The 137,309-nt window shown below is 43.5% G+C and overlaps 21 protein-coding genes, 1 long non-coding RNA gene and 1 pseudogene across 23 annotated transcripts in view; 11 read left to right on the forward strand and 12 right to left on the reverse strand.

Annotated features, from left to right (window-relative positions):
• On the reverse strand, window positions 3,816-7,633 carry LOC8068962 (50S ribosomal protein L20). The gene is made up of 3 exons (XM_002441376.2): window positions 7,438-7,633; window positions 4,387-4,615; window positions 3,816-4,192 (listed from the first exon to the last, which is right to left on the reverse strand). The coding sequence occupies exons 2-3, from the start codon at window positions 4,570-4,572 to the stop codon at window positions 4,010-4,012; spliced, it is 369 nt and encodes a 122-aa protein (XP_002441421.1). The 5' UTR covers window positions 4,573-4,615; window positions 7,438-7,633; the 3' UTR covers window positions 3,816-4,009.
• Window positions 8,077-8,902, forward strand: LOC110430209. Its single transcript, XR_002447514.1, has 2 exons — window positions 8,077-8,576; window positions 8,668-8,902. It is a non-coding gene; the product is annotated as an uncharacterized LOC110430209 (long non-coding RNA).
• Window positions 9,394-11,912, reverse strand: LOC8068963 (cyclin-B1-2). The gene is made up of 4 exons (XM_002441377.2): window positions 11,666-11,912; window positions 11,459-11,559; window positions 10,543-10,640; window positions 9,394-9,824 (listed from the first exon to the last, which is right to left on the reverse strand). The coding sequence occupies exons 1-4, from the start codon at window positions 11,786-11,788 to the stop codon at window positions 9,724-9,726; spliced, it is 423 nt and encodes a 140-aa protein (XP_002441422.1). The 5' UTR covers window positions 11,789-11,912; the 3' UTR covers window positions 9,394-9,723.
• LOC8068964 (probable WRKY transcription factor 56) lies at window positions 13,045-15,359 on the reverse strand. The gene is made up of 2 exons (XM_002441378.2): window positions 13,692-15,359; window positions 13,045-13,560 (listed from the first exon to the last, which is right to left on the reverse strand). The coding sequence occupies exons 1-2, from the start codon at window positions 14,213-14,215 to the stop codon at window positions 13,359-13,361; spliced, it is 726 nt and encodes a 241-aa protein (XP_002441423.1). The 5' UTR covers window positions 14,216-15,359; the 3' UTR covers window positions 13,045-13,358.
• On the forward strand, window positions 16,167-18,313 carry LOC110430487 (annotated as a pseudogene).
• Window positions 21,728-25,533, reverse strand: LOC8068965 (protein LIKE COV 1). The gene is made up of 7 exons (XM_002441379.2): window positions 25,195-25,533; window positions 24,507-24,559; window positions 23,536-23,645; window positions 22,827-22,994; window positions 22,658-22,755; window positions 22,176-22,302; window positions 21,728-22,062 (listed from the first exon to the last, which is right to left on the reverse strand). The coding sequence occupies exons 1-7, from the start codon at window positions 25,360-25,362 to the stop codon at window positions 21,965-21,967; spliced, it is 822 nt and encodes a 273-aa protein (XP_002441424.1). The 5' UTR covers window positions 25,363-25,533; the 3' UTR covers window positions 21,728-21,964.
• LOC8068966 (enoyl-CoA delta isomerase 2, peroxisomal) lies at window positions 26,270-29,987 on the reverse strand. Of its 2 annotated transcripts, none has more exons than XR_002447515.1 (2): window positions 28,832-29,987; window positions 26,270-26,497 (listed from the first exon to the last, which is right to left on the reverse strand). XR_002447515.1 is itself a non-coding variant. In XM_002441380.2 (2 exons), the coding sequence occupies exon 1, from the start codon at window positions 29,628-29,630 to the stop codon at window positions 28,902-28,904; it is 729 nt and encodes a 242-aa protein (XP_002441425.1). In that variant the 5' UTR covers window positions 29,631-29,968; the 3' UTR covers window positions 26,270-26,497; window positions 28,884-28,901. The 2 variants fall into 2 exon arrangements, 1 of the variants encoding a protein (XP_002441425.1); XM_002441380.2 differs by having other exon boundaries at window positions 28,884-29,968.
• LOC8068967 (ER lumen protein-retaining receptor A) lies at window positions 31,538-34,855 on the reverse strand. Its single transcript, XM_002441381.2, has 6 exons — window positions 34,594-34,855; window positions 34,242-34,507; window positions 33,211-33,326; window positions 32,244-32,317; window positions 32,095-32,158; window positions 31,538-31,996 (listed from the first exon to the last, which is right to left on the reverse strand). The coding sequence occupies exons 1-6, from the start codon at window positions 34,682-34,684 to the stop codon at window positions 31,960-31,962; spliced, it is 648 nt and encodes a 215-aa protein (XP_002441426.1). The 5' UTR covers window positions 34,685-34,855; the 3' UTR covers window positions 31,538-31,959.
• LOC8068968 (ubiquitin domain-containing protein 2) lies at window positions 34,980-37,855 on the forward strand. Its single transcript, XM_002440073.2, has 4 exons — window positions 34,980-35,332; window positions 36,459-36,581; window positions 37,285-37,404; window positions 37,488-37,855. The coding sequence occupies exons 1-4, from the start codon at window positions 35,299-35,301 to the stop codon at window positions 37,550-37,552; spliced, it is 342 nt and encodes a 113-aa protein (XP_002440118.2). The 5' UTR covers window positions 34,980-35,298; the 3' UTR covers window positions 37,553-37,855.
• Window positions 43,138-49,075, forward strand: LOC8084438 (protein STICHEL-like 4). Its single transcript, XM_002440074.2, has 6 exons — window positions 43,138-45,066; window positions 45,514-45,733; window positions 46,012-46,551; window positions 46,638-47,280; window positions 47,613-47,676; window positions 48,760-49,075. Exons 1-6 carry the CDS (start codon window positions 43,366-43,368, stop codon window positions 48,850-48,852), a joined length of 3,261 nt encoding a protein of 1,086 aa, XP_002440119.2. The 5' UTR covers window positions 43,138-43,365; the 3' UTR covers window positions 48,853-49,075.
• On the forward strand, window positions 51,052-52,791 carry LOC110430362 (F-box protein At1g30790-like). Its single transcript, XM_021447984.1, has 2 exons — window positions 51,052-51,609; window positions 51,835-52,791. Exons 1-2 carry the CDS (start codon window positions 51,238-51,240, stop codon window positions 52,594-52,596), a joined length of 1,134 nt encoding a protein of 377 aa, XP_021303659.1. The 5' UTR covers window positions 51,052-51,237; the 3' UTR covers window positions 52,597-52,791.
• On the reverse strand, window positions 61,746-64,749 carry LOC8084439. The gene is made up of 9 exons (XM_002441382.2): window positions 64,384-64,749; window positions 63,931-64,059; window positions 63,703-63,832; window positions 63,492-63,612; window positions 63,232-63,313; window positions 62,962-63,012; window positions 62,433-62,471; window positions 62,248-62,344; window positions 61,746-62,145 (listed from the first exon to the last, which is right to left on the reverse strand). The coding sequence occupies exons 1-9, from the start codon at window positions 64,627-64,629 to the stop codon at window positions 62,018-62,020; spliced, it is 1,023 nt and encodes a 340-aa protein (XP_002441427.1). The 5' UTR covers window positions 64,630-64,749; the 3' UTR covers window positions 61,746-62,017.
• LOC8068969 (ALA-interacting subunit 1) lies at window positions 67,385-73,174 on the reverse strand. The gene is made up of 9 exons (XM_002441383.2): window positions 72,973-73,174; window positions 72,741-72,801; window positions 72,275-72,333; window positions 72,110-72,184; window positions 71,919-72,026; window positions 68,601-68,671; window positions 68,162-68,465; window positions 67,747-68,036; window positions 67,385-67,621 (listed from the first exon to the last, which is right to left on the reverse strand). Exons 2-9 carry the CDS (start codon window positions 72,799-72,801, stop codon window positions 67,561-67,563), a joined length of 1,029 nt encoding a protein of 342 aa, XP_002441428.1. The 5' UTR covers window positions 72,973-73,174; the 3' UTR covers window positions 67,385-67,560.
• On the reverse strand, window positions 79,289-82,973 carry LOC110430331. The gene is made up of 7 exons (XM_021447884.1): window positions 82,291-82,973; window positions 81,703-81,942; window positions 81,139-81,228; window positions 80,519-80,668; window positions 80,278-80,402; window positions 79,775-79,904; window positions 79,289-79,676 (listed from the first exon to the last, which is right to left on the reverse strand). Exons 1-7 carry the CDS (start codon window positions 82,930-82,932, stop codon window positions 79,551-79,553), a joined length of 1,503 nt encoding a protein of 500 aa, XP_021303559.1. The 5' UTR covers window positions 82,933-82,973; the 3' UTR covers window positions 79,289-79,550.
• On the forward strand, window positions 88,817-92,226 carry LOC8084440 (heat stress transcription factor A-4d). Its single transcript, XM_002440076.2, has 3 exons — window positions 88,817-89,194; window positions 89,524-90,009; window positions 90,722-92,226. Exons 2-3 carry the CDS (start codon window positions 89,752-89,754, stop codon window positions 91,892-91,894), a joined length of 1,431 nt encoding a protein of 476 aa, XP_002440121.1. The 5' UTR covers window positions 88,817-89,194; window positions 89,524-89,751; the 3' UTR covers window positions 91,895-92,226.
• Window positions 92,524-96,476, reverse strand: LOC8084441 (serine/threonine protein kinase OSK1). The gene is made up of 11 exons (XM_002441384.2): window positions 96,307-96,476; window positions 95,552-95,733; window positions 95,208-95,392; window positions 94,794-94,976; window positions 94,570-94,701; window positions 94,295-94,480; window positions 94,048-94,137; window positions 93,898-93,981; window positions 93,646-93,783; window positions 93,338-93,562; window positions 92,524-92,976 (listed from the first exon to the last, which is right to left on the reverse strand). Exons 2-11 carry the CDS (start codon window positions 95,727-95,729, stop codon window positions 92,863-92,865), a joined length of 1,515 nt encoding a protein of 504 aa, XP_002441429.1. The 5' UTR covers window positions 95,730-95,733; window positions 96,307-96,476; the 3' UTR covers window positions 92,524-92,862.
• Window positions 101,047-106,980, reverse strand: LOC8068971 (WD repeat-containing protein 55). Its single transcript, XM_021447061.1, has 15 exons — window positions 106,818-106,980; window positions 106,671-106,703; window positions 106,281-106,345; window positions 105,108-105,195; window positions 104,955-105,027; window positions 103,692-103,798; window positions 103,287-103,329; window positions 103,119-103,175; window positions 102,951-103,027; window positions 102,175-102,220; window positions 102,039-102,085; window positions 101,868-101,941; window positions 101,737-101,792; window positions 101,516-101,654; window positions 101,047-101,404 (listed from the first exon to the last, which is right to left on the reverse strand). The coding sequence occupies exons 1-15, from the start codon at window positions 106,910-106,912 to the stop codon at window positions 101,331-101,333; spliced, it is 1,074 nt and encodes a 357-aa protein (XP_021302736.1). The 5' UTR covers window positions 106,913-106,980; the 3' UTR covers window positions 101,047-101,330.
• LOC8068972 (piriformospora indica-insensitive protein 2) lies at window positions 111,702-113,780 on the reverse strand. The gene has a single exon (XM_002441386.2). The coding sequence runs from the start codon at window positions 113,778-113,780 to the stop codon at window positions 112,173-112,175; it is 1,608 nt and encodes a 535-aa protein (XP_002441431.2). The 3' UTR covers window positions 111,702-112,172.
• On the forward strand, window positions 123,456-123,908 carry LOC8068973. The gene has a single exon (XM_002440077.1). The coding sequence runs from the start codon at window positions 123,456-123,458 to the stop codon at window positions 123,906-123,908; it is 453 nt and encodes a 150-aa protein (XP_002440122.1).
• Window positions 124,509-125,497, forward strand: LOC8085898. Its single transcript, XM_002440078.2, has one exon. The coding sequence runs from the start codon at window positions 124,584-124,586 to the stop codon at window positions 125,073-125,075; it is 492 nt and encodes a 163-aa protein (XP_002440123.1). The 5' UTR covers window positions 124,509-124,583; the 3' UTR covers window positions 125,076-125,497.
• On the forward strand, window positions 129,287-130,432 carry LOC8085899 (non-classical arabinogalactan protein 31). Its single transcript, XM_002440079.2, has 2 exons — window positions 129,287-129,621; window positions 129,712-130,432. The coding sequence occupies exons 1-2, from the start codon at window positions 129,351-129,353 to the stop codon at window positions 130,038-130,040; spliced, it is 600 nt and encodes a 199-aa protein (XP_002440124.1). The 5' UTR covers window positions 129,287-129,350; the 3' UTR covers window positions 130,041-130,432.
• LOC8085900 (non-classical arabinogalactan protein 31) lies at window positions 133,226-134,719 on the forward strand. Its single transcript, XM_002440080.2, has 2 exons — window positions 133,226-133,610; window positions 134,022-134,719. Exons 1-2 carry the CDS (start codon window positions 133,397-133,399, stop codon window positions 134,324-134,326), a joined length of 519 nt encoding a protein of 172 aa, XP_002440125.1. The 5' UTR covers window positions 133,226-133,396; the 3' UTR covers window positions 134,327-134,719.
• LOC8085901 overlaps window positions 137,121-137,309 on the forward strand; it is a 5,336-nt gene continuing 5,147 nt past the window's right edge. The window contains exon 1 of the mRNA XM_002440081.2: window positions 137,121-137,309. This exon is cut by the window's right edge and continues 949 nt beyond it. Coding sequence (XP_002440126.2) covers window positions 137,136-137,309 — 174 coding nt within the window. The 5' untranslated portion in view covers window positions 137,121-137,135.

Genomic DNA, 137,309 nt, shown 5'->3' on the forward strand with positions numbered 1-137,309 from the left:
AATAAATTAGCAAACAGTATTTTTAGTCATAGTTTTTCAGCAAACAAGCTTGCAGTTGTCCATGATTAAAAATATGTTACAAGCTCGAACCACCAAAAAGTACGAAGTTGGAATTAGTTTGGTTAATGATGAGAGCTTTACAAAGAAGTCACCTAGCTCATGTGTTTGAGTTGGTACGGTGCAAGTATGCTCCAGCGCATGTACTACCTCTGTTTTGGTTAAAGTGCCCAAAATTTGGCCAAATATACAAGTAAAATATTAGTGCTTATGACACAAAAGAAGTATATATTATAAAAATATATATCTCTCACTATAAATCTAATGATATTTATTTGATATTATAATTATTTGTATTTTTATATAGTTAGCTTGAGATATACTTTAATTAGAACTATGCTAAAATTGTAATCTTCGTAAACGAGGGAGTAATAAGCTAAGATAGTTTACCATCACTAATTGGAGGCTTCTTTTGAACAATCTTCGTAAATCATTGTGAGATGCATTAGAATTATCATAAAAATAAAAAATTTGGTCATTGATTCGATAAAACTCCACCATCAATTTGGTAAAATCTAACTATCAACAAGAACCCTATTTTTCCTTTTGAAAACAATACTCACCTCTATCATTGCAAAAATACCAATTCCTCCATTCCAAATTATAAGATGCTCTGGATTTTCTAGATACATTGTTTTTGCCATATATATAGCAAAAGCAAGTATCTAGAAAAACCCAAAGTCTTACAGTTTGGATGGAGAAAGTATAAAGTAAGCCATAATCTACATCTAAATTATTCAACTCTCCATTGCGTAAAATAGAAAACTTTCACCTAAACTTTATATAAATTGATCGGTTATACTATTATGAAAAGAATCTAAAATAACTCCATTTATTTGTATTTCCAATATCCATATTCGCCATACTAAAAATAATCAAGAATGACATCACTTGTGCCCTTGTGAAAAATCATCCAAAGCAACATCTTCAATTTACATCTAATTACCCATCTTCACCATTGTTAAAAATAACAAGAAATAACCACTAAGTCTACATCTAAATTATCTACAACTTTCATTATAGATAATTGTAGCCTTAAGTGCCTTCAAATATACGCTTCTAAATTATCCACTTTTTCTATTGTCAATTGTAGAAAACTAACTCATGACCATGCATGAAATGTATCACCATTCACATGGCATATACATATACATATATGCATAAACGACAGTAACTAATATATAGTACTTTCATATCAAATACATAGCTCAGGATAGGTTTTTATTTAAACACATGTTATACAAACACACTGAGCTGTGATGCAAAGGACTATGAATAGAGGAATGGAAAAGTGTAAATATTAATCGGTAACTAAGTTTATTCATTTGGGCAAAGATAAAAAAGTATCTACAAGAATGTCGTGTTGAATACAAATAAATTAAAGAGAGCAAAAATAAACACATCTAGTTGTGATGGTTCTAAATTTATTTTTGAATTTCTAACACATAGCTCTCTTGATATTAATCAATAGCCGTGTAGGAGCACACAACTTCATGGACTAATAACTAAAATAAAGTAAAACCACAAAACGTGCAACCATTAAGTCAATTGTACCGTCCATTTTACCAACTACTGCATTCCGCTCCAAAATAAGCATCGTTCTCACTTCTCGAGAAGTCAAACACTTTTAACTTTAATCAAATATATACAAAAACCATTAATATTTATAGTACACAATAAGTATCATTAGATTTATTGTTTACTATATTTTTTATAATAAATTATTTGGATATATATATATATATGTTAAGAATATTTTCTATAAATCTAGTCAAATTTAAAAAGTTTACAAAATCCAAAACGACACTTATTTGAGACGGAGGAACGAAGTAAGTTTAAGGTCCTTCAAATCATTTGAGGGACGTATCTTCGTTCCCATCGCATTCTGTTTTACTAGTAAATTGGTTTTTCCTTTTAACCTTTTGTAGAACTTCCATGTTCCAATTGTAATTTGGTTTTTCCTTTAAACCCTTTGTAGAACTTCCATGTTCCAATTGTAATTTGGTTTTTTCTTTTTAACCTTTTGTAGAACTTCCATGTTCCAATTGAGTGCAAATGGTCTCTGCCTCTTTGGTCAGTTTTGGTACCACATTATATATTTATGTCAGGCCTTGTTTAGTTTGCAAAAATTTTCAAGATTTCCAGTTACATCGAATCTTTGATCGTATGTATGGAGCATTAAATATAAATGAAAATAAAAACTAATTGCACAGTTTACCTGTAGTTTGTAAGATGAATCTTTTGAGTCTAGTTACTCCGTGATTGGATAATATTTGTTAAATAAAAATAAAAGTGCTACAGTAGTCAAAAACTAATTTTTTTGCAAACTAAAAGGCCTCAGTCTTCCTCCTTTTCTAAAAAAAAAGTTATGTCAGTCTTCTGAATTTGTGATGCACCGCCGAGTAGGCACGTAGCACGTAGCAGTCCTCACGTCTGCTTTTCCGGGTCCAGATTAGCGTGTAGCGGGGGTGGTACCCCGAAAACATCTCGAGTCTGTCCTAGGCTGCAGTTAAGCTGCTTGGACCCATGCATGCTATGCTACGCTACGGTATCGCCGGCCAGGCCTACCATTGCCCCGTCTCCACTCGTTCAAATCGTGACCAGCTTCAGGCAGCCTGTCAATATGGCAGATTTCTTGCATGCAGCTCACGTACAACGGGGTACGATAGAAGCCGGTCGAACGACGAACCATCCACGCCCCCCATAGACAAAGACAACGAGGATTATCGAGAGGATGACTTCTCTTTGTTTCATTTGGGGCCATCTGAGATGGTCATCGACCTACCCAACACCAGTGACGACCAGACTGATTGGTCTCACACGCGAAGCTCACTCAGAGCTTCCCGGTCCCATGTGATGTACTCAATCCATCCCGTCGTTTGACTTTTTTAATATCAAGTTTGACCACTCGTTTTATTCAAAATTTTATACAAAATATCACTTTTTTTTTGTTGTGTATTGGTTTATTAATAAAAGTTCTTCAAGAATGACTTAAATTTGACTATATTTGTACAATTTTTTTGAATAAGACGAGTAGTCAAACTTGGGGTAAAAAAAGTCAAACGACTTACAATTTGGGATGGAGGGAGTACCAGATAGACCAGACCGCAAGGGATGACGGTGCGATCATTCCTTCACTGGAACTCCTCCGTTAGCATTTAGCAATCAATTCAGACTGTCAGGTGATCGAACCCATGCAATGACCTGGGGTGCTGCCTGATAGGCAAACGGTGTCTGGCGACACAACCAAACATGCCCTAAATAGGACATATTTAATTGTGATGTGCTTAAAAGACAAACATGAAACCATGGTGATTTCTTTCAAAACATTGCAAATTTAGAGATGACGATATATGCGGCCAAAAAAGGAAAAACTTTGTATCAATAAGAGCTAACTGTAGTGACCCAAGAGAAAGTGTGTAAATCAGAAGAAATGTGAAGGAAGGAGCGGTAGAGAGATAGCTTAAAATGATACAAGAGATGTGATGATTTTTCTAGAAGACGATGATGCAGCCCACGCACCGGATTTTTAAGAGATGTGATGACGCCACGATTTTCAGAAGGAGCATACCTACTCCACGGCTGCGGTCTCCAGTATCAGGCCAGATACTTTTTCCATGAGCTTGAAAATGAGTGGTTACTTGCTCTGGCCTCTTCACAGAAGCTAATCCCATCAACAACGAAGCACAAAACGTAATCTACAGCTGATTCTGCTAAAAGCTTTTTCAAGAGCGAATGGAGCACATGCTTCAGGAAACTAAAAAGTAAAGGGCATGAGGTACAAAACATGTAATTAGATAGATGGACTGTCCCAACCGCTCACCAAACAGGAAAAAAAACAGGGGAATAACACGTGCAATGCCCGTGATAACCTCCTCGTGACGTTACAAGCAGAAAGGCTACTTTGAGATGTGGATGTAACCATCAGGTTTAATTATTGGGAAAGAAACGTTTACAGAATGCTTGCTAGCCCCTCCTTAGCAGGAACAGGCCTGTTGCCGGGAAATGCATTGCGAGATACGTCGACGAGAGCCTTGAAGCTGTATGGCTCGTGCATTGACAGCTCTGAGAGTACCTTCCTGTTGAGCTGGATATTCTCCTTCATTAATCCATGCATGAAATTGCCATAGTTCACCTGGACAAACAATTAAGAAACCATAATAAGCATGGGCACTGCAGTGTTTAAATTTGGAACGATTCAAAGCTCTGGCAGCTTATTCTACTTGTATGAGATGAACAAAGCTGGTGTTTTGTGAGAATTGTTTGTTTTAGAGTGACCGTGAAAGAAACATGACTACAAAATGAGCCTCGAAAGTAAATGATACATACCCCATGGAGGCGTGTACCAGCATTGATGCGCTCAATCCAAAGAGATCGCATGTCTCTCTTCTTGTTGCGTCGATCCCTGTATGAATATTGCAGTGCCTTTTCCACCCTCTCCCTTGCTATCCTTATGCAATTTTTCGCCCTTCCTCTGAATCCCTTAGCTAGCTTAAAAATCTTTCCCTTGTTCATTTTCAAGTTTTGGTAGTCTCACACAAAACACTCTGCTCTATATCTGCAACATCAAGGAAAAGGCGGGGAAAACATTTGAATTCAGTAAGAACTAATAATCCAATGTGAGTTCAGACTATGCACAGAATCTGGCTGACATTTATTCATAACTAAGGATTGCACACAGGTTAACCATATCAGAAGATTGTTTCTACAATGTTTTAATTGCTACACAGTAACACAAGTTCAATTGGATTTGGAAGTATATGTCAACAGCAATAATTCAAGGGCGTATAGACATCCTTTTAAAATACCCTTGAGCGAAATGCAAGCTCTTTGTTCAAATTTCAGCCCAAAAATAAACAGAAACAATACTACCTAACTAATTTAAAGTTGTCCAAAGAAAGAAATTAAATTATACATAAATATCTTTATTTTAACGGGAAGGCTGTACTGTGAATTCAAATCTGGAAAACCAAATACATATGACCAAATGAAGCATAATCTGATACCAGAGGCAAGACAAGTGCTGGCCACTGCATACAACTTGCACTCGCATATCAAATTAATCTGACCATGAACATCAACATATTTTGCACACTTGTTCAGATAGATGATTCACAGACCCAATTTTTTACAATTTGGCCCTTTTTTTTAAAAAAATTCTTTTTTGGACCTTTGAAAAACTTAAACTCATTTTTGGACCTAGAGGGTCGACGCCATGCTTCATGGCGTCGAGGTTACACGTCTCGACGCCATGGATCACGACGTCGAGCTCCCTGGCCGAGCCCAGCGTGGCGTCCGACGTGGCAGAGAGGTCGACGCCGTAGATCACGGCGTCGAGCCTTCAACTACGAATCAGCAAACCAGGGACACCTCCTGATGGCGGCAGACCTGGCGGCCGCGAGCGGGGCCTCGGCGCGCGACGCCGCGGCGGGGATGGCCCGGCGCCGCGACGGCGAGGGCGACACGGACGCGCGAGGCCGAATGTTTCACTACGCACATGCGTTCGCACCCTTGTATCAGCCGTTCATTACCATTTCAAGATTCGTGCGTCATAATGACAAGAGTGTGCGTGGATGTGTTAGGAGCTTGCGTGGGTGCCAACCTGTCATACTATTATGGTCTGCTTTTATACACTGGGGCCTTGTTTAGTTCGTGAAGAAAAAAATTTCACAACACTGTAGCATTTTCGTTTGTTTGTGGTAATTATTGTCTAACCATGGACTAACTAGGCGCAAAAGATTCATCTCGTCAATTTCAACTAAACTGTGCAATTAGTTTTTATTTTTGTCTATATTTAATACTCTATGCATGCATATAAAGATTCGATGTGACGGGGAATCTTGAAAAATTTTGGGTTTTTGGGTGGAAGTAAACAGTACCAACCGAGAAGTCATTTTCAACTAAACAGTTCAGGTTCACGTGCTGCCACTAAGGATGAAAACGGTCGGAAACGGTCGTAAAACTCCTAAATTGTTTTCTACTTTTATATTTGAAATACGAAAACGAAAACGAAAACGGTAAAGTCGGACACGAAAACGAACGCGAACTTACAAAATATCGAGAATTTCGAAAACGAACGAACTCGAGCGGATTTATGTCGAACACGGTCGATATACGAAAACTCAATACGAAATACCGATATGTAGTAATACACGATCATGTTTAAGTGCATATAATAATTAAAAAGTGCATGATCCTTGGTCTTAGGTATTTAATACAATAGCCCACACATAAATAAGAACAAGCAATTAATCGCTAGCAGGAACACAGCTAGCCACCAGTAGAAAGAACGCAGATGCATGGTGAGTAGACTGTAATTGGGCTGTGTGACTCTGCAGTTGACTAAATTCGGTTTAAACCAAATTTTGAATTCGAAATATTTCAAATTAAAAGTAGAAAAGTAGAAAACGGTCGAAAAATGTCTAAACCGTTTTCTACTTTTACATTTGGAATACGAAACATCTAAAATACGAAAGCGAAAACGGTAAAATCGGACAAGAAAATACGAATTCGATCGGATCCAATATAGAAAGCGGTTCGGTTCGGTTCGAGATATTTCCGTTCCGGCTTAGCTGCCACAGCGTTTCTTCACATGCAGACAGGCTCGTTGCGTGATGGCGCTGCCCTCATCAATGCAGATGGTGCTGGCGGCGCACAGACGGCCGATCCCACGAGCAGTGACCGGGCTATGACGCCGTGGTACTTCCACATCGCCAGCCAGGCCTTCTCTACGACGCGGCTGCCAAGCCTCCCTGTCGCGCGGTCACAAGCTTGGGCACGGAGGCCCTTTTGTCTCCTGGTTGAAGGCTCGACGCCGTGACCTACGGCGTCGACCTCTCTGCCACATCGGACGCTACGTTGGGCTCGGCTAGGGAGCTCGACGCCGTGATTCATGGCGTCGAGACGTGTAACCTCGACGCTATGAAGCATGGCGTCGACTCCCTAGGTCCAAAATTGAGTTTAAATTTTCCAGAGATCTAAAAGAGATTTTTTTTCGAAAAAAAGGTTAAATTGTAAAAAAATAGGATTCACAGATCACAGAGGCAGTTCTAATAAAATGTTTCAGCTCTTGCAGTCACATACTACTTCCACACCAGCATTAGATCTAGCAGGAAGGCTTGATTACTAGGGTAGAGATACATAAGCCAAAAGTGACGTATCTCCTATCTAAAAGTTTACACAGTTAAACATCCAGCAGGAAATATTGGCCTCACATCAGTCCTATGATCAGGACTAGCATCAGGTGAGGAATGATTTTTGGGCAAGTCGCAATTCTAAGTTTAGAAACAACACCGGCGGAGCCAAGGCCGGCCACCCTGGGCAGCTGGCCGGGCTCCCACGGGAACAGCAGAGGCGGGAGGGGAGAGAGGAGGTGCGTACGCAGGGTCGTCGGCCGGTGCGCGGAGGACGCAGGCGAGGGCGCGAGGCGACTGGCGAGAGAAGGTGGGGGGAGCCGCCGACGACGCCGCCGAGCCTGGGACTGCCCCTCCGTCGCTGGACGCCGCCGAGAGGGAGCCGCCGACGCGCGGAAGATCAGATCCTTGCGATGAGCGTCGGCGCTGCGCTGCAAGGAGCAGGTGCGTGGGTTTGATGGGCCACTAAATAAAAGCCCATACAAATTTTTTTCTCTTTTCTTTTTTATTTTTTGAGCAACTTCTTTCTTTTTCTAACATCTTTTGACAAATTAGCACCTATATAATTTATATATATATTAATATATGTTAGGGATCATACTAATGTTTCCAGGGCCTAATCACATAACATTATGACATAATGATTTCTCTAAAAATATTTTTTTTAAAATACAAACCCTATTAGAGGAAATTATGAAAATTTTCCTCACATATTTCCTATAAAAAGGAAAGAGGGGAGATAAACAAAAACTTATGTATTCATTTGCTCTTTCTCAATTGCTCTCCACTCTCTTCTTTATTTATTTAATTTAAGATCAAAATTGTAATGTCTACTACATCACAAAACTCTTAAGAGATTAGGAACGCTTGAGCATGCTTAAACTTAGTCAGCGAGTCACTGCTCTTTTAGCACTAACCCCTCTTATAATCTTTCATCATGTTTTTCTTGTTAGTATTACTATGACATTACGCCCAGGCTTCGTAAAACTTTTGGCTCCGCCACTAGAAACAAGTGCACTTAAGTAAAGCATCCTCTGTTTGTACTACTGGGACAGAGAAGAACAGTAGCAGGTAGCAAAACTGATGGTATTTCAATGTCTAGAGCCGTACAGCAAGAATAAATCATAGCAAAAAGTATGGTTTTCACACGGCCCTAGGTCGCAGGCGATAAAAGATGACTATGATCCAACTGGTTTCGGGAAGAACCTCACAGGGCTGGCGGGAGAAGGAACAACCAAGACCCTCCTCACCACTGATTCACACCAGCTGGTGGCGGAGCTCATAACGCGCGTACAAGCGGCGGCAAACACAACTCCACCAGACGTCGCGTGCGTGGGCTGCCAACGGGTGCTGGCTCACATCCATGGGAAAGGCACAGCGGCGGAGGTGAGATTTCGACCTCGAGTACAATAGCTGGAACCCGTGCCTAAACCCTAAGGCCGAGGCTAAACCCATGCTGTGTGTGAGAGAGGAACAGAGAGAAGAAACAGCGGTGGAAGGATTACCTTCCTGCCAGGCTGCGACGGCGGTGGCGTCAATCGATATCAGCGAGCCCTTGCCGGCGAGGAGGGCGGCGACGGGTGACGAACAGACGATTAGGCAATGGCCGAGTGGCGTCGCTGCGCAAGTGGACCTCCCACTCTTCCTCTGCTTCATCAGTTCTTCTATAGCCATCGACTGGGCCTTAATTTAACACATATCACACAATTTTATTTGGTCCTGTTTGTTTATGTTTATCATTTATGTTTATCTATTGAGTCAGCCAGCCATTCAACAGTAACAAAACAGCGAAGACCAGAACAGTGCAAGCCAGCCATTCAACGGTAACAAATCAGCGAAGACCAGAACAATACAAAATTAACCTTGTGTTTATCTCTCACAACTAATGACCTACATTATCGATTACTACACACCATTGTTCCTCGATTTACACACCATTGTTCCTCGATTTGACTGACCAGAACAATGCAAAATTAACCTTGTGCTTAATGTCTCACAACTAATAACCTATATTATCTATTACTACACACCATTGATCCTTGATTTGCCTGATCTGGTGGACAATATGCGGCTGTCGCTAGAACCCGTCTTGGGTATGAGTTCGGTAAAGGAAGGCAGTGCTGCTGCACTGCAGCTGCTCAAGTGCATGTCAAATGGACTCCATTTCCGGCAGAGAAAGCGATATATAAGATTGATACCGAGATAAGTCAAGGCAACGACTGCAGGTTTAATGTGTTCCATTTGTGCCCCAAAAAATAAAACCATGCTCTAGAGAACAAGCGTTTTGGCAACCATGTGTACCCACATAAAACATACAGAAATTTGGTCGCTTTCATGGGCTCGTAAGGGCAAGGAAACCAGGAAAAAAGAAGTTGTCGTCAAAGTTCAAACTGGACAAATATTAAATTCGGTGTTGATTGAAACATAACACTGAACAGATGCAAGCTACCAGTTTTCATATTTCACCATATATGGTCTATTGACCGAAGTAACTGGACTGAGGTGAACGTGCAGCAGAACTACATTCACTGCCTCAATTGAAGCTAGGGCAGATAGGTCCCTTGGACAAACCAAGGCGAACCTCCATTCCGTGGTGCATGTCAGGTTGACGGAAACTGTCAGAATCTTGAGGCACTGCAAGGCAACAGAAAAAAGGAAATTAGCACAACTCAAAGACAATTGTGGCAATAGGAAAAAATGCCCAGATACTACAAAGGGGGGAAAAGTTCAGTGCTGCACTTTAATTGCAAATGTCTGACCAACATATATACATAGATAAAATACTATGCAGTAAGCACCAATGACCACTGACAAATGAAACACACGATTTTATTATCACTTAACAAAGATGCCGATCCTAACTCCAAAGAAAGTTATTGTAGGCTTGCTGTAGCTATGAGAGACAAGCTCAGGTCAAACTGTGTCACAAAGCATGTAACACTTTTTCTAGTACATCATACATTAAAATCAAGTAAAACAATAGCCAACAATCATGTAAATCTGAATGCTCTTGAACTGATGACCTCTCCAACTTAAATTACGGATAACCTCTCCAAGACTCAAAAGTTCATCCAACAACTATATAATTGATTTGGTAAATTTACTACTCCTGATTTTACTGGAACGACTAACTTTCAGTTAAGCCGGATAAATTAGTCTTACACTTTTACTTCAAATGGTCTTCCTGAGTACAACAAAATTAGTGCAGATTATAGAAGGTTAAGATGATTAAAAACAGCAGCACTCTCTGGCTAAGAATATTAAGGTGGTCATAAACTATTGCTAAAATGCTTATATATGTGATAGAGAAGGAAAAATGACTTATATCAATAACAAATGACAAAAGTCTTACTGTTAAGATAATCTTCAAATCCAAAATCATCCAGGGAACCTGTCAGCGCCTCATATCCAAGCAGAGATGATGGCAAAGCACCAGGGGGCCTTTGGAACCTGGCATCACAGAATATCCATCAGCAAGGCATCAAGAGAGCTAAATGGCTAATCACCAAGAAAACAATTTAAGCTAAATGTACTAAGTTGTCGAAGGATGAAGGTAAATGAAATAAAAGGCGCACTCCTATTTCCTTAGTTGCCTCCCTCTTTTGTCCATTCACAGTTGGCGTGACAACTTAGAAGGACTAGATGAACACAAACAATTGCTGAATTGCAACATATGATTGCACATTGAAGCAGAGAAAGGTCTAGACATTCAGAAACCCATTTTATATTGAAGCTATCAACCAAATGTTGTCGCAGCAATGTGCGTATTTTATCTGTGAGAAAGTGGCGTACTAAGACTTAACAGAAAACCTCACACACAAAATGAAGCTGTTCAAAAGTACCGTTATACTTACTGCTATATTGTGATCTGTATGAATCTAGTTACTGCTATACTAATACCAAAGTACTAAATATACAATTAACATCAGAACAGCTCTACACAATACATGCATTAACACAATTTTATTCTCAAGCTACCCAGCCTACAACGCAAGTAATCAGATCAATTTTCTTTCGATGCCAACAAACATGGATGCAGCGACGTGCGCTGACCTAAGTGACCTTCCTAGTATGTGACTATGTATATCATGAGGAAGGTAACAAAGCTTCAGCAATTGACCTAAACTTCCCTCGGGACTGTCAATTCCAGCAGCCAGATGGTCATTTTTTTAGTGCTCCCATCAACCACTAACTACTTCCAGTTCCTAAATTGAATTGATGGATTCTATTTTCCGGTAAGAACAGCCGCAAAGGGGAAAATGAAGAACCTGGAGAGGATTTGGGCATCGAGATCCTTGCGGATGTTGAGGGCGGATCCGTATATGGCATCTGTCCCGAACTTCTTCTTGTCCGCCCAGAACTTGGTCTCCTGTGAGGGGCGCGCGCGTCACCCCCAAACATGGGTCCCACGCTCAGCGTTAGGGTTCGAGGGCACGGACAAAGGCAACAAACGGAGGAGAGCGACGGGTCCTTACCGATTGGATGGTGGACTGGAGCGGGTGCGGCGTCGCGAGGTCGGCCTTGACGCCTGCGTTGATGCCGAAGCGGAGGGTGTCGTGGGTCTCGCTGATGTCCCTCTTCATGCTGCTGCTCTGCATCGTCGTCGATGGATCGATGCTTTCCGCGACTCCGCCTGCGCTTCTCTCTCTGTCGCTAGAACTACTAGCCTTCTTCTGTTCTTTCTTTGCGGGGAAGAAAGGAAGCTGAAAGTCTGAGACGGCTTTGGGCCCTGCCCTCACTTGTGTATAGGATAGGACTCTTCTTCATTTTGTTGGGCCGGCCCAACTGCGATCGGCGCGTTCCGAGTCCAATAGACTACGCGGCAGCCGGCACCTGCCCTGCTACCGGAGGCCGGACCACCGCTGGCGGGTGCCGTGGACGATGAGCGACGCCGCCACTGATTGCCGGGGCGACTGGTAGACGGAGGGTGGCACCGGCGAGCTGGAGCATGGTCCTGACGCCCGATGCTACAATCGAAGCAGTAGTTTTTTTTTTGTTTTTTTTTGCCAACGAAGCAGTAAATATTTAGTTCCATATATATCCATTTTTTTTTGCTAATATGAACGTTATAATTATATTTTTATTCATGGATTAATGGCATGTTTGCAATTTGGCAAGGAATTTTTAGAATTCAAATTTGCTTAGCCTGGTTTCAGATACAAATTGAAAAAAGATATAGACCAAACCAAACTGCAGTTCATATATGACAGTGTCTGCTCTTATTCATCTAACATTGGTTCCATACTTTTTGACCCATGCTACAGTCTGCTCATGTACTATTTAATTCGTTGTGATGGAACTCCACCCTGATTTGTATTCTGACATTATCCATAAGTAGGATTCCAAAGTAGTATGCTCCTTTTCATGTCTGTTTTTACAGGAGCTTTATATATTGGATGTTTGCAACATGTTCAGCTTTGAACTGTCTCCTATTTATGAAAGTTTGAGTCGATAACTAGCATGGATCTAGGAAGGCTTTGGGGGAAAGTATTTAAGCTGTACTTTTAAACGGACAAGATTTTTTTTTTTGAAAAAAACTGTACTCTTACTGTCCTTTTATCACATTGCACATTAGTATCAAAACTGTATAACTACAAGGTGCTCTCTCATTTCTCATTTATATTCATGAGATTGGGAACTAAAAAAATTGATGTAAATACTAGATTTTTTTTTGTGAACAGATGTAAATACTAGATTCTAAAAGAGGTCTTTCTCTATGTCATGTTTTTTCACTATCATGTCTCACAATCATCCCACTAGAACTAGATCCACGAGAATCAATTTATTGTTTCTTTCTAATGCAGTGCATCTTGACATCATCGATCCTAGAACTTCCAATAAGGCTCTATCAATATATAGCCGGAGAGATTAAATTGAACAAGTAAATTAAAGCTTGATTACAGAAGACGCTGATCCGCGCGCATACATTTCTGTTGTATCATTAGTACCTACGACACACATTTGTATCTGCATGAATCACGTACACATCTGCATTGCATCTATATAAGATCAGCTACACATATGTACTCACTGTGTAATTTAGGGAGGCAGTTGTTCCTTCTGTTACCACTGCCGATCGATCGATTAATAGTTCATTTTGTACACTTAGCAGTAAATTTGCATTAGTTCACGCTGATGATAGCCAGGCTAGATCAGATGAATATATATTCAGAGGAGTTGATTAGTGCAAGACTGGAGTTGCGAGAGGAGCTGGAGCTGCTTGAGGATGGGGCTGAGTGCCTCCATGAGCTTCTCGCACGGGTGGTTGTGCACGCCCTCGTACGTGGTCACCACGATGCTCGTGTCCTTGGCCAGCCGTTGCACCTGCTTCTTCACGTCGCACGTGTGGTGCGTGCACCGGTAGTAGCTCCTGCATGCATATGAAACACATTGCACTAATTATTTCCAAGTTTTCTTATTAAGCAGCGCCAATGCAGTTGCAAACTTGCAATCATGCATGCAAGCATGATCAATGGAGACGATCGAACAAAACAAAGACACCTTGGAAATGCGCTGTTCTTGACGGCCTTCTGCCCGTACTTCCTCCACCGGTAGCCGTCGTCGAGGACGTCGTTGTCGCTCCGCGTCTGGAACGCGAACCGTGGCCGGCTCGCCTTCTTCTTCCCCCTCCCGCCGCCGCCGGCCTTCCCAGCTTTTCCGGCCTTATAATTATTATCTCCCTCTCCCGCCGCCGTCGCACTAGCACTGCTCCCGGCCACCGTCACAGCGCTACTACCGCCGCTCTCGACTTCGCTCGCGACCGGCGGCGGCGTCGTCCCGACGTGCAGCGTCCCCGGCGCGCGCGGGAGAAGCAGCGACGCCCAGTCCACGGCCGCCGGCGGGCAACTCATCATCGTGGCCGCGCCCGGGACGAGGGACGTCGTCGTCGCATCGCTGCTGCACGCATGCTGCTCCGGCGGCTGTGGCGCGGCTACGGCCGGCGGCAGCGGGGCAAGGCACGTACCCGTAGCCAGCGGCGGAGTGTTTGGTTGCCGGATGACTCCATGGAGCGGCGAGTTTTCCATCGACAGACAGACAGACCGGCCGCCGGCGGCGAGGTCACGTGATAAGTGAGCCGGCGGCGCCGCGGGATATATATATAGGTCACACAGGTGGGTGCACCGTGCAGCTGCGTGGTAGCTGTGACTGGCGGGTGGGTGCGTGTGAGAGGGGAAGGCGCCGGAAGGTGAGAAGCGTTGGGGCAGAGCGACCAGATCGACCGGAGGAACAGCAGAAGGGCAGTGAGAGAGAGCGAGCAGCGCAGCCACAGCTCAACCACTGGCGCGGGTGCAGCTCAACTGCCCGTCCACCGGAATATTTTACCACTTCCGACGAGACTGCTAGTCTACGTTTGCGAATTGGAGACGTCGTCAAGTGTAAAAATATACGCACTGTCGAGAAAAAGAAATTAAGCCGTAACCGAAATATGGGCTCTGGGTAAATGGAACCGAGTAAATAAAACACAAATATTACTATTGTCCTCTGTTCATTTGGGCTATACATGACTTTGAATGGGCCTGATGGCAACTGATTCAACAAACTCACCAGGCCCATATATCCATAAAAAGATAAGGAAAGAGACCTTTAAGCTTTAAAGCCAATAAACCTTTGTGATACAACCATTTTCCTCCTCAATTATAAAAAAAGAATTTTAATCCTGACCCCTAAACGTCACGATAGTCTGATTTTTTCTTTTTCATTTAAAACAGTTTTTCCAACCTTACACACAACTTTTATTTTAAAACAGATTATTTTCACACCCTAAGCAGTAAGCAGTCATGGACAGCGGTTTTCTATGACATAGCTTCGCGTCAATTGAAAGAGTAAATCTAACTTCTATGATAATTTAGGAGGTAAATCGAACTACAAACATATTTTTGAAAAATTATTACATATTTTTTTCCTAGATTTATTTTTTGAAAAACCATAGAAAAATTATTTTAGCTAAAAATAACCTCTATCTTATGGGCAGATTGCAATATTTATTCGAATATCTATGGACTTATTTACACGTAGATGCTCCTATCATCAATTATAATTAAAACATTGACTAAGGCCTTGTTTAGTTCCAAAAACTGAAAAGTTTTCGAAACTGTAGCCATTTTGTTTTTATTTAACAAATATTATCCAATCATAGAGTAACTAGGCTTAAAAGATTCATCTCGTGATTTACACATAAACTGTATAATTAGTTTTTATTTTCGTCTATATTTACTACTCCATGCATGTGGCGTAAGATTCGATGTGACGAAATCTTGAAAAGATTTTGATTTTTGGAGTGAACTAAACAAGACCTAATCAAACTACGTAGAAAGCTAGGTGACACAGACTACTCTCACTAGATAGGAGTACTCTTATTATCTCGTATTACTTTTTTTTCTTAACTTTGTTTTAGTATTGCTAATGTTCATGGAGTGATGCCTGTGAGTCATCTTAACTGTACCTATGCATGAAAACGATAGTTTCGTTGAGAGATTCAGATCTGTCCGCATTGAGTCCAAATATTTAACAACCAGTACCGTATTCTTATCAAATATTTAAATAATATATTTATAATGTGGACATCCAATCGTATCATATCCAACATGATAGATATTTTTCGTATTCAAATCCAAATCCGACCACGATGATGTCCATCCGTTTTAATACCTAACTATAAAAAATGATAACAGCCTATGGTATGGTACCATTAAATATAGACAAAAACAAATAATTAGACAGTCAAATTTTGAGACATGATAGCACTTCTATTTGTATATAATAATTATTTTTCTAACCATGAACTAACTAGATTCAAAAATTGTCTCATAAATTACAGAAGAAAAAATGAGTTAAAAAGATGCGATCGACCTTATAGAGAAGATTAGGCTTTTCACCAGATGGATTCGGGCATATGCTTGTCTATTTTTTTAATTTAATCATTGGTCAGAAAACATAATAACAAATCAACAAACCAAAAATACAAAAGAAAAGAAAATGAAAACCTCAACAAGGGCTGATGATTGTTGGCAGCGGACTCAGAATATGGGTGGTGATATATCAGGATGGTCGGCAAGGCAAACAGATGCCAGTTACGACGAACGAGACCTTTGACACAATCTTCACCGTCCTCTACCAAAGCTGCTCTCAAATCCCCAGTGAAAAAAGCAACACAAATGGCCAATCGGAAAATTTGACAAAATCTGCAAGTTTTTATTGCAATACTCCATCTGTCCTACAATTTCTAAAGTTGTCTTCAAACTTTTAAAACTTTGACCAAATTTATAAAAAAAATACTAAAATTTATAGTTCTAAATTAATACGATTAAATTTATCATAAAATATATTTTCATAAGATACTCATTTTGTATCTCTTTTCTATAACGTTAGTCAAAGCTAAAAGAAATTAACTGACGTGTGCTACAAATTCAAAAATTTGTCCAAAGGATTGATTTCTCAATTTCTAAAATTTAACAAACCTTGTCGATAACAACTTAGAGGATGTTTAGATTCTATAGAATCCAAAATGCAAAAATGCCAACTCTGTTTGTACCTTACTGTATCAACATCAGAATAAATATGTTTATCCAAAGGTTTCATTCTCCCTTACTGTATCAATATCAGAATAAAACTCTGCTTGTCCAAAGGTTTCATTCTCCAAAATTACAAAACTGATGATTCAACTTTCCTCAAATTTTAAAATAAATTGTTGAATTGTTTTGCTATCACTAGCATTGTGCAGCCATAGTCCTCTGTAAACCATCACCTGTATTATTGCAAAATGGTTTCAAAGTGAAACTCCAGTGAGACACTCGTAATGTAACCGTGAGATGCAGCTTTTCCATCACTCTATACCAATCGAACATTTCTTTTCATTCGAACATTTCTTTTCATTCCCTCTATACCAATTGAAGATTTCTTTTTCCTTCCCTGTACTCCGAAGTGATTCGATATCATGTAACATTCCTTTTGATTGGCATCGAGAGTAGAAAATTCAGTACATTCCAAGATGTTGAAATGATTGTAGGTTGATAAATTCACAAAAGAACCGCATTGGTAACTCAGGTACAGGAAACACGTAAGAGGGAAATTTGGCAAAGATGTGCGGCAAATCACAGGTAGAGCACGAAGGGAAAGCATCTGCGCTCTCATAAGCGTGAATCACCTGATGTAAACTCTCGCACACCAAGGTTAGGAGCCCGAGTATTCAGGATCAAAACTCGGGGCCTCTTTACATGTGCGTATAAATCAAACAAGAAAAAAAACATCTAGCTTGACATCAGTAAACGTAACAAAGAACAAAAAAAACAAGTGATTGTGCATTGATAAGGTCGTCAGATAGGAGCGAAAGACTAATTATTCAGGTAATCAAAACCACGAGGGTTAATCATCTGAACTATGCACTTATACTCATCACCCGACCTTATTAAAAAAAAGGCACCAAATCACTCAGATCGTCAAAAAAAAGTCAAGAAAGAGATCCAAATGATCAGAGGCCTCAGAAGGAAGGCAGTAATGGTTTTGTAATCAGACGTCATACAAATAGTACATCCACAGATTTCATCTTTGGCCCCAGAGAAATCAAAATCGAGAAGAAATCAGTTAAAAATAGAAAAATTACAAAATAAAATAGAAGTTGTCGACCTCATAGAGAAGATTAGGCTTATCCACACACATGGATTCGGACATATGCTTGTCTATTTTTTTGATTTAATCATTGGCCAGAAAACATAGTAACAAATTCAACCACAAAAAGGTACAATTCTGTCAAACAAAAGAACAAACGAAAGATAGAAGCACACGAAAAACTTGGTAGGGGCTGATGATTGTTGGCAGCGGACTCGGAATATGGGTGGTGATATATCAGAATGGTCGGCAAGGCAAACAGATGCCAGTTACGACGAACGAGACCTTGATACAATCTTCACCGTCCTCAACCAAATATATGCTCTCAAATCCCCAGTCAAAAAAAAAGCAACTCAAATCGCCACTCAGAAAATCAAAAACCCATTGAAGAGAAATCAAAAACCTTTTAAATCCAGCGAGAAGCAAAACGCGAACGCCAATTCAAATCCAAGATCTGGAATGAAAGGGCGTGGTAGAGAATAGAGATGAAGGAAATGCTCCTGTTGAGAGGCGGCGGCGGCGGCGTGGGAGATGGAGGTCGCGGGGGCGTTTCTTATATAGAGGCTCCTTGCGCACTAGGGTTTTACGGGGGCGGCGGGGCTTCTGGTTTATTGGATTCTCTGGGTCCAGCGAATCCCAGCCGTCCGTCAAAGTCTGTCGTCGATGTCAAGTAGGCCCAACGTTCACTCGAGAAACGACGCGTTTCCGCAATTTCAGCCCAGGCCCAAGATATCGAGAAACCTACGCTCACGCTTGAAATGGCGATGGAAGGAAGGTTGAGCCGTAGAGACTAGAGAGGCAATATCATGTGAAGAAACGTCTTGCTCTTGTTAGCGATTTGCTACTTTAAGGACTTTAGAGTGGCTTGTGATAATGCTGGAGTTTTTGCATGAGTATGTGAATGTGTTTGGGCTCTTATGGGTACATTACAAAAAACTTTTCACGATTCTCCGTTACATCGAATCTTGCAGTATATGCATAAATCATTATATATAAATTTTAAAAATAACTAACTGTACAGTTTAACTGTAATTTGCAAAATAAACTTTTTAAGTCTAATTAGTCTATAATTAGATAATATTTGTCAAATATAAACGAAAGTGTTACAATGTCCATGTTGCAAAATAAAAATTGCAACTAATCAAGGCCTCCGAAGGATCGGAGTTTAAAAAAATTCAAGATTCTCCGTCACATGCATAGAGTATTAAATATACACGAAAATAAAAACTAATTACACAGTTTATCTGTAATTTGCGAGATGAATCTTTTGAGCCTAGTTTGTCTAGAATTAGATAATAATTACCAAATACAAACAAAAGTACTACAGTACCCAAAATCTAAAATTTTTGCTAACTGAACAAGGTTGTAATCTGGCAGTAGCAGCTCTAACTTGTCTAGAACGATAGTAGCAAGGTTAGGCCACAGAGCTAATGGACTAAGAGCAACTCCAATAAATATGATATCCATGTTATCTAGGCTATTTTTATATTTTTAAAGCAAAAATTAGCCCACCGTTTTTAGCCTACATGTTTCAATCTTTACAGCAACCCCATGAGCTTCTTTATATCCTTTCGATTGATAAAAACAAACATTTTGGTAAAAAAAAATATCCTTCAACCACTTATTTAATTCGATCTTCAAATACTGCCATCCTCTGCTAGGCCTTGTTTAGTTCTCCATAAATTTTGTAAAATTTTTCAGATTCCTCATCACATCGAATCTTTAGACGTATGCATGGAGCATTAAATATAGATGAAAATAAAAACTAATTACACAGTTTGGTCGGAATTGACGAGACGAATATTTTGAGTCTAGTTAGTCCATAATTGGACAATGTTTGTCAAATACAAACGAAACTACTACTATTTCTATTTTGCAAAAAGTTTTGGAAGTAAACAAGGCCATAGTCAAAGATTAAGAATGTCATTGTAAAAAAAAGATTAAGAATGGGTTTGGTTTTCCTGGGTGGACACAAGTTATAGAGAGTCTATTGGAGGGCTAAAAGTATAGATAGTAATTTTGTTCAAATAATAATTTACATAGTGAGTTTAGAGCGTCTCCAACAATTAGTTTGAACATTTCTAAACATTATTGAATATATAAAAAATCCATTCTACCAATAGTTCTCTATTATTTGTTTCTAGAAATATATATGGAGTCTGTTCGCTTGTCTTATCATCCATACTTTTTTTTGCCAGTCAACAGTATTTTTCTCTCATAATAAATTAGCGAACAATATTTTAAACCGTAACTTTTCAAACCAATAAACAATAAACAGACTTATGATATCGCCACCCATACATCAAGAGCGGCTGACCAAATAACAAATAACTCGTCACCATGGCCGGCCATCTCAGCATGCTAGCTTCACCTAGAACCTTTAATATGAAAGTTTATTCTTCAACACTGCCTTTTCAACGAACAAACAATGTTTTTTTCTTCTAACAATAAATTAACATAAAGAGTATAAGTTAAAATTCAGTGAAACGAACTTGAGGTTTTTTACCCAATCAACATTCTCTGTTCGTTTGGTTGATAAGCAATAACAGAAAGTATTGTTCGTTGATTTGCTATGAGAGAAAAATACTGGTGAATGGCTGACAAATTCGGCTGATAAGCTCAGACGAACAGGATCGCAACATGAATCCCAATCGCAGAAAAAAAATAGAAGTTAGACAAGGAAAGAATGAGATTTGTTACCCAAAAAGCAAGATTGAGAGTGGGTTTTTCAAATTGTTAAAATGCTCTTAGCTGCACAGTACCAGTTTAAATTTGTACTATTTTGGATAAAAAACACACTTATATTTACCTCAACCCACTTGTATTGGACTAAATCGGGTTAAACTTAATTTAATTTCTATCTCAATCCACTTTAACATAGATACATTGAGATGTATACAAATGCATCCTAACAAGTGTAACATAATTAGGGTCCTCTTGAAAACAGCCAATGCACAAACATCCTCTAAAAATTAGCTGATGCATGAAAATGAGCTAACGCAAAGGAGTATGAAATTTCACATAGATGGCAGCGAGAGGATATTGCTACTGCCACGTGCCACCCGAAGAAATTGGCCACATATATAAGAGCATCGCAATTTCGCGAGAAATTTTACGCATGAGTGTGGCTCCAACGACCAACGATACATAATAATAAGTTGGTTCCGCATAGATTTGAAGAGAATGCAACCATCGACCTCCACAAGTCGAGAGTGAGATTTTTTACCCAAAAAGCAAGATCGAGAGTGGGGTTTTCAAACTGTTAAAATGCTCTTAGGTGCACAGTATCAGTTTAAATCTGCACTGTTTTGCACAAAAAACACACTCATATTTACCTCAACCCACTTGTATTGGACTAAGTCGGGGTGAAACTTAGTTCATTTTCTATCTCAATCCACTTTAACATACATGCATTGAGATGTATACAAATACATCCTAACAAGCCTAACATAATTAGCGTCCTCTTGAAAAATAGCCGATGCACAAACATCCTCTAAAGAATAGCCAATGCATGAAAATCAGCTAACGCAAAGGAGACTGAAATTTCACACAGATGGCAGCGAGAAGATATTGCTCCTGCCACGTGCCACCCGAAGAAATTGGCCACATATATAAGAGCATAAAAAATTTACGCATAAGGTTTTGTTTGGATGTTGTTAAATTCACTTCAATACATGTGTGTTGGTATAGATTGAGATAGAATTTAGTTTAAATTCCACTCCAATCCACCTCAATACATGTGGATTCTCAATATATGTGGATTGATGTGAATCCGACTACATCCAAACAAGGCCTAAGTGTGGCTCCAACAACCGCCACAACGATACACAATAAGTCATTCCACATAGATAGATCGAAGGAAAGAACGCAAACATTGACCTCAAAGGTCCAGGCAAAGCGGCACTTCATGAGAGTCGAGGACACACAGGGGATAGGAATCTCACAACAGGTGGATTGGATATGAGATGCTTCTTTCTTGCATAGGGTGAAGTACAAAGTACAAACCATGGTACAGAGTCCAGCAAACAGTCAAACCATGCGAGTCACCTACATCTACTTTAATATACAGATACTTGTGCTCGGAGTCTAGTTTGCCGTACTCGTGGTAGCCTGTATGAAAATGTTACTAGCAACCAGTAGAAAGGTTACACAAAGGGCTCGTAGCAGCTTCAACTTCTGCTTGGTCCGGTTCTGTCCCCAAGGATCATCTGCGGGTCGAGGGTTGACAGAATTTGGGGCATTGACATACCACCAGATACAACAATTTCTGCAGGCCATGCGAGCAAATATGTTAAAGTCTCTCTCTGCAGGAGTAGCCATCCTTATTTCTTGAAGCAAAAGAATATCAAACGGTGCTGAAATGGCAGAGTAAGAATTTACCGATGCCTTCACGCACAGAAAGATTTGGCCTTATGACATCCTTTGAATTCACCATGAAGATATCACCAATGTAAAGATGGTTCGTTGGCACATAGACACAGTAAAGATCTTCTTGACCAGAATAACTCTGCAAAATAATAACAGGATTGATGCACAGAGACAAAACCATGTGCTAACATCAGAAATGACATTAGTACAGCCAAAAAGTGCATGTCATCAATATAATTCTTAGTACAGCCAAAAAATGCATGTCATCATTATAGTTCTTGGTACAGCCAAAAAATTCAATATAATTCTTCTCATGCAGCAACTGAAACAGTGAGATTATCTCACTTTACCCACATCCACATGTCATGACAGTAAAGTCTCAACCATACAAGAAATCAAGCTTAGTTTGAATTGCTCAGTAGCATAACAAAAGCAAAAGCATAAAACAAACAGCATTAGAATGAAAAGCTAAAGGAGCCTCATTTGGAGCAAACCTGGAGGGATACTGACGATGTAATGAAACCAAACGCATATTCTCCAACACGAGGATGCCTTATGATGACCACTTCCTTGAATGCCTGTTTGTTCTGATCTGTAAAAAGCAACCAGAATTTATTCAGCACCTCAGCAAATTCGACTGACCAGTTTGATGATTGATATTACCTGGTGATATTGCAGCACTAATTTGCTTCGATGCATTGTAGATATGACGAACAAGAGGCATGCGCTTAATAATCCACTCGCCAAGGCTAAGGACAGATGCTCCAACCCAAGATGACATAAAGACTCCAATCAAAAATATGAAAGTAACAGATGTGATGAAGCCAAGACCTGCAGAATCATCAGAGTGCAAACTGAAAACTTGACCTGGATAAGCAATACAATGTTCTTCTCACTGATCACAAGCTATCAGTATCATATAACAATAATTTTGCCTAAATGGCCTGCATGCTAACTTTTCCAGATTTCTGAAAGAACTGATAATCTAATCCCATGGTGCATACTGAACAAAATGAAGAATTAAAGTGGTCCCTTTTTCAGAATGAAAGGAATTCATTACAATATTACATAATTCTCCCTCTGCTCCAAGTTATAGTTCACTTTACTTTTGTCCTAAGTCAAACTTTTCTAATTTTGACCAAGTTTGTAGGAAAAACATAGTAACATCTACGAGTTCAACGTATGCATTATCAAAACATATTTCATGGAGAATTCAATATCGTAGATGTTGGTAGTTTTTTTGTATGAACTTGTCAAAGTTGAAGAAGTTTGACTTAGGACAAAGCTAAAGTGAACTATAACTTTGAATGAAGGGAGTATCAATTTTTCTAGATTCTGATATTTCAATACAAAAATAAGTTAATTCACATACCGAATATGTTGATTCCCAGTTGAGCATAGATTGGAGAGAAGAATCCATCAACAAAATGGATGAACCACCAGGTGATGTAGAATGTTATTGCTATGGGGAAGAGAATTACACTGGAGAATACCGGCAAATAAAATCATAACAGAAAAAAACATCTTAGTATATGTGGCAGGCACATGGAAAGATAAATTCAAGTAGCATCATTGCAAATTGCATAGAAATGATGCATGTAAAGTCACAGTTATCTCTTATCATGGTTCATATACATCCCAGAGTATCACTTCAGGAATGAGGAGAAACAACAGTATTTTTCTAATGCTTAAACTAGAGGCTCGACATATGGGCGTGAAATTAACTGAATAAAAAGGACTTAAGGAAATTCCTTGTGATTAGAACTTTATGGTAATCCTACTGTTGGAACATTGTGGAGTATTTCTTCTAAAATCCAAATTCGTGTTCCATATGGCTGTATTTGAATGTTTGGGTTATCACAAAGGGGCTATCAGTCAAGTGGCAACATGTAAATCCTCCATTCCAACCATAAGCCCATGAACCTTCTGATATTTCTCAGGATTTATAGAAGGTTATCTTTTTATTATTATTATTATTACTGAAAGGAAAAGCACCAAGAACCAAATAAGCAAGCATCCTACTGTTCCTAGTAACTACAGTTAGATAACCCTGTTGATAGCATTGCATCACCTGCCTACATGACTTCCCAATGTGTAAAGGGGAATGGATGTTAGCACAACAACCATAGAGCACTGCACCAAGAAATTTGACTTTTTATTAAGTGGCTACTGGCTACTAAGCTGTGGACCATTGTACACAACGCCGACAACCAGGCTATACATGAAACCCATGGAAATAGAACCTAGAATTAGCTACTAGGAATTCCCCTATTACAGTTCCATTGCTAAATGCTAGACAGTAATCAAGAGGCGAGGAAAGATTAATTTCGCAAGACCCTTTACCATCCAGTCATGAACTTCTTTGAAGCCCAACTACGGACGACCTTATGGAAAGCCTGCATTTCAAGAAAAGAAAAGGGGGTCGGAATTAAAACACGAGCTGTTCTAGCTTGAACTCAGAACATGCTTTCTCAGTTTGAACAAGGCAAGTATCAGACAGGAAAAGCAAGACTGCAAGAGTAGGAGCAAGATAATGTGTTTCAGTTGCTGTCAAGTATTTGTCATTCCAAATTGCAGCTCAAAATGCTAAGCGCTCTAGGCGGTTTAGAGATTCCACTAGAAATTGAAAACCAAATAAATATTTTGAATATCATTTTGTTGAACTGGTAATATGAAGGTGTGCCAACGCAGAAATACAAGTGGGTCACAGTCTTCTCAGTTTTCTATTTTTAAGCAAATCAAATAATGAAATAAGCTACATCGAAGCTATGCACCATCCATTACTAATATCATTTGCCCAAATGGGACATTGAAGCATTTCCTAGTACATAAACTGCTCCTCGGTTCATGCCGTTAACAAACATCAGTGTCAAGAAGATTTAGCTGAATTTAAAACAACGAAAATAACATAAATCGTAAACTAACCGAACAGACCCTTGAATAAAAGGGGGGCAAGAGAAAAAACAAACAACTATGCAATCGAGTAGGGAGGCGGGGTCAGGGCCTCAGGGGGGCGGGAGCGGGGGCGTACCTCGCGGCCAGAGGAGGAGAGCGCGGCGGAGGCGGAGGAGGCCCTGTCGCCGTCCTCGACACCGTCGCCGGGCGCCGAGCCGCCGCCGGAGACCGGGATGAGGAGCTCCCGGTCCCGGTCGCGCCCGCCCATCGGGCTCAGGCTCAGCGGAGACTTGTTGTCTCCCATGGGGCTCGTCTGCCGTGGCGGCTCTCAGCCGCCGGTCACCCTTGCCGGCTCGGGTCGTCGCGATCGCTGCTGGGGGGAACGGAAGGGGATGCCGGCTCGGCACGGCCGCTGGGGCAAGAGACTTTTTCTATTTTTCGTTTTTTTCCTGGAGTCTTTTGAGAGTTTTGCCCCTCTTCTGTCCCGTTGGCACCTGTCGAGTCCCTCTTCGTCGCCCACCGCCCCGTCGTGGGATGGAGACGTGGGGCCCACATGTACGTGACAGTTAATGAGGTTGGTACGATCATGATGATCGCTTGATGATTAATCAGGTGATGAAGCAGAGTTTGATTTGATTGCTAACAAAAACATTTAGCTCCACTAAATTAACAAAAAGTGGCTGCCAGCAAGTTTGAAGACAAAATATTTAGTGCAAACCACATCTTTAATATAATCGTAAAAACTCTTAAGTATGGTTTCAATGTGGTTTTCATGAATTGTACTGAAGATGTGTTATGCACAAAATATTTTGCCAAGTTCGAATTCCCCAAATAGCACCAAGCTGATTTGAACACTGCACAACCAACGCTGTAGGGAGTCTCTATGCATCTCGTTGGAGAGAATCGTCTAGTCCTTGCAAGCAACTTGGATGAAAATGACCTCCCTCAAAATTTATTATTTATGGCAACATTTCTTTACTTTAAAACAATTCTAAATAGTACAGCCAGCATGACACTGACATGGTGGAGGCACCCTCGTCATCTCATGCTAGACATGATGTGGGCTTTTCCGTTGTGGAAATTTTCGGGTCAACCATAGCCGGAAATGAGGTAATCCATGGCAGGCTGCACCAAGGAAGCCACTTGCAACGTGCAAGTTCCAAGCTTCGAAACTCCCAGGACCAAGAAATTACGTGGAACCAGGCACAACATATGAACACACATCAATAATATTATTGGAATAATTATAGAGTCTAGCAGGCACATTGAAATTCTTCAAGCAAGGTGGGGAGAGGAGCTTCAATTTATTTCCCACTACCAGGCAAGTTACAAGGTTTGTACAAGTACACGGTGCGTACTTCATACATAGCGACAGCGTCAATGGTTGGACGACGTAGAAATACAGAATGTGAAGGTTCCTCCATGCTTCCACAGAAACCCTGCAGAAAGAAAACAAGAACAGAATGGGGTTGTAAGTTTGTAGCAATTCCAAACAGCTGCTTATTTCATCACAAAAGAAGGAATATGAACAAAGTAACATCTTAGAAAGCATAGCATACACATATCGAGTTTCCGCAGCACTTGTTGTTCCAACATGACTTATGAATCTATTAAGTGATGATTAAAAGATCATAAAAGCAAGCAAGAAAGAGGATTCTCAATCATACAATTGTGGATCTAAATAAATGATTATTAAAAGGTCATAAAAACATACAAGAAAGTGGATTATCAATCGTAAAATGATGCTATGTAAGATAATCTATGTATTGGCACAAACTGCAAACTAGTTATAGGAGACAATGATCGGGAAGGCATTTTTGAAACCAAATTACCAAATAAACAAGCTAACCACCCGTGATGTGAGTGGTAAACCCATGAAGGTGATTTTGGTGGTACGAATAGAATGATTCTGAAAGTGATGGTATTTGGGCACCATACTGTGCTGAAAATGGAGACCTCTGGGCTCAGTCAGACTGCTTAAAGGCCAGTACGGCACCAGTCTTTCTTATACTGTAGTCTCAAAAAGCATGAGACCTGGCCTAAGACCCGGCCTTACACAATAGAAAATTGCAACAAAGGAAGCTGACACAGTGAGAGAGAGCGTGTTAGGACTGTAATCCTTGATGATGCTATCAGTGCCATGAATTTTTCGAATACCTTGCCAGTGACATGTATGAGAAAGAAAAGTTAGAATTTATGTTTATTTTAACCAATATATATGGTCCTGTCTTATAGTCCATCTAGACCTTATACAGTTACACATAACAATAAATTGATCTTAGACACTTCACCCGTTCTTAAGGTCTATGGTGACCTTATACATTACTGATGCCCTATTGTGTAGGAGCTCTAGGTTGGTGGCATAGATGTGAATTCCCCTAAAAAAAATCGATAAATCAGATAATGCAAGTATGAAAGACTTAGTATCATGTTGGGTCATAATATATTAATTCATATGTTAAACTACTCAATAGACAAACGTTTTGTACTTTTGTGTAAAAATTGAAAATTGTAGCTAAGACCATGATTACAGGGCAAGATCTGTATTTCTTTTAAACTTTTTATTGTCAAAACAGTAGTTAGTACTAGCTATACTCACCTTCAAATGAACTTAATAGCTGTCTATTTGAATTGACATTGGATTAACTTTGTATAAAACCACAAATAGAGTTATCTGATTCACATCAGATGGACTAGCAAGTAGCAACATCTGGCTCCAGATGAATCCCAATGAACTAGCTTCTCTCAAAGACCAGAGCTATACTCAAATTAGATAGATTTTTTATCTGAGGTATGGTGAAACTAAAATACTGAATAGGTTAGGTACATCATAAATGACAATTACATAATTAACCAAAACTAGCAGAAATAAACTGAATTCTTTTCAAGAAATGCAAAAGTGACGAGAACATCTACACAGTGATGCAAATTACAGATTTGCAGGTAACCTTCAAATCAAATTCACAATAGAGAACATGAAGGTCTGATGGACCAATAATTCACAATCGTGACAAAAATATATGATTGAATCATGATTGGCAAGCATGATATTCAAAATACTAATAAGTTAGTTATACACCTATACTACTTGCTCTTTAGGTTATTATATCACAGCAGTAGTTATCCAAACTTGTGGGTCTTTCTTGAGGAATTGTTCTCATAAGAACTACGAGTCCAGAAGCCAAAAAAAATGATAGATGACATGGTAGCTCAAAGCTTTGTTAGACTCATGCTCCCAGCTTGAACTAAATCCTCATAAAATCAGTTGCATATAAAAACAATACAAAGATCTCATGGAATCAAATAGAAAAGCACAAACAATTTGAAAATTGTAGCAAGTACCATGACACGGAGATGGAGAAGGAAAGGCCAAATCCTCATTTTCAGTTATCTACTGTTGTTATTACTAAAACAATAACCCTGAAGGTCTGAACCCTTAGATTGATCTTATTGTTGGGTTTATTCTTCTCGAAGGTTGCATTCAGTTATTAATGTCCTTGCAGTGTAACTATGTAAATGTAACTACTCCTCTATCTCACATTCTCACCCCTAGCTCTGCCACTGTTTATTTCACCCCGAAATCGCCTTGGATAAAGATGAACCTCAACTGAACTTGATCACAATTGCAGCTGAAACTAAGCATATTCTTACTACAAGCCAACAATACCAGCCAAATTATTTGATTCTGATTTGATATGGGATTATGGGTACAGGCTACAGCACAGTCAAACTATCAGTAAAACCAGCACAGATGAAACCTTATGATTTCTCACCAGCAAGAGAGGCACTCCAAGGAGACAGCATCTGCGCGAAGAGAAGACTGACCTCTCTCGAATCACGACATCAGAGCTTGGAAGCGAAGTGCTTCCGCTTCTCCTCATCGCTCTCCTCGACAATTCCAACAGACCTGCAGGCCTCAGGGTACATGGACATCCTTATGGACGCGTAGACGCCCCCATCCCACTTCCTGGCCGCGAGCTGCTCGGCAAACTTGAAGGCCTCGGCCGCCGTCTCGTCCGCAGAAGGGTAGACGGCATCCACGATGCCCATCTCCTTGCCCTCGGCGGCCCTGACCTTCTTGCCCCTCAGCGCGACGTCACGGAGCGCGTTGGCGGAGGTGATCTTGGCGCGGAGCACGGCCACGAAGTAGGGCGGGAGCGGGAGGCCGATGTCGACCTCGCTCATGTAGAGCACCCCGCGGTCGCCGCGCATGATGCGGTAGTCGTGGCAGAGCGCGAGGAGGCACCCGCCCGCGGAGGCGTGGCCCGTGACGGCGGCGACGGTGGGCATGGGCAGCGCGAGGAGGTCGGCGGCGAGCAGGCGGAGCGCGGCGACGAGCTCGCCGAGGCGCGCGCGGGAAGTGCCCGCCCACCCGATGTCGAGGCCGTTGGAGAAGAAGCGGCCCTCGCCGACGGTCACGAGCGCGCACCCGGGCCCCGCCTTGGCCGCGCCCTCCGCGGCGGAGGCGACGGCGGAGCGGAGCGAGGAGATGAGGGCGTGGCCCAGCCGGTGCTCGCCGTCGCCGGTGAGGGTGAGGACGAATACGCGGCCGCGCTGCTCCAGGGTGCACATCGTGCCGGCGGATGGGGATTGGGGGCGGCCCTCGCGGTAGGTGCGGAGCGTGGGAAGGCGTGTGTGGTCTTCGGCTCTTCGCTCCTCAGCAGCAGAGCAGGAGCGCTCGATTTTTTGGCCGGCCCGCGGCCAAACCGATGAACTGCGGATGAAACTTGTAGGAAGGCAACGCCTCACCTCGCCTATGTCACACGGGCAGAAATCCTTTGTCGTAGTGGGCAGCAGACGTACGCTTCAACGACGCTGAGATTATTCAATTTGCTAAACGGATTGGAGCTTCTGACTCGGGATTAAGCTGAAATGGGGTGACGGAAGAGGCAAGAGTTTGCCACGATGGTGCCACAACGTTTTGACACAAACGTTTGGGGCTTTGGAGTTGGTGCGATGGCCGATGGGAACAAGTGATAGCAATTAACCTCGGTCCAGATCACAGCATCCTGCTAGCGGCTGTCAATAGCTAGGTTGATAATTTCAGCAGATAGTCGCGGGTCCAGATTAGGCCCTGTTTAGTTCCCTATCCAAAAAATTTTCATCCATCCCATCGAATTTTTGGACACATGCATTGAACATTAAATGTAGATAAAAAATAAACTAATTACACAGTTTAGTTGAGAATCGCGAGACGAATCTTTTAAGCCTAGTTACTCCATGATTAGCCTTAAGTGCTACAGTAACCCACATATGCTAATGACAGATTAGTTATGCTTAATAAATTTGTCTTGCAGTTTCCTGACGAGCTATGCAATTTGTTTTTTTATTAGTTTCTAAAAACCCTTCCGATATCCTTCCGACACATCCGATGTGACACCCAAAAAATTTTCGTTCCCAATCTAAACAGGCCCTTACTGAACATGTTGATGTCCATAAGTCCATTCCTTCTCATGTGTTACTACGCACTATGCCACTATCTTTATAACATAGCACAGGTAATACTTTTCAGCAGATAAACGTGAGTCCAGATTCCCACACACATGCTGCTGCGTTCCTTCTTGTATGTCTTCCAAGGCCTTGTTTAGTTCCCAGAAAATTTTGCAAAATTTTTCAGATTCTCCGTCACATCGAATCGTTAGACACATGCATGAAGTATTAAATATAGACAAAAATAAAAACTAATTACACAGTTTGGTCGAAATTGACGAGACGGATCTTTTAAGCCTAGTTAGTCCATGATTGGACAATATTTGTCAAATACAAACGAAAAGGCTACAGTATCGATTTTGCAAAATATTTTGGAACTAAACAAGGCCCAAGTTCCAACGAGTGCTAAAATGAACAGGTAGACTGTCTTCCGGCAAGTGATAAATGAGTCTCCATGGCCCATTTTAATGCACTATTTCTATAACAAATCTGCTGACAAAGCATCAATGAAACGAACAATGAAACAACCTCCACAATGCATAAGTTTCATCTTGACGTTTCCTAGGCTGGATAAAGCATTTAATTTCTGCAAAATAATTGCATCACATGCAAAATGGTGAAACCATTTAGTCTTCAGTGGGAATTTCATCCCGTTTCACCGCGTGGAAAACAACGTCCGTGATGTTTCACCACTTCCTTCTCTTTCCTCTTCGTTTTATGTAAAAAAGTGCAGTTTTGCTGACATAACGCTCTAATAAATGTGCATAACATCTTGGTGAAACTCCCACTGAGATTAGCCTTACAGACTTTCTAAGAAACAAGTGCATGAGTCCAGGTTTCCATAAACATGCGTCCAGGTTCCATACACGTGTTCAGCATGGAGCAGTGCTTAACTTACAAGTTAACAGCCATCGAAGTACAATTAATACAACCCGACTGTTCGAGTCATCAGTTGGATAAAAGCCTCCGTATTGAGATGGTTATACAAACACTTTCAATTTGCATAAACTGAATAGTTCAGAACTAGCGAAAGTGCACAAACTGGATGATTACACTAAAGTAGAAGGCATAAAAACTGCATAGTTCAGGTCTTCGACAGTTAAAAGTATACTGATTTTAAAAAGAACTCACAATAACACAGGAAATTAGTATAACATTTTTTGTTCACAACAAGTGAAATAGCATGTTAAACAACAGACCAACTGAACTGTATGTGATTTTCCATATCAAAAATATTGAGGTACAAAAAGGAACTAGTCTACTTCTGTGCAGCAGCATCTGTTAGCTTTGGAATCGTATCGACTTCGCCATGGGAAACACAAATATCAATTTTCGCAGGCAAGATCAAGGGTATGGTATCAACTGCAACTGCTCACATCATTACCAAGTCTCTCCATGCCCATACAATCAACTAATTTCTAGAAAACTTGAGTCACGCAGCATGCACACTTTCTGGCACAGCGAAGCATGCTCATGCAGGCAACTCGAGCTTAACATTGTTCTTCCAACTGCAATGATGGACATGGAAGTGGCAATACTGAGTAACAAAGGAATATGATTGTAGATGTTAATGATATGTGGCATTTCATAATAGCATGCAGTTTACCTTAAGAAATAATAGTAAAAGAAATCTGCATACAGAGCTGTCTGCACCAAACCAGCAAGCCAAGCTGAAATGGATAGACCATTAGTGGACAACAATTCTGATAAAACATGTGAGATAAAACCCTATACCATAAAAAAGTGACAACTTACGGATCCATCTGCTGTGATGACCCTCCGTGAAATAACGGTAAATCCAGTTTAGAATGTAAAATGCACGGTAGGCCCTGACAAAAGAAGTATCGATGTATGGTGTTACTGTAAAGACACAAAGTAGCTAGAGAACTGAAAAGTGAGAAGAGAATTTAATCTTCTAGAGAAATTGTTCTCGTCTCATGATGCAACTTTGATGTCATACTCCTATTTTGTCCACTCTAGAAAAGATATACTCCCTCTGTACCTAAATAAATCAGATCCTAGAGTTTCCTTCTTTTTTATGTTTGACCAAATTTAAATTAAAGACCACAAATATTTATTAAACCAAATAAGCACATTAATAAAAATATCTTATGGTGTATCTAATGATACTAATTTGGAGCTATAAATCTTTGTGTTTTTTCTATAATTTCAGTCAAACTTAGAAAAGTTTGCGGAATTGATTTATTCAGATACGGAGGTAGTACTAAACTGAAAATTAACCAAAAAGGCAATCCAAGTATAATTCAAAAATGATAATCAAATAAAAACATAGTTGCACATAGAGCATGCCTGAAATTAAGCTAGAAACCCAGGATTATAGGTTAAGTTTCTTTGGATTTTTGGACTCCAAGACTATAAGTACAACTTAAGATGCACTGATAATGGCATGGTTGTACAAACCAACACTATCTCTCCCTCTAAAATATAAACTCCAAATAACACGAGATGATCCATTACTATATTCCTATAGCATCAATCAGATATTAACTACACTATATGCAATTGTCAGAAATTCTTATATTGGTTTCTGCCACTTATTGAAGATATGCATATGCATATCTATAAAATGCTGGTATATTTCAAGACTACAGCATCGGACAGAGTTTAATGCCATAATTCTTTCATCTTTACTGGATAGCAGGCTTTGAATACAACAGATGTCTGAAAATTAGCAAATTGCTGACAAGGAGTAAAAACATACCCAAGGAAGAAAACATATTGTCCAGTTAAGTTATCCACATTTCTGCTTCTCTGGAGCAACACTAACTGTGGGAGAATGGCCACTGCCTCGAGATAGATTGAAAATGCCCAGCATATCTGCAAAGTAACAGTATTTTAGCCTTTTATGGGATACTCAGTCTCCATCAATGAATCTTTGGAACAATTAGTAACACTTCAGTGTACATGTAACTTGTAATATTTTGAGGATTCTGATATGTTATCATTTGACTTCTATTTTAGTAGCCAATGATCACAGCAACTATGATAAGGTAAGACAATTCAAACCAAACAGGCAATTACTAATAAAAGAAAGTATGTAAAAGCAATTGAACTGTACTAATAGATTTGCAGAAGTGTGAAAAGGCTCTGATCAAAGTACATGGGTGTGAACTGAGCAAACGTTTGTAAATTTGGGGAAAAAAATATAAGCGAACTTCGTAGAGTAAGATGCAGTTTTAGTTTTGCATCCCTTTTAAAACTGTACATTCTAGGCATTGCAATTGCCCTTCAGTGAACTAATCAAGTTTTCTATTGTAACATAGATACACCTACAACATGAATCTGAAAATTTGACCAATAGAAAATAACATCAACTAGTCATGTACACATACAATCTCCTGCTAATCATTATTCAACTATGAACAGATCACATTTGACCTAATGCAAGTAAGAAATCAAGTATGGCCCTATTTGATGGGTGATCAAACTGTCAATTAACTGGTGATGTGGATCCAATTTCATACTCAGTTAATTTGGCTTACCAAACTATCAGACAATCATACAATACAGCAGTCACATCACTAGTACAGTTTGTCAGACACGGAATACTAGCTTTTCCTCTTTTTTAAGAGACCACAAAATGTGTGTGTGTGGGTGGGTGGGGCAAGATAACAAATTTCCTCTTTTTTTAAGAGACCACAGCTTAAAATTTCATTACAGAACCGTAACACCATTATGATTCAACAATGCAATGAGTAAATCAGGACAGATCCGATAGGGTGAACACATCACCTCGCGGAAGGTGAATCGCTCGTGGAACATCAGCGCGAGCAGGAATGATGCGGCGACGAGCACCGCATGGCGGAAGGTATCCTGCTCCTTGTCGTACGTCCTCCGCACCTGCGGGTGGCGGCGCATGCACCACACGATCGCCGCCGAGCTGGTGATGAACACCACCTTCATCACCGAGTTGTAGAGCGAGACGTAGTCCGTGAAGAGGTCCAGGTACCTCGCGACGAACACCAACATGTACAGCTCCTGCGTCTTCCTCGACACCCCTGCGCGGCGGCGCCCAGATCTGTAAGCGGCAAGCCCCCCGCCCTAACGGGCGGTCGAAACCCTATCGCTACAACGGACGGCTTACCTGAGCAGGACTTGGTGGCGTAGATCTTGAGGAGGAGGACGAGGACCGAGAAGAGGTGGGTCATGTCCCCGAGGAACCGGAAGGCGTTCATGGCTGCGGCTCCGGCGGTGGCGGCGCCGGCGGCGCAGAGGCTAGGCCGTTAGGGTTTGGGGGTTTAGAACAGCAGCTCCAGATGCGCAGGGTAATGGCGGAGAGGATCAGAGGAGAGGTGGGCGGCAGGCCACCAGGACAGGAAGAAACGAGAAGGGAGGGGGCACCCTCGTGGGCCGGTGTGGACAGAGCCTGCACGGTGGGGACCACATGGCAGTGACCCAGGAACCAGTGCAGTTGGTGCACCAAGAGAGGTCCAGAGGGAGGTGCGCGAGCGACGCGTGGGCCTCGGTGCGGACTTGCCATGGGTCCCACGCGTCAGGTTACAGATGGCGAGGTGTGGCCTGTGGGCGCCGTGAAGGTGGGGCTACGTGGGATAGCGAGCAAGGTGACGTGGCCGGGCACCTCACCTGCGCGCTGACGTCACCTCGCCGGCTCTTTTCCCCCTCACATGCCGCTGATGCTTCGCGTCTCCTACTCGCTCCTGCTTCCACCTATTAATCAACCGCACTCTCTTCCCTCCCCGTTCCACCCGCCTCTCCCGCCGCGAGATCCGGCTCCGCTTCCAGAATCTTCTGGAACGGGCGTTCCATGAGCGTCTGATCGGCCGCCGCCATGGGCTGCGCTGGATCCACTCCCAAAGTCGATGGTATCTTCTTGACGCTTGCGTTCTCGATATGTTTGCTTTGGCTGCGAGCTGTTAGGTGCTAAGATCCGATTCGAGCCGTTCCAAGGCACTGTTAGTAGTAGGATTAATCGTCTACTCTTTTACTCTTCTCGGTTGTTGATGCAAGTGACGCTAAATCCCATCCCATAACTTTTGTTTAAGGCATCAATCAATTCACGAGTCAAAGAATTCAGTTGCTCAAGTGGTGATCAAAAGGAAATTTAGCAAGTTGTCTCTGATGGATGGCTGCGATGATTTTCACAAGTTACTGTTTTATCAAAATTGCCGCAAACTATTCATTTTTATTGATTTAATTGTTCAATTTTGGTAAGGCTCTCAGTATAGTGGAGTACTAGAGTGAGTACTAGTACAAACTCTTGCATCACCGAGTTAGTATCTGGTTAGTGGAGGGATAACATTATCATGTCTTAGAAAGGTGCCCAAGCGATGGCTATATTTTCTAGCAGGACAAAAGTTATTTTGTTTGTACCTAATAAAAAGCAAAGGTGAGATTTCAATGGCAGCGAAGTGACGGTTAATGCTCATCATAGAAGAACCTTTTTTATGGATCGAGCAAATTTGCATTTTTAGATAGCTAGTGCCTTATCTAGTTTAAAGCACTTTATTCAGTGATGCATTTCAGGAATGGCTTACAGAATGATACTCTTAACAAGTACTTCTACTCACTATTCGAATCTTGTATATTTTTTTTATTGTGCTTCCTAAACTTCAACAACAGAAATAGTGTGTTCAATTAATGGTAACTTTGATCACAGTCTACTTAAGATAATTTAGGGAACACTAGTTTTGCCTTCCCTTTTTCCTTCTTCGTGTTCTGCAAAGAGTCATCCATCCATAATCTTGCTTGTGAGTTGTGTAGAAAAAATGTGCTGTAAGTTGGTCTTGCCACCAAGAAAATTATTACATCCTTCAGTTACGAACAGTTACTGAATCCAGATTTATTCTGGACTACCTGTATATCCTAGCATGGTAGCACCATGGTATCTTTGATAACTCACTTTTGGAGGTTATTAGCAGTATTGTTTGGTAACTCTGTGCCTTTGGACATCCAATAAATGAACATTAAAAGATATTGTCATGAATACAGAGAACAGCAAGAAGTTGAAAAAGCCTAAGGCTTGGAAGCATACTCAACCAATTACACCAGCACAACTTAAACAGATGCGTGATGAATTCTGGGACACTGCTCCACACTATGGTGGCCAAAAAGGTATGTTTAACTGTTCATGCAAAGTTGAACAGAACTAGTTTTTGTGTTGGTGTGTGCTTCATGGTTTTATCCTCTCTCATTTTTCAATGTTTTCATGATAACTGGCTGGTGTTTGTTTTGACCCGCCCAATTATTATCCTTAAATTTAGGTAGTCTAGTTATTCTATTTAAACTTAAGTTTTCAACAAAAATAATGTTGAGCCCTTGCTTTAAATGGTACTGGCTTAAAATCAAACAAGAACCAGGTCTTACTGGGGAATATGGCTCGACTGCTTGGTTTGAATCTGGTTGCCTTTGTGGGTGAGTTTGGTTGCACACAAAATAGTAGGCTTGGAAAGTAGTCAAATTTTCTAAAGTTGTTGATACTGACCAAATTCACAAATGCAAACTTATTGTGTATTGTCTGCTTATACTCTCTTCATTCCAAAATATTAGTTGTTTTGGCTTTTTCTAGATTCATTGGTTATACTCTCTTCCTTCCAAAATATTTGATGTTACATTGGTTTTACAATGTATCTAGGCATAATGTATATCTAAGTGCATAGCAAAAGCTATGTATCTACAAAAGTCAAAACGTCTTATAATTTATAATAGAGATTAGTTTGGATTTTGGAAGCCATGGTTTCCAGTTTTAACTGTGAGACGTACTCGTACTACTTTAATTAGCATCACTATTGTAATGAGTTACTGTCTCGATGTGCAGAGATTTGGGATGCTCTAAGAGTTGCCGCAGAATCTGATTTAGCCCTTGCGCAAACCATAGTGGACAGTGCTGGAATCATCATTTCCAATCCTGACATGACGCTTTGCTACGACGAGAGAGGCGAGCATGACTTGTTCCCAATCTCATGATTTTTCTTCTCGAGTTGTTCAAGACCAGTATAGAAACTGAAAACTCTGTTGCAGGTGCCAAGTATGAACTGCCGAAGTATGTTTTGAGCGAGCCAACAAACTTGATCCGCGACGGGTGAATCTGGACCCCCACGAGCAGGGCCACGTAAATTATGTGAATGTTGATTTGGTCGCTGATTCTGGGCTGCAACTTTCAGTCTTTCAGAGATAATGAAGCTTCTTTCCGCGCTGTATAGTAATCTTATTGGACATGCTGTAGACCTGCCACTGAACTCGGTTATACAGGAGAGTGCCGACTATGGTGCATATACATATGTAATCATCAGTCCATCCTTTGCACGTGGAGAAAAACTACACATGTGCCTGTCTGCGAAATGTAAGTGTCATTTATGTGCAATTCGCATCGAAGTTGCTGTTGTCTTTTTTTCCCCCTTCCTTCGGGGGTGAAAAACCCTGGCAAGAACAACAGTAACAGGAAGCTGCCAAAGAGGGTAAAGCTGGCAGGATAAGATTAACATGAAGCTGCCAAAGAAACTAACTAATCATAGGGGTTTTTAGAATCAAATCCTGCCTCAAGTATGCTAGTGTCGGATCTGAGATCGGATCGGCCGAAATGACCTGGTAAATCTGAAGAACTGGAGGGCGAGAGACGACAGTGGCTTTGGACATGCTAGCTGCCCATTGCTGTTACGCTTTCTCTGCTTTCTAGAGCGGAGCTCCCGTGTTTTCCCGACGCCTGTGACATGCAGAAAAGGCCGTAGCAATCTCGATGCAGAGGAAATGAAAGTCGTGCGCGTGCCCAGCAAGTTATCACAAACTTGGGCTCTAATTACGTGACCAAATAGAGTAAACTGTACTGTACCGCGCGGTGGAAGCACAGCTGAACTCGTGTCTGAAAGATGCATCTGGTCAGCCCGGTGAAGGGAAATTATAGGGGGTAATCAATTGTTAGTAGTACTAGCAAACAACCGCCTAACAATAGCTCGGGCCGTACTCCGCAATGATCAGCCCATGGTAAGAGACAGTTGGGTGGAGTGAAATCCCTGCCTACACCGTACCTCCTTGCTGATAAGTGGAGTATAGTACGAGTACACGACTGTTACCGTGGTCCGTGCTGTGCACACATTCCAGGGTTGTGAAAGTTTTTTGAGCCAGCTTGAGGGTTGTGAAAGTCATTAGAGACTTTGAGTGAGCATTAAGAAACCAAAGTACTACTACCGTGCCAGTATAGAGTACTCTAGGGTCACAGTAATTAACAACATAGGCCTTGTTTAGTTCCTAAAAAATTTTGCAAAATTTTTCAGATTCTCCGTCACATCGAATCTTTAGACACATAAAGTATTAAATATAGACAAAAATAAAAACTAATTGTACAGTTTGATCGAAATTGACGAGACGAATCTTTTAAGCCTAGTTAGTCTATGATTGGACAATATTTGTCAAATACAAACGAAAAAGCTACAGTGTCGATTTTGCAAAATATTTTGAAACTAAACACCATAGTGGTACTCCGTAGTCTAACAAGGACGAGCAACCGTTAGCCCTCGTACCTGCGGCGCTGGTAGTGTGGCATCTACGCTTGGTGTACTCCCATGTGACAGCTGCAGTGCTGCACTGCATCTGCGTGCAGTGTCTCTGAGGTCGTAAGCCTGCGTGCAGGAGCAATGCATGGGAAGGCTTGCTGGTGATTTCAACAAAAAGTAACGACATGTGCATCAAACAACAAATACAGTAATTCTCCCGACACAGACCGCTTGTACAAGTCAAATTTCATCTTCTAACATTTGCTTTACCTTTTCGGTCCCAAAAGTCTCGTGAACAACAGGTGCTCTCTCTATCCTTTTGTCGGAGCAAGCTATCGCTGCTTCTACGAGTCATTCCTATCGTCTGCAAAATCACTATACGAGCTCATTTGTGGACATCCGAGGGAGACGTGGAAGCTGAGACTTTCATCGAGCGTGTAGTGTTGGGCGTTGCCTGAAGCGTGCTGGTCTGTCGGATAATAATTCGAATTCGAATCTAGATTAATTATAAACAGGGTTCTTTTTTTGCTAAGTATAAGTAGGTTTTTTAACAAAGACCAATCATCCATTAGGCTTTCTTAACTCTTAGGGCCTGTTTGGTATAGCTCACAATAGTTTCATGAGATGTTATGAACTGTTTTTTTTGCTAAACACTTAGTTGAGATGAAGGCCTTGTTTAGTTCACCCTGAAAACCAAAAAGTTTTCAAGATTCTCCGTCACATCGAATCTTGTGGCACATGCATGAAACATTAAATATAGACGAAAACAAAAACTAATTACACAGTTTAGCTGAAAATCACGAGACGAATCTTTTGATCCTAGTTAATCCATGATTGGATTATATTTGTCACAAACAAACGAAAGTGCTACAGTACCGAAAACTTTTCACTCTTCGGAACTAAACAAGGCCGAAGTTGAAAAAATGTAGCTTATTGTAGCTCTCTTCCTCATTTCTCTCTCACATCTATGCATGAAGTTGTTGGTGAATCTATTTTAGCAATTTTTTTTTCAAAACAGCTTAGCTTCACATAGAAAGTTGTTTATGAAACTATTTTTTTTAAAAAATAACTTTACTAGTAAAATTGAGCTGTGTACCAAACAAGCCTTTAGTTTTTGTTTTAACAACTACTAGGCCTTGTTTAGTTCCCAAAAACTTTGCAAAATTTTTCAGATTTCCCGTCACATCGAATCTTTAGACGTATGCATGGAGTATTAAATATAGATGAAAATAAAACTAATTGCACAGTTTGATCGGTATTGACGAGACGGATCTTTTAAGCCTAATTAATCTATAATTGAACAATATTTATTAAATACAAACGAAAATGCTACTATTTCTATTTTATAAAAAATTTTAAAAGTAAACAAGTCCTAGCTCTCCGTGAACTGAAAATTGAAACTTGAGGGAGGGAGTCTGGTAGAGCGTGGGGACGTCCCTCGTTGTCTGCGCCAGATTGACGTGCAGGAGCACCCTTTAGTTCCAAAAAATTTTGCAAAACAGATACTGTAGTAATTTCGTTTGTTTGTGAAAAATATTGTCCAATCATAGATTAACTAGGCTCAAAAGATCCGTCTCATCAATTCCGACCAAACTATGCAATTAGTTTTTATTTTCGTCTATATTTAATACTCCATGCATGCGTCTAAAGATTCGATGTGACGGAGAATCTGAAAAATTTTGCAAATTTTTTTAGAACTAAACAAGGCCGATTCTGTGTTCCTACCGTTTCGCTATCCTCTTGCAGAATTTCTTTTTCTGTGCAATTCCATGTGTGCCGTGCCAGCGGAGTAGGAGTGCTGGACGCAAATCACGCTGGGGCTACTGGCCGCCTGGGCTAGAGACCTACCGCAACCGCAATCGTCGGAGCCACGCCGCGTGGGTCTAGCGTTTCCCCCTCCCAATTCTAGCCGTTCCGCCCCTCGACACGTGGGCTGCGCCCCCTCCTCTCCTCGCTGGCGGCCGTCGCCATCTCTGGATTCAAGATGGCAATGGGGACCCGAAACCCGATTCCCCGCGGGGAATTCCTCCACTGGGGATCGGGGATGTGAGAGTTTTGCTCCCCACGGGAAGACTAATGGGGAAAATTCCATCCCCATCGGGTCTAGAGGGTTCGGGGATGTTCCTCTTATCCCCGTACCCGAAACCCGCATACCCGCCCCGCTAATAGACATAAATATATGTAACATGGATGAGGAGGCCCAAAACACTAGGTCCAACATCCAACCCAACAAGCAGAAAGTATATATTGCAATAGCTAACCCTAACGCCATTTCCTCAGGCAACCACACCACCCAATCGCTAGCTGCTCCCTTCCCACCCAGCCGCCAGCTGCTCTCACCCACCCCACGCTGCTCGCAACTTCACAAGCGATTCTCCAATCCAGCAGAAATAGAAAGCTAGCAACCAGCACCCCACGGCTGCTCCCATCCTTGTTGCCATTTAGATCCCCCATGGCTGCTCCCATCCAGCAAGTAGCACGGGCTGCAGTGCTGCACGGCCAGGCGGCTAGCGGCGAGGCCGCGAGGGAGTGACCATGCGAGGCCGTGACTACCAGAAGTGCCGAGTGTCGTCTGCGAGGCCGCGAGCGCGAGCGTGACGGCGCGAGGCCATGACCCCTGGGGCCCTGCGACTCGCTCGATCTATGTTGTGCGGCCATGGCGCCGTGCGGTTCCGAGGCACCGGCGGTGGTACAGGTCCTCTGCTTTCTCTTCGGGTACGGGGATCAACACCATTGGATTGGGATGTTGGGTGGCGGCTGCGATCGGACGGTTGCTGGGTGGCGACAGTTGCGCCGCCGGACGCGGAGAGCATACGGTGTCCGTCCGATTCCGACCGGTAGTCGGGTACGACGAAAATCTGCGGGCTGCAGGCCCCGCGTGCGAGACATGGAGTCGTCGTGCGGCTCGTACATGATACTGTGCGCGGCTGCTGTCCAAGCACAGTGATGGGGAACAGACAATTAATCATACAGTTAACGCTACTGGTTTTTCTCTCTGGTTGCAGCAATGGCGTGACCGTATATGGCATCGCAAGAGCATAGGACACGGCAGAGGCAAGTCAAGATGACACCGAGCGTAAGAATTAACAAAGTAAATGAAAATGAAGGCAAAAATGGATTGAGGAATTGGTCCCTGGAACTCTAGAAAAGGGACCCGCGATCTTCTTCGTGGAGCTTTGAACGGCGTCTTCTTCGTGATCCGCTGATATAGGCCTTGTTTACTTCAAAAAGTTTTGCAAAATAGGAATAGTGACACTTTCGTTGGTATTTGACAAATATTATTCAATTATGGACTAACTAGGCTCAAAAGATTTGTCTCGTCAATTCCGATCAAACTGTGCAATTAGTTTTAATTTTTATCTATATTTAATACTCCATGCATACGTCTAAAGATTTGATGTGACGGGGAATCTGAAAAATTTTGCAAAATTTTTTAGGAACTAAACAAGGCCATAAAATGCTGGTTTCACCCATACACCTGCCATGTGAGGGGTCAGAGAAAGAGGCAATTAAACAAGTGTTGCACGAGACAAACTTTGGAAACAAAAACAATCATATTCCAGTAGAATCAACCAAAGACATGCTCGCAGGACACCGTTCCTTTTTTGGAGCCGCATAATTCGGTTTTTACTCCTGCTACATGCATGGATCAGGATGGACAAAAGGCAGAGCTAACTGCACCACTCATTTGTTTAGTTCACCCTGAAAACCAAAAAGTTTTCAAGATTTCCCGTCACATCGAATTTTGTGGCACATGCATGAAACATTAAATATAGACGAAAACAAAAACTAATTACACAGTTTACCTGTAAATCACGAGACGAATCTTTTGATCCTAGTTAGTCCATGATTGGATAATATTTGTTCCAAACAAACGAAATTGCTACAGTACCGAAAACTTTTTACTTTTTGGAACTAAACAAGGCCTGGGAAGCATGGAAAACACTCCAGATTTCAGAAGGCAGGAATGCCAGAGTTTCTAACCACCCCGAGTCCCAATCGTGGCGGCGCCCTGCCATCCCCAAAACCCAGCGGCCAAACGGCCAAACGCCCCGGAGCCTGCCTGCAATGCCATCCCCAGGGCCCAGGGGCCAGGTCGGCCGTGTCAGCCGTGCTGTCCCTCGACGCCTACGCCGCGGACGCGACGTCGCCGCCTGGCATGCACAGCCAGTCCCGCACCCGTCCCGAGGGAGGCCGCGCCCACCTCCCCCTTCCCCCACAACTGACCACCACCACCACGGCTCCACTCCAGTACGGAGTACTCCACTGTCCACTCCCCCCATCTCTCCTCTGTCCTCCTCCCCTCGCCTGTCGCGAAACGATTACCCGACACGGGTCGTCGGGTCCCCAACCGGAGATGGCGGTTTAGGCGGAGAGTAAGGGGCGGGCGGAGAGTTTGAACCAGCGCAATGCCGGCGCCAGCGAGCGGCGGCGGTGGCGAGGGCGGGGACCACCTCCGCGGCCACGCGCACCTGACCAACTGCATCCACCTGCGCCACCACCACGGGCCGCACGGCGCGTCCGGGCGGAGGCGCAGCCCGACGGGGTCCACGGCGTCGGCGTCGGCCGCGCTGATGCGGGACCTCCTGGCCCTGCAGCGCTCCCGCTCGCTGCGGGACCCTTCCACCCGCCGCTCCGTCGACTCCGCCCCCTCCAACAACAACAACAACAACAGGGTCGCCGCCGACCCAGACGCCGACGACCCCGACCACCCCCGCGGCGGCGGCGGCGGCGCGCTCAAGACGCTCCTCGACCAGCTCATGGAGAACCCGCAGCCCAAGCCTGGCCGCCGGCCCCGCCGCCGGTTCAAGCGAGGGGCCGCCCGCCGCGCCGCTGCGCAGCCCGCGGCCGCCTTAGATCGCCGCGCCGCCGCGCCCCGCGTCTCCGTCAACTCCAGCTCCCAGGAGGCCGTCTGCGGCAACAGGTACCTCTTCGGCGGCGGCGGAACCGACGACGGCGGTGACGAGCTGATGCAGCAGCAGCAGCAGGTGTCGCAGGAGTCGCGCAACGTGTGCGGCATCCCGTGGAACTGGTCGCGCATCCACCACCGCGGCAAGTCCATCCTCGACATGGCCGGCCGGAGCCTCTCGTGCGGCCTGTCGGACCCCAAGTCGACGTCGGCGGCGCGGAGGTCCGAAGCCGCCACCTCCGCTGCCTCGTGTGGTCACGCCAACGGGTCGCGCTCGCACCCGCATTTCCCGGTCACCGCGAGGCTGACTTCCTCGAGCAGTTCAGACTCCGACTCTCTGCCTCTGCTTGTCGACGGCATACGCAACGCCGTCGACATTTCTAGTAGCTTCTCTGGGGAGCTCGGGATTTTCTCCAAGAGTAGCGAGATGGACTCTGATCTCGCGTCCGAGGCACGGTCGGGGCAGAAGTCACGGGGCTCGCACCGTGTCCGACACCGGAGCTTGACACAGAAGTATGCTCCAAGGACTTTCAAAGACGTCGTCGGGCAGAGCTTGGTGGTGCAGGCGCTGTCCAATGCCATTCTGAAGAAGAAGATTGGGCTGGTGTATGTCTTCTATGGGCCACATGGCACGGGCAAGACCTCGTGTGCCAGGGTATTCGCAAAGGCTTTGAATTGCCATTCTGCTGAGCACCCGAGGCCCTGTGATTCATGTGCCTCTTGTATTGCACACAATCTGGGCAAGAGTAGGAGTTTGTTGGAGATTGGACCGGTTGGTAATATAGACCTTGATAGCATTGTGGATATCCTTGACAATGTGATGCTCTCGCCAGTGCCATCCCAGCACAGGGTGTTTATAATTGATGACTGCAACACATTGCCGCCTGATACATGGAGTGTCATATCCAAGGTCGTCGAACGTGCACCTAGGCGTGTGGTTTTTATTCTCATCAGCCCCAATCTTGATCTCCCTCATATAATCGTGTCGAGGTGCCAAAAGTTCTTTTTCCCCAAACTAAAGGAGTGCGACATTATCAACACTTTGCAGTGGATTTCAACTAGCGAAGGCTTGGATGTTGATAGGGATGCATTGAAACTAATTGCTTCTCGGTCAGATGGGTCACTGAGGGATGCCGAGATGACTCTGGATCAACTCAGTTTGCTTGGACAGAGAATTTCAATGTCACTTGTTCAAGAACTTGTAAGTCATCCAACAACAGTCATAAAAAAGACTTCTTTGTCCCCCCCCCCTCTTTTTTTTGCTTCATTGCTAAACATTTATTACATGGGAGAACTTTAATTTACTAAATGGCCCAATAATCTTTAATTAGGGGTAACTATAACTTGATATATATTTTTAACATACTTGAGGTATTGGCCCACATACTTGCTCGACATGCTTGAGTGCATGACTATTTTGACAAATTCGAATTCCTCCAAAATGAAAGGATCCAAACGGCTCCTATGTGAAAAAAAAACTGTCTTTCTGCAGTTTTCAGAATAACTGCCAGGAATGCATTTGATATTATATAAAGGGTTCTAACTCGTATAGAGGAAACACAGCAGGAAACATTATAATGCATTCTTGAATTCTTCTTTTGAAATTTACCTGACAGCAGCAAGCAATACATTGTTTCCTTCTCCACAGGTTGGCTTGGTTTCTGATGATAAATTGGTTGATTTGCTTGATTTAGCACTATCTGCTGACACAGTGAACACAGTGAAAACCTTGCGAGATATCACAGAAACAGGTGTTGAGCCACTGGCCCTGATGTCTCAACTTGCTACAATAATCACTGACATCCTTGCTGGCACCTATACATTCACACGAGAAAGAGTTCGGAGAAAATTCTTCAAACGTCCAACCTGTAAGCAACATTGGTATTGCTTATTAACAAATTCATACTCCAACCTTTTCTAGTACTACTAATAGATTGTTTAAGAATATATTCCCCCTATTTGCCTGTTATAATCATACTTATGTAGTTATATCTCTTCTTTGCAATAAGAATGAAATACAGTGTTAGTAACACTGCTGCACTAGTTCTGTCTATCAAGTTTCTCTACCTTTCTTACTATCAGTCTTTCCAGTGTAAATATTTGTATCCCCCACATCATTGTGAAAAGAATTATATTCTGATTTCAGTATCAAAGGATGATATGGAAAAGCTACGCCAAGCCTTGAAAACACTCTCTGAAGCTGAAAAACAGTTGAGAGTCTCTAATGACAAGATGACGTGGCTTACAGCTGCTCTTCTTCAGCTTGCACCTGATAAACAATATGTATTGCCGAGTTCATCCCCGAGTACAAGTCTTAATCAGGGTCTGTTTACCCACCCTGAGGGAGACATAGCAAGGAGCTCTGCTATGGATCAAAATGATATATATGCTGGTGCCCATGGCTTGGCAAGAGCATCTGACCTTGGAAATCAGCAGTACACTAATCTGGTGACTGGTTCCAGCAACAACATGGCAAGCAATTACCATGCTGGAAGAAGACCTGGGGAACATACTCCAGACAGTCATGTATTGCCAACGGGTGCTACCAGAGTAAATGAAGGATCTAGGTATGGCAAAACTGATAGTGAAATGATTTGGCAGGCTGTGCTAGGGAATGTTCAGCCAGACTCATTAAGAAGATTGTTAGCTAGAGAGGGTCGACTGATATCCGTCAGCCTAGGCACAGGTAAGACTGACTAAAAAAAGTTAGCCCTCTATGACTGTAACATTTCTAAGATGTCTTCTGACATTTGCTTTCATGTTGTCATGCAGCTCCAACTGTACAATTAATATTCAGCTCTCGAGTAAATAAGTCTAAAGCCGAGAAGTATAGGGGCCAAATTCTGCAGGCATTTGAATCTGTTCTTTCTTCTACCATAATACTTGAAATCCGATATGAATCAAAGGATGATCTGGCAGCAGGCCATGCTCCAGTTATCACTCCCTACCCTGAGGATGGTTCCTCAAATCTGGTATTAAGGAGGTCTTTTACTAAACATAGTTCAGTTTCTTCGGGAGGCGAGAACTTAATTAGGAGGCTTCAGAAAGATAGTGTGGTCCAGGTTGGTAGCTCAAATCAGACACGCTGGATGCAATCTGATCCACATATATTGACCGAAGGCGAAATTATTGAAATTGGATCTCAAATGGATTGGCATGCTGAACCAGATAGTGGAATTGTTGTGGCAAACAAAAGACATGAGACTGTCTCGGGAGAAGGTTTGTCATCACAGAATCAAGAAATTTCTCAAGGAGGAAAAATGGTGAATAATGGAGATGGTCGACAAAAGAACATTGTGAGAGGCAAGGTATCTCTTGCTCATGTTATTAACCAGGCGGAAGCTTGTTCCCAACAAGGTGGCTGGTCTAGACACAAAGCTATATCAATTGCAGAAAAGCTGGAGCAAGATAATTTGTAAGTATCTGTGTTTGTTCAACTCTCTTATGCTATTTGTAGGTATAGATATCCATCCACTACACTGTGGTTTGTATCTAGTACGTGTGCTGCAAGTTTGCAAATGAAAATGGCCACAAACAGTACCACACAGTCAGTCATAAGTATTAGACCAGTGAGGCCTAACTTTGATCCATGCTATGTGGAATAATGTCACAAGAGTCATTAATGCCATGTGGAATACTATCAAAACCTACTATTCTGCACCCAAATTATTTATGTGAAGCATATCATAGTTTCAATCATCAGAAGATGACTTCTGATGAAATTTTTGGATGTTGATCTGTTTGCAGGAGATTGGAGCCTAGATCCAGTTTGCTTTGTTGGAAAGCTTCAAGCACTTCTACTAGACGGAAGGTAATAATGATTTTGTAGCCATCCTAAGGCCAACATATCTTTTCATTCTTTTCCTCTCCTTAAAGAACCAGTGACTAGGTGCCGTTTATCATTTCTTAATCGGGTGCCATGATATAAAATGAAAAAATATGATCACAAGTCACATGGTTACTTGTCTAATACCTATATATGTCCAAAAAAAAATGCGGGGTGGTTTGATACTTGTTGGCTGGTCCCTGCTGCACTAACTGTTCTTGAAGAGTATTATTGTATTAATTGTTCGTGTATATTCTCTATTAACGATCTTCTGATACATATGAAAAACCTGAGCCAAATAGTCAAGATTATTTTTTTTCGTAAGACTGCAGTAACTGTAAGCAGTTGTATCTCTTTTAGTTAGACTGCAGACGTATGCCATGGATTATTTGTAACATTGTCAACATGTTTCTTGTGGAGTGCAGATTTTTAGTGCCCAGGGACGCTGGTGTCCTGTACCATGTTCTAAGGCCTTGTTTAGATGCGAATTTTTTTTGGATTTCGCTACTGTAGCTCTTTCGTTTGTTTGTGACAAATATTATTCAATTATAGACTAACTAGGATCAAAAGATTCGTCTCGTGATTTACACCTAAACTGTGTAATTAGTTTTTGTTTTCGTCTATATTTAATGCTTCATGCAAGTGATACAAGATTCGATGTGACGGAGAATTTTGAAAACTTTTTGGTTTTCGGGGTGAACTAAACAAGGCCTAATGTTTCAAAATATCATAAAAAATGTGTATGTAGTACACATAAAGTTAAATATAGCTGCGACAATTCAGATTCATACTAGATGTCAGAAACAAAATAGACAAGCAGTCAGCCTAGCACTATTCATCGTACGCTGACAGCAACTTTTTTTTTATCTCAACATCAAAGATGAACTTCAAACTGAATAACTTCAGGTGTAGTATATACATGATTTTTGTGATGATTTTTTAAAACATTACAACATGATCTTTTAGCTAAAGAGGGCTTTGGACCACTTGCGAGCTATAATTTTCCTTTCTTGTATTTGTGCTGACATTTTCCACTCTTTCTAACCGGCACAATCGTTTCCCCTGCAGCTGTCTGCACTGAAGATCAGGACACGAAGATCACGAGCTTTATCAAGGCTCGCCTTGTGCGGAAGGTGTATTTCAGTGACATCTCCAAAATGAAACATTAGGGGTCAATCACCGCAGATTTTACGTGTAGCTAACTTAGTTGGGCATCCATAATTTACTCTGTAATTGTAGCAGCGACCTAGAGGTGTCATTCTGTAGTACATAGTGTAACATGTAGGAGACATAAACACCACAGTCCATTCTTTCCAGTGAAACACCAGAAATAATTGCTACATAATTCGCTAATCTGAAACCAAGCCAAGGCCTATTGATCATCCTCTGTTGTCGTTGATAAAAAATAGGGCATGGGAGATTACGATGTTTGCGGCTATTCTGGTTTTATCAGTTTTATTTATTAGTCCATTTCTGGAAGAGAACGAAAAAATGACTCCTTACTATAGTGCATAGCACAATCTCCAACACAACAGTCGCTTGCCAGTACATCGGTTAGATTCCACGAAACCTTCCATTGGCCACTGTCAAACGTGACTACGTGAGGCGCTCAAGGGAGCTGTTTCCAGGGTATACAGCTGCTCTCACCACGGGGCAAGGGTGTCGACGTTTGGTCGAGAGCGAGTGCCTTGCCTATATGGTTGAAAATATGTAACAATGAAGTACCTCTTAAGTCTAGTCCTAGCCCTCAGACTTGCTTGTCTCAAGCATAGGCCTTGATGAAAAACTCTTAACTCGCTAGCTCACTCGACTCATTCATTAGTGACTCTGCTTGAGTTCAGCTTGTTGTATTTTTTTGACATTAAATAGGCGTTTGGGGAGGCGGACTAGTGGTGGTGATTATCGAAAGGATGGTGGGACGGAGCGACGGGACATATCCCTAGGTAGTAGGAGAGCCCGGTTCGACAATGGCGATGGTAGGGACGTTGACTTGAGAGGGAGATAGATGTTGTGATTAACGTTTATTGTTGTGGTGATGTTTCATTGTTGGAACCCCGGAGTTGATAAAGATTGTTAGAATCAGGGTTGGTAGTGGTCCCAATAAGTGCAGTGAGGCGGGCTTCGACGTGCACAAGAGGGAGGATGGCCACAAATAAAAATCTTTCCATGTTTAGGATGTGCACACGACTAGTTTAATGCACGGCTGGCATGTATTAGTCGTGCCTGACATATATATATTTCTAGTTTTTATTCTTTTTCTTCTCAAGAACTTAACATGTCACTCTAAGAAGGATGTTGGAAACACTGTCACAAGTCCTGTGAGCGATACTTAGAAGCTCATTCTTTTCCTTTTGAGTTTCTATATGCATAGTTGTAACACGTCAAGGCACGCCATGGCTTGAAAGTTGAAACTCTTTGGTCCACCACACCAAGTTGTTATAGAGCGTCCTTCATCATGCACACATATTTGTTAATAAACAGCCAAGAGGTTGAATAGACAAATACTTCAAAATCAATTTTTGAGCTGGATTATGGTTCTATATGGACTATTTAACTCAGTTGCAATGGAGCTGCTGAGCTATAGTGACCATAAGCAGCGCAGTCACAATATTTCTCGAATTGGATTGTGAAAGTTGTATATCATTTTTTATCCCAAATACTAACTAAAGAGCGTGCACGCGCTGGCACAACCGCCCCACATATTAGACAAGGCGCCCGCCCGCCTCCTCCCACACTCAGCCGCCGCTTGTGTCTGCACTTAGAAAGAGGCCTCTCTCTCTCTCTCTCTCTCTCTCTCTAGCGAGCACCTCACCGGCGGCCTCCTTCGCGTACCCGCGCCCGTGCGTGGCCGTGACGGATGCGGCGGCGGATCCACCGGATCTAGCGGTTGCGGTGGCGGATCTGCCAGGTAAGCCCCTCCTCCTCGTCCTCCTCCTACTGCTGGTGCTGGATCTGGTTTTTAGGGTTTAGGCGAGCTCTCTCTCCATTCTTCTCTAACTTCGGTGGGGTATAGAATGGCCAGTCGAGGAGAGACGGGTAGGTCCGGCGGTAGGAATGTTCGACGACTTAGGGGAGCTGACGGCGGCAGGGGCGGTCGGACCAAGTCGGGACGGGGAGGCTTGCCAAAGCTGGAGAAGATGGCAGCTGTTGGGGGGCGGAGGGAAAGAGGGCGGCCGCCACAGGCGCGGCGAGGCAGTGGTCGGCGGCGGGGGTGAGGGCATGAGTGATCTGATCTGTTTTTTCTTCTTTTTTGGAAACCAAAATTATTCGTTTGTGCAGTTGGATCATTCAAAACTACACTTGCAGGATGTAGTGAGGAGTAGAGTCCTCCTTTTATTAAACGAACAATTGTATATCATGGACTACAGTTGTTCTCAAAGTCCAAACGTTTGAGGAATATATATCGACACTCGACTTGTTTACTAAAGTTGCTGTTGACGTAATTTTTTCCCCCCTGCAGCACTCTACACTCAAGATCCGTTTGGTCCTCCATCAGCTGTCTCCCGATGCCGTGATCCTCACTCAGCTGCCCTCAAAGGCCACGGAATGGAGGCGAGGTGTACCTCCCGCAAGAACCCGCGCGTGGTGACGCTGCCCGACGAACTGGTCGCCGAGATCCTCGCGCGGGTGCCGTTCCGCTCCCTCTGCCAGTTGAGGTGCGTCTCCCAGTCATGGCGGTCCCTCTGCTCCGATCCCGCCGTCCTCCGCAGGTGCCCCCAGACTCTGGCCGGCTTCTTCTTCCGCACTCGACCCCATCGCCGCTCCCGGTCCGTCCGCCAATTCGTCAACGCGTCGGGGAGAGGCCCACCAATGGTGAACCCTTCCCTGTCGTTCATGCCCCCCGTCTACTCTCGCGCAAGCTTCCTCGACTCCTGCAATGGACTTCTGCTGTGCAGACGCGACGACATCCAATCCCAGGTAAAGAATATTCTAAACAGACCGCTTTTATTTTCTATATTATGATACAGTTTTATATATTACGATATTATTTCTAAATTTTGTTAAACATAAAATTTATCAATTTCAGTTCGTTTCGTATCTATTTTTAATTATTTTTTGTACTTTTTAATTGCTAAAATATAGAAATATTCTGAACCGATTTCGTTTTCTATCATTTTTGACCGTTTTCATCCTTGCTCCCAGGTCGATGCCTACTTTGTCTGCAATCCGGCGACGGAGAACTGGATGGTTTTGCCGGACCTACAAGTGACGAAGAGAAGGTTCTCTTTCCGCGCCTTTCGGTTGGGCTTCGATCCAGCCGTGTCCTCCCACTTCAGAGTGTTCGTGCTTGAGAGTGACCCACGCCCCCCAAAAACCTGGGATCACTTGATGACAGGAGTGGAGATCTTCTCGTCGGAGACTAGAGCGTGGTCGTACAGGCAGAGTGAGTGGGATGGCGGCAATGGGGCCGTGGTAGGATGGGATTCACTCTTCTTCAACGGAATCCTCCATTTGACAAGCCCTGGTTCCTCCTCATTGCTCACGATGGACATGGACGGGAGGGCTTGGGGAAGAATCCTCACTCCGCATGATTTTGACTTCATGGGCGTCTCTCAAGGGCGCTTGCATGCTGTGCACAGAACCAAGAATGGAGGCGACGAGTGTATCAGCATCTGGGTTCTTGAGGATTATGCAGGACAACAGTGGACCCTGAAGCATGCAGTCACTGCAATGCAAATGTTTGGGGCACGCATTAGAAGCTTTGGGAACTCTTGCACCTTCATTGTGCGTGCACTTCATCCGGAACATGGCTTGATCTTCCTGACTGCAGGCAGGCTAAGAAGCCTCCTGGCTTACGACATGGATAAGAAGGAAGTGCGTTTTATCTGGAATCTTGGAGAGAACCATATATTTGCACAAGCTTACGTGCCTTGCTTCTCAGATTGGCTGTCAGATGGACGTTAAAGTTATCGCGCAGATATGCATATGTGAACTGTATGTATGCATGCAAGCCTTCCGAGTTTCAATGTGTACCTGTACTCTGCTGCCTAACTATTGGGTTGAACCTACTTTGGTAATTGGTACTCTATTTGTTTTCTTTGAGCAAAATTTAGTTACTGTATGCATTTGCTTTCATCTACAGAGATTTATTGTTCTGAATGTCTTTAGATGCCTGTATGGAGTAATTTGCAATTTGCCTTGAAGAAGGTAGCTTGTCGCCTTGTGCCTGTGCTCTGCTTGTCTGATTGATTAGCAGTACTTGCTACCTGTGCAGCAGATGCTCGTACTTGTTCTTTGCTGTGCAGAATTGCTCGTTGTACCTCCTTGGATATTTGAGTATATCATGGTTCACGACAAGGACAGAGTTAGTTAGGATTACTAACATGTGCACCAGCTTGATCTAATTAGGTAAACTCTCTCCACATATATATATATACCAGCCACCATGCAACCAATCTAATTCCACGTATTTTATTCCTCGTATGCTACTATAGAGAGTACAATGAAAAATTGTGTCTCGGACCCCAATAGCCAGATTCTTCCGGCTTCTTCTCCCGAGATAATCTGCCAGATTCTTTCCGGCTTCTTCTTCGGCAAACACTCCGCCGCCTACTTCCGCTTCGTCAGCACGTCGGGAAGCAGATTTTCCGCTCATGGAGGGACCTCTCTTCTCTTTCTTGCCACCCAAAAGCGTAGGGTTTGACATTGTCGATAGCTGCAATGGTCTTCTCCTATTCGATTTCGATCGCCACAACCAGTCTCATAATGGACATGGATCATCTCGTTATTTCGTCTGCAACACCCTGCTACAGGAAACTGGATCCATTTGCCGGACAAACAGTGGGGATTCGACCCAGAAGTTATCCGGTTAGGTTTTGTCCCAGCCGAGCCCCCCCACACCCCATTTCAGAGTGTTCTGGATCGTGAAGGTTCGTACATGCCGGACAAGGTCGCCCTAGTGCAGATGTACTCATCGGAAACCAGAGGATGAGTGTACAGGCAGAGCGAGCGGGCACTGTCATCGTGCGTTATTATACAAGAACTGGCTTCTTTAATGGCGCTTTGCACCTGACAACATCTAGTTCTTCAGCTTCGATAGTCACGGACTCACGGTGGACATAGATGGGAAGACATGGAGAATCATCCCTGCTCCGCGGAGTTTCAGTTTCATCGATCGGGCAGTCTCGGGGCTGCTTCTACGCTGTGCGCACGGCTGATTCTATGCATAATGGTTATCGGCTGTCGATCTGGGCTCTTGACTACGGTGGAGTACATGAGGAGTGGATCCTCAAGCATACTGCTGCCACACCATTTGCACCCACAGAGTATTACGTGGTGCATGCAAATCCATCCACAACATCCTCTGATTCTTACTACTAGTACTACTACTTTGGGGACGGGAATAAGAACTAAGAAGAGCTCTTATGTCGTACGATTTCATGAACAACAAAGTGCATACTATAAGACTCTAGACAGCATGATATGCCCCTACCATATCCGTATACACCCTGTTTCTCAAGGTGGTTGTCAGATGGACACTGAACTTAGAGAACAATCTCATGTCCCTGTGCTCAAAGGAAAGCATGTGTGCAGATCCTTTCGATTGGAATTGCGGAGCTATTTCAGCGGACCCACTTAGTCACTCTATTTGATAATGTCTAGTACTTTTTTTTTGTTAACACAGTTCTACTTTCTTATGTTGGAATGAAAAATAAGTAAACCCATCATCTATGTTTTAAATTCTGTGTGCTTTTCATATTTTTCAAGACATGATTAGTAATAATCCATCAGAATTTTGATAGTGGTCGTGATGACTATAGTTTGCACAGGGAAGTTTTAACCTCAGTCTGGAATTTGATTGCATACCTCCTGTCCTCCTCATTGTAGGATGTACTAAGATAATGTTTGAGTTGGTTTTCTAATTATTTGTTCCACATGCATATAGAATGAAGAAAGATTAGGATATTACTAGCTTGGATATCTGCATGGTTCTTCCCCACGGTGTCAAAAAATGTATTAGGCATCAGAAAGATGAAAGATCAAATGTACAGTATGATATCACTCGAGGTAAAATTCACTATGATATGCCCACATTCTGGACCTGCATGTTTTTCTCAAATACGCAAGAGTGTTGTGTATTGTTGTACTAATGTAGAAGAATTAGTTTCATGTCACGCGTCTAGCAAGCCAATAACGCAAGAACAGACGGTAGTTGTAAACGGATTACAATGACAAACAACATAGAATGATTCACTAAAATCACTACTGCAGAAACAATTTCCAGGAATGGTAAAAATGGTTCTTGTCGAAAATATTGAGCTGCTCGTGGAAAATGCTGTGGTGCATTCTTTGTGTTCGTGGCATTGTGGCAAGACAGGTAGAAGCAACAAATGTAACTGTATCCATGCCTCTTGCCATTCTACTGTGCAAGTCAGGAGTATAATACTACTCTTCCCTTCATGCCCATTGCACAATGCCACAATCAAATCAATAACTGGTAGTTGGGTCATTCTAAAAAGGCATTGGACGCGCTGGTAATCCTAGTGAGATTATATAAAATGGTACTGCTTAATTTGCTATCTCTGAAATATATCCTTTTTGAGAGGATTGCTTTGGTGGCAAAATGAGAAAACTCAGATGTCCTTGATGAATTTTCTTGTTATCTTGAGCAGTTGGGGTCAGCAGGATAGCTTGTTTGATCCATTCTGAGCTAGCCTGAATAATTTCAGCCACCACTCAACGGATTCATCATATGTACCAAAACATATACAGCTAATTACAGGTAAAAATGCTATCTAGCGTATCACGGCAATTACCTGAACATATAGTCGCTGTCGCATTGCAAAACCACCTTAAACTGTCACACCATGTATCCGATATTGGCTTTGGCTCTTAATTGAATCTATGCACAGCTCGATCAACTGTCACACGAAAATTGCAGAGCCTAGAATCGCAGGGCAATTCTCCTTTGGCACGCTCGACAGTTTCGCATATGCATATATGCATTCTGCTGCATGCATCTGTGCCAAAGGAGATGTACCCTGTAATTCATGCTCAGCATATGCCAGCTAGCTCTCCCTGTATTTCTCAGAGCTCTGACGCTTGTTGATGAATGTGTTTCGGCCTTGACCTGATTTATATAGCGCGCCATGAGACTGGCATATGCTCCGAGTCCGGGGACTATTCCGGTGGACCTAAACCTTTCTTGCAGGTGGCTTCTCTATCGGATTTTCTATGGAATCCTCTCGTGTAGAAAGCCAACCTGCCTTTTCTGGTGTTCAGACAGTACAGGAATTTTGTTTTAAGTTCGTCCAGTACGTACAGTATTGTAGAAAAGATTGCCTCTCAGCACTAGCACGAAACCAAGCAGTCTTAGCAGAAACTACCAGTAGACACTAGACAGACAGATAGCATATGAACAGATTTTATTCTTGGATAGTTGGATAGACAGCCAGCTTTTAATGGAGAAATCACCTAGGCTCTGTTTCTCAAAGTGGTTGTTATTGAAATCACCTAGGCTCTCCACATGGAACAAAAGAACCCTTGATGTATATATGCTTTTGTTCGTGTGGATTTGGTTGTTGCTGCTACAATGGTACATTCTATTGGATCTTCTCTATTCTCCTGCAGTTGGAGAGCTTTCTGAGCGGAACACCGTACCAGCTGGCACAAAGAGGCGCTGCTGCTACGGCTAGCTGGCCATGAAGGAATATTGTGTTGAGCTGAGCAGCAATTTAGTCAGCAGTGGTGAAAATGAAGTTTCCCGATGGCAATTAAGTGTCGTCGTCTTATGAGTATATGATTTTCGTCCGTTAAATATATTTAAACCTTTGATTTATTCTCACATTAAAATCCTCTCTCTATATATATCAGCTCTGGGAATGAATGCTCGCATTGCGCTCTGAACAAAACTTTGATTTGTTCTTGTAACTACACAACACTTGACAAATACTGCTTCAAAAGGGCAAGGGCGTATGGCCTTGATCGCACCACTGCTAGATGAAGCTATAGGCACACGTTCCTCCACGCTTCCTTCCTGTTGCTTTCTACAGTATTCTGCGTGGTGCGTGCAGCATATGCCGCCGGACAGGCGCGCATGTCCAGATTCTTTTTTTGAGCATTGAGCACGGATCACTGCATGAGTGCATGCATGGCACCATGCAGATTGCAGAGTAATCGTCATCAGTAATGCTAATGCAGATTCATCAAAGCCCAAACCCAGAGTCGACACCAAGAAAAATCATAAAAATGCAAACGGCACCGAAACCATTGGACACGATCGAGTGCAAAAAATCAGGCCTGATGCATCTTCGGAGATGTATAGTTTTGTGCTGAGAATAATGCCGATTCGACCCACCTATTGGGCGGCGCTAGCTGGACGCGACTGCGTGACGCCGCATCGCTATAAATATGCGAAACCTCGGACATGAAAATCTCAGCAGGGTAGATGGAGCCAGCAAGAACAGACGTGTAGAAGATAGGCAAAGCTGCGGTGTGTCTGACATGCGGGGCCATGCATTACCGGGTGGGTCTCCTCTGGCAGTAACTTGGCTGGTCGCCTGGTCCATGATACCTGCGTGCAGACACTGCCAAAGGAGATTTGCCCAGCAATGCAGTTTTGAGTCCCCATAACACTATAAGATCTTATGTGTTTTGCATTGTGTTTGTATATATAGCTGATCCTGCATATCATGGTGTTTTTAGTTGCATCATTTGCCGTGTATTGCATGCATGATGCAGACATTATGGCCAGTGGCGGAGCTAAGGATAAAATGAGGGGGGTAATTGTGAACATGCGTATGAATAAAATAAGTATAGATATCTATATAGAGGAGTGTGGCCATACTCACAAGACACCAAGTATATATATGACCTTATATGCACTGGTGATGACATGACTACATTGATGGTCTTCAGCTCAAAGCAGAACATGCATGTATGTACAAACTCCAAAAAAACTAGCTAATATACGGGTGATGGCAGAGAGCAAGGGGGGGCAACCGCCCAGGTTCGCCTCCACGTAGCTCCGCCCGTAATTATGGCATTATTGGCACGTAAGCATAGTGTTTACCCATGGCCATGTGGTGCTGGCATGCAAATATGGAAACAGGCCTGGCGCTAGTAGTGTCGTGGCGAAGCTAGAGCAAATATGAGAGGGGTGCGCTTGCCTTGTGGGTGCATAAGATTTTACTGTGTAGGTACAAATACGATGAAAATTTAATCATAATCACTGTTTTTTTGGTATTTTTATAGGTGCGCCCGCACCTTGTATCCTGTATGTAGATCCGCCCATGACTGTCGTCACTAATGACCACCACCAGTCAACAAAAGTGTGTGGTGACTGCTGAGTGACAAATGTACTTCCTGTCTTTAACAAGGATGCATGGTTGCCAAACATAGGTGAAAATAGGTAAGTTGCAACCCACTTAGTGGAACACATACTTAGTTAACATTGGAGCGAAAGTCTATTGATATGATAAGTTCACTAATGGAGCCGAATGCGGCAAACAAAAGGCCCTGCCAACAAGTAGCAGACAAATTGTCGTTCGACCATTGGCATACATATCGACCTCTAAGCAAGACGAGGTACTCCTCATAAAAATGGATAGGCACCCTGTCATAGGCAACACCAACTTCATCTGCATCTAAGAGAGCATATGACGCCATCTTCACTGAAAACTTGACGTCGAGCCAAGTTATAGCTTTAGACGAGTTGTTTTTAGTGGCCAACAATAGGGCTAGTAGAAGAGCCGCTTGTACCCTGGCATGCTCTTCTCGAATGATGGAGTAGGAGTACGCAAACCGCAACTCGGTTGTATGCAATTTTTGTAATATTGAAATTTGAATTTGTGTACTAAGAAGGTCAACCTTTAGACCTCTTAGAGTGCTCGTCAGAGTGCGTCGTTTGCATAGTTAAACTTTTATTCTTAATTATAATGATGCATAAATCTTTTATGTATTTGAGGAAAAAAAATAAGTTCATAAATACATCTCCTGATTTATACAACCACCACGAGTTGGGTCAAGACTCAAGAGCATGGCCATCTCCTACATCCACTCCAAAGTAGCACTATGACCTACACAATTGCACTTCCTAGGACTTACGTGATATTTACTCAAACAATATGCATTATGGCATTAGCAAGTAAACAAATTAGGTTTCCTGAAACACATTTTGTGCATAATGGAAAGATTCACCTAACTAACAAGTAGGCATAGCTTAGAGTATACAGTGTCATGAACATAAACATGAGGATAGAGCTTGATCTTCACGAGTCCTTTCATCATAAGTCTATTGGGAGGCTAGAATTAATTACGAACTTACTCATAACCAATAGCATGACATATGGAAATGGTTAAAGGTATCCCTGAAGGGGCGCATAACTTTACCCACAAGAGGACAGGGCCACTGCCCATACGACTCACCGATCTATAAGGTATACCTATGTCTCAATGGTGTTGATGAGATTATCATATCAAGTGTTTATAAAAACATTAGCATTGATAACTATCACTATCGGTTTGCATTACATTGCATCATCGACCAGTGGTGATGATAAAGGATAATAACTATCACTACCGGTTCGCATTACCAACTGATGGTGATAGGCCATCATCATAACCAGTTCGCATCACCAACTAGTGCTAATGATGTGCTCCTCATTACTACCGGCTCGCCGTATGAAGTGGTGGTGAAGACAATTTTCACTGCCAGTTTGTTATATGATATGACAGTGACAATCATGCTGCAGTATAATAAAATTCATAACATTTTTAAATAAAGTTGGATAAAAATAAACTTTATATTGTAGTTAATGTTTTTTCATTTGAATTCATTTACAACCCCAAAATTCTGTTTGAAGCTCTCAAATTTTAAAATTCTATTTTTCGAATTATACAAACAATCTTAGATGGAAAAATAACTGGATGCACTTTGTAGTTGACACTTTTTCATTAGACATCATTTATAGTCTCAAATTTGTATGTGAAATTCTAAAATTTTAAAATTCAAAATTTTCAAATGACCTTGGTGAAAAATCGATCAAAACTAAAGTTATAGATGTCAGTGAGAACTACAACTTTGTAGTTGATGAGTTTTTCATTTAAAATCATTTGATGTCTCAAAAGTGTAGCTGAAGTTGTGACTAGTTTGATATTTAAATTGGTCAAACGAACTCAGATGGATAAATGACCAAAATCAAAGTTGTAGATCTCAATAAGAACAATAACTTTTTAGTTGATGACCTTTTTATTTAAAATCATTTAGGATCCTTAATATTTATTTAGAATTATGAAAAGTAAATACTAGGGAAATAAATGTGTCATATAAACACAAGTGACTTGGGAGTGAAATAGTTAGGAGCTAGGCCTTGTTTAACCCGTGAAACTTTTTAGATTTAGCTAATGTAGCATTTTCATTTGTATTTAGTAATTATTGTCTAATCATGGACTAACTAGACTTAAAAGATTCGTCTCGCAAATTACAGGTGCAATTATTTATTTTTTAATCTATATTTAATGCTTCATGTATGCGCATAAAGATTCAATATGACAGAAAATTTTTACAAACTAAACAGGACCATATTTACAAGAACATAGGTCTCAAGTTTGAATCCCACCACCACACATCTGCCATGGGCCATATCATCTCCAGACAGCTCGTACACATGCATCAATAACATTACTTTTGTTTGTATTTGACAAATATTATCCAATCATAGACTAACTAAGTTTAAAAGATTTATCTCGCAAATTACAGGTATTAGTTATTTCTTTTACCTATATTTAGTGCTTCACGTATGTGCCATAAAATTCGATGTGACTGAGAATGTAAAAAATTTTGCAAAATATTTTGGGAACTGCCCAGTCGAAACTTGCCTATATAGAGCCTGACTATTTGGATACTCAAGTTGGACCGTTCGTCTCCAGAGAACTTGTGTGCTTCAGACTTGAGTGGGCCCATGAGGAACCGTCCAATGCTATCCCTCGGACTATCTGAGTGGACGTGTTTGAGTTATGTTTGGGGTAACTAGCTGAGATGGCATAACTGGTAGGTGAAGCTTTGTTGGACTGTCCCTCTAAACGGGCATACCATCTGCGCCTAAATAGGTTGGGACTACCGTTCGATTTCTAACAGCATACTTTCAGACAAGTATGGTCTGATTCTGAAACGAATAGAAATACTACATACATGATGCGACCGTATGCACAGTGCTATGTTGGAACCCAAGACAAAACAGAGCTGGTTTTTAACCACGCGCCGCGACGAGCCCCATCACCGATCGCACAGCTAGCCGTACGCGCCCCGTGGTGCTTGCACGCGCAGCTAGCTTGCTAGCTAGCAGGGATCCGCCGGTCCGAGGCAGGCAGGAGCCAACGATGGACGACCAGCGGCGGCGAACATGCTTGTGGATATCCGCCTACAGTACTCTCTTTGATTTGCACGCCTTTCCGTGATTCGATCCTCTCGTCTTGCAGTGGTCTCAGGATTCAGGGACCAGGAATAATCTCCAAATTAAAGCACCGGATTTGCTACCTCCTGCCGCTCCACCTACGTTTCGTACCGGCTATAGTGCTTGCCTGCCTCCCAACACACGTAGTATATTGTACCCCGTGAGGCCCATATAATTACCAAATCCTAACAAAAATGTGAAGTCAAAACCAAAATTTTTCTGCAACTAAACAAAGCCTTATTTCAGCAGCCTGCATTCATAGCGTCTGGACTCTAGACGACGGCCGCACCAGGCATTGTCCTAACTCCTAAGGTATATCCCCCATTTGATTCCTCATCGTTCCTAATTTTTGCAGCAGCAGCGCCATGCGTGCCACCTTTCAGGAGCGAGTACAAATACCCTCGCACAGTGATCACTAACCTGTGCGCCTGGACATACATAGTACACAGTAACATACACGACACAGATCATCAGCTCCAAGACCCCAGATGTGCACTTGCATTGCTGGGCAACTTCTCCTTTGGCAGATGCGCAATGTGCTCCGACCCTGGGGCTTCTTCCGCGCCTACTGCCAAAGGAAATTTGCCCCGGAATTCACCTGCACAGCCACACAACATGCGCGTACAAAAGCGAAAGGTTACAATGCACTACATACTCCGATGGTATGGCGAATAATGTGTATATACTTGTTTTATTTTGTAATACGTACATGTTTGACCTATGTTCTACACTTGGTGCTTGACTTCTATACAGGTTGATCAGCACCACTATATCTACTTACCTAGATTTAGGTTTACAAATGGAGCCGAGTGCAATCTGGGAAGGCACTGCAATCCTCCGTACGTATCAAACAACGACACTGTACATTTTAGCCAATATGCCAGATATGGTCAAATTAATGATGCCAGATGTTTCTCTGTTCCACGGACTAATTAATCTTTGCTGCCCACTGACTCCGGGAGCTTGTGTGTCGGAGGCCTGTCTGCGCCTCGTCTGGAGAACTCTCGCCACCGTCTAGCTGCAGCTGCCGCTCTCTTGGCCCTCTCTGATACTTCCTCCTCTGTCGGTACACATTATTAGAAACAGTCAGTAGATGTTGCAGATCAGTAACTAAGGTGCTTCTCTGACAAAATATGTTCTTTCTAGTTTCTAGTAGCATTACCGTTGCTTTGATCTTGTGGTGGGGATCCCCAAATGTCACTCCAAGAGCTTCTCGTGTCTGAATTCTCTTGTTTCACCATCCGTGTTCTGACTTTTCCCTGCAAAATCACACAGATTTAAAGTAAAAAAAAACATTTATATTTGAATTTTGCAAATAATTGTGTAAGGTGAACAAAGGAGTAGTACCAAGACTTTTGCTTGCCTCTTTTCCCAGCGAGCACTTGCCTATCACACATAGAAAAAATATATAAATACAATTTGACACTTAACAGCAACACAAACACAGTGTTATCTTTAGATGTAGAGGTCCAGAAGAAATTATACTAGTGTTAAATTTGTACTTTGATAGCCTTGATATTCAGTCCATGATACAAACATATTACTTTCGATGGTAAAATGCATCCAGGGTCCTTAAACTTTTTTTGGATTTTCACCTAGGTCCATGAACATTCAAAGTGAGGATTTGAGTCCTTGTATAAACTTTTCATTTAAATGGTTTGCTCTAGGTTCACTTGGGGTCCAATTATAGATCCAGATTCTCACTTGGAGTGAGCCACTTCAGATGTTTGAGAACCCAAAAAAGTTTAAGAAACCATAGGTGTATTTTACTCCACTTTTAATTTATGACAGAAAACAAAACTGAATATTCAGAACATGCCATGGAGTGATAAATTAGATAAAGCAGATAAATTTACATGAATAAAGAAATAATTACCATCCGGAAAACATCGACTGAAGCTCCCATACCAGCAAGCATCAAACCAACCTGCTCAGTTATGAAATTTCGATTAGTGTACTGATGGTAGAATATCGGATAATATCACCAGATAATTTTTCAACTAAACTCATTATCACTGTTTGCAGTACACTACTCTTATCTGGAAATGTATACTGACTGAAGAATTTGCTTGAGAGTCAACCAAGACAATAAAGCTACATTGATCACATAAGTTTCAAAGTTCCATCTGATAGAAAATCTACTTACATTCACCCTCTCTACTCTACGCATCTCATTCTCGAGGAGTGACAGTTGTGCAGCAGAAGTCCAGTGAATACAATCAACTGGGCTGGGAATGATAACAGAAAAAAGTTTAGCACAAATATTAGCATCTGCAGAACTTGAAGAACATCAGCAACATATTAACTAATTTCTTCTGAAATCTGAACAATTTGCAAGGCATTTCATAATTGGGTAACTACAAGACCTAACAACTGAATAGACTTTAAGACCATAAAAATTCTCACCAACTATCAATGGCATCCTGAATTAGCTCTGTGCTACCTGACTGGGAGTAGACTCTTGACCTCCCAAAATCTTCCTCAATCTCAAAGACGCCAGGGCAGATATTGGCACAGTTTTTACATCCTACAAAGTTGCATCCACAACAAACAAGATACTTGAATCATGCTCCTTACCCATAAGAAAACTTCTATTCACAAGAGAGGATCAATATACCAATGCAGGTAAACTCATCAACGAACACATGATCCTTGGGTGCACTGTCATCAAAGAAAGGGTTGATTGCTGTTGCTGTGTACCCATGGATCTCATCATACACTGCACGTTGTGCAGGATCACTCAACACCTGCCCTTGCACACCCCATGTTAGCTCGTGCAATAACAAATTTCAACCAATAGTATTTTCAGCCATAATTTTAAAACTTGATTGAAGACTCCTCTTACCGAGTAAACCTCGTTAATGAACATGCAGAAATTAGTCACGTCAGGGTCGTTCCCACTAAGGTCGGGGTGGCACTCTTTCATGCAACCGTAGTATGCCTTCTTAATTTCCTCAGGGGTTGCGTCTGGCATCTAATGGTAGAAGAATCAGGTGTTCCATATTAGCAGCAAACTTATTATCTCAAATATAAATAAGATCAGTAATATTATCTGAACCTAGATTTAAAAAAAAGTAAGCACTGTTTTTTGGAAAACTGGAAATAAAAGTTGCATTTTGATTCTTCCCCAAACCTTATAGAATGTTAACAAAATCACAGGCATGTTACTACCAGGAGCAAAATAGTATAGTAGTGATTACAAAGTGGTTTGGTCCAGAGAACTAATTCTTTCGTCAAATTAAATTAAGGTAAAGTAATTGCTAAACGGCAAACCAATGTTCCAGAGTATACTTCTTACCACACCCAGAACGGAGTAGTAATCGTCGGCGACATCCTCCTCCCTTTCATGATCCGCTTCCGTCGCAGTGGCACAGACCCTGAGATCCCTCCTCCGCGCACTCCAGCTCTGCTGCAGGTCGCTCCGTACGGCTCCGGCGAACCCGACGGTAGGCAGTCGCCGCGTGGGGAGGGAGCAGGGGAAAGACCGTGGCGGCGTCGCTAGTGCGTCGGCGAGCACCGGCGGCGAGAGGAGAGGGGGCGCCATTGCCTAACGGATTTTGGAACGCGGCGACCTCCAGCAATATCGGACTCCAACTAGGAGACGGCGGCGAGGGGTTTGCTTTTCTTCGCGGGACTGTACCATTTTTACACTGTCGGACTGTCCTCAGCAGCCACTAATTCTTCTGGTTCAGGTTTAACGGAGATCTGTTTTTGCATATTAGACCTTGCACGTATACATATTTTTATATTAAGATCTTCAGCCACGAAAAGAGCTCTCATTACTTTTCTTTTCGGCATATTTGATTAATAAAATTATATTACTCTTTTAGAGGATAAATTACCTAACTGACAATATAAGTTATTTAACTAGATATTCTTATGTGTGAGCCTTAGTCCCATGTGTTAGTAAAATGAGGTGATGTGCTTATTGATAGGGAGCACCTGCAGTGACCTTGCAAATCTCGAGACTTGCCAACCTAATCTTCTAGATGTGTTTATGGAGATAAGTCATGACAGAAAGTACTGTTGGATGATTTATTATGAGAGAAAAACACTTCTAAATAGCTGACAAATTCGGCTGATAAGTCTAAGCGAATAAGGTGAAAATATGTGGGTATATAAGTAGAGGTATGCATGCAGGTAGGTAGACATCAATGTCTGTATTTTGAAAAGAAAAAATGACGACCGTGTGGTTTTCTTCCACTTCCATGCTAATCTTTTGAGTTTTGAGCTACACCACATACACTGTACTTGGTTTCGCAAAAAAAAAGCTCCAAACAGATTGTTCATCAAAGATTACTAAAATATTGTGAATCTTAGGTGCTTTAAGAGGAAGAAGTACTACCTTTATTCTAAAATAAGTGGCATTCACATATATAAAAATATATTAATATTTATGGTGCACAATGAGTATTTTTTAGATAAATTAATATTGTTAGATAAATTATTGAATATATTTTCATATAAATTTATTTTGGAGATATAAATGTTGCCAACATTTTATACAAACCTAGTTAAATTTAAGGAAGTTTGACTAGTACATATCCTATAATGACATTTATTTTGGGATAGAGGAAATATGACATTGCCTTCATTATATGCATGCTCTCTTGGAGACTTGGAGTCGTCTCATTCATGGTGCTTCCATGGAATAATGGAAATTATTTCAGAAGGCTACAAGACTAAAAATGCATTGTTGGCTGGTTTGGTGGATGATTTGAGACAATAATGAGCTACAAGAGCGACATTGTCGACAGCTGGTCCCACCTGTAGTAATTTTGTGAATCTCGAAACCTACCAACCTAATTTTCTAGAGGTGTTCATAAAAACCTGTGAGTGCATCAGTAGAGGTAGTGTGTAAGGTAAACGTCAATGTCTGTTTTTTGAAAAAAGAAAAACAACCGTGTGGTTTTCTACCACTCCATGCTAACTTTTGAGCAATTGTCAACACGTAATTGTTTGTCTTTGCCTGTTCCACGGTTCTTTAGCTCCCAAACCCACATGCAGTGCACTTGTTTTCTTTTTTTTTTTGAAAAAAGCTCCAAATAGTAGGATTTATACTTTTATAATTTTTATACAGATTGTGGTTGTTGTTGAAAATCTTGGTTGCGTGAATGAAGAGAAAGAAGTACGGCTTGGCCTTGGTGATCCTGATACGCATGCTCTCTCGGAGACTCGGAAACGTTTCGTCATTAGTGGTGCTTCCATTGAAATGGAAATTATTTCAGAATGCTAGAAGCCTAAAAATGCACAACTGTCTTGGTTTGGGCTTTGTTTAATCTTAAAAAATTTTATAATTTTTTTTAAATTTCTAGTTACATCAAATCTTGCAGCACATACATAAAATATTAAATATAAATAAAAGAAATAATTAATTATAATTTGCGAGACGAATTTTTTGAACCTATATAATATCTATTTTATAAATTTTTTTGAACTAAAGCCTTGTTTACTTCCAAAATTTTTTGCAAAATAGGAATAGTAGCACTTTCGTTTGTATTTGACAAATATTGTCCAATTATAAACTAATTAGGCTCAAAAGATTCGTCTTGTCAATTCCGACCAAACTGTGCAATTAGTTTTTATTTTCATCTATATTTAATACTCCATGCATACGTCTAAAGTTTCGATGTGACGGAGAATCTGCAAAATTTTGCAAAATTTTTGGAACTAAACAAGGCTTAAACAAGGCATTGGTGTATGAATCCGAGCCCCTAGAGCGACATGCCGACGTCTGATCTGGCGATTTTTTGGCCCCCAGGACGTTCCATCACGGCAGAGACGTGAAGCAAGCGCGCCGAATTGCGTGGGGGGCTCTCCATTCTCTCCGGGCCCTCTGGCTCAGTGACAGTCTCAGTCAGTCTTGCTTCACTTTATTTTTCTTTCAAAAAGTCAGTCTTTTTTTTTTTATTATTTTATTGAGATGAGGAAAAAAAAGTCAGTCTTGCTTCAACGGCCGCCCTGTCGTTGTCCGATTTCTTGCACGTAGCTCTACGTCGTCGTCGTGCCTGAGAGGCCGAAGCCGGCCCGGAGCAGGGGGCTGCGGACCCGCACACGCAGCCCAGGAGCAAGCGCAAGCGCGTGCCCTTCGGGCTTCGGCCCACAAGCAGATGCCAAACACCGGCGGGACGGGCGGCGGCATCGCCTGCAAACCCCTGTTTGCTCAAGCTTAGCTATTTAACAGTGTTTTTTTTCAGTTATGATTTTTCGGACAAGCAAATAGGCTTTTGCCCAGGCTATAAATAAACTGCCCTGCCTACATGTTGTTGTCTATGAGCGAGATGATAAGGGTATGTTCGGAACGCAAAAAATTCATAAAAATATTACAGAGAATCAGTTCAATTTTATAGGAAAAATATAAGGATATATAGGAAAAATTTCTTGTGTTTCCAAACAAGTCCTAAGAATCAATTACACAAGACTCAAGATTGGAGTGACTGCTTTGAAAGTCATAGGACCTAGCAGCGGCTTTCAATCAGTATGGATGGTCTGGGTTTTCTTTGTTCCATGACAAGTAGTTAGGGTCTCCAAGGGCCCTGAAAAATGAGCAAAAAAAACATACAGTAGCTTCAGCACGGTATATAGTTTGGTTGAAACAAATGTGCAACACATCACCTGATGAGATGAGATCATGAGTATCGACACGATCGACTTTAATCACCTTGGCTTAATCACGTAGAGGATGACGAAGCCCATGGCGAGGAAGAGGCAGATGCCGCCGATGGCGACGTACGCGACGCCGATGAAGTTGTTCCTGCCGCCGATCCACGACGTGGTGGACAGCACCAGCGCCTTCGTCCCCCCGAAGCTGTACGTGTTGTAGTTGTTCTGGATCACCACAGTGATCTCGTCGCTCGCCATCATGTCCGACTCGATCCTGCCGTACAGCTTCCTGAACGTCGGGAGGGCCGCTGTTCTCATCCAGACAATCAGGTCCTCCTGCTCACTCAGCTGATCCAAACAGATCAAAAAGAGCAAGCCAATCAGATCCAGGAACAAATGAAACTCAGCTCGATCGATCTCTGATGCATGCTTATTGATCAGAAGCTGTTGATGCAGTACTATAGCTAGCTTACTGGTATTTTCTCGTTCAGTTTAGCACCGCCGATCAGTCCCCCTTTCTGGAAGTTGCTGGGGAAAACATCGCTGCCAAACTTTTTGTTCTTGTCGCTGTCCCAGGCAATGTTCTTCTTGTTCACCTCGACGGCCTTCTTGTTGAGAGAGAAGGAGTAGGTGTCGTTGAACAAGCTCCAAGCGATGAGACCGCAGGGCACGATGGGCTTGCCGCCGTCTTCACTGATGGCTTCAGGCTCACAGTTTGTTATCGTGCTCGCAGCATCCTTGTACAGCAACTGCTTGTCGTTGCGACTCTTCACGTACCTAGGGTTAACGTTACATGATGATAGATATACAGAATTCAGGCCGACAATGAATAGCCTGTTTGTGCGCCTGACGCGGGAAATCATTTGACATGACAGAGTTTATATAAGCAATAAGTTCTAGGGTTAACCGTACCGGCGATGATTCTGATAGAAATTTTCAAGCTGGTAATATATGTGTATCGGCCCTTTCATTGGCTTTGGCACCTGAAAAATGATACGCCACCATTGTTACTTACCAACAGAAACTAGACAAACAACTCAGGAGGGCCAAGACTAAGGCAACACGCGGAGACAACATATTCAACCTCTCTTTCACTCGAAAACAATTATTGAGTGATTGCAGCAAAGGTGTTTAAAAATTGAATCTGTCTATTGAAAACATGGGTGATTTAAAGGCTCCTGTCACCTTGGTGACGGAAACAATTAAAATACTCAGTTCTTGCATCAATTACAAAACAGATGACACATGAAAATCAAACACACGAATTTAAAAACCACAAGACCTAAATCTAATGGACCATATAAAAAACAAAGGATCCAAATAAAAAACAAATTAATTTTATGGAGGCAAATTTGAAGAAATTCAAATTGAAAAAAAAACAAAGGATCCAAATAAAAAACAAATTAATTCTATGGAGGCAAATTTGAAGAAATTCAAATTGAAAAAAAACAAAGGATCCAAATAAAAAACAAATTAATTCTATGGAGGCAAATTTTAAAAAATTAAAATTGAAAAAAATAAGAACACAAATTGCAAAGACAAATTAATTCTATGGAAGACAAATTAGAAGAAATTTAAATTGAAAACACATAAAAAACACAAATTACAGAGACAGATTAATTCTATGGCAGGCAAATTGGAAGAAATTCAAATTGAAAACATATCAGAAACACAAATTTCAGAGACAGATAAAAAACCATATTTACACCCATAATAAAAGAAATTTACAGTGACATAATCAATGTAAAAATTACAATATGCGAGTGTAAGAGAAAGACATGAATTAAAATAACACATGAACAAAAAAAAACATGCTGACAACGAGCATGGACACTAATCTGTATTTTACTTGAAATCTAGACAATGAACAAAGTGGATTTCTAACATAGAAGCAAAAGAAGAAAAGAAGTACCATATCAAACGAGAGATGGATGTGATGCCCACAAAAACGGGTGACAAAAAGTAAAAAATTGCCCGGGCAACGTACAGATTTATCGTAAAAATTTGTCAGATGTTAGGTCGGGGGGGGGTGGTTTCATGGCCCCTGCTAGCCCCCGGCCCCTAGTTTTGCCACTGCTTAACAAATGCTTACTTTTCGGAAGCTACATAGTGAGATTGTAGAAAATAAAACGGGAAGGCAGAAGGTCCAAATACTAAGGCTGGTCTATTGATGTTCTCTCCATAATTTTCTCAACTACGGTTACTTCTTTGGTCCTCTCCGTTGCTAGCCACGCATGCATGCATGAAGTGATCCCCTCCTCGACTTTGTGGATGTCATTGTAGCTTGCGATTTGGCTAAGCTTGCGCACTTTAATACAAGGCCATGAGGGCCAAGCTTGAGATAAAATAAACACTTCGTTTTGAGTAGTAGTGGAGCAACAAAGTAATTAATTGCCCCCCTCAATTCTTTATCTTGCCTCCTATTATGGCCTAAACAAAAAACCAGTGTACGCCAGATATACCGGAATGGAGGGAGTAATAGAAAGGGCTAAGTGTTAAAAGATATATTATTAAGTGGGACAAATCGATATTTTTCACTGGATTATATAGCAAAATATCATGTGCACAAGAGAAAATTATCTAGCACATATATAGGGGGTGCTTGGCCCTCCTCAGCCCCTCCCGCCCCTGAGGGGGCCGGGCACAAATTGCCAGTGGGGAAACCCTAGGCGTGACCTTGTGCCCATCCCAATAATTTGGAGCTAGGTAATTTGATTCTATTTTGATTGAATCTTCTCATCTAACCCAATGCCCACCCTCAAAGCTACCTTCTTCTACCGACAGTCATCACCTCTCCACCACCTGCTATCATTGTGGACGACAGGGTCGTTGTATCCCCTTGTGGATATAGATCTAGGGCCAGGCATCCTCCATCTACCACTACAAATGGTGGTTCCCAAGATAGAACCTCATCTTAATTGCCGCTTGTCACATGACATCATCCATGGTCGAGGTTGCCAAGGCAGTAATCCCCCTTTCCACCTTGGTCATCACCCCTTTCTTGTCTAGATTGTGAGATTCAGTTGGAGATCAGGATGGAGGTTGCCTTTCATCTAAACACCGCACAATAAAGCAAGTCATTGTTGGTCATCAAAGTCCAACTTTGCAATAGAGGTGGCTCCATGCCTTCCTAAGGAGGTTCCCATTCATTAATGCACTCATTGACGTGCAATAACCGCTATCTTCAGTGCCATCCTCAACACCCTCAATTCCTTGGCATCACCCAAAAAGATCATCTCTAGTTAGTTAGGATTGGGATGCTATGGTTTGGCGATAGCTCCACCTCCTGGTAGTTGGTTGACCTTCCCACGCCTGATGCTCAATTGCAAATCTCATTGGAGGTGTCCACCCCTGGCTAGGTTGCACTTAGTGAAGATTGTCATTTGGATTCCATTGGGTTAGATGGAATGGCAACTCAATGCCTCACTTCTTTGCATTATTGTTCCCTTGGCTTTCAAAGTCACAACAAGTTACCACCTAGGCCATCTTGGGCGCTTCTTCTAGTAGCTTTTATCCCTTTGTCATGGTCACCGGTCATGGTGTTTAGAACTCAAATTCAGGTCAACATAATTCTTGGCAAGAGAAACAAGTGCCTTGTCATTAAGTCATGTTGAGCATTAATTGGCTCCACTATGTAGGATGTCAAGAAGGGCTTGAAGAAGCTGATTCCCCAAGTGCTCATTTGCCTGCCAAGTGTCGAGGATGCATCATCGACTACAAGTCTACAACATAAATGAAGGATATGCTGCGTAAGCATGTTGTTGACGGGACGTTTTGAGGTCTGGGTTAAAGTTTTAATTTTCTTTGTGAGTGTTTGATCGTGTGTCGTGCTTGATACCATGGGTAGTAGCCCTTTGTGTATGCCATAGGTCAGTTGGTCATTTCTGTAACGTTTTTAATAGCTTTCTAACTTTCTACCTATGCCAAGACAGTAAGCCGGGTCTTATGATCCAGTCATTGTACGTACACTTGTCTTCCTCTTAATGATACACATGCTCAGACACGTTTACCGAAAAGGAAATGGATTCAGGCTATCATAGAAACGTATAAAGCTGCATATATAAACCCACATTCCCATGGCATATGGTTACAGAAAAAGAAGAAAAAGAGAAAGAACATAAGACAAGCTCTCTGTGGAGCTAAAAGGGACTTTTAATTTATCTCCAGTAGGGGTCAAAAAACCCCTCCTGTTCGTTTCAATAAAAAAAAACATTCCCATGGCATACTCACAGTGATCTTTCTTGTGCACGCTTTGTCAGTCTTGGTATCCTGAATGAACCCGACCTTGTCGTTCGCGGATACGCACTCGGCGTCATACCGATCTATCAACTCAACAATCTGTGTGCAAATCAGGTTATTAACAGAGGATCAGACCAAGTGCATCGCATAGTGTAGCAATTATGAACGTGAAAGCCGCATACATTCTGTGATGCAGCCAGTGAAGCGAGGCCGATTGGGACGAAGATGACGCCGATGAGCGAGAAAGCACCAATGACCTAGCCAATGCAAATATATTCAGGTTAGGAGATAGCACTGCACATGGTTAGAGTAAAGAATTTTGGAATCACAGAAGATGGCATGCGTACGATTCCAGGAGTTAACAGTGGCTTGCATGCTGGAAGCTCCTGCTGGGTAAACTTAGAATCTGCTCACATCCAAGATACTTCATTCAATTTCAGAAACAGCATGCATCAGTCCCCTAATAAGACATATTATTGGGCATATGACATTTGAGATGTTAAGTATTAAATTTTGACAGTAATTGCTAATATTAAATGAGAACCTAGCTACCATGGCGCACATGAAACAAAAAGCAGAGAATTTGAAAGTTGACCCCGGCAAAAATTCAAAACGTATGACAGCAACAGATTTTTTTTTGAGACCACGCCGTTGCGCGTTTTTCATTAAGCAGGAGAAAATTCAAACAACCAGCCAAACTAAAGAACAACGTACAAAGTGCACAAGCAAATGGTAACAACCGGTTACCATGACAGCGACAGATCAAATTGAAGAAGAAATAAATACAGAGGAGGAAGGATAGCAACCGCATACACTTGGGTTTCTTGGACCGCCGCGAGGCCAAGGAGTCGCTGTCCGATGCTGGCAAACTCATCTGCACAAGCAATGCAACAACCACATCGGCGGCGATCAACAAAGCATGCACGATCGAATTCCAAGGACGGACACATCGCCTCCTCTGAATCCTGACCAGACACTACAACCTACTACCTGCATTTCCACGAGGCCCAAGAACACGACAGCGCAAATTTTACACAATTATTACCAGGGCGCAGGCAGAGTGATGGTGTCTCGATCGTGAGCGAGGTCGTCGTCGATCTCTCCGGCCGGCCGGATCGGGATTGGACGAGGAGGGTTCGTCGATCTCTCGTTCGTTCGTTCGTTCGTTCGGCCGCTGCGAGGAGGAGAACAGGTTCGTCACGCGGTCCCGTGCCGTCCCTATCCCGAGGGCTTTGGCGCTTGAATGGCGGAGCCGCCACGTCGGGCGTGGATCTCAGCCGTACGCCCAGTGAGCGATCACGCAAGCCGAGCATTGGCAGACAGCAAAATGTGTGGCTCAAAGATATATTTAGGCTTAATTATTAATTAATTAATGCTGATATTGTAAACATATGCATATGGCTTCACGGCGAAAATAGTTGGAGATGCAAGTATCCGTTGACCCTCGGGAGAAGTTGTGCAGAGAAGTCGCACTCTGTCAAGTCTAGCCGTGACACGTTTTTGCTCAAAGGAAAAATAAAATTAGGAGTAGGTTTATCAACAAAAGTCTCTATCTCTGTCCATTCCACTAGCGAAGCGTTTGTTCCTATTCGCTTTTTTATTCCTAAAATATGTAGGTTTGCCAATAAAGTCTCTATCTCAATCTCAATCTCTTCTCTACGGAATATTAAAATGTGTCAGGTAATGGAGTTAGGGACAACAGACTCAATGTGTTGATGTAATATCAGCGGGCAAGGATTTTTTGTTGGATCTCCACCTTCCGTTAAGCTTTGGTAAAATAGCTTCATATGTAGAGTTTTTTGAATATTCTCTCACAGGATCCAACGCAAGACTCATCCAAGATGAGGAGAAGCCGCTTGTTTTTTGCTTCATCCTACCTAAAATCTTTGTGAGAGTACGATTTAAGGGGCTTCCTAGGTGACATTTTGTTTTTCTCCGTTTGGTAGAAAAAAACCCCAAATGAATCTTAAAGTTGGTGGAGAGACTGTGACAAACGGAGCCTAGATCTAAGAAAATCTAGTTGAACCTAGCCTAAGTCTGTCAGGCTTTCCTCGGCCTGCGAGCCTTAGTGAAATGGACCTAGATATAGGTTAAACTGTCCAAAAAATACTTTCAAGCTCGACTTGAATTATTTATTTTAATTACTTTCATTGGAAATGCATAGGCAATCCCAACTCATCCATTGGAATGGGCATGAGCATGATTTTTCGGACCCAAAATAGGCCAACATTTTCGGCCATCCATAGCTTGCAAAATACTCAGATCTAATGAACATGAATTTTTAGTACATATATTGGAAAGATCAGTGAGCCTATATATGAACTAAGGGTGATGGCCAATTAGCTTTTATCATATCTTGTATATCTAGAAAAATTCTTTATTTGACACTAGAAAACATCTCCTACCTATTTGATACCAAAACATAATAAAATATTCCTTATCTATTACCTATTTTATCATTCGTTCTCTAAACACTACCGTCGTTTTTTTGTTGCAACGACATTAAGTCCATCATGAAAAGACCATGTTGCCCCTCCTGTGCGAATGCTCAGCAGCTAAAAATACCATGGAAAAACATCTACAAATAAATAAATGAGACAAAAATATATATAATACCCCCTCTGTCCCAAAATAACTGTCATTTTGGGTTTTTGTGTCGCAAGTTTGACTAGATTTACAGAAAATACATGAAACATTTGTATCTCCAAATAAGTTTGTTAAAAAACTAGATTTAAACATATTTCCGATGATACTAATTATATATCATAAGTATTAATATTTTTTAATATATATTTAGTCAAAGTTGTTTATCGGAAAGTGAGAACAACAATTATTTTAGGACGGAGAGATTATGTAGCAACATGCATCAACTTGAACACACAACAAGCCTAAAAAACGCACAAGAGGGGTAAGATGGTCTTTTTGACTTGGACTTAACGCTGTTACATAAAAAAAAAAGTGATGAGAGTGAATTATGGGAAAAAGATGAACTGACTGAGAGATAGGGAGCCTTTTAAGTTCCAATGTCATTAAACTTTATCGTGGTTTTCATTCTTCGTTGCCTCTTACAATGCCCCAAAGCGATTAGGGCCTTGTTTGATTTAAAAAATTACAAAATAGACACGGCATGCGCCACAAGATTCGATGTGACGGGAAAACTGAATTTTTTACAAAAATTTTTAAACTAAACAAGGCCTAGGTCGACAGTCCATAGCCACTGCCAGGCCCAGGCGTATGTTTGTTTCTAATCTAAAGAGACCTTGATGGCGCGTGTTTTGTGTACACATATATGGCGCTCCAGGCGAGACGAGACTCCGACTCCAACAACGACGTGTCGTCGTTTGACACCAGGGGTGTACAACGAACTTTGACGTATTCTCACCGTATTCGATCGTATGAAGACTTGTTCTCGTCGTGCGCGGAACACCCAGCCAAATTAAACTGAGCCGCGAACGTACCAGAGAGAGCGTGCGCAATGCATGTGCTCCGTTCCACTTCCACCCCGTGCGTCTGCGCATGGCATGCAATTGGCAAGTGTGAAGCGAATGGAGCCGCTAGCTGGAGCTGCAGAGGCCCTGCAAGGCTGGGCTGCAGCTGGAGAGACAGGGACATGTAGTATGTCGTCCGAGGTTCAGCGCCCGACGGTTCAGAGCTGTTGCCGTCGTGATCGTGAATCGACTGATCCTCTGGACTTTTCGAAGGAAGAAGTTACTGGCTGTAGCTGCACCTGCACGGAGGATATTGGGGTCCTTGCCCATTGCTTGGATCATGCTGCGCCATCGCTTAATTCATTTCAACCCTAGCCGTCCGATTGTTGATGCAATGGCAGTCGTTCTCCAACTCTCTCTCTCTCTCTCTTTCTCTGATGAATAACAGAGAGGATATTGACTTCTTGAGCGATAGCAGTTTCGTGAAGTTTTTGTCTTTAAAAAGTCAAAAGCAGAAAGGATCTTGGGCCACGCAATGAGTAGTCTCCGTCCCTTGGCATATTCTGTGCGAAGCTGATTGAGTTATCCTGTGATAAACTAAAGACCTAATCAACGATGCAAATAAACTCGCCATTTGCTGAACTTTGTGAGCCATTGTTTTCTCCCATGCTTCCTTCCCCTTTTGCAAATCTATCGCGGTCGGCCATGATAACCTAAAAAAAACCACGTCTTATAGGCAATTAAAAACAAGGTTTATAATAAGTCAGACGATGCATGAGGCGATCGAGGAAGGGCAAGGAATATGCCATTTCCACGAGGACGCCTGATTGCATTGGCTTGCACGAGGACGCGATCGAGCAGATGGAGACAGATCGAGAAGATCGAAGAACGAACACAGCAATGGCCGGATGCATGTTTAATCCTGGCCGCTCTCTCTCACACTCTACGGCCCTGACAATGCGTTCTCGAGTCAGATTTGGCCTCCCTTTCGCTGGCCGCCGTCCGTTTCTCCCGCGATTCCTTCGGTTTTTCCCTATGGCAACCAGTGGCTAGCACATGCCGACATCTCGATTCGCATAGCTGCTGGCTAGGTTACTTGTTCGTGATCCTCCTCTCCTCATAGGTCAAGAACTCCGTCCCTGACGCACACGTACGTACGCACCCCACACACGAGTGTTTAAACTGTTTATATATATTCATTTTTTTGGACAAGTCGTCGTTGCATACTTAACTGAGGATTATCGCAAGCTTTGCACTGAAGATGCTGCAAGTTTGCCAAATGTAGTTTGGTTAGAACCGTTGACGTAAAAAAAACTAATCAGTCACACGTTCCAACTAACTGCCCATGCTGTTATCTCTAATAACAAAAGAACTCGGTAGTCAGCTGGTTGACATGTTCAGATTGAAAATGGTAGTACACACAGAGATGTCACAGTCACCTCTGAATCAGCCGCCGTCCGTCGTTAAAAAAGAACACCGGGAATTCCACTTCGATCGGCAGCTTTAACAGTAGAGCGGAATTTTATAACTATGTAGCATGGCTACATATATATATATATACAGAATTCTCCTGCTTAATTTGGTAGAGTACTCCAGAAAGACATGAGCGGAAAAGCTGAGAACCCAGCTGCCGTCTATAGAGAAAGATACTAGTTTTGGTGGCCGGCAGTTAGTCGCGAAGAGTTCTCCACCGGAGACGAGGAATCTCCCCGCGCCGCGGGCCTATAAATTCAGCGCGGCGCTCGGCCCCATCGCCACCACCAAAGCCGCAGCCCGCAGGTAGCCCACCATCAAAGCCTGCCTGTCCGAGCAACAACGAAGCAGAAGCAGAAGGTGCCGGCGCCGCCGCCTATAAACAACAGTGCAGGCCGAGCCACTCTTCCAGCTTCCAAGTTCCAACGACCAGAGCAGAGCAGAGCAAGCAACGCCGGCCGGCCGCCCACCACCACCTCGAGGTCTCCAGCAATCCAATGGGTTCACGCGGCGGCGGCAGTATCGGCGGCAAGGCGGCCGCGTCGTCGTCGTCGTCGGCGTCGCTGCGGCGCGTGTGGGCGTGCCTTGCCCTGTGCCTGCTCCTGCTCCTGTCTCGCTGCTCGCCATGCGACGGCCGCAAGCTGCTGCTGGCGGAGGGCAAGGTGATGTACTTGGAGGGTGACCTGGTGCTCAGAGTGCCACCGCCACCGAGCGTCGTCGGCGGCGAGGATCCCGCGGCGTCGGCGGTCCCGGCGGTGCCGAGGGCGTTCGCGGCCACTGGCAGGGCCGCGCGGTTGATGCGGTCGGTGCCCAGCCCTGGCGTCGGGCACTAGCGACTAGCCTCAGTTCACTGCCTGGTACGGTGGTGCTCTCGAAGAACACCAGTGTGCAGCCGTGCCGAGGACTCGATCCGGCGCGATTTCTTTCGTTTCGCTACTGGCTACTGCTACTTGTACGGTTTTTTTTTCTTCCAGTTGTTGAGATAAAACAAAGCACGCCAATGACACATGCATCGAAAATGTTGAAAGAGTCGAATAAGGTGTGTACGTGCTTGTGCATGGACAAGCTGAAAACAGTGTAAAAAGTTCATGCCTGTAACTGTAAAAAAGTGTGACGCCGATGCAATAGATAACGCTGCTGCGACGACGTCGGTGTCAGAGCTCCCCTGTCGTGCCAGTTGCACCGGTCAGGTGTTCGGTAGCGTTATGCTCGGCAAATTGCCATCGACGGCTCGTCGCTTCGCTTTGATGTGTCGACCGCTAGCTCAGCGACGGTGCCCACCTTTTTGGCGTTGTTTTGGCACGGTGTGCTAAAAAAAATTGGTGTCTTGTTCCTGAGGGAATAAATACGTGCTATACTGCAGCACTCCCACTGTACAGGTGGAGACAATACACGATCAGGACAGGCCATATAACGTCGCCGGCCGTGCGCATCACATCCGCTGCATTACGGTGGTGCGATGGCTCGGCTCAGGCGGTGAACACCGTGCTGGCAACAATATAATGACCTAGTGAGACCATAAGGGCAACCACGATGTTAAGAACAAAATAATTCTGTATTTAATATTGCAACAGTAATACACCTCTTGCACCAGCAGCTCAAGGAGCTGTTTGAAGCTGTTTTATGATAAAAAAGGGGTAAAATAATACAAACGAACATGTGGAAAGTGCTATGGATTTTATTCGAAAGTTAGAAGTTTACCTGTAATTGGAGTAATGTTAAGAAAGATGTGGAAAAATTTTATGGATTTTATTCGAAAGTTAGGAGTACTTTCACTAGTGGTTACTATGATAATATGATCTGAAAGGAGGATGCGAAGGACCAACCTAATAATATAGAATCCTTAAAGCAGGAAGGATGCGAAGGACCAACCCAATAATATAGAATCCTTAAAGCAGGGTCTACCTTTTTCTTCGATAACATCCTACACCTACATAGGTACCTCAGACCCACACCTTTCAAGGACTATGCCTTTGAGCTTCCTTCAAGACGAGCAGGCATAGCACAACAAGGTAGGGCCCACTAGCCCGCCACGCTAGTCTTGGCCGCCACGGTGGCCGTCTTTGTGCGGACTAGTACATGTGGCGCAACCAAGTAGTTTTAGTACTAATCTTACTGATGCAACCAAATAGACTAGTTTATCAGCCGAATCTACCAACAATTCAGCAGTGTTTTTCTCTCACAATAAATCAGCCAATATTACTTTCTACCATGTCTTATCAGCCAAACAAACAAGATTTAATATAAAAAAACCTTTTCAAACCAGGTTAATATTAAAATATTGATTAAAAAATCTCATTTAGCTCGTGAACCTTGTTCTGCTACCATCGAGGGTATAAAAGGAGCCACCCCAATTGAACTGGGGCAGGCAGACCCTGACTCTCAATGTCCCATTCGATAGGATCGATGTGATGACCTTCTGTATATCGCATAAATGGTAAAAAAAAATTGACACGTATAAAAAGATTGACATAGGAGTATAGCTGTTATTAAGACAAATAGTTGTAACGCACGACATATGAGCCTTCAAATTTATTCATAGTGGACCAAAACAGTAGGCCATTTTCTGTTTTCTTTGGACTATACACTTCACTCGTTGGGAAGATATCTACTGAAACACAGCTATATGTCTACGGGGATCGTACAATATATACAGTGGTATCATCTTCTCGAAATGAGATACGGTATATACAGTTGTATCCAGAGCTCACGACGGGGGACGTCAGAACTCAAAACCCCCGTTCAATTGAACAGATAAAGAAGGCCTTGCCATGTTGTCAAGGGGTGTCTCCAAGGTGATTACTAGTCCCGAACTGCCGACCTGGCCATTCCATTTGGATCGCCCAAGCTGCCAAAGCACCATTCAATGCCTCGGTTAGCGGTAAGGCGTGCACAGTGCAATTTGATTACATGCAACTTATACATGAGAAGAGCTGGAGTGCTTACAGAGAGAGATGTGAATGCTGAGGGATGTCGTGAGCAAGAGAAACCACACATTACGCTGAGTTCGTCTTTCAAAGAGTGGACAAACTCGGTGCGTATTCCAGGATCACTTCCTCCGAAAGTGGGGCAAACACTGGTGCATGTACTTCGGTTAATAAGCTCGGAAGTGTGCAACTAAAATAAACTTGAAAAGAAGGGATTGATACAATGGCATGAGCATCGAGCACCACCCATATTTGTACTCATTTAAAGAAGGCCAAAAAGTAAAATGACATGAGCAAGATCAATGAACATGCTCTTAGGTTGTATTCTATGGTAGAATGTAGTATATCTGCCAAAGCTTTCCTAACCAACAAAAATATTTACAAGACTGGATCCAACAAAAGATGTCACTGTATTGTGACTAACAGCAGGCCACATTTTTACTAAGCTACTCAGAATAACCTCATTTATCTTGAAAAGCAAAAGCTAAGTATAACACTGAGCAAGTGCTTATATTTATCTACCTGATTTGAATGCTGGGCCTCACCATAAGGCCAGACCTCTTCCATGCTACAGCTTGTGCAACTCCAAGTGAAACGGAATTGTCAGGCCACTGAAACGTTGGAGTGAACCTAGTACCTTGTTTGTTCTTCAAAAGAAATGGAGTAGAAATAAGAAGGGGCAGGTGAAGTAATTAGGAACAGATCTCAAGAGGATTAAGTGATGCTAGTATGCTACAGGTAGCATGCTTACGCATATACTAACCTTGAAAGAGAAGCTCACTCTTGTATCACCAGGACACTTTCCATGTGCTTGGAGTAACCCGCCAAATAAAGGGATTAAACCACTTGCTGTTATCCCCTCACCAGCAACATACGTCAATTGTCCATTTGGAAATTGTACATCCATGAAGGACTGAAACAAATAGCCAAGCAAAGAGCATTAAACAGCAGAAATATGTCATACTGCAGTGGTAAAATGATGCAATCTGTACTTCTACAAAAGGGCATGCCACACAAATTATAGGTCCTGCACAGTAATTCTATAAAACTCTAGTTTGAGGTCCCAATTTTCCTGCAAGCAGCTAATGGGGACAATCCTATAAAAACAATATGATAGGAATCATGTATCCTTTGGTAGCATGATGGCAAAATTAAACATGAAAGCTTGTTAACCAGCCAACTAGGCACCGGCTGCCCAGTTATCCAGCCAATACTCTTATCATATGGAGTGACAATTTGCAAATATCATTCAATCGCATTGTTAATTTGCTAGACACAAAAGACTGAATTTTGATAGCAACCAGAAATTCAGTAAAAAAAATGTGTAGAACCAATAGGATAAAATGGCGCATTGAGAGACAGGTAAAAGGCATATACACTTACACAAGCTACAGGGTTGAGGCACATCATTGACATCAGCATCCATTTTCTATGCTTTGACCAGATAGCTGGGCATAGGGAGTGCATTCCATTCTGCAACACGTGCATGAATTTCAATATGGACATGTAATAAAAGAACAGCGGAAAAACAAAAATAAACAACAAAAGTTTGAATATCAATCTGTATAATGTTCAAAAACAAGATAAAATATTTAGCTGGGAAATGCAAGTCTTCCATAGAGCTACTTGAGCATTGGAGTGCAAAAACATAAATAACTGTGAATCGAAGTGAACGATTCGCCCGAGAGCATTCTCTAATACTTAATTATACGCTATCACTTGTATGTATTAACTATCCTTCGAACCAAGAACAAGTTCCATCTGCGATAGATTTTCTATGACCATAAACTACATGCTAAACTTTAAAACTGCCATGGTGTATAGAAAACAATCAAATAGGTTGCTAGTCTTCACAAATCACAATATAAGTGATGTAACTATATAATTTGAATGGACAAATACATAAGACGAAATAACATCAAGCCTAAAGAAAGAGGGGAGAAGTACCTTGCGATCATAACCATACCAAAGAAGGTGTTGCTTTGATAGATGAACGGGCAAAAGAAGCGTGGAGTCTCGAACGAACAGTAAAGGCCCCAGTTGAACAAGGAAAAGAGGTGAACTATCATTTCCAGAATTTAAATTGCCACGCGATGACTCTAACCTCCAAAGGTCTCCTCGTGCAACTACTGAACTCTCGAAGTCATTGTGCCTGGTGTTGTAAGTTGCTGAGATATTTACAGTGCCCTGTGCCAGCATCAATACAAGAGTTATGAGTTATGCCGTAGATCAGGATTAAAAACTCCATTTAATACCCATACGACTAGCAGAAGATAAGAAAGAAGTTTTTGATACAGCAACAGCATAATTGAACTGCAGGTAGTGCTAATTACAACCAACTATTAACATAAAGGGCCCATAACAGATACATTAGATGAGTGAGAGCTATTTACAGCACCTAAATCAACTATATAGCCAAAGCATCATATTCTTAAGCATAGTTAAGCTCACCAAAATGTTTCAGAACATAACAGTCTAGGTTATCCTGTGACAGAAATGTGCAAGTTCATCGTGAATTCGATTGATCATACAAACCTTAGCCTTCTCAAAGTTCTCCAATGTCCCAATTTCGCAATCAAATCCGTCTTCCTCCTCATCCAGTCCATCGTCGCCCATGGCCCCAACCGCACCCGCACTAGCTGCAGTGGCACTTCCAGTGGCCGCAGCAGCAGCGGCCGCTGCCACTTCGAGGGACCCTATGTCTACAGCCCTTTCCAAAGGGACGTTGGTGGACGCAACCGTCCTCACAGCGAGAGCAACCTCCCCCTCGTCCACTGCCACCACGGTCGGCGGCTGTGCGGCTTCCCATTTCAGGAACGGCACAGGCACAGGCACAGGCACCGGCACCAGGCGCGCGAGCTGCTGAACCGCCGCACCGAGCTCGGACCCGGCCTGCCCGAGCCTGCCGCCGATCTCGACGAGCGACGAGACGGCGACGGCGGGGAGGTCCACGGCCCCGGCCGCGCGGCGCACCCCGCCGACGAAGGGGACAACGGGGAGGTCGATGTCGAAGGGGATGACGATCTTGGGCGGCAACAGCGCCGGCGGCGACCACGGGGGCAGCTGCGGCGGGTGCGCGTGGAGGAGCAGCCCCGAGAAGCCCTGCGCGAGGCGGTCCGCCAGGTCCTGCCCGTGCCGCTGCACGCCCACCCACGACGCCTCCAGCGAGATCTCCATGCTTCCTATCCGATTCCGATTCGATGGGAGGAGCCCCCCGAGCCCGTAGGCTTCGAGGGGAATGGGGGATGTGGAGAGGAGGAAGAAGCGGGTTTAGTGGTGGTGGTGGACTGGTGGTGGTGGGTGATCGGGAGGAGGCGCTGCGACGGCGATAACGTCTTGCTTGTCCCCGACGAGACGACGTGGATGGATGGACGGCTGGATATTATTGGACGTCGGCACGCTGTGGGACCTACATGTTCACTTCTGTGGCGGGACTGCGGGAGCACGTGAGGACATGTCACGCGTGCGATGGGAGATGGTTTGAGCAACTCCGGTTGAAATAGACATCTCTCTTCAATCTTCTTGAGCGTATGTGAGGCAACATGAATAGTTTGACGAGTTTGAACTGCTTCAACTAAGGGCATGTTTGATATAGTAGTTGTTGTGAGCTATATTTTTTTTTGTCAAACATTTATTTCTAAAACAGCTTCATGAGTAAAGTTGTTTTTTCTCTCCTCTCACAAAGACATGAGTTGGAATAAAGCTAAAAAAAAAGTAGCTTATTGCAGCTTTTTCTCTCATTTCTCTCTCTCAACTATGCATGAAGTAGTTGGTGAATCTATTTTACCAAACACTTTTTCCAAAACAGGTCAGCTTCATCTAGAAAGTTGCTCGTAAAACAGGTCAGCTTCATCTAAAAAACAGTTTTACTAAATAAAATTGAGTTGTGCCAAACAAGCCCTAACTCAACACCGAGTGCTATGATAAAAAAAACTTCGGGCGACACTTAGATTTGATAGTATCAAAGCTTGTCTTTTAGTTGGGATGGCTAAAAAAATTAAAGCTGTTCACATAGTCTAAGGTCATCGAAATTAAGGTTAAAAAGTTATTATATTCTCATATCGTGACGTGTGTTATTTTATCTACGTAAGCTATGCAGAAGTTTGTGAAAATTCCTCAACATTTTTAGGTTTTTTAGATTAAGTAGATAGATGTTTACTCTGAAGACTAGTTTCATAAAATTGCAAAAGTTTCACAAACTTTTGCCGAAGTTTTTTTTGTTGCAACAATTTGTTTTCCTGCAAGAGGCATACTCCTCTTTTCACTCCAAAGGGTTGATGGCTTTGTGCATTAACTGGAGACATCAGAGAGGCCTCGTGAGCACTGTCCAAACCACTATTTGTGAAGTTTGTATGATTTATGAGAAATGTAGAGAGTTGGTTTGAAAGGTTTAGGTTGCAACAATCATATTGGAACTTTATAGGAATCAATTCAGTTGAATAGGAAAAACACAGAAAACAGGATAAAATTCTACATCCAAAGGGGAGCCTAGTGGTTGAGAGCAAAAGTGAGCAATCAAATCCTTAAACACTTATGGGCTTCGTGAAGCATACGTTGTTCTTAGAGCAAATCTCGTAAGCGAAAATACTAGAGACAAACTTTAAGTGCACATCTTGATAGTTAGATTGTATATATTTATCTAGTGTCGTCTTGGGCCAAAAGACACTTTAGTGACCTAACTCACCCCTTCCTCTCTTAGATCGTATTGAAGTCTCCTTTTGCTTTCAACCTTCTTGTTTTTGACTGAAGTCAGAAAAGAAACCTCAGCGTTTCAGATTTTAAAATTTATAATTTTCAAACAACTCCAGATTTTGATACATAGATCATAAGTTATGCTAGTTCTTGTGCGTATCAGCTATCCTTTGTCTTTATTTTTTGGACTAACAATCTAAGATCAGCCATGTCCTTTTTGTTCAACTCCATGTTTGCACGTGTTAGTGAAGTTTGAAAATACGGTCCACGTTTTTTTAGTGAACTCGACATTGACTCCAGAAAAAAGTTGCTTCCAGAATCTTGGGTTTCTATATTTTTCCATGACAAAATTTACAAAAAAGAAAATTCTATTGTCCCATCATCCCATGCCCAACTTTATCTAGCTGGAGAGTCATACTACTTGATATATAGTGGAATGTTTGTTCCTCACCCAAATATGCCATGCATTAGTCAAGCAAAAATTTAGCACTAGCTAATATTTAACCAAATTGATGACTATACATGGTACTCCCTTCATACGGGTAAAGAACACGGTCTCTGAAGTCTAACTTTGAGTTCTTGTTTTTATAAAAATATTTATAAAAAATTGATACATATATATTTTTATGAAAGTATTTCTTAAGACAAATCTATTCATATAGTTTTCACATTTCTAAACTCAATAACTTAAAACTTATTCATGATTTATATTTTCAATGTTTGATCTAAATTTTGTTTAAAACAACTTTCTTTACGGGTATGGAGAGAGTACGGTTTCGGCTAACTTTAACCACCAACCAAATGAAGATCAATGTTGATGAAAGTAGCTAAAATTTAGCACGTACGTACGTCATCGTTTAGCACACATGGTTGACCAAACAAACACACCCTGCCCAAGTGCCCAATGATCTTTTACCGTCACATGTTTAGTCATGTGCACCGTAAAAAGGTCTCATGCCTTTTGCATTCAAAAAAAAGGACACCGTACCGTATGTGCGTGATACGTTGATGTGTACTCAAGCCGTATGGATCTACAAAGCCAAAAATTATTACATACTACTACTAGTAGTGTTGTTCTATGTGATGCCTAAAGTTGAGCATGCAGCCCGCGGGCCAAAGGCACGGCCCAAAGCACGGTCATTTGGCCCGGCCCGAGCACGGCACGGCCCGATCCTAACTGGGTCCGGGCCGGCCCGAAGCACGTTGCGGGCCGTGCTTGGGCCGACCCCTCGGCCCGCTGCACGGCACGGCACGGCACGCTTTTAACAGCAGATACGGTGTCGGCACGGTATAATGAAATTTGTGAAACTTGAAGTATCAGGTTCTATGACTTGTGAAACTTGTGACTTTTGGCAAGTAAAATATGATCTGAGAGTATATTGTGTTATGTGAATTGTGAAGTATTAATGTATGTGACTTGAATGTAATGTATTTATGCTTTGTTAAATTCTGTATTAAATTTGGTGTTTTTCATATATTGGGCCATGGGCCGGCCCGAAGCACTATTGGGCCTCGTGCCTTTCGGGCCGGCCCGGCACGAAAATCGGCCCACGGGCCGTGCCTGGGCCGTCAGGCAGGCACGATGGGCTGTGCAGGCACAGCCCGGTGGCACGCGGGCCATACGGGCCCGTGCCCTTTCGGGACGTGCCTAGCACGGGCCCGTGCCGGGCCGTGCCGGGCCGGCCCGTTGCTCATCTCTAGTGATGCCTTTGGGATTATATTACCACAGGCATTTCTTTTCGCTTGTTATTTTGAAACGGATGACAAAATGCAGGTACTATACGGCCGGTTTTATATTTGTTACTACTACTACTGCCCATCACACACGTGTATATATATAGGCCTTGTTTAGATCACTCTAAAATTCGAAAACTTTTCAAGATTTCTCGTCACATCAAATCTTGTGACACATACATAGAGCACTAAATATATACGAAAATAAAAACTAATTGCATAATTTATCTATATTTTACAAGACGAATTTTTTGAGTCTAGTTAGTCTATAGTTAGATAATAACTATCAAGTACAAACGAAAATGCTACGGTGTCAAGATCCAAAAACTTTTCATATCTAAACAAAGACCATAGTGAGAAGTGAGAAACAGACTCTTGCATTGCGTCACGAGTTTAAACCAACCGTTGAGTGTTCATACGACATGCCACCGCGCGCCGCCCTTCTAGATTACCGGTAGTACTTACTACTCCTTCCTATACGTCGCAGGTAGGTAGACACGCGGACGCGGCAGAGTAGGCACAAGTTGCAGAATTAATCTAGAAGACGAACTACTAGGTAATCTCCCGTGCAGATAACATAAAGAAGAAACCCCCTGATAGCCTGATTATGCATGCCATCACAAGTCAAATGCTCATGCATCTAGATTCTAGAAGAAACAATGATAGGAACCCCCAGAAACAACACTCAGCAACAACCTGAACTGAGCCGGAGTCAGCTCCGCTCCTTCCGCGCGGTGAGCCGGTGACACCATTGCTGACGTTTTTCAGCGGCTCGCTCCGATCCATCGCACGCGCGCACAGGGATTACTATTGCCATGCTTTCTCAGTCACAGGTGGTTCATTCTTGGGGACAAAGTTAAGGAAGAAGATTAGAAGAATAAGAAGGCGCCGATATAGGGAGAAGGGAACTGTTGACACGCAAAAATGTCCCGGCATGGAAACTGGTTGCACCATCAAATTCATGGCATACAAGAGACGTGCTAGAGGATATTTGGCACAACACAACTCGAAGCACAAAGGCCTTGTTGCAAAATGAACGTTGTAGCAATTTTTGTTTATATTTGACAAATATTGTCTAATAATGGACTAATAGACTCAAAAAATTCGTCTCGTAAATTATAAACAAACTGTGTAATTAGTTACTTTTTATTTATATTTAATGCTCCATGCATATGTCACAAGATTCAATCTAATGAGAAATTTTGAAAAGTTTTGTAAAATTTTTGAGAGTAAACAAATGTAGAAGAAGATGACGCTGCCTTGCCGAAAGTACTGTTCGTTTGGCTGATAAGCTATAGTAGAAAATATTGTTGGCTGATTTATTGTGAAAAAAAAACACTGTTGAATGGTTGTTAAATTCGGCTAATAAACTCAAACGAACGAGCTCGCCCGATTGCCCTGTTGCTAGGCCAGCCACAATGCCTGGCCCTAGTGAAACCCTCTTTTCTCTAGAGTCCGAACCGATTTGTGTCTAAATTTGTTTTTTATCTATTTTGACGTGAGAAACTTAGAGAACGCGTTTTGGTAACGTTTTTCAGTGGCTCGCTCCATCTCACAGGATTATTGTCATGCTTATCAGTCTCAGTTGGTTCATTCTTGGGGACAAAAAGTGAAGGAAGAATAATAATAAGAAGGGATGGCACCCGCGGCGCAGACACAGGGGACGAAGCGTCCAGGCCGGGCCGTCGCCGTTGTGCGAGTGCGATGGAGCGAGCCGCTGGAAAACGTCAGCTATGGTGTCATCTCCCGTGCGTGCGTGCGCTCGTAGCCATAGCCACTCGCTTGGTGATCCACGATCCTCTTTTTTTCCACGGCGCACGGCCGGCAGTCCGGCACCGGCGCACCGCTGAAAAGTCTCGCTCGCCTGCATGCCGAGACCGAGCTCACATTCACATCCTGCCCGCGATGACCCGACGGGCGACTTGCCCGGAAAAAAAAAGGCGTACGTCTCGCTCGCCTGCCCCTGCCCCTGCCCCTGCCCCTGCCAGTAATTCGGGCATTCGGCTCGCTCTCCGCAGTTCAGCTTCAGCTTCTTGGCAGCTCCGTGTTCCAGCCGACGCGCATGCCGCAGGTGGGGGCGTTGGAAGATTCCAACCGGCTCCTGGCTGGAGCTGACCGACGTCACTGGAGACCGACGGTCTCCGGCGATATCGCGCGACGACGTGGCGCCGTGCCGCCCTGAGTGGAACCTGTCTCTACGTTCTCCAAGTCAGGGAATGGAATGGAAGGGTCGGAGCACATGCGCACACACCACACTGCAGGAGGTCGAGAGAGATCCCGCCGCCCTGTTGCTGCCCGTTCCACTCATGCAGACGACCGACCTGGCGACCGGTCCGGTCCGGTCCGGCCAACAGCTACCGAAAGCTGGCTCGCTGCTGGTGCCTGGTGCTGACCGAGACCGAACCTCATGCTTTGCCCGTGCGCGCGCGCTGGCTGGCTGCCTGGGTGGCGGCGAACTTTGACGACGGCCCGTCCGGCCGCCCGACCGGTTTCCCCCTTCTGGAAGCAACGCATTGGCAAAGGGGGCCCATGGAGCGGCCAACGCATTGGTCAGTCAAATCTCAAGCGCCCCATGCAACGACCAGCCGCCGATGCGCGCGCGCCCGGGATGCGCTGCGCGCGCGGGCGCCACCGAGAGCGAGCTCAGCCCCGTGTCCAGGCGTCCACGTCCGCGTCGTCGTCCGAGTCCCTGGTGGCCGCCGCGCACCCGGACACACAACCCAACCCCCCGTTATAAGACCGCCGCGCGACGGCGCACGCCACCCCGATCCCCCCTCGATTCATCGGCCCCTTGGCTCTGCCGCCGTGCCGCGTGCGTCTGAGCTGATGCGAGCTAGCCGAACCGGGCCAAATCCTAGCAAGTTGCCGCGGTCTCGTGCCCGCGCGCGCCAACCGGGCAGCCTTCCGTGACCTCCCTTTCCCTTCGGTAGCAGCTGCAGCTCTTATCTTCGTCGTCGGCGGCGGCGGCCCGATTCCAGCGAAAGGCGGAGGAGTAACTAAAATAACTACTTAGGTGAGTGTGAGTCGACGCTGCTTCTCTTTTATATTCTTCTTATTTTAAAATGGGAAGAAAAATTCCTCTCTACTCGAAAACTCGTGCTTGATTCTTACTTAGAATCCTGACTGGAGCTGGACCCGAACCAATCGGCCGCTGTGCCTAGTTTCTTTTTTAGTAATTTATTTAAGGCAAACTTTATTGGTTCACATAAATGGTTACATCTGCCTAGTTGGTTGTTAGTAATTTGCATCTCAGATTCCTTCTTCGCTTCTACGGCTGCGGTTGGTTACCTGTTCGCCCGTACTCACCGATCGACGCGTCTGTATCTACGTGTGTTCTTGCAGCACCGGCGGAAAGTCGCCGTCGTCGGGGGCAGCTTGGCGAGAATTTTCCGCTACAGTTTCAGTGCGAACCTGGCGCCGAGGGACCTGACGACGCCCAGTCCATTCTGGTGGGTAAGAGTAAGACGGAGTTGGGAAGCGGCGTTGAGACCCAGTGAATTCCTGCACACGCGCATCATTAGTCGGTGAGCGCGAGGGAGAGAAAGAGGAGTTGGAGGGACGCCGGACGGCATGGAGGGTTGCAACTCGCACGGCGGTGGCGGCGGCGGAGGAGGAGGAGGAGGAGGAGGAGGGTCGAGCTCGCCGCCGCCGTTCCTCATCAAGACCTACGAGATGGTGGAGGACCCGGCGACGAACCACGTGGTGTCGTGGGGACCCGGCGGCGCCAGCTTCGTGGTGTGGAACCCGCCGGACTTCTCGCGGGACCTGCTGCCCAAGTACTTCAAGCACAACAACTTCTCCAGCTTCATCAGGCAGCTCAACACATACGTGAGTCACTCTAGTCTCTAATCCGTGTATGTGTGGCCCATTTCTTCGTCACAAATTTTGCTGTGAAGAGATGTTGCTGTTGCGCGTCTATGTTCACCATTTCCTATATCCGTATCTGCTTTAGACGATGTGTATTTTTTTTTTCCTTCGCAGTTTTTGCATGTTTAGTTGGCACCAAACACGTGCTTCGAATTTCAGTGCTGGAAACAAAATCCGTACTGTGAACGGTCATGATGTGGCATGGCATTCAATTCAAGGTGTTTTCATGTTTTTTTGCACGGAATTCTGTATGCTCTGTTTCTAGTTCTGCAAGAAACCCATGTTTTCCATTTATTTTCTCATCATCCTCTCCTCTTGTTTCCCGGTGCTCGAGCTTGGTTGACGGAATGCTCCATGACTTCGCCGTGGTTCTGGTTCGGAACTGCTATTGCAAGTCAGCATGCAATTTTCCATGCTTCATCCGAACAAAATGTTTTTTTTTAAAAAAGAACTAAAATGCTTTTCTCTTTCCCCTTCCGTCCTTGTACACATGTTCATGTCACTGTCAAGGCAATGCCAAGACTGCCTGGTACCAAGTTAGCAAATTCATCATTTTTACCATGGAATCGTAAGCTCTGAAATGACAAATCTTTTTAAATTTAACAGTTGGTCCCTCATGGTATCTGTCTGTATCTTCACTTTCTGCTTGCTAACTTCATTTTCCCTTTTTCAGGGTTTCCGAAAGATCGATCCAGAGAGATGGGAGTTTGCCAACGACGACTTCATACGGGGACACACGCACCTTCTGAAGAACATCCACCGGCGCAAACCGGTGCACAGCCACTCGCTGCAGACGCAGGTGAACGGGCCATTAGCGGAGTCCGAGAGGCGCGAGCTTGAGGACGAGATCAACAGGCTCAAGTACGAGAAGAGCCTGCTGCTGGCAGATCTCCAGAGGCAGAACCAGCAGCGGTGCGGGATCAGCTGGCAGATGCAGTCGCTGGAGAGCAGGCTGGTGGCGATGGAGGAGCGCCAGAGGCACATCGTGGCGTCCCTGTGTGACATCCTGCAGAGACACGGGGTTGTTCCGGGCTCGACGACGACGACGCTGGAGATGGAGACGCCGGCGGACCACTTCAGCAAGAAGAGGAGGGTGCCGAAGTTCGGTTTCTTCGTCGACGCCGACGAACCCAAGGTGGAAGAACAGCAGGTGCCGTCGTTCCTGCAGACGGTGGGAGGAGTAGTAGCAGAGACACCAGGCATGTCTCCGATCCGCCTTTTGAATGATGAGCCGTTTGAGAAGATGGAGCTGGCCTTGGTGTCGCTGGAGAATTTCTTCCAGAGGGCAACCCATTCGCCTGCTGCCAATGACATTGACATGTACGCTGGTGGTGCTGCTGAACCACCCAGCCCTGCTCTGAGTCTCGGGGAGATGTTCTCAGTCTCAGCACCAATGGATACCAGTATCAATCTGCAGTCATCAGCTCGCCACTGCCAGAATCCCTTTGCTTCCACCTCAGGGCAAGACCAGTCGTCATCTCCATTGGCACAAGCAGAACCTCCGAGCTACGACGCCCGGAGCCCGATCCTGCCATTGGCACAGCTCCATGAATATGCCCCTAGGGCAGCTGAAGTCGATATGAACTCTGACACCACAACTGGCGACACTTCACAAGATGAGACCACCAGTGAAACTGAAGGTTCCCATTTGCCGGCCAAGGCGAACGATATATTCTGGGAGCAGTTTCTCAAAGACGAAGAGGGTAAAATAGAAGCAAAGGAAGATGTGAAGACTGCCGTAGACCGCAGCTGTCGTCGTCTACAGGACAATGTTGATCAGATCACTGAGCAGATGGGGCAGCTCGATTCAGCTGAGAACGGCTCTTATGCACCCCAGACTTACTGATATCACAACATCGGTGCTGACCCATGTAGTCCATTTGTAAAGCTACAGCGCTGTACATTATAGACTAGTTTACGCCACCTTAGTTCCTTAAATGCCCGGATAGTATAGCTAGCTAAGTCTTTTCTAGCATTTCCTACTGTAAAAGGTAAAATTATCTGCTGACCCATGTACATTGTGTCCTTGTTCTGAAGTCGATTATGTAGAGCTAGAGGAGCACAGATTCAGTTATTTGCAGTCCTTAAGCTCTTCCGTTGCTGTGCTTGAGTGTGTACCCCTTTCTGATAAATCCTATCGGATGCATCTTATAATACCTAAGGTCATATTTAGTTGAAGGTGTTAAAATTTAACAGATACTGTAGTATTTTTGTTTTATTTAGAAAGTAGTGTCTAATCATGGACTAATTAGACTCAAAAGATTCGTCTCTTAAATTATTCTCTAACTGTATTTTTAGTTTCGTAAATAATCTATATTTAATACTCCATGTATGTGTCCAAACATTTAATGTGATAGAAGTTAAAGTTTAACTCCCTCAACCAAATAGGGCCTAAAACAGTTATCTGATGAATGTGCACCTCCTGTGACATCTAATTATTGTCTCTCCTGTTATGTCAGAGCTGACACTGGTACGTCAACGGGAAAACTTTCTTTTCAATTTTCAATGGGACATTTCAGTCTGGGTATCATGCTAGCAAGATCACCTTATAAAGGGATAACATGTCCAAGGAGACCAAAAATTTCTCGCATCATCTAATTGAGGAAGTAGCCTGGGGCTCGCCTGTGGCCTCTTGTTTAGGACCTTTGGTGACAACCGTCTAGGCAAACCAGGACCTGCCTCTAATGTTTACATACTCCAGAAAATATAATCTACTGGAGGATAAACATATGTTCATTATGTACATCTCAAATGTAACTTTAAACTCCAGTGGGTGCATCAAGGATTGTGCTTGGGAAGCCAATCATGTCAGGTTCAAAGAACTCTCAGCTGAGTTAGAAAGGCGGAACACAAGTCCAGAAAGAGGAGCTGTGGTCCACTGACCCTTTGCAGGTCAAGAAGGTACTTCTCATCCCTCGTCTTGTAAAGCTGCAGTCAGTGGAAGTATATTAGAATTGAGTGCATTTTTCAAGTAGACTTTATGCAACAAAAAGGGACATCTAGTATGAAATGAAAGAACAATTATGGAATATGTTAATTTGAATCCCAAATATACTTGGTCCTAAGGGATTGTGAATATTGTAGCAATTCATAAAAATAACCTGGCATGCAAATGTAATCCTAACAAAGTTAAGTTCGCTGCATAAACATAGCACATAAAGAAGTCAAGCTCATATGTTAACGAGTTATGCACAGTGTCAATCATAGTCTGCACAGTGAATGTTCTAATCAAGACTATGTTACATGATATATTTATTTAAGTGCGCATGATTAAGATTCCAAATGCTACCTGAATCTCAAACTTCACTATAGGGGTTGATTTCGCCATGAGATCATCAGTTTCAATTATAGCAGACTCCGCACTAAAGCCATCACTGCTATGCATCATACTCTCCAGGCAGCCAGGACTCCATCTGCATTTCATGTTGTAGTGTCCAATCTTCTTCCAGTAAACATTCAGTTCTTGCAGAGCTTTAAGCACTTCACTGATTATTTCTCGTGGATGTGCTCGAGACTGTTAGACAATTACAGATATATGAACCAGAATAATTCAGGAAAGACATAATAAGATTAAGATGTACTTAGCATGAAAATTACCTGAAGACCAAGGGCCCATTTCCTTTCAGCTGCAAAATGCTGCCTCAAGCCAGACCCCGGAGATTCTGTAAACCCATGCTGCCGAAGTTCAGTTGCTGAAGTTGGTGTTTCAGCGATTACTTGAGAGAAAGATGAGTCCTAGAGATCACAAAAGCAAGACAGAATATTAGCAAGAAATTTATAGCATCACAAGTACTGAACAGCTCACAATCAACATCTGGAAATACAAGACAAAAGAAAAAACACACTCACCATAGATTCTTGAAACTCAGATCCAAGATAACCACTGGTTGTACGAAGCCTATTGTCGAAGAGTAAATAATAGGCAACTGTTGCCTGCACAGCCAAACTGTGTCATGATACCATAAAACAACCAAAAGAAACAGAGAGTAAAACAGATACCTCATTCTGCAATCTGTTTTGCACAGATTCAATTAGCTGATTCTTGTCAAAACCCATCTTGATAACATCATTAAGAGTTTCCTCATCGAGCTACAAAATTCAAAACAATGTCAAATCATTTGCTGAAGTAGAAAAGGCAGAATAAGGATTTTACAGAATAGCATCATCCATAAAAGCAGATGATTCTAAAAGTTTGAAGGAAACAAATACACGTCGTCAAGTTGATGCACAGACAATATCATTATACCTTTTTAACTTGTTGAGCAGTATCTGGAGGCGGCACAGCCAAATAGCGTGGAAGTCGAATCTTGAACCACACATGTTCACGGATTTCACGTATTGTAATCCTTTTCATCGGATCAACAACCAGCATTCTGGGAATCAAGTCCCTCGCTGAAGGTGACAAGTGACTAGGAAGGGTATATATTCCACCCTACAATTAGATATAAGAATTTACTGAGCATATTAAAATAAAATATAAAGGAATCCTTTTTTCAGGTAAATCAATGAGGCAATAGCTACCTTTATTTTCTTGAAAAGGTTTGGAATATTCTCATCATCAAAAGGGAGAGTACCACAAAGAAGAGCATAAAGAATAACGCCACAGCTCCAGACATCAACTTCAGGACCAGCATATAGTTTACCAGATATGACCTAAGAAAATAAGGAAGAATCATGTCATAGCAAGTTATATAGGTAAATGGGACCATGAAGAATGCTAATTGTAAATCTTGCTAGATGTATACCTCGGGTGCTGCATAATTCGGGCTACCACAACTCGTCTTAAGAAAGTGACCATCACGCATAACATTACTTAAGCCAAAATCAGCAATCTTAACATTGCATTTTGAATCCAAAAGAAGATTCTCTGGCTTTAAATCACGGTGAACAACCATGTTCCTATGGCAATATTCAACACCAGATATGATCTGCATAAAAAGTCAATAAGAAGAAAATTATCGAACTAAGCTCAATGAACCAAATAAACACAGCTAGTCAATTTATTGATCGCAGATATGACAGAAGCATGATGGTGAACAGATTTCAAATATTTATCTGCTCACAAAACAGCTTATGCCAGCCATACTACAGTTCAAACCAGGGATTACAATGCATTATGCAATCTTTGGAATGAACATAGAAATATGCAAGAAAGACACCTGCTGAAAAAAGCGACGGGCTTCTTCTTCGTGTAGTCTTCCCTTCTCAACGATGTAATCAAACAACTCTCCAGATTTAACATACTCCATGACAACATAAATATCAGCAGGTGTATCTATCACCTCATAAAGGCGTATGATATGAGGATGCATAAATAATCTCAGTATCTTGATTTCTCTCTTCACTGCAGGTACATAATTAGAGAGAATTAAGTTGAGCAGTTGATCATAAGAGAAAAATTGCAAGACATAATAAGGAACTTTGCTGCGTGTCTATACTCTATACATCATGTGCAAAGCTGAACCACAGACCAAAGTTCTGAACAGAAGGAATAAGCACAGACCTTTCTCTTCCATTTCCATGCTTCTGATCTTCCTGCGATTGAGGATCTTGATTGCCACCTTATGGCCAGTCAATATATGTTCCGCGATCTTCACTTTACCGAACGACCCAATTCCCAGGGTTTTGCCAATTCGGTAACCGCTCAATGGGTTGGCATCTCTTCCAGTCCCCTCCATCATGTACCTGAATCACAACCAAAGCATATCATACTAGTTTGAGGGCAAAAGGGGGGAAAAAACGTGAGCTAAAAACCATGCGCACTCGTGAGTATGGAAATCTACTATGCACTAATACCATTCGAAGGTTGGACCTAGACGATCGAAACAAGTAATACCGATTCAGGCTAAGCAGACATACAGCACGCCTCAATTTAACTACGCGGAGAGGCGGGGGAGTCGAACCAGAATCCCGTTGCCAATTCCTCAACCTATTTTCAGAAACTATTCGAACCGATTAGCCTGTAGAAAACGAAGCTGAAGCGCCCCAGCCCCAACCCCAACCCCTGCACTGCTGCACAGGCACACCGCGCGCCCGAACCTCTACCGCGCCATCCCACGACGCGCGAGGTCCCGGATCTGGCGGAGCTAGCCGGCGCCACGAAATCCCTCTCCGCTAGCAACGGGACACGAGTCACAGAGCCCAGCTTCTTCACGGCTCAAACACCCAGCCAGACGCGCATCCCAATTGGCAGGCTCGGAGGACAAAGAGACAGGCAAAGGCAAGCGCGGAGAGTTGAGGCGATGGGGGCGTGCGTACCTCGCTGCCGGGGAGACGCCGCGAGCTGGGTCCCGCCCGCCGGAGCAGGCGGCGGAGGCGCGGCTCGCGGCGGATACGAGGCCGGGGAGGGGGGGCGGGGGGAGCTCGGGAGAGAAGCCCAGCGGAGGAGAGGCGGAATGCGCCTGACACACGAGTGACGCGAGAGAGAGAAAGGTGGGGTGGGGGGGAGAGAAAAGCGAGGCTCACATGGGACCTACCGCGGTGGCGGGCCTCGAGGGCGTCGTGTGATCGTGTCCGCTCGCGGCGCGCGGAGATTCGTGCGTGCGCGGGGGACCCGGGCGAGCGATCCGGCACGTCGACTCCGGGCCCCGGACGGACGGGAGGCCGGGAGAGGGGGACGGTTTGGCGTTTTCGGGCGTTTCGGTGGGCGCGTGGGATTGGCCGTGCCCGCGGCACTAATTTGGCAGGTGGATCTCTCGCGGTGTCCTCTAGTACTATGCCTACGTGACGCGCGCTCAGACCGGGCTCTTCACCTGATGCATCAGCATCACTTCTGCCTCGCGACTGCGCATCACAACGACACGACGCTCTACTCCTCCTGGTCGGTTGGTAGTACAGTATGTATGGGCAAACAACGAGATGGAGGGCCTGTGTTGTGTATTTGATGAACATTGTAAAGATAATCTGGTTTAGCGTTAATATAGTCATAAATATCCATGTTTATACCTGATTTAAATACGGAATGCTAAATGGATATATTTGAATTCGTTTTATATGATAATTAGCTATCCAATTCTAGGTCCGTATTTGAAACAATGTGAATTTTTTCAATATTGCTTGTATCCATGAAAAACAATAGGGGTGTGCGTGACGTTCAATGGCGGAGCTTCTCAAGGCCAATAGGGGCCATGGCCACACCCTAAACTTGTGTAAACTTCAGTATTTGCAGCCATTATGGCTTCATGAAACTAAAGATTAGCCTTGTCTTTAATGATTGGCTCCTGTTGGATTTAGGTCCAAGTTTTGCCACTTTGTGCGTTCATAGAGCGCAAAGTCTAACGCACAGGCGATCACTACGCATCAAGTGTGTCATGCGGGCCAACCTACTAGTCCTTGCCCCGCCGCACTGAAGGGGAAAGAAGAAGAAGAAGAAGAAGATACTGGCGGTAGGGTTCCAGCGTGAGGAAATTCATCTTCGACGGCTTTAGAAGGGATGGGGGGTCGTGACACGGCGGGGGCGAGGCGGTGGGGGCGTTGCACACCGACGTAGAAAGGGACAGTGGTTGGGCGAGGTAAGCGCGGAGCTCACCAGCGCCTTGTGATTACAGGGAGGGCAAGGTCGAGGGTCGAGTGGCGCGGTGAGACGGTGGGCCGCTGGTGGCGGAAGTTGAGGGTGGGGGCAAGGGTGAGGATGCCACGGCCAGTGCACTGCCTTATGTTTAGGGGAGGGTGGGGGCGAGAGGCGGTGAAGCGCCCCTGATAAACCAGGAACTCAAATGTGATACAATACTAGTCCCAGGAGGCTAGTAACACATTTATTACATCAGATAAGTTTCAGCGCAGTAGTCTCGGTAAGCGTGGACAAGGAAGGCACGCTATAATAATAAGACACCAAAATACAATATAGGTCCAAAGGACCCAGAAACAAACGATATCACAATCGAACATCTGATGAGTCCCAATGCCACAGGCTTAGTTGGGTGCAGACACGACCTTACTCGAACGCCACTTCGAGATCGAAGTCCGAATCTTCCTCTGTTTAATAAAGCAAGGGTGAGTACAAAGTACTCAGCAAATCCAACCTTTACCCTACGGAAGGGGATAACAATATATATGCATATGGATAAATCAAGGATGAGGCTTAGTTTTATTTGCATAAAGCTATCTTTTTACACATGCAAGGTTTCATTTCACAAATACTGTTGTAAAAGACCTCTTTTTCCACATATGATAGTATTTCTAAAAAAATGGGGGTTTGATCATAATTTTAAGTGTTGTTGAACCCTTGTTCCCACAACACAATGACAGTCTACCATTTATTTCCAAAATCACACTCTCTCACATGCTTTCACTCATCCCAACCGATCTAGTTGTTGAAACCAAACCATAACCCGTTCGAGACCGCGGACACGGCTATCCAGATAGATTTACACTCTGCAGAGGTTGTACACTTTTCCCACAAGTAGGATACCATAACTTACACCGTCGTGCAAGCACAGATCCATCAAAGTCATTACCCTCCATAGCTAAGTAATGGCGCTCACCACGGGAACACTAAGGCCACATCTCATGATACGACAATAATTCACAAAGCTCTTTTCATACAATTCCACAATTTCACATACATCACTTAGTGTCCCGTTGCACACCTGCCTCCAGGTGATTGCCATACTAACTAGAGGGATTTAGACTAAGCCTTTCCCATGCAAGGCGAGTGGTTGTACGATAAATGAGTTAGGCAAGATGAATCATCAACTCAGTCCTTAATCAAGACAAGGCGGATATCTTCACGCTTAACCTCGCAAGGTATAAGCCACAACACCAAGGCATCCTCAAAAGAGATCCCATCCGCCCCATCTCCATAGTAATCACATCTATAACTTGTTCATTAACCCTTTCATAATACCCACAATTTATTTTCACCACTCACACCTTTTACTTTTAAAATTATTATATTTGAAAAATATAGCGATGAGTATCCAGGATGAGTAACAAGTCCTAAGCATACTAAATAATAATATTTCTGTTATAGCATATTATTTGTTCCTAGGTTCAAACAAGACAGTTACCGGATGATTTCAATTCAAGGATGGCTATTCAACAGGTTTTAACTAAGCAACGAAAATACTTCGTACATATATCGTACATGCAATATTTAAAACGGCTTCTACGGGTTGTGTTTAAAAATAGGATCAATATGCATCAAAGGGGATCGGTTGGACTTGCCTCCGTCGGCGTCCTCGGCAAACTCCTGCTGACAGTCCGGGTCCTCGGCGTCAAACTCGCGGTACTCGTTTCCAACGTTCTCGTTTTCCGGCTCGTTCACTCCGTCAGCTAAAATACGCGACGAACGACACAGACAACAGGCACAGATAAATAATCATATAAATTCAAATGAGCTCCAAAAATCATGAAATTAATATGGGAGGTAGGTCATGATTTTAGATGAATTTAGGAAAAAGAATTATTAAAATCAGAGTTAGCATGTGGCATTTGTGAAATGGCCGGACTTTAATCATGCGAAAAAAGCTAACGATGATTAAGAAATACATGCTTCACGAGATGAATTTTGGCTGGTAGTGCATGTTGCATGCATGCATGTACTATTTGGAGTTAATGCTTATGGCCCACACATGCATGGTTAGAGAGAAATTAGCAGGGGTCCTTAGAGCTCTTCTGTATGTCATGGTTCTATTCGTGGAGTTCTTGACAGTGAATCGGTACAGACAAATACAAGGAAAAATACAGAAAAATACTACAGAAAGACAGAGAAGAGCAAGGAGATGCTCATGAGCTGCTCACCTCGTCTTGCGACGACAGTCGAGCTCGGCTTATGCGTATGGCTGTATACGGTATACGCGAAGTGAGAGCGAGTGAGCGAGTGGGTGAACGTGTTTCTCGGGTGGTGAGAGTGAGCACCCGAGGCTGGCTTTTTATAGGCCAAAGCGCTCAGCTGCGTGCCATTAAAAATGCTACTGTAGCGCATGGTCGGTGACTAATTTCATGCGAAGGACGATGTCCCATTTGCATGCACGTTGCAAGCAAATGGACGGTGCCTAATCACCGTGTCCTTGCATGCAGGTGCATGCAAATGGTCGGTGCATGCTCGTCCTGCATGCATGCATGAGATATATATTCGTGTAGGTGCACTGCTATGTTTTCTTGCATGTAAGCTTGCTGGTACTTGCTGTTATTTGTGCGCGAAAAATAAATATGGATGGATTAGATGGAGATACTATAGAGCTCAAATTATTTTATAGTTTTTAAAATATATTTTAAAAATAATTTTTAATGCGAGTGATTTTTGAATGTGAATTTTTAGGATGTTACAGGCGGGTGGCACGACGAGGCGACAGGAGCCACCAACTGCAGGCGGTGCAAGCCAGAGGCAGGCGGTGCTGGGGCGAGGACACGCCCGACTATGAGAAAGATGGGTCATGTGTTCTCTAAATGTGTGACCCACGACACATTAATGTTAACCTTATATGTATTTTGTTTTGTGAGTGTTGCATGTGATACGCAAAAAGAAAGCATCTTAAATGTATACTTACGACTAATTGATGGTTTCTAAGGTTGTTCGGCTGATTGTTTTTGTGGCTGTTACTAATGCAGATTTGTTACGAGAGAAAAAAAACTATTCCATGGCTAAAAGTAATGTTGATTCTAGCTAATAAACTCAGTTCTCTATGGCTGATATGGTTCATCATAAAGGTTAAGTTTATAATTTAAAACTTCTCGCTTTGCTATTGTGTTCACCCAATTCTGATGGCTCCCTTTGCCATTATCAAATTCATGTCTATTCACTTGAGCTTATCAGCCAAATCTACCAGCAATTCGGTAGTCTTTTTCTCTCACAACAAATCACCAACAATACTTCCTGACATGGTTTATCAGCCAAACAAACAAATACAAGAACAATCATTTTTTCAGACTCCATTAGGATGGGATGGGATGGCCTAGCCCTAGCTTAAGCCACTATACGGCATGGTACACAGCCTAATAAGTCAGGGCGCATTGTGTTACGAAAACCATCCTTCACAGAACCAAAAACAAGACAAATCATTTTTCATGTAGAACCCTCTTTGCTCCAAAATTGCCAATTGGAGTATTTATATATCTGCAGAATATACTAATTGGAGTATTTCTAATTGGAGTATTTTTCATGTAGAATCCTCTTTCCTGTTTCCTGGGAAACAACCCACAACACTTACTGTTTCTACTTCTAATATTCCATCAGCCAATATACATAATGCCTTGCACCAGCAGTAAAAGTTGCACACTCGAACTCACGTACAGTAAAAAAAGGAGTACAACTAGCAGCTTGTAACTTGGGCACTTGACGTCTATAAATCTGCAAAGAAATCCGATGCTGGCCTACTTGAACTCTGTCCTTTACCTGCCTTTTTACTCCTTGACCCTGAACACCCCCCAGTAAGAAGATAAGAAACAGCTTTCAGAGAAGAAATGTGAACCCAAAAAGCAGGACTATCATGCTAATGGCACGCAGCATAGTTCAATAAAATCTCACCTTTCGAAGAGGCTGTGGCCAAGTCTACATCCATCGCATCATCATCGCTATCGTCATCGCTATTATCACTACCAGCTTCGGCAGGTTCGTCACCAATGACTATCTGTGGACCGTTCAAGAGTTCTTCCAAGTCCCAGAGCTGCATATACGACAAACAAGAGATATCTAAGTCAGACCATCGTATGGGCACACCAACAATGAGAATGGGAAAGGGTTGTCACCTTCAGCATTTTATCATGTGAGATGCTGCCGAGATATTTCTTATCGTTTGAGAAAGCTGCATAGCATAAATAAGGCATAAGAACATGCTGTTTTTTTCCACCAAATCTCACAATCAAATGGACGCACATACCAAGGGCCTCAATGGGATATTCTGAATGTTCAGCAAGTGGTTGTATTATCCTATTAGGTAAGATGCCCACTAATCTACACAAAGAACAAGGATTAGAACAGCAATCCATCAGACTAACAGGCGATTGCCTCAGTGAGAAGTTACACAAAGCAACAGTGGCGAATTCCAAACCTGATCACACCATCTGATGAACCAGAAACCAAAGTTTCTTCATCCAGCTAGAACACAAAGCATACTCTTAATAAGAATGAATACACAAATAGGGCAAAAATGACAGTTATGATAACAAGGTTTGGGTCCCACAAACCTTCAGCATTGTATCCACAGACTGCGTGTGTCCGAGAAAGCGATCACTAACCACAAAAAAGACATGTCAGTGAACAACTTTAGACAACATCGACCACATCACTTGCAGAAATAATTTGGTAGGAAGCAGACTGGCAACATCTCATAGTGGCATGTTTAGGAAGATATGAATATTAGATGTCAAGATCCTTCTAAGGAGCTACTGATCACAAGATCTTTGCAAATTGGAATTATCGAAGAAAGTGAATTGCACTTGGTCCAATAAAGCTACTTATCAAATTACCCATAAGATCAAAATTGCTCCCACATATGATAATTCCAATGATGATTAGAGAAAATATTGGTAGGAAACATACAAGCAATGTTTAAGCATCAAGATATCAAGGAATGCTGCATCCAGAGAACTACATTGATGGAATGATGGGGGTCCCTCTGCCCCAATTATAGTTCACTTTGGTTTTGTCCTAAGTTAAACTTCTTTTAACTTTAACCAAGTTTATAGAAAAAACCGCCAACATCTACAACATTAAACTAGTTTCATTAACTTCTTCATGAAATAAGTTTTGATAACGCATTTGTCTTGTAGGTGTCACTATTTTCTAAAAACTTGGTCAAACCTGAAGAAGTTTGACTTAGGACAAAGGCAAAGTGAACTATAATTTAGACTGGAGGGAGTACTGTACAAATAGCATTAGACAAAATAGTTTCGTTAGTTAGGTTTTATCTTTGTGCTATTTTATTTCAGCAGTTAATGTTGTGTGATGAAAACATGGTTACCTGCAATCCTTAAAGTATCCCCATGAATATAATAAGAGTGCTCCACTTGGAGTTCCACAAACAACCTTTTTGCCATTCTAAGAGTCACAAAGAATACGATAAAATTAAATTATCATGACAACAGGACAGAAATGTTGCTAGCAAAAACTGTTTGCCAAAAATAGGTACCTTCATTACCACCAAGGATAGCAACTCATCTTCTGAAAATTCAGATCGTGACCTTACCTGGCATTAATTAAATTAGAATTAGAAGCAGTTAAAAGATTGCAAGTTAACTTATGATTCATAGGTAAATGCACCAGAAGCAAGACTCGACGTACTCCAAAGGCAACTCACTTTATTCCTCCGCAGGCTGTTCACAGACAAAGTTCCATCCCCACTACAAGGAAAACAAAGATTGTTTAACCTTAGGTTACCATATTGTATCATGCACAAAATAGATGTCGATAAATTTGGCATGTAAACGTTCTGCAAATAAAAACATCTTTAACGACTCATAGAATGTCTTTTGTTAACTGGTATAAGTGTATAACAAAATCACATCATCAAATTACTTAGTAACTACTCCGCATGAAGTAGCAGAGCAGTCAAGTGCAAAACTAAAAACAGGAGTATTTATGCCTGCTTCATGACAAAAAATTGGAAATAAAATAAGAGGATTGGTCATCTTTAGTTGTTTGGCATGCAGACAATGTTTCAACTGTGTTTGATACATCTCAACTGCAGGGAATCTAGTTGTACCTTGTGGCCAGTATCTGATTTGAGTCAGCCACATAGGTCATATCTGAAATGTAATCATCATGGACTTCAAAACTGTTGCAGCAAGATCGTTTCCGGGTATCCCATACCTAAAATTAGAAGAATGGGGATAGCTAAGTCAAAAGGTACATTATACATCTGATAGAAGATAATTGCATATAAAATAAAAAAGGAGTCATCTCATAAAACATCACTTAGGTCCAAAAACAGACATAAGTGAACATTTTTGTAAGGAAAAAGTCAACTAACCCCCTCAACTGTTGGTGGCTGTCTACTTCATCCCCTCACATATAAAACCAGGTATTCTATCCCTCAAACTATTGAAAACCGTCTAAATAACCCCCTGAGGTGGTTTTGCTAACGTGGTAAATTAAAAGTCTATATAACCCCCTAACATATCTAGGGTTGACTGCATGACCCCTCAACTATAACATATAATATTGTAGCCCTTAAAGCATCTAGTAATGTTCAAATAATGGTCATATATCCCACCACACTGACATAAGCACATATCCTTGCACACAGGCCCATCGGCTGCCTCCCTCTTTGAACTCTTTTTAGACTTGTGCTACTGCCCAACAACAATGAGCACCACCTTGTTTCCTACACCTCATGCAGTCCTTGACGACATTGAGCACATGCACTACGCTTGCGCCCTTGTCATCCTGCTCCTCGCCCCTCTCGCTTTCTCCTCCTATGGCTACCTAAAAAATTGAAGGATGATCAGATGGAGGTGTGGCAACAAAGGGCCTGCATGCAAGCATGTGTGTTTAGGCTAGTGGCGGGATACTGTGTCCACATGACCCTAAAGATCATCTAGTGAGTCATTTGAACATTATTTGATGCATTACGGGCTATAATATCATGTTTTATAGTTGAGGGGGTCATGCAGTCAACCATTAATATGTTAGGGGGTTATATAGACTTTTAAATATGACACATGAGCAAAACCACCTTCAAAAACCGCCTCAGGGGGTTATTTAGATGGTTTTCGATACCTGGTTTTATAGTTGAGCAGGTGAAGTAGACAACCACTAATAGTTGAGGGGGTTAAGTAGACATTTTCCATTTTTGTAACAGTGATTTCAGTATGCTTGGTACAAGCATTGTTATATATATAAATAAGCTTGTTAATGCTTATTTTTGTATGACCCTGAAATGTCAATGTACTGGAAACAAAATGAAGAAACTGAACTGTATTTCAGCACCTATACATCTTAGGCCAGCAGACTTACTGCTTCATACCTTAATGCAGCCTTCATCATCACCTGTGGCAATCGTAGTCTCAGTAAGACAGACAAGGCGGTTTATGGCATTCCTAAAATCAAGTTACAAATGGGCCAATGTTTAGTTCCGCAAAGAAAATAAATACTAGTACTGAAAACTAACAAAACTCACCCATGCGCATCCTCCAAGCGGGCAATGGCCTTGCCTGATTCTACATCTGAGGCAAGGACTGAGCAATCAGCTGACCCCGACAAAATCACTGAACCAAACCACAACAGCAAAAAAACCATCAGGAAAACGGCTAGGGGACATAAGGTATGCAACAGGATGTATCAAGGTGTGCTCCCCTCCCAACTAGTTCCAGGTTGTCATTGCCAGCTTAAAGCTGCTAATTTTGCAGCATCATTTTTAAGCATAGCAGAATTAGAAACAAAGACCAGAATATAATCCATAAAACGTAGTGCAATTAAGTACACAGGTTGGCAGGTATCCTATACTCTTATAAAGCAAAAGCCCACTAGCATTTTTTCTGAACCCACAGCCCTCCATGTCATCATTTCCTCCTGGCCCACGCATCCACCTCCACCCCGTCCTCCATTGGTGGCTTAATGATCCAGCAATTTACTTCCTTCGTTTGGCACAAAATATTAGTCGAAGCATCCATACAGCTTCTCCACACTTGCTGATTTTAAGTCAGCGCTTCTCCACACTGGCTGTTGGTCAGCAAGGTCTAAGAACGTGATAGTTCCTCTTCCTCCAAAAAATCTAAGAAAGACAAGCACCAAAGGTACGATGGATCATCAACCGGTAGTAGTACTTTCTTATACCCAATTTGTTCTTACTACATGCTCAGAATTTTTCTTATGTACATTAACTTTTAATATTCTTTTACGAAGTTAGCGATCCACATGTATATGCATTTTAGCGATCCACAGTAGTATTTTCTCCTCCTCAAGTTAGCGATCCGTGTTTTCTTTATGAAGTTAAAGATCAAAGATTAGCATGATGCCTTTCCTTTAGTTCATTCACGTTGGACTACTGACGCAACTCCTTTAATGTATCAATTTTTGTAAACATATTTAAATCAATTAGTAATCATGATACAAATATATGCCCACGGTCCAGCATTCAATTGAAGTTCATATAGATTTTTTTTGTCTTCAATTATACCCCTGCCCACAGTTTATTGCAGAAAATTTACAAGCCATTGTATGTAAATCACGTCTGATTCTTCTACATCCTATTTCTTAACTCAATTAAAATTACTTTTATATTCCCGCGGCAACGCATGGAGAATTCACCTAGTATAAGAGAACTCGATAACAAAAGGCAATAAGGCATTACCTTTTCCTGAGTCCACAAAACGAACAGCTCTGCATGATTCCTTGTGAGCTTTTACTGAAAATAACCTTATTATCAAACAAAAACGAAGTGATGTCAATCTCTAAGATATGGAATCAACGTTCGAATTGCCAAAGCAGGAGTGCAGCATAGCCGCAATGACAAACTCCAGAAATACGGAAATGCACTAAACACATGATATTTCTACCATTTCAACTCAACTCAAGTCGACTACAGAGTTACATAATTGTGGACACACCTAAGCAAAAACCAAGGAACACTAATACGATGCCACAAGCAAAGCAACACGGTGCCGACTGCCGAGCACCGAAAGGCGGAATTCCAAGTGTGAAATTAACAGAGCAGGAGCAGCAGGAGAGCTTCCGTGAGTACCTCTCAGGCTGCGACTCCGGGCCGTAGCGGAACCTGTGAAACCAACCAGATTGGAAGGGGTTACTCTGTGGCGGTAAGAACACGCAAACCGGAACCGGAAACTTAGAAAGGGAAAAGGGTTCAGTGTGTGCGGCTCGGAGGGCGTACAGGCAGAGCTCGCCGGTGATGAGGGAGGTGACGACGAGAGGGGAGGACGGGTGGAAGTCGAGGTCGAAGGGCAGCTCCTCGTGGAGCGCCTCCATCGCGGCGGCTGGCAGAGACGGAGGCGGCGCGGCGCGGCGCGGCGCGGCTGGCTGGCACTGGCAGAGAGGGAAACAGCCGAGGATGGGCGCGGGCTGGGCTATAAGGCCTGAGACGCGTACGGCAGTTTTCAGATAGCTGGGCTGGATATGTGTAAACGGGCTGGGCTGGCTGGCTGGATATGTGTAAACAGCCGAGTTTTCAGATAGTTTTCAGATAGCTGGGCCTTGTTTAGATCAAAAACTTTTTAGATTTTGACACTGTAGCACTTTCGTTTTTATTTGACAAACATTATCCAATTATGAAGCAACTAGGCTTAAAAGATTCGTCTCGTGATTTACAGGTAAACTGTGCAATTAGTTATCTTTTTTATCTATATTTAATGTTCCATGCATGTGCCACAAAATTTGATGTGATGAAGAATCTTGTAAAGTTTTGGATTTTTAGGTGTATCTAAACAAGTAGGCCTAAGCTACTACTCCCGCCGAAAAAGAAAAAGAAAACTGCATCATCTGTTGTATTTTTGCTGAGTGGTCAGTGGTACAGTGGTACTGTTCTCTGATAAGAACACGAGTTTTCATTGCTGACTGAGTGACTGACCCATAAAAAAAGACCATTAGCCGGTTCTGTAGAATACTGTATTGTACTCCTACGTACAGTAGTAGGTCTGAGTATTCGTCACGCCAGTCAATGACCGGAAACGAAACGCACTGCTGGTTGTTTGGCTCGGGAGGTACGGCCGGACCCATACAAACAGTGGTAGCGAGCAGGCAAGTGCCGTCAATCTCCCTGCAAAGTTGCCGAACCACCACATGAAGCACAGAGACGGGCAGCGACCGCATCAAAAGACACGCTGAACTGGACGTCGGCGGTCGCCGTCCGTCCACCGCCTCACCTCCTCCCCCTCCTGACTCCTGAGCCGGTGAGCAGTGATCCTCAGAGCCGGCAGCGCCTGACTGCTCGTGCTCGGCAATCACACGCGCCCACACGATCCACCAACAGTAATCTACAACTGCTATTATGCTAATAGCTAGGACCTGTTTAGATAGAAAATAAAAAAATTTTATATGTCACATCGGATATGTCGGAAGGACGTCGAGAGAGGTTTTTAGAAAAATTAATAAAAAAACAAATTACATAGCTCGTCAGAAAACTGCAAGACAAATCTATTAAGCATAATTAATCTGTCATTAGCACATGTAGGTTACTATAGCACTTAAGGCTAATCATGGACTACCTAGGCTTAAAAGATTCGTCTCGTGATTTTCAACCAAACTGTGTAACTAGTTTATTTTTTTTATCTACATTTAATGTTCCATATATTTGTCAAAGATTTGATGGGATTGATGAAAATTTTTTGAGTAGCGAACTAAACAGAGCCAGCAGCATCCACGCCCACGTGAATCGTGAGCACAGGCCTGAAGAAGGGGTGAAGGCCTAGCCAGTAGAACTCCCTCAGTCCCTCGATTTAAAAAAAAGACAATTGTTTAAATATGAATCTGAACGTATAAATTAGGAAACGAAACATACTTTTGTAATACTAGCAAATATGCACATGCCCATGCGTTGCAACGGGAGAAAAACATCAATCTATTTATATTTATCATTTTTATAAAATTTAAATTCCATAATTTATTTTATTGATAACCATGACATCTATGATATTAGATAGTTAATATTTATAATAATATATAGCTTGGAGACATATTTATTTAATAATAAAAATAGAAATTAGGCAAATCTTATCTTACTCTAGTATTATCTCTTAATATACTTCAGTATTATATTAAAACATGAGAAGTTTGTTGCTAGCTTTAGTTTTTTATTTAGATTATGATTCCTATAAAATATGATATATCAGTTAAATGTATGTATATTATGAACACATAGGCTTATGAAGTGTTCATATGACGTAACAACACATCGTGCAAAAGTAGTGGAAACTTCTTTTTTATATTTTTACATACTTAAATTGATTGTAAACTATTTAGCAAGCATAAATTTAGGTAAATTAGTAAATCTGCGAGATATGCAGCAATGGTGCTAAAACTTTTACCACAAACCAAGAATCACATTAAATAGGCTACCATAAAATTTTTATAATAATTGGAGCAAGATAACTACAATTTTAATTTTACACTAAAAAGCATAGGCAAGCATCTCCAACAAAAAATATACTAAAATTTATGATATTTTTTGTTTACTATATGGATCTACATATGTAGAGCTAAACAAAATTTGTTTTGCAATTTTTAGATTTTTCTATGAATTTTTACGCATTTCCCAATTTTCAACCAAATTAAAGAATAAAAGAAAAACAAATTAATAGGACAGACATTTTGCATCTATTTTTTATTTACTACATGGATCTACATATGTGGAGCTGAACAAAATTTGTTTTATAATTTTTAGATTTTTCTATGAATTATTACATATTTATCAATTTTCAGCCGAATTAAACTAATAGGATATAGGAGATTTTGTATTGGGAACCTTGAAAAAAAATCTATTTTCCTTTTCTTTCTACAAGCGCAGAAGGCTAGGGATCCATCCTGCCCAGCGATCCGACAGTAATACAAAACTTTTACCACAAGTCAAGAATCACATTAAATAGGCTACCATAAAATTTTTATAATAATTAGAGCAAGATAATTACAATTTTAATTTTATACGAAAAAGCATAGGCAAACATCTCCAACAAAAAAATATACTAAAATTTGTGATATTTTTTGTTTACTATATGGATTTATATATGTGGAGCTAAACAAAATTCGTTTTGCAATTTTTAGATTTTTCTATGAATTTTTACGCATTTACCAATTTTCAACCGAATTAAAGAATAAAATAAAAACAACTTAATAGGACAGACATTTTGCATCTATTTTTTATTTGCTACATGGATCTACATATGTGGAGCTGAACAAAATTTGTTTCGTTATTTTTAGATTTTTTCTATGAATTATTACGTATTTATTAATTTTCAGCCGAATTAAACTAATAAGATATAGGAGATTTTGTATTGGGAACCTTGAAAAAAATTCTATTTTCTTTTTCTTTCTACAAGCGCAGAAGGCTAGCGATCCTTCCTGGCCAGCGATCAGACATATTTTCCTTTTCTCTCTTTACCAGCGGTTAAACGGAAGGAGGTTTCCTGCAACGAAGAGGGACAGGGCAGGGAACAACGGACAGGGCAGGGAACAGAAGGGCCGGTAGAAAAATATTGGCCACCGGTTTCTCTCTTTACAAGATTTGTTTCTCTCTTTATAGATAGGTATAGATATACTCCTTCCATTCCAAATATAATTTGTTTGATTTGTTTACCATAAATTTAATCACTAGCTTTATTCAAAAAAAAGTTATGCTAACATAGTCAAATTTAAGTCATTTTTAAAAAAAATAAGAATGCCAAAACAAAAAGAATAATATTTTATACAAATTTTGAATAAGACATGTGATCGAATTTGAGATAAAAAATCAAATGAACTATAATTTGGAACTAATTTAGTATAATACATCTGATGTAATAATCATCAGTACTTTTTATCTATCTATATATATATAATCAAATTTTAGATATTTTAATCGAGAATGCATCAAGAGTTATATTCTTTTCCGAACGGAGCTAGCAGCCTACCTTGCCATTATCTATTCAGCTATCCTATCATTTCTCCCATCAATAGTACGGGTCCAGGGAATCCATATGAACTGGGACATCAATGATTGTAAATTGGAAGACGTTTTAATTTCTCCGGATATGTAGCTTTTTCAAAAACGAAAAAGAATTATATTAAATTTTAGCTAAGTATATCATCATGTTACAAACACTTTAGAATACAATATGTATATCTTGAAATTGTTCTTCATCTATATTGTGTGTACGCTTCGTATAGCTCTAAATCTTAATCTCAAAACATGTTTGATGTTTCATATAGGTGACCGCATATGCAAACATTCAATAAAAGACTAAAACACAGGCGCCACATAAACAATGGCCAATATTTGTGGAGGCGGACTTGGCATAATCTTGTTTCTTGTGTCTTCATTTTTCTTCCTTCTGCCGTCAAAGAATAAGGAAAATCGATCTAAATCTTCTCAACTCAATATCAATAATTGGGTTGAGGGGTGACTTATTCTCACTAGTCATTTATCGTGGTTAAATCTAACCACAACAAAACGAAGAAGAGATAAAAGAAAATTATTACACGACGGCAATATCATCTCTGTCTTGATGTTAAAGTTCGGAAACCTAATTCTCCATGTTGTCATATCATGAAAGTTGTTGACATTGTAGTTGTCGCCTTCATCTTTTTCAAAATCACCATGCAAAAACCAAATTTATAATACCTTCTAGTCATCGCCGAAAAGGAAGAGGACGAGAAAATGAATCCCTAGTACCAAAAAAACTTGGCATATAACGACTCAAGATGTCAACGAGGAATTCCCCGTCGAGGAGTGTTTTCCCATCCCTGTCCCCGCCAAATGACACGGGAGAGATTTTCTCCCCATCTCCGTCTCCGTGCGGGGAATAATTCCTATGGGATTCCCACCACTATCCGTGTTAGTTCATATCAGTTTATATGATGTCAACTATTCACATATTTACGAATTCATATTAATGGTATACAAGCAAATCTCTTCTACAAAGATTCACATTTGAGACTGAGAAAATGAAGCCTAAAAGGAACTTAAAACCTATTAGAGAGATGGATCCCGCTCTTTTCAGCCTAAGACGAGCAGCAAGGAATGTAATTGGAAAAAAACAAAATATTTTATAATTTGAAAGGGACGAAGTAAACGATAATGAAAACGGTGTTAATGATGAAAGATGGAGAAGGAGAAGTTTTAACCGCTCACGACGTGTGTCTTATGACAATGCTAACCGCAGACAGAGTGTTCGAAGAGTGACGACAAAGTTACCAATCCGCACCTTGTTATGGTTAGAAAAGTCACGCGCTCGGTGCTTCCGTTGACCGCTGGGACCCATGACCATCTATCTGCACAAGAATGGAAACGAAACGATCCGACAAACCCCACGTGTGTGCCAATCACGCACAAACAACGTCATCTCCGGTCTTCACAGTTTTGAAGGACTTGTTGTCACGAGGCGCAACTACACTCCTCACACAATCAACATCGTCAAGTTACAGCAACACAACTACGTACAGAGAGAGAATCAGAGATCAACCGGTGCAAACATGCAATGCAAGTTCATGCCAAAGAATCGCATGCAAATGCACCCATGCCACGCTGGATGATCAGAGATCAGAGCAATAGGCAGCTGCACAGCGCTACCGCGGCGGCGGGCGTGAGCAGCCCAGCCGGCCAGCGACCCCTCGTCACTACTCCCCTGACCACTCTCCCGACGACCGAGCTCTCCGCGGCGGACGTGTCGCAGGCGACGTCCCCGCCGCAGACTCCGACGCCCACGTCCGGCACGACGGCCCTGTCGGCGACGCACAGCCCCGGGTTGCCGCTCAGGTCCAGGTTCCGGCCGAGCTGCCTGAGGAACGCGCCGTCGAACGGGACGACGCCGTCCAGCCCGTTCTTGCTCAGGTTGAGGTGGTACATGCGCTTCAGCCGGCTGAGCCCCGCCGGGATCCGCCCGGTGAGGTTGTTGTTCTCCAGCGACAGCGTGGTGAGGCTGGACAGGAGGCCGAACGTGTCTGGTATGGAGCCCGAGTAGCCGGAGTTTGCCAGCCGGAGCTCCTGCAGCCGCGCGATGCTGCCCAGCTCGGACGGCAGCGGGACGCCCATCGGGTTGTTCTCCATGATCAGGTACTGCAGGTCGCGGAGGCCGGAGAGTCCCGCGGGGAGGCCGCCGCGCAGCCCGTTGTTGCTGAGCGCCATGAACGTGAGCGCCTTCAGGCGGGTGAGGGCCGCCGGGACGCCGCCGGTGAGGTTGTTGGAGCTGAGGTCCAGCTTCTGCAGCTGGGCGAGGTCGCCGAGACGGCTCGGGATGGTGCCAGAGAAGGAGTTGTAGCTAAGGTCGAGGCCGACGAGGCCGCGCAGGTCGCCGAGCGCGGTCGGGATGGGGCCCGTGAGGGAGTTGTAGCTGAGGTCGAGGTGCACGAGGTCCGCGAGCTCGCCGATGCCCCGCGGGACGGCGCCCCGGACCAGCGCGTTCTGCGACACGGTGAGCACCTGCAGCGACCGGAGGCTGGCCAGCTGCGGCGGCAGCGTGCCGGACAGCGACGGGTTGGCGCGGACGCTGAGCTGCTGCAGGCGCGAGGACGAGAGGTTGGACGCCGGCGGCAGCGCGAACGCGGCCACGGCGTCGGGGTTCTTGAAGCAGCCGACGAGGAACAGAGCCCGGAGCTCCGGCAGCGCGAACGCGGCCACCGGGAACGTCGCCGTGTCCTTGCACGTCGGGTTCGGCGGCACCCCGAAGTCGAGGCGCGCGACGTGCATCCGCGCGGCGCTGCCATTGGCGCCCGGAGCGGGCGCGGTGCCGGGCCTGCACTCGAGCCCCGGCCACGGGGAGGCGCAGGGGTCGTCGCCCGCGGCCTCGCGCCAGTCGCGGTCGGCGGAGACCGACTCCATGACGCGGAGCAGCGTCTCCCGCTCGGCGGGGTCCATGGCCGCGCCGGCCGCAGCGACCTGCAGGGACAAGAGGAGGAGGTACAGGACGGCGGGAGGGAGGGGGAGGGTCCTGGAGGAGGAGGGGGAGGAGGATGGTGCCGGCGCCATGACGGCCGCGCGCGCGCGCGTGTGGCTCTGCACGCTCTGCTGCCGTTGCCGGGCGGTGGCGGTCTCGGGTTTCGCTTTTGGGGGCCGTCGATGGTTTGAGCGGGGCGTCGGATCGAGGGTGGCAGCGTTTATGTCGAAATGCGGGTGGTGGGGTGGCCTACAGGCCACAGTCCACAGGGGCATCTGACGTGACGAGACCGGGGAGGACCTACCTGTCCGTACATGGGGAGAAAGTGTCCGTGTTTGCGTGCGTGCGCCTGTTGGCATGGCGATAATCACTGTTGCAGGAGAGCTGACGAACAACCACATGCTCTGTTCTGCCAACGGAGAATAGTGAAACTCTCGTTGGTATTGAATGATTGACACATGTACTAAGGCCTTGTTTACTTCTAAAAAATTTTACAAAATATAAATAGTAGCACTTTCGTTTGTATTTGACAAATATTATTCAATTATAGATTAAATAGGCTCAAAAGATTCGTGTCGTCAATTTCGACCAAACTGTGCAATTAGTTTTTATTTTTATCTAAATTTAATACTTCATGCATACGTCTAAAGATTCGATATGACGAGGAATCTGGAAAATTTTGCAAAATTTTTGAGGAACTAAACAAGGCCTAAATATAGAAGATCACAAATCTTTTAATATTAATTAGTTTATGATTGATAATAATTATTAAATAAAACAAAAATACTATTGTACCAATTAAACTTTAGCACCCCTAACTAAACACCTTCTGATAGACCATGTTTAGTTCGCAAAATTTTTTTAGATATAGCTAGTGTAGCACTTATATTTGTATTTGATAATTGTTGTGAAACCATGGACATAGCTAGGCTTAAGAGGTTTATCTTATAAATTAGAGACAAATTGTATATAGTAATTAGTTTTTTTTCTATCTATATTTAATGTTAAATGCATAAGTCTAAAGATTCGATGTGACGAGAAAATTTCGAAAATTTTTGGAACTAAATAAGACCTTATTTAGAGTTTTTGTCCGGCTGATCGCAGTAATCCTCACTGAATCCGTCATCTCCAATCCCAAACTCCAAACCAGACTGTCTGCCCGTTCGCGCGCCTCTGGTGGCACCCGTGGCAGACACGCACGCAGTATGACGTTGCGGTCTCGCCACTGCAGCTTGCATACTGTAGTTGGGAGAAGGCCTTGTTTACTTTCGAAAAGATTTCGGATTTCGGTACTGTATCACTTTCGTTTGTTTGTGACAAATATTATTCAATTATAGACTAACTAGAATCAAAAGATTCGTCTCGCGATTTTCAGCTAAACTGTGTAATTAGATTTTACTTTCGTCTATATTTAATGGTTTATGCATGTGTCATAAAATTCGATGTGACGGTGAATTTTGAAAACTGATTGCTTTTTGGGTGAACTAAACAAAGCCTCACCTCCGCGACCTCTGCATGTGTAGGAGTACACGTACTACACTGCTGCTACAATGCGTTGGTACCTTGAGGACTCGTGTGGTCTGCCTTTGACCCTGTGTCGTCTGGCGTCTGGACACCATCAAGGCGGGAGGACGACGAGCAACGCCACTACTCGTACTCCAGCAGCAGCACTACAGCGAGCACTGTGGCACCCCGAGTTGTTCACGGCCCAGACACTGGCGCCGGCCACCGCGCATGCCGCTCGTTGATCGCCCACGCACGCACGCATGCATGCATGCATGTGGGGAGCAAGAAGCTAGGGTTGTAGCCTGCTAGGGTGCCGCTAGAGGTAGCCGGACGACCTGGCTGCCCGGCTGGGACCTCACCCCGGGGTACTTGCTCTCTGAACCTGAATTATTGGTCCCGAGCCGAGAGGGCGCAGGACGAGGGTTCCTTCTTTGTAGGCGATGATCGCCGATCCGTGATCGGCTCCACGCCTTCACGGTAACCTTTTGGAATTGGGATCCCATCCCAGATTATTCCCAGTGCGTGGGTGATCGAGTGACCTTATGCATGCAGTGCTGTACTACTATGCTGTGCTAAGCTTTGCTTTGATTTGCTTGCAGTTGCAGGTGAGTGTTAGTCCTCGATCACTGGAGTTCCAGTTAATGGAGTCCAGTCTATTAACTGTGCTTTGCTTTGCAAGGAGTGATTTGCAGGCTCGGACATCCAGTCCAGGGCTCCAGGCACAACAATGGCGTAGGCCTTGTTTAGTTCCGAAAAGTTTTCGGAACGGTAGCATTTTCGTTTTTATTTGACAAATATTATCCAATTATAGAGTAACTAGGCTTAAAAGATTTATCTCGTGATTTACAGGTAAACTGTGCAATTAGTTTTTATTTTCGTCTATATTTAATACTCTATGCATGTGGCGTAAGATTCGATGCGATGGGAAATCTTGAAAAGATTTTAGTTTTTGAGGTGAACTAAACAAGGCCTAGTTCCGAAAATATTTCGTATTTCGGTACTGTAGCAATTTCGTTTGTTTGTGACAAATATTATCCAATTATAGACTAACTAGGATCAAAAGATTCGTCTCGTAATTTCCAGCTAAACTGTGTAATTACTTTTTGCTTTCGTCTATATTTAATGCTTTACGCATGTGCCGCAAGATTCGATGTGACGAAGAATCTTGAAAACTTTTTGCTTTTTGGATGAACTAAACAAGGCCCTAGCTGTGGCCGGGGTTACTGCATTGCACTGCCGCGAAAAAGGAAGAGTTGATACTGGATAACGTCGGTGTGTACGGGGTATGGACCAACCATGGAGTGGAAGAGATACTCATGTTACTCCGTACACGGAGGAGTAATGTACTGCTTCTCATGTAGAATGACGCAGACAGCAGCGGCAGCGGCATGATCTACAGCACTGCAGGCAGAGTGAAAAGTTTCCAATACCCCAGCTGGAAAAAGAAAAAAAAAAAAGAGGATCAGGGCTCAGAGCCTCTAACAGGCTCAGGAGAGGCAGCGGCCAATGAGGCTTTTGCCGAGACAGGTCAGTGCACATGCGGCTCCCGTCTGCAGCACAGGGACGGCGCACAGTGCTGGCCACAGGACACACCACTGATCGGCACTCGCCAGAGAGGACGAGGACTACAGGAGTGACGACGACGAACACTCGTGTCACCGAGCCGAGGAGCGGAGGCCGGAGGGGGAGGGGGGGGGGGGGCCATCATGGCACCATCATGCATGCATGCATGCGTGCGTGCGTGCATCCGTCCAAGTACGCCATCAGCTCATCAGCTGCAGGTGGTGGCGAGTGGCGACACCACCTCCCAGTCCCAGGTGATGTGACGAAAGATACCTGACGACGGGGCCAGACCCCCTCCGGGCATTGGGCGGCCCGGGCGTGGTGGTGGTGGTACTGGTACCGGAGAATGGACATGGAGCGCGCGGTAAAAGTTGACCGGAAAGCAGCGCTTGCTGAGATGACCCGTCGCCTCACGCGCCCAGCAGCGGCATGGCGTATTGGCGTGGCATGCAGGCTCGTCTCGCCTCGCGTCGCAAAGGCATGCCGCATGCGAGCGCCGTGCATGTGCGCCGGAGGGACAAGGCGCCATGGGCCGCTTGGGTAGCTAGCAGCTAGTAGCTCCTGCAGCTGCCTGCCGGTGGCGGCATTGGCATCGGCATCGCCAGCAGCTAGTGATGAATCGTCTACCCCACTATCTGAACGTTTTTCCTCTTCAGATCAGGGCCTTGTTTAGTTCCCAAAAAATTTTGCAAAATTTTTCAGATTTTCCGTCACATCGAATCTTTAGACGCATGCATAGAGTATTAAATATAGACGAAAATAAAAACTAATTACACAGTTTGATCGAAATTGACGAGACGAATCTTTTAAGCCTAGTTAGTCCATGATTAGACAATATATATCAAATACAAACGAAAATGCTACAGTACTACACATTTTGCTAAAATTTTTTTTAACTAAACAAGGCCCACAAAGCAAAGCAAAACCCTGTGCCCTTGCCCTACCCTTGATTCTTTTTCTTCAGAAAACAAATCCTGACGGACCAGACCCACTACTCTGAGGCATGCACGATCCGGAGTAAGACACGCTGCGACTATAAAAAAGAACCAGGGAGACTCGCTCACAGTGTTGGGGGCTAGTAGATGCCAGCTGCCGCGCGCGGCCGGCGGGGAACAGCTTGGCACCGCTCTTACGACGCTTCTGCCGCGCTCCACGCCGCGTGCCGGCCGTGGCCGTGGGTGGCTCTACCGGCTACCCAAATGGACGTACCTGTACTGCAGCGATCGATCCATCCATGGTCTGTAGCCTGACCTCAAACCCGAGCGAGAATGTTTGCTGCGCGTCTCGCTCCGACGCTCCGCTCGATCCGCTCAACCAGGGACTGTTGGGCTGCGACCGCGAGCAGCGTGTGCATGGCGCGTCATGTGTGTGTGACTCGGACAACTGAGGTGAGCAGGCCAAACCATCACGCCTTTTTACACGAAACCAAAAGGCCGCGCACTGAATGAACAGATACTGCAGTTCTTTCTCGACAGGTAAAACAGAGCTCCGGGGTTATCTCCTGGCTCCTGCACATACAATACACCAGCAATGAGCCAATGATGCAGACAGACAAGAAAGTGAGCATGCTACTGTATGTAATACACAGCGCTTTTATATTTGGCATCTGTGAAGAAAGAACCCCACTGTACGAGATGGAGAGATCTGCTTGGATTGGGGAAATGTAGGCCTCGTTTAGTTCGCAAAAAATTTCAAGATTCCCCGTCACATCGAATCTTTGGTCGCATGTATGGAGCATTAAATGTAAACAAAAATAAAAACTAACTGCACAGTTTACCTGTAATTTGTGAGATGAATCTTTTGAGCCTAGTTACTCCGTGATCGAACAATGTTTGTCAAATAAAAACGAAATGCTACAGTAGCCAAAAAACCAAAATCTAAAAAAGATAGTAAGTTTCAATCAGCCTATCACAGGGAGAAAGGAAGTTTCACCGGAATGGAACGTGAAAGGAGCCGCATCAGTAAAGAAGATAGTAAGGCCTTTAGTTCACCCCAAAACCAATTTTTTTTAAAAAAAATCTCTGCCACATCGAATTTTGCGTCACATGTATGAAACATTAAATATAGATAAAAACAAAAATTAATTGTACAGTTTACCTGTAAATCGCGGAACGAATCTTTTAAGCCTAATTACTTCATAATTAGACAATGTTTGTCAAATAAAACAAAAATAATACAGTGTGAAAATCTAAAAAAAAAATACATCTCAACAAGGCCTAAAAAACAAAGGGCCCGTGACAAGTCGGTAGCTGAAACTGTAGCGGGAACAAAGATGTAGTAGAGTGTGGACTTGGCCTCCATCTGTGCTCCTAGGCATTATTGTCAACATTATTTTCTGTGGACTGTTCGGTGAATAGTCGATGTAAAGGATGATGCATGAGATTAATACGCCAACATAGTGGACTATGGCCTTGTTTAGTTCATCCCAAAAAGCAAAAAGTTTTTAAAATTTCCCGTCACATCGAATCTTGCGGCACATGCATGAAGCATTAAATATAGACGAAAGCAAAAACTAATTACACAGTTTAGCTGAAAATCGCGAGACGAATCTTTTGATCCTAGTTAGTCCATAATTGGATAATATTTGTCACAAACAAACGAAAGTGCTACAGTACCGAAATCCGAAATCTTTTCAGAAGTAAACAAGGCCTATGCGGTATAGTCCATGTTAAGGATGATGCATAAGGTTAACGCCAACATATTTGAAAGACGACAAAACAGTTTCACATGCAGAGGGTGGGACTTAGTCCGTGCTGTAGACTCTCTCGTGCAACCTCTGGCCACCCGAGGCACGTTAAGTCGTGCCGCTATGGCTCAACACGCCTTTGCTTCCGTCCAAGTACGGCTTATGGCACGTCAACACTTCTTACTGCAGTGTGCTAGCTAGTCTAAGCATGATATTTTAAATATCCTTGCTAGATTTTTCATCCGCTTTCAACAAATAAAAAAATATTTTATATGTACCATTTTTAGTGAAAGTTTTAATGCTTTTATAATCTATTCAAGAACCAGATTAAGTATAACAAATGCTTGAAATTTGAATTGTAACGTTGTAGATTTGCTTCCGTGTCATCCTAGCGTGCCAGTCGCGAAGCATAGCCTTCAATACGGACAAAACCATGCAGCTCATTGTATCATATCAGATCCTAAAACAGCGGGCCCTCTCATTTGTACCATCACGGCACAACCTAAAATATTTCGTATTGCACTGTGTTTTAGTACGTGCCAAGAGACTACCACAGCCGTCTCCTCCCAAATGTCAGGGTCCAAACTCCCACAGTCGTCTCCTCCCAAATGGCACGGTCCAAACTCCAAATCCCAACTCAATGTATAGCAGTATATCCCACAGAAGAGCAAATCAAGGCACGGCAGAAAGAAAGTTGCAGGGATGGCACCTAATGGGCAACTGATCTGATCATGCGAAGACTCGCTGAAATTTGGCTTATGCTCTTATTTATGTTGATTTATTGCGAGGAAAAAATATTATTCATTAAAAAGTATTACTGAAGTAATATTGAAGAACAGGATGACAGTTTTGCGTTGGTCTCTACTGTACGCCGAGCCACCAAATGTACAGAACACAGATAATCCTATTCGTATACTTCCTTTCCATGCATGTATAGAACATAGATCATCCTATTCGTAATTTCGTGTACATTGGGAAGATCGAAGCACAAAGATTCTATGGGATTGTAAACCGCTCAACCTCCGAATATGAAATGGTGCAGCTCACTGCCACCAAATATTGTTAATTGATGGTCTCGGAAGTTCGAAAAGAGAACAAACTTTTTAAACAAAAAAAAAGGTGTTCAGGAATGAGGAAGACGTGGCGCGGCATTCATTCGAAGCGCGCAAGCAGAAAAAGGTTGCGCGGGAACGGACGCCAAGCCCACAAAGGCGGACCGGCCCAAGACTCCGCCGCGCCCGACCAGTTGCGTCGCCAAATTGGATCTCACGGTTAAACAAAAGCCCAATTAGTATGGGCCCTTATTCTGAAGCCCAGACTGCAGAAAAGATGCAGAGTCTGGAGTTTTCTTTTTTGCAGAGCTCGGAGATGACAAGAGTTGTCCAAAAGCAAAAAAAAAAAAAAAAAAAAAAACAATGATTTTGAAAGTGACAGGTGCCGAGTAGCGGGAGGTCACTGCCGTCGCGCGTGTCTGGCTCTCGACCTTGTGCAGGCTGCCGCCTCAACAGTAGAGCTAGCTATTTTAGCTTTAAGAGATCCTTTTTCCAATAATATATTACCTTTTATCACTGTCTCATAACATAAATTGGCACCATATTATACGGTTCACATAATGTTAGAATATATGCATAAGACTGCCTTTTGATCAAGAGCTGCATTTTCTCTATTGAAATGTAAAATAATATGCTTAAAGTTGTCTCATAAGTTATTATTAGAGTTGTTTAGAGCCCTGTAAGGCTGTAACTCAAGATATGGCCCCTAGGCCAGGCCATTGAGTTGCCAACCAAAGGGCTTCGGCCGTGTTTGGTTCAAGGACAGATAAAGTTGCCTCACTCAAACATCCATCCAAAGTGTCTGATTTTGTGTAGGGACTTCGGTTCCTCCAGATTTCTCAAAAAAATGTCTGATTTTGTACGTCTGATCAGATCATATGGACCTGCTTGCCGGGAGCACTAAACAAGCCCTTAATGTCTCGCCATACAAAAGCAAACCCCGAGTTTATAGCTTCTAGAAAACAAAAAATGAAACATTTATTCATAACTTGGTTCGAGCGATGCAACATATTAGCAGGAAAATATGATATCAACAAACAAATAGTATGTTTTATGGTACATCAATATATTTTAAAATAGATTAGGACTTAACATGATAAAATTAGTTATAGCATGCACTCGATTCAAACAAAACAAAAATTAACTAGTACTCTTTTTATTTCAATTTAATATGACGTATTCTACTGCAGTCAACCAAATAAAATGATCAGCCCAACCTGCCTCTCTAGATTTGATGAACAAAAACAAGTTGTTACGAGTATGTTTGGTTGTCTGGCTTAGGGCCTAGCCAGGCTTCCATAATGTAAGCTTCAAGCTGTTTGGTTGCCTTGGTAGCCTAGAAAGTTAGGCTTGTGGAAGCCAAAAAGGGGAAGAAAATCTGCATTGCTAGAAATCCTCAATTCCTGCGTTTAGCTAGGCCTCGCTGACACAAGCATGTGGCCCACCTGTCAGTGCTCCTCACCGCCACCAGAATGGACTAGAAAGGGAGAGAAGGCAGCAGCGGCCTCAGCTCCGGCCATCGCCGCCACCTCCGCGTCGTCCAAATCCCTTAGCTCCATCTGTCGCTGTCAATCCTGCCTCGTTCCGGCGACCACGCGCGAGAACATGGAGGGTCCACTGGCCATTTCCTGCAGCTCCAGCCACCAGCGCAAGGAAGGGGACGGTCCACCGGGCACCTCCCTTGGCCACCAAGCTTTGGCCAGCACGATCTCAGTCACGCGCGCATCTCGTGAGACCTCTGTCACGCGCGCATCTCGAGGAGGAGCTCACAGATCTCATCGAGGAGCACGTGAGCAGCCGTGGCCGATCGGATCTCACGGAGGAGATTCCATCGGCCTGATCTCACGAAGGAGCCCACCACTCGCTAAAGAGGAGGCCAGCACTCACCAAGAAGAAGAAGAGGAGGCTCACGGGGGAAGAAGAAGAGGTGGCTTGCTAAGAAGAAGAGGAGGAGGCTCACGGGGGAAGAAGAAGAGGTGGCTTGCTAAGAAGAAGAGGAGGAGGCTCACGGGGGAAGAAGAAGAGGTGGCTTGCTAAGAAGAAGAGGAGGAGGCTCGTCAGGAAGATGGGAAGACATGCTGGCGTGCTCTTGCAGGATGTTGTACAAGCTTACTAGCTAGGCAACCAAACAACAGATTTACTAGTCAGACTTAGCTTAGACAGGTGAACCAAACAACAATAAGTTATGTTGCTAGAGCTAGACTTGAACTAGCGTGTCCTAAAATTTAAGCCCGCCTAGACTAGCCCAAATAACCAAACACATCCTAGATGTCTTGAGCTCGTCCCTCTGCAACTTGGCTAGTATATGCCCCCCAAGTAGCAAACCAAAACATGCTATGTGTGGAGCCAGGTAAAGCCATATTACCACCACTTCCCCACGCAATCAACCATGAGCAGCAATACGCAAATTTCATAGCAAACCCGGTCCAAATTTCGCCTAAAACACCTGGCCTTGTTTAGTTCCGAAAAAATTTCGGATTTTGGCATTGTAACATTTTTGTTTTTATTTGACAAATATTATCCAATCATAGACTAACTAGGCTCAAAAGATTCATCTCGTGATTTATAGACAAACTGTGCAATTAGTTTTTATTTTCGCCTATATCTAATGTTTCATGCATATGCTCCAAAATTTGATGTGACGAAGAATCTTAAAAAGTTTTTGGTGGTGAACTAAACACCCTGATTTAACCGGAAGATATGGTCGCATGTATCTCAGACTTAGCCACGGTGCTTTGCTTACGCAAACTGATGGGTTCCTTTCCGACGCGGCAACACGGCGTGCGCTGTGCGCATCATCAGCACCGTTGCGCGTTGGCGTGTAGCCTGCGTGGCGGGGAAACGCGTGCGTGTTCTCCCGGCGCCGCGTCCGGCTCCGGCGTCCGCGGGGGATATGGCGCCAACGGGGTACGGGATCCACACACACACACCCCGCTCGCCGCCGTCCCTTTCGCAAGACGTGCGGAGTTCCCCCCAGCCAGCGTCGCCGTCGCTCTCGCCGAAATCCATCGCGATTCCGAGCTTCAGACACGAATAACGAATTACTCTCGTCCGTGGGTTTAATTATTTTCTCGGTATAAGTACGGCTCCTCGCGCACTCGCTCGGTGCTCTCCACCTCTGCCCATTCGCCATCTCTGCCGGCATGGCAATGGAGGAGCTGGACGAGTTCGAGGTGCTGTGGCCGGAGCCGGAGACCTGCCACACGCACGAGCCGCCGCCGCCGAGCCCGTCACCTGTGCCGGTGCAGGCGGCGCAGCCATTTGATGACGCGCCCGCAGCGCGCTCTCGGCCCGTGGACGTGCCCGGCCGCCCCAAGGCTGCCCGCTCCTGGCGCTGGAACGGGCACGGGCACGGGCACGGGCACGGGCACGGGCCGAGGGACAGCGGTGACCGGGACGACGATGGCAGCGGCAGCGGCGGCAGCGCAATCGTTCCGCCGCACTTGCTGCTGTCGGCCGGCTGGCGGCGGTCGGAGGAGGCAGAGGCGGCGGCGTGGACGCTGCGGGCGTCCGTCGGCCCGCCGTGCAAGCGGGCGCGCGACCTGCGCCACCTCCGCGACTCCGTGCTCCGGATGACCGGCTTCATTGAAGGATAGACGTCCCCGCGCCGCGCATGCATGGTGGATTGGTGGTGTACCGTGTACTACCTCGATTTGTACTCGCGGTCAAATTAAATGGAAATAAGTACATGGGAGACTACCGGTTTGGGTGTTGGATTATTTGAATTGAAATGAACCAGACGACTCTTTTTACCTTTCTCTTGACGGCTCCGGCACACAATTAATCATCTCTAAATACTAGCAGTAATAAATAGTATAAGTATAGTATATACCTATCTTGCCGTGTGACAATTCTTTGAAGCTGAGTTTTATAGTGTACGTGTGGTGCTGCTAATAATCATCTGCACGGTATTTGATCTCTCTCCTTCACAATTCACATTTTCCTCACGAGCATCAAAACCAAACTGGTAGAGAGGAGTAACCGCAGGTGCCAGGTGGCAGCTCACGAGAGGGGGTGCACCGCACTCCAAATCAACCGGCCAGCCGGCCCCTTCTTTCCTTCCTTGTCGCGTATACCCAACACAGTGCCTGCTAATGCCATGTTGCCATTGCAGTCTTCCCACACAAGGAAAGAGGTGCTTGCTCGCCAAGACACGCCACCGTCTCCTTCCAAAGCACACCGCTATATATTTCAGCCAGCCATGGACGTCCGGCTCTGCCCGTCCCCGACGGCGAGGCCATCGATCGTATCGTATCGTATCGTATCATACCATGGAGGAATTCCAAGAAGCTGAAATCTTATGGCCTGCAGGCGGCTCCGACGACCGTGGCAATAGCCAAGGCGACGTCGTTGACGACGGCGGCGAGACGGAGCCTATACCTTGTTCAGTTCGTCCGAAGGCGGCCGCGCCGCCGCGGTCAGCCGCCACTGCGCCGGTCGAGATCTCTCGCCGGAAGCGGCGGTGCCGCCCCTGGCGGGCGTCGGAGCATTACACCAGCACGACGACGCCCGATCAAGAAACCGACGTCGGCGATGACGATAAAGAAGAAGGACATCGTTCCGGCGAGGCAAAAGGGAGTACTACAGACGGTTTGGTGATCGTGCCGCCGCACGTTCTTGTTGCCCGGAGGAGGCTGGTGGTACGTGGCCGGACGGCGGCGGCGTACTCCATGTGCGCCGGCAAAGGGAGGACGCTCAAAGGGCGGGACCTCCGCGATGTCAGGAACCAAGTGCTCAAGATGACCGGTTTCATCGAGGAATGAACAAGAGACCATATGTGTGTTTCGTCGCGTGGATCGACAAGTTCATTTGCAGCAAGCCAATGCAAGCACCCGTACAAGTTCACTCGGTTTGATTCGTGTGATAATTTGCTAGCTCATGTAATAATTGATGTACATAGCTAGCTAAGAAAATGGTGGTGAAGTTTGAAAAGAATAATTAAAATGCCAGCTGCTATTGTACAGCATCAATGTTGTGTATTGTAGGCCTGTAGCTGTGTTAGCATTTCGGCTACTCATATGACGAAGAGAAAATCAGGGCATGTACAACCCATAGACGTACAGGTACATGTCTGCAACTAAACAGACAGCTTATACAACCCATATATATTTTTTTACTTCTCTGTTGTATAGCCCACAGACAGGTCTCATATGTTTAACTCTCTGCAAATGGTTTAGTGCTTGTATGTAGCCATGATCAGCCATGAACATCATTTTTTAGTATACCATTGTGTTGCTAGTTCTATTTTAACTTACATCGAAGTGATACGAATTAGATTCTCTTTTGACAAGGCATAGGGTTTAGGGCTACTTTTTTTACCTCTAATCCATCCGAACACAAAGTTAATAGATGGATTAATTTTTAGCTGCCGACAAATCCAATAATTTTTAACTCAACTAGTTACTAGATGTCGTAGTTGATCCAACATAGGTCTTAATTTGAGGTGAAGCTACACTAAACTATACCTTTAATTGTCTGGACTCCATAGTATTGTGTTGGTCCTTTTAAATAATAGACCCTAGTCGAATAAAAGAATTTGCCCGAAATATATGTGTATGCACACATACCCAACTTACTTGAACACCTTTGAAAATGCACAAACAAATTTTGTGATTGATAAAGTTATCGGATATCGACCGATCTTGTCATTAACAAAATCACCATAGGCAACACGATATTGAGGGGCATGTCACCTACAACTAATATTTGCAAAATTTGTCAAATGCACACTAATCCAGAACAAACTTAGAGAAACAAGAGTACCCAAATAGACATGTTCCAACATAAAGAATCTGACCAGTTGAGCTACACTCCATTCACACAACTAAGGAACATTGTCTACTCCATTCTATATAATTAGTGACATTTTGGTGTTGTTTTGATTAGGTCAATAGTTCTGAATTTAAGATTACAAGTGTTCTTTTCAAGTGGGTAGTTAAAAATGATATAGATATGTTTGTATGAAACAGTAGTAGTGTGGTACTCTCTCGCTCCATTCCAATTTGACTAATCTAGATACATAATTTTTATTACGTACCTAAACATATTGTGTAAAGCTATGTACTTAGGAAAAGCCAAAATGTGTTCTCCTAGAGTTGTGGACATGTATTTGAGTATTTGTTTTGATAAAGTTTTTTAGATCCGTGTCTTTGTTAATAATTAATTGAGGATTTGTATGATTTGTATAGAAAGATTGTTAAATAGAAGAGATGCCGCTATATCCTGCTATGGTTTATATAGTCTAGTCACCACAAAATAGTTTAACCTACTATTTCGACGTTCCAGAATGATAGGATAAAGTGTACTGAACGAAAAATTATTACACCAGATGATTGTCTGCTTAGGCTTTGTTTAGTTCCGAAAAGTGAAAACTTTTCGGTACTGTAGCACTTCGTTTGTTTGTGACAAATATTATCCAATCATGGACTAACTAGGATCAAAAGATTCGTCTCGTGATTTACAGCTAAACTGTGTAATTAGTTTTTGTTTTTGTCTATATTTAATGTTTCATGTATGTGCCACAAGATTCGATGTGACAGGGAATCTTGAAAACTTTTTGGTTTTCAGGGTGAACTAAACAAGGCCTTAGAGTATCTACAGCACTACCTCTATTCTGAAATACTCCATCCGTCCAAAAAAACATGCAATTTTAGCACAATGTCTTGTTTTAGTGCATCAAGTTTGACCAATTATAAATAAAAAACATAAATAATTATGATATCAAATAAGTATCATTAGATTAATTACGAAATGTAGTTTTATAATAAATTAATTTAGACCCATAATTATAAATATTATTCATTGAAAATTTAGTCAAATGAGAACTACTTTATCTAGCACGCAACCCGTAGCTTTGTTTAGTTTATCTCAAAAACCAAAAACTTTTCAAGATTTCTCTTCACATCGAATCTTGCGACACATGCATGTAGCATTAAATATAGACAAAAACAAAAACTAATTGCACAGTTTATCTGTAAATCGCGAGATGTATCTTTTGAGTTTAGTTTGTCCACGATTAGATAATATTTGCCAAATAAAAACGAAAATGCTACAGTACCCTAAACCCAAAATTTTTGGGAACTAAACAAGGCCTGAGGGAGTATAGACGATTTTTTAGCTGCCCTAAGTCATTCTAAGCCCGACTAAATTTACAGGAACAAAATATATCATCGAATGACTTTCTTTAAATATATTGTGAAACTATTTTTTGTATTTGACCTCTTTAATCTGATAGATGTTGAAACTTTTTTCAGTAAATTTGGTTAATCTTAATTATAATGGTTTGATTGCTGATGACCTAAAATTCGTTGTATTTCATGACGGAAGAGGTAGTCATCTGACGTGCAACAGCAATATATTAAACGTGCAATTCCTTTCCAGCAATCCCTTCTCTCCAATTTGCTTCGGTTGGCTGATAATCTGGTGGTCCTCTCGGTCTTGGGCAGTTTTGGGCAGCCAAGCTAGGCAGCTTGCGTGTACAAGAGGCACTGGTGATGGATGGATTGAAGAAATGCATTTCCGCGAGCCCGGAGGAAAAGGTCAGGGCTCCGATAGCAACCGGTCACGCATGCGCTTCCATATGATTTAGAATATATACATGTCATCACGCCATGAACTCGTACGTACGGCTGCATGAGTTTTTCTTCTTTTTTGAATATAAGTCTTTAAACTTTTTTTAAAACATAACTGTACGAGCTGGTGTCACACTCACACATACGAGCTGCTGTCACACTCACACAGGTCTTCGCGGCCTGCGGCATCGTGGGCTAGGCCCAGGTCGTGGCCCAATGTTAGAGTTACGTGGGCCGCATGGCCTTTTATTGCGAGTGCTGGGCCCGCATAGCCCACTTTTCCAGAAGTGAAGAAAACTGAAACAAAATACCACTTCCCGCGCTCGCGTTGCTCCTCTGCTGCAGTGCAGGTCCGCGAAGAAAACTGAAACAAAAGTGAGATGAGATCCCCCCAGGAAGAGAAGAGAGGAAACAAAATGTCATGGATTGCTTCGCGGAAAAACAATTCCATGGACGGACGCTTCCGAGGCCGGAAATCCAGGGAGAGGCAGGGGCGACGACCGGCTTGCTTGTCGTAGTGGCGACGCCGCACACATACCACTGCAGAAATTAATCCCATGTCGTCTGTCTGGATGAGTAACAACAACCGTCGCCGTTCCGCACAAATCTCCGAGGTCCGAGCCACACTCCCCGATGCGCCCCCAAAACGCAGAGATCCAACCTCAGCTACCGTTCAATTTCAGGGTAAAAAAACACTTGTCAAAACCCAGTGCTACATGTACTAAGGCCTTGTTTACTTCACCCCAAAAACCAAAATTTTTTCAAGATTCCCCGTCACATCGAATTTTACGCCACATGCATGGAATATTAAATATAGACGAAAATAAAAACTAATTATACAGTTTACTTGTAAATCACGAGATGAATCTTTTAAGCCTAGTTACTCTATGATTAGATAATGTTTGTCAAATAAAAACGAAAGTGCTACAGTTCCGAAAACTTTTCAGTTTTCGGAACTAAACAAGGCCTAAGATGGGTACTACAGTACTGTAACAACTGGATGTGCTGAGAGTAATCTTTCAGACTGGTCTGCTACCCTTTTTGTCTCTCATTTAGCAACAGGCCGGGTGCTCGGATGGAGCAGACTTTGGCGACCTGGCGATAGATAGTTCTGGTATGCAGTCATTGTTCCTTCACTGTATGTACTGTATTTTGCAGAAGTCGTCAAAGACATGCTTCTGAAATTAACCTGCAATCCCCTGCCCTACATTTCTTTAAATACAAGCCTAATTAACGCAGTCTGTTGCGAGTATGCATGTCAGACAAAAATTGCATTAACTTCAAACGGAATCTGTCTGAGTGTCTGACCGCTCTAGCTAGCTGGTTCAGTTTGTTTGATGAGAAAGCAAACGGCCAGGAGAGAAACCCTAGCTCTCCCTCTCTATAAATTAGCTGCATCCTTGTTCGTACAACGCCACATCACACTCAGTTACTTTCCAATTTCAACAACGGTAAGGATCGATCGATATGGCCACCTTGAAGGACCATGGTGCCGTGGTGGCAATGGTAGCGGTGATCTTCCTCGCCGCCGCTGCCCTCTCGTCTCATGCGTCGGCGACTGCGGTCGACGAGCCGGCTAAGTATAAGCCCACGGCACCGGCGCCGTCCCCTGCATCGCACTCCTCGCCGCCCCCGCCGCGGGTCGTCCAGCCCGTGATCGTCGTGCAAGGCCTCATCTACTGCAAGTCCTGCAAGCTCAAGGGCTACAACAGCGGCATGGACGCGTCCCCTCTCCCCAGTCAGTCTCGAAAAACCTACATTTCATTTGGTTTCTACTCACTGATGACAGAACTGAAGCCTTGTGAATAAAACACGTGTACATCTGCAGATGCGACGGCGAGCCTGGTGTGCTACGGCGACGAGGACAGCAAGTTCCGGGTGCTGAACCAGACGAGCACGGCCACGGACAAGAACGGCTACTTCCTCGTGATGGTGTACGACGTGGACATGTTCGACCGGCACAGCTGCAGGCTGTACCTGCGCTCGTCGCCGACGCCGCTCTGCGCCGCGCCCTTCGTCCCGTCCAACCCCAAGCTGGGGCTCACCCTCGTGAGGGACCGGAAGGCCACGGCGCCCAGGGGCGCGCGCGGCATCTTCCACCCCAAGACCGCGCTCATGTACGCGCCGGCCACCGCCGGCAAGTGCCCGCCGTATTGATGACCCATGGTTGGACGTGGTTGGGATCGGAGCGGCGCCGTCGTACGTGAGCTATGGACATGGACGCATCGGGCCGGGGTGGTGTTCACTGGTGCACGACTGCACGATCGAGCAGCGTGCATGGGATGCTCGTAAATTAATTTGGTCAAGAGAGGCCGGATGACGTTTGTCAGAGGCAAAAATAAGGAGAAGTGTTGTGTAGTGATTGTTTGTCACGTATCGTGTCATCGTTTTAGTCGATGCTGGATGGAGTATCTGATCTGTTGACTGTTGCTGTTTGTGGAGTCTGAAGTGGTTAGTTTGCTTGTATGTGTAACCGTTTCTTAGACGATCCTGTCTTTTTTTGGACAAAAGAACGAAAAGAGTTTGGGCGTCTTTTTTGTTGTGTGCAAACGGAGAAGTTACAAACAACCGAGAGATTTATTATGTTCTAGGCCTTGTTTAGTTCATCCAAAAAAAACTTTTCAAGCCATCACATCAAATCTTGTGTCACATGCATAGAGCATTAAATAAAACAAAAACTAATTGCACAGTTTGCCTGTAAATCATGAGACGAAACTTCTAAGCATATATAGTTACTCTAGAATTGGATAATGTTTGTTAAATAAAAATGAAAGTGCTAAAGTGTCAAAATCCAAAAACTTTTGGATAAGGCCTAGGATCAGAAAACCAGCAATTTTGTCAAAGAGCCGGTTTACCATTTCATACTCCATTCGGTTTCAAAGGTCCTGCCGTTCTCAATGGTAAAATAGCTTCTCAATGAAGATACTTGAGAGAGAGAGAGAGAGTTGAGAGAAAAAAAACACTTATGACATTAAAAAAACTTGATAAAGTCTAGAGAAAATATCTACCAAATAATTAAGCCATAAACCGTGAACAGCTCGAGAGAACGACGTGACTTCAAAATAAAGCTTCTCTTATAATATACACACAAGTAGACAAAGATCTGGTTTCTAAATTACTTTTAAGATTAATTTATTCTATATCGTTCTAGTGTCTAAAATATTTGACAAAATGGCATAAAATGGAGTAAAAAAGTGAAAGATTCAGATCTCACTTCACGTTGCATTAAAAACATAAATCTGCCTTGAGCTGTGGAGCAGATGAAAATGCGTATTATCCCGGGCTTGCTAAGACCATCCTACACATTGTGGAGCAGATAAAAAATGAACCAAAAAATAAAAAAAAAAAACTACCGCGGTAGCTTTGGTGGAACAGGAGAAGGTTTACCTTTTTTTTATGGAACAGGAGAACGTTTATCTTTTTTTTTTTTAGTGGGGCATGGAGAAGGTTTATCTGCCAAAGAAAACACTGGACCGACTGGTTGTCTGGTTCATGGGCCGTGGCCTACATGCGTCCATCATCTTCGTAAGTGCCTCGACGGCCTTGTCGTGGCCCTTTTAAGGCCCTCGTCCCTCCGTATGAAATCGACACCTCAAATAGACCAGAATATGGTTTGCATGGTACCATTGTTTATGATTTTTTTGAGCGAATACCATTGTTTATGATTGATATAATAGATATATTTTAATAATAAGACTATTTAAAGATATAAATATTGACACTATTTTTCTAAATCTAATTAAACTTAAAAATTATGTACTTCTTGAAAATTAAGATTTATATTTTGCAAAGGAGGGAGTGTACTACCAGTCTACCACTGATGGATCCTTTTGGAGCACCCCCAATTTTAGATTCTTCGTGAGAATTGCTCCTAGACATCCAAAAAGTAAGGGGTCGTTTACTAGTGCTCTTTGGAGCATTTTCTTATGAGAATATTTCTCCTTAGCCAAAAAGAAAAAACGTACAAGTTCTGGTAAGGATCCATTGCTCTTATATATTCAACCCTGACTAAAATCACCCACCACCACAAACCCTTACCAAAATCACTACATCAAAGAACCAAGGAGTTGGAGCTAAGAACCAGAGAGTGAAGGTCTAGCAAACAGATCCTTAAAATGGACTAGATTTCGATCGTGATTAGATAAGAATCACTTCTCCAAGTGGTCTGAGCCAAAAAAAAATCCATTGCCCACACTGCACCTTGTTTAATCCCCTCCAGAATCACTTCTTCAATTCCCACCTGGCCACCTACTCACCCACCAGAATCACTCTATCAAAGAACCGGGGAGCTAGAGCTTAAAATCAGTGGGTGTTATTTCTACCAAATAAGCCATCCTTCCTTGGGATTTACTTGCAGGCTCATGTTGGATCTTCAACCGTTTTGCTCACTGTTTCATTAAAAAAAAAACGTTTTGCTGACTCGATCTTGCCGCGACTTACCATCCAGTTACCACTACGCGAGATCCAAAACCCAAGCGGATTCGCCTTGAACTCAACACCATCGAGACAGTATTCAGTTAAGAAGCAGCAGCAGTTTATATTTCATTCCCCATCGAAATGGATCCGATGCCTTGAACGCATAGTTTTAAATCTCCCGCTATTGCTGCCGCTATAGTCCGCTATAGCCTTTTGAGCCAAGGTACCGCTATTTGTGTTCATGTACAATTTAGCCGTTATATCCCGTTATAGCCCGATTTAGCTCTGTTATTAGCTGTTTTGGACATAAACCGCTAAACATCTTAGCCCACTATTTAAAACTTTGCTTGAACGTTACGTATCCTCAGCTCGATTGCATTATTCTGCTGCATAAGTACGATCAGTCCGCCTCTTATCTTTTTTTTTTCTCGATCGGGTGTTCAACCTGTTTTCCGCCTGTGATCTTATACAGTATTCAGTTATTCACCCCATACGGCGGCCTCGATCTGCAGAGACCGGCGGCCTCAGATCGGTGCTCAACCGAGGATGCATGGTGCTAGCGTGAGCAGGGACGTCGACGCTAGCTAGACGAACATGCATGGCTAATTAAGCTAGGGATCACACACACAATCTAACGCACCTGGAACTCCGTAATTAAGGAAAGCTATCGATCTGCAGGACTGGACTGTGCTGAACTGCTGATCGACTGATGCTGTTAACGAAGCAGTGTTCGCTTGCAGTGCACTCCAAGCCACATGCGAGCTCATCATGTCTGGCCCTCGATTCCCCGGCGAGCCCTCCTGATTTCCGCGCAACTTGAAGGATCTCCGCTAATCCACAAGCCAAAACGGCAATCCCGAGCAATGTAATGTAATGTACTCTCGCCGCGCACCAAGCTATAGGAAATCAGAAGATTTAGCCACTGCTATAAATTGCAGCCATCTCGCTTCCGGTCTTCGCAACCTGCTGCTGCTGTAGCCTAGTCGTAGCTAGCTACTGTGTAGCTAGTGTAGCGTACACTGCAGCTGGGCATTGGTTGGCTATCTTTTGTAGGCAAAGAAAAGCAAGGCTTCCACACACGACGAGACGAGACGACAATGGCTTTGCTCGCCAACAAGTGCGTGCTGCTGTCCCTCTCCGCCGTGCTTCTCTGTTGTCTCGTCGGCGGCGCCTCCGCCATGCTGAGCAGCCTGCCCCCGCCCCCGCCCCCGCCGATGGTGAACTTTACCATCGGCGTGCAGGGCGTGGTGTGGTGCAAGTCGTGCAGGTACCACGGCTACTTCGCGCCCATGGACGCGTCCCCACTCCCAGGTAATACAGTACTACAGTATCGTCCAATATTGTTGTTGTCAGTATATAGTCCCCTGAACTTCGAGGACTTGTTTAGTTCCAAATTTTTTTGCAAAACATAAATAGTATCACTTTCGTTTGTATTTGACAAATATTGTACTAACTAGACTCAAAAGATTCGTCTCGTCAATTTCGACCAAACTGTGTAATTAGTTTTTATTTTCGTCTATATTTAATACTTCATGCATACGTCTAAAGATTCGATGTGACGGGGAATCTGAAAAAATTTGTAAAATTTTTTGGAAACTAAACAATGCCCGAGACGATGAATAATGCAAAATTGCAAACGATATGCATGCATGCTGACCAACATTTTGCCCATATATGCATGCGTGCCTGCATGCATACACATGCATGCCGGCCGGCCTGCAGGCGCGAAGGTGTACCTGCGGTGCAAGCACGGGCGGCGCGCGGTGACGGTGGCGGGGCAGTCGGGCGCTAGCGGCTACTTCCTGATCCAGACGTCGCAGCAGGTGTCGGCGTTCACGAGCCAGCAGTGCCGGGTGTACGTGCCGCGGTCGCCGGTGCGCGCCTGCGGGGTGCCCGCCTACCCGTCCGGCCGCAAGGGGCTGCCGCTCAAGTTCCAGGAGTTCGTCAAGCGCGGCAACGGCCTGCAGGGGATGTACTCCGTCGGCAACCGCTTCTTCCGCCCCAAGTACCGCGGCAAGTGCCACTAATGCATGCAGTGACAAGGTGTCAAGGTCTTAATTAGGGCTTGATGCCAGCAGGGATCGACATCAATAAAAATAAGCTAGGTTAATTATTGTCTCTTTGAGATCGATCGATCAGTTAGACTTTGTTTGGATGTTGTCAGATTCACTTCAATCCATGTGTATTGGTGTGGGTTGGAGTGGAATTTAGTTCAAGTTCTACTCCAATCCACCTCAACATATGTGGATTGATGTGAATACGACTACATCTAAACAAGGTCTTAGTTGGGTAATTTTAATTAGCTAGTGTTGGTTGGTGTGCTTGACCGTTTCTGTTGTTATAGACTGCAAACTAGTTCTTCTTCCTGCTGCTCGGTCGATTGGATAAATTGATGTAGTAATAAGAAGAACGATTGAGCACCTGCCTGTGTTTGCGCTATTAATTACTCTGCATGGTTATGATGCGCAAATCTTTTGCGAGAAAAAAAAACTCTTATCTATTTTTTTAGAAAAAACAACACAAAGGTTCTAGCTTTAAATAAATCTCTTCAAAATCTCAAAAGAAGAGGCATCAGTACACATTTATTATGAATGCAACCCGGATCTACTTTGGTGCAAGCGGGTTCTGTTTTCAGTGTGGAACGCTGTAATTTGTAAGCCCAGAAGAACTGCTTTGAACGTCACTTTGGTCATCGGGCCAGCCCAGCCCTGTAGACACACTTGAAAGAAAAAGCCCACATTACCTCTCTCGACTTTTATGAAAGTATGTTTTTGTCCCTTAGACTCTAAAATTGAGTAAACCACATCTCTTAACTTTTTTAAATTGTTCGTTTTATCTCTTGACCGGTCATAAGCGGTTTTCAAAGGCATTTTTTTAATTTCAACTGAATCTTTAAAAAACATAATAAATCATAGAAAAATTATAAAGTGAAAAATCTAATTTTGTTGTACTCTACATGAATAGGTCTACACATTTAACATATAATATGATATGCTTTATTACAAAATTTTTTCACTATAACTTTAGATCTATGATTTTCTGTAATTAATTCATAGATGTTGTTTCTTTGGTCCAATTGTGATAATTTTTTATAGTGAGTTAATTATTATGTGCTTGAACTATAGTAAAAAAATCATACTCGTAGACTGTTGCGTGCATGTTGGGCGACCGTGCTTCAACAAGGACAACGAGTATGCGCGGGAAGAGAAGTTCGAGAGGATCAGATACCCAACTACGTGTCCCAAATTACGCGTTGCCAGATCTTTTTGGGTTAGGAAAATTAAGGTAGAAGACATGTTAATTAGTTTTATCAAGACATGGATGTAATAACTTTAATGATGTTAGTTTCGTGATGTACGATGATAAGGACAAGATGACACCAATGAATGTGTTATATATAATATGTTTGTGTTTGGTATGCATATTTTCCTACTTTTATATATAACATAGTACATAATTAGTATGGTTGGATAGAAATATACTTTTGAAGATTGCTAATATTTTTTTTCTATAAAGTTAATTAAACTTACAAAAGTTTGACCGATCTAAATACCATAGGGGCAATTATTTTGAGATGAAGGGAGTACATAGTCACTGGCTGAAAAGTGCTGCTGCTGATGCTGATATTGATTTGTTATGAAAGAAAAATATGATTCAATGGCCGAAGAATAGTAAGTTCAAGTGAGCACTGGAGCTAGAGGCGAAGTGAAGTAGTGAAAGAAAGAAAAATTCTTGGGCGCGAGCGGTTTTTGTTTTCAGTGTGGAAAATGCCGTAATTTGTAAGAACAACTCCTTTGAACGTCACTTTGGTCCCAGCCCCGCGGGCGCACCTGAAACGGTAGGAAGGAAAGTGCAAAGCCCCAAAGGTGATGGAGCAGTAGAATAAGCCTGGCTGTAATAATATACTAATAACTGTATTATAACAAACCAAAGCTAAATCTCCTTAAAACTCCGAAAGAAACCCCAAAGCTAAATAAGCCTAGCTACTCAAATCTCCAAAGACGGCCCCGCGCGTCTTGTAAGAGAGAAGAGGAGGGCAATAGTAAGTCATAACCATCAGAGCGGACAAAAAAAAAAAAGGTGGACGACGGTTGCAAGAAACAGAGATAGCCAAGAACATGCAACAAACATGGTGAAGATGAGTACACGTGCCTGCATTTATGCCGGAACAAGATAAGATTGAGCAGCCATAAACGCTTGTTGCTTGGTTCGTATACGACAGATCTGTATGTGTACGTTAGGGACCGTCGCGTGAGGCTCTAGTGGCCGGCTTGTGGTACCGCTGGCGCTTGTGTATGAGGCGATTTCGTCGCACATACACCTTTGCAGCTCTCATCGTCTCACCGACATATAGCCATAGACCCACGCCCCCCACGCTTGGCTGTTTCTGCCCACAAGTGCCAACCAGCGCCTCGTGATAGCTGTAGCCACTTTCAGATCCTACGTGCGTACGTACGTACCAAGACGCATGATCCTCGCTCGCTCAAACGTTGCGATCATCTCAACCAAACGTCGTCCAATGATTGAGTGACCAACACGCGCTACATCTAGCAACAGCTGAAGCTTCGCAAGTACACAAGTCCAGGTGCAGTCGACGCCGAGCCGATGGCGGACCAAAACCAAACGGAGGCAAAACTGGCCGCTGAAACGTCGTTTCAGAGGAAAAAGGCACGCGATGTCCACCGCTGAAAAGCCACAAGAAGTCGACGCCTGCGCGGTGCGGATGCACGGCACCCCCTCTCACTTTCTTTTCTGGCAATAAATTAAAACCGCTTTAGCTCCAGCTCCTGCATCATCAAATCAAACCGTGTATGGAAACGTGCTGTCTCACCTGCCATGCCATGGCATTGGCATGGCAAGCACTCCTCGCCATCGCACCGACGGAACGGACCGGACCCCGCCGTCCTCCCCTCCCTTCTGCCTGCGACGCGATCGCCAAGTGCCAAATGGAAATGGCACCAACCAACCAAGGCCATTTTTTATTGGCAAATCACTGGCAAGCAGCCAAGC

This window comes from Sorghum bicolor, chromosome 9 (genome assembly GCF_000003195.3).
Source record: "Sorghum bicolor cultivar BTx623 chromosome 9, Sorghum_bicolor_NCBIv3, whole genome shotgun sequence".
Taxonomy (NCBI): Eukaryota; Viridiplantae; Streptophyta; class Magnoliopsida; order Poales; family Poaceae; genus Sorghum; species Sorghum bicolor.

What these genes read in the sequence shown, in the direction of transcription:
- LOC8068971 (XM_021447061.1), bottom strand. Translation starts at nt 106,912, where the DNA reads ATGGAGGCGCTCCACGAGGAGCTGCCCTTCGACCTCGACTTCCACCCG. An exon ending in CGCTTGGAGGATGCGCATGG is followed by an intron (nt 105,028 to 105,107) that starts GTGAGTTTTGTT and finishes ACTTGATTTTAG; the next exon opens with GAATGCCATAAACCGCCTTG. An exon ending in ACAGCCTGCGGAGGAATAAA is followed by an intron (nt 103,176 to 103,286) that starts GTGAGTTGCCTT and finishes AATTAATGCCAG; the next exon opens with GTAAGGTCACGATCTGAATT.
- LOC8068967 (XM_002441381.2), bottom strand. Translation starts at nt 34,684, where the DNA reads ATGAACGCCTTCCGGTTCCTCGGGGACATGACCCACCTCTTCTCGGTC. An exon ending in CGCCACCAAGTCCTGCTCAG is followed by an intron (nt 34,508 to 34,593) that starts GTAAGCCGTCCG and finishes GCCGCCGCGCAG; the next exon opens with GGGTGTCGAGGAAGACGCAG. An exon ending in AGCGATTCACCTTCCGCGAG is followed by an intron (nt 33,327 to 34,241) that starts GTGATGTGTTCA and finishes GTTACTTTGCAG; the next exon opens with ATATGCTGGGCATTTTCAAT.
- LOC8084438 (XM_002440074.2), top strand. Translation starts at nt 43,366, where the DNA reads ATGCCGGCGCCAGCGAGCGGCGGCGGTGGCGAGGGCGGGGACCACCTC. An exon ending in ATTCTTCAAACGTCCAACCT is followed by an intron (nt 45,734 to 46,011) that starts GTAAGCAACATT and finishes TTCTGATTTCAG; the next exon opens with TATCAAAGGATGATATGGAA. An exon ending in ATCCGTCAGCCTAGGCACAG is followed by an intron (nt 46,552 to 46,637) that starts GTAAGACTGACT and finishes GTTGTCATGCAG; the next exon opens with CTCCAACTGTACAATTAATA.
- LOC8068962 (XM_002441376.2), bottom strand. Translation starts at nt 4,572, where the DNA reads ATGAACAAGGGAAAGATTTTTAAGCTAGCTAAGGGATTCAGAGGAAGG. An exon ending in CTGGTACACGCCTCCATGGG is followed by an intron (nt 4,193 to 4,386) that starts GTATGTATCATT and finishes TTGTTTGTCCAG; the next exon opens with GTGAACTATGGCAATTTCAT.
- LOC8068972 (XM_002441386.2), bottom strand. Translation starts at nt 113,780, where the DNA reads ATGCCCCTGTGGACTGTGGCCTGTAGGCCACCCCACCACCCGCATTTC.
- LOC8085898 (XM_002440078.2), top strand. Translation starts at nt 124,584, where the DNA reads ATGGAGGAATTCCAAGAAGCTGAAATCTTATGGCCTGCAGGCGGCTCC.
- LOC8068964 (XM_002441378.2), bottom strand. Translation starts at nt 14,215, where the DNA reads ATGGAAAACTCGCCGCTCCATGGAGTCATCCGGCAACCAAACACTCCG. An exon ending in AAGAACAGCGCATTTCCAAG is followed by an intron (nt 13,561 to 13,691) that starts GTGTCTTTGTTT and finishes ATATGCATGCAG; the next exon opens with GAGCTACTACCGGTGCACGC.
- LOC8085900 (XM_002440080.2), top strand. Translation starts at nt 133,397, where the DNA reads ATGGCTTTGCTCGCCAACAAGTGCGTGCTGCTGTCCCTCTCCGCCGTG. An exon ending in GGACGCGTCCCCACTCCCAG is followed by an intron (nt 133,611 to 134,021) that starts GTAATACAGTAC and finishes GCCGGCCTGCAG; the next exon opens with GCGCGAAGGTGTACCTGCGG.
- LOC8068965 (XM_002441379.2), bottom strand. Translation starts at nt 25,362, where the DNA reads ATGGGAGACAACAAGTCTCCGCTGAGCCTGAGCCCGATGGGCGGGCGC. An exon ending in TAGTGCTGCAATATCACCAG is followed by an intron (nt 22,756 to 22,826) that starts GTAATATCAATC and finishes TGCTTTTTACAG; the next exon opens with ATCAGAACAAACAGGCATTC. An exon ending in CATCGTCAGTATCCCTCCAG is followed by an intron (nt 22,303 to 22,657) that starts GTTTGCTCCAAA and finishes ATTATTTTGCAG; the next exon opens with AGTTATTCTGGTCAAGAAGA.
- LOC8068973 (XM_002440077.1), top strand. Translation starts at nt 123,456, where the DNA reads ATGGCAATGGAGGAGCTGGACGAGTTCGAGGTGCTGTGGCCGGAGCCG.
- LOC110430362 (XM_021447984.1), top strand. Translation starts at nt 51,238, where the DNA reads ATGGAGGCGAGGTGTACCTCCCGCAAGAACCCGCGCGTGGTGACGCTG. An exon ending in GCGACGACATCCAATCCCAG is followed by an intron (nt 51,610 to 51,834) that starts GTAAAGAATATT and finishes CCTTGCTCCCAG; the next exon opens with GTCGATGCCTACTTTGTCTG.
- LOC8068963 (XM_002441377.2), bottom strand. Translation starts at nt 11,788, where the DNA reads ATGCAGAGCAGCAGCATGAAGAGGGACATCAGCGAGACCCACGACACC. An exon ending in TCCAGTCCACCATCCAATCG is followed by an intron (nt 11,560 to 11,665) that starts GTAAGGACCCGT and finishes CGCCCCTCACAG; the next exon opens with GAGACCAAGTTCTGGGCGGA. An exon ending in ATTTGAAGATTATCTTAACA is followed by an intron (nt 9,825 to 10,542) that starts GTAAGACTTTTG and finishes GTTGCCTTGCAG; the next exon opens with TGCCTCAAGATTCTGACAGT.
- LOC110430331 (XM_021447884.1), bottom strand. Translation starts at nt 82,932, where the DNA reads ATGGAGATCTCGCTGGAGGCGTCGTGGGTGGGCGTGCAGCGGCACGGG. An exon ending in GGTATGGTTATGATCGCAAG is followed by an intron (nt 81,229 to 81,702) that starts GTACTTCTCCCC and finishes CACGTGTTGCAG; the next exon opens with AATGGAATGCACTCCCTATG. An exon ending in GAGTGAGCTTCTCTTTCAAG is followed by an intron (nt 80,403 to 80,518) that starts GTTAGTATATGC and finishes TTTCTTTTGAAG; the next exon opens with AACAAACAAGGTACTAGGTT.
- LOC8084441 (XM_002441384.2), bottom strand. Translation starts at nt 95,729, where the DNA reads ATGATGGAGGGGACTGGAAGAGATGCCAACCCATTGAGCGGTTACCGA. An exon ending in CTGCTCAACAAGTTAAAAAG is followed by an intron (nt 94,138 to 94,294) that starts GTATAATGATAT and finishes TGAATTTTGTAG; the next exon opens with CTCGATGAGGAAACTCTTAA. An exon ending in CTGAGTTTCAAGAATCTATG is followed by an intron (nt 93,784 to 93,897) that starts GTGAGTGTGTTT and finishes TGTGATCTCTAG; the next exon opens with GACTCATCTTTCTCTCAAGT.
- LOC8084440 (XM_002440076.2), top strand. Translation starts at nt 89,752, where the DNA reads ATGGAGGGTTGCAACTCGCACGGCGGTGGCGGCGGCGGAGGAGGAGGA. An exon ending in TCAGGCAGCTCAACACATAC is followed by an intron (nt 90,010 to 90,721) that starts GTGAGTCACTCT and finishes TCCCTTTTTCAG; the next exon opens with GGTTTCCGAAAGATCGATCC.
- LOC8085899 (XM_002440079.2), top strand. Translation starts at nt 129,351, where the DNA reads ATGGCCACCTTGAAGGACCATGGTGCCGTGGTGGCAATGGTAGCGGTG. An exon ending in GGACGCGTCCCCTCTCCCCA is followed by an intron (nt 129,622 to 129,711) that starts GTCAGTCTCGAA and finishes GTACATCTGCAG; the next exon opens with ATGCGACGGCGAGCCTGGTG.
- LOC8068968 (XM_002440073.2), top strand. Translation starts at nt 35,299, where the DNA reads ATGGGCTGCGCTGGATCCACTCCCAAAGTCGATG. An exon ending in ATCCACTCCCAAAGTCGATG is followed by an intron (nt 35,333 to 36,458) that starts GTATCTTCTTGA and finishes TCATGAATACAG; the next exon opens with AGAACAGCAAGAAGTTGAAA. An exon ending in ACACTATGGTGGCCAAAAAG is followed by an intron (nt 36,582 to 37,284) that starts GTATGTTTAACT and finishes CTCGATGTGCAG; the next exon opens with AGATTTGGGATGCTCTAAGA.
- LOC8084439 (XM_002441382.2), bottom strand. Translation starts at nt 64,629, where the DNA reads ATGGCGCCCCCTCTCCTCTCGCCGCCGGTGCTCGCCGACGCACTAGCG. An exon ending in AGAGGCAAGCAAAAGTCTTG is followed by an intron (nt 62,345 to 62,432) that starts GTACTACTCCTT and finishes GTGATTTTGCAG; the next exon opens with GGAAAAGTCAGAACACGGAT. An exon ending in ACCACAAGATCAAAGCAACG is followed by an intron (nt 62,146 to 62,247) that starts GTAATGCTACTA and finishes GTGTACCGACAG; the next exon opens with AGGAGGAAGTATCAGAGAGG.
- LOC8068966 (XM_002441380.2), bottom strand. Translation starts at nt 29,630, where the DNA reads ATGTGCACCCTGGAGCAGCGCGGCCGCGTATTCGTCCTCACCCTCACC.
- LOC8068969 (XM_002441383.2), bottom strand. Translation starts at nt 72,801, where the DNA reads ATGAGTTTGCCAGCATCGGACAGCGACTCCTTGGCCTCGCGGCGGTCC. An exon ending in CACTGGCTGCATCACAGAAT is followed by an intron (nt 72,027 to 72,109) that starts GTATGCGGCTTT and finishes ATTTGCACACAG; the next exon opens with ATTGTTGAGTTGATAGATCG. An exon ending in CTCTACGTGATTAAGCCAAG is followed by an intron (nt 67,622 to 67,746) that starts GTGATTAAAGTC and finishes CTCATTTTTCAG; the next exon opens with GGCCCTTGGAGACCCTAACT.